Source organism: Coloeus monedula (assembly GCF_965178545.1).
Source record: "Coloeus monedula genome assembly, contig: HAP1_SCAFFOLD_67, whole genome shotgun sequence".
Classification (NCBI taxonomy): Eukaryota; Metazoa; Chordata; class Aves; order Passeriformes; family Corvidae; genus Coloeus; species Coloeus monedula.
Genome location: NW_028120824.1, coordinates 882,333 through 1,025,409, shown reverse-complemented (window position 1 = coordinate 1,025,409; position 143,077 = coordinate 882,333). Strand labels below are relative to the sequence as shown.

General features: G+C 51.4%; 1 pseudogene across 1 annotated transcript; it reads left to right on the top strand.

Moving 5' to 3' along the window:
* The first annotated feature begins 44,922 nt into the window (after positions 1-44,922).
* On the top strand, positions 44,923-128,236 carry LOC309585543 (epidermal growth factor receptor kinase substrate 8-like protein 2; annotated as a pseudogene). The gene is made up of 11 exons: positions 44,923-44,931; positions 103,792-103,866; positions 104,528-104,676; positions 104,821-104,947; positions 105,302-105,417; positions 124,033-124,144; positions 124,911-125,030; positions 125,881-126,028; positions 127,116-127,299; positions 127,706-127,838; positions 128,165-128,236. The product of its transcript is annotated as an epidermal growth factor receptor kinase substrate 8-like protein 2 (transcript).
* Positions 128,237-143,077: the final 14,841 nt, after the last annotated feature.

The window sequence follows — 143,077 nt, the reverse complement described above, 5'->3', positions numbered from 1 at the left end:
ATTTGTTCATTTCCAAATATTATCTCTTCCCAACGAAGCACTGGGCATCCAAGGAATACAGAAAGTGATGGGCTGACCACTGCTTACTCCTCTGGAATGTCAGAGCTTGGAAAAAAAGGGCACTTGAGGCTTCTCCTGGTGCTGCCCGTGAGGTGTATTTTACTTGAGAGCCCCTTCCCGTGTCTTTCCCTGTATCCACCAAAAAATCCACCCCTTCATTCCCCAGCTGCTTGCTTCCTCCCTCTTTTCCTGTATCCAACAGAATTTTAACAGGTCAATAGTCCCCTCTGCAAGAGCACCTTTCATTCCAAACCTAAGAACAAACGAATCACTTCCCTTCCACCGTCCTTATTAGGATTCCACTGAGAGCAGTGGATGGAAAATGATCCTCTCCTGGTCCCTGCTGGATTCCCGGAGCAGGGATCCTTTCCCTCTTTCCCCCCACCACGGTGCCCTCCTCCCCCTCCCGCCCCACCCCACACCCTTTTCAGGCTTTGTTCCACAGCTTTTGCCTCCAGGCCTCAGATCCTTTCGTTCTCCACGAGCTCCCAGCAGCTCCACAGCCTTCCCGCTCCCATCCTGACCATTTCTCCGGGAATGGAGCTCCGCATTTCAATTGCCTTCTCTTTTCTCTGACAATTCCCACCAATCCAGAAGACCTAAAGCTGACACAAGGAACACTCGGTGCCCACAAATCCAAACCCAGACCCGGCCATCCCCAAACCAGCAACTCCCGGACAATTTGCGTTCATTCCAACCTAACACTGAGGACTCACCCAACCCTTCAAAATTCCCAAGAAATATCCTGTTGCCTTCACAGCTCCCAGGGGATTCTGCTTCATGCTCACACGAAGGATTTGGGACTTCCCTGAAAAAACCCGTGCAGGGCACGCTGGAATCCCCGATCCCGTGAATCCGGGGAGCGTTAAAAGCTCGGTCCAGCCTGGGCCCCCGGAAATTTTTGCCAAGTATCCCCCAAGTCCTCGGGATAACAGAACTCTCTGGTACTGCATTTTTGGCGTTGTAAAGCCTGGAATTCCTTTATTCCTAGTGCTGGGCTCTGCATATGGCCGAGAAAATCCCAGCCTCCACACAGACCCAGATTCCAAACTTTTGGATACATTTCAGCAAGCCGAGAAATTCACCTTCCCTACTTCTTCTTAAGGGCATCCTTCTCTTCCCTTACCCGGCGCGCTCTCTCCCACTGGGGGTGGGTTTTCCCCTTCCCATGCTAATTAGTCCCTACTTCTAGGAGGTTTAGGTACCTTTCTTCCCTGGGACGGATTTCTTAACACAGCTACCGAGGCTTTGGGAGTCTCCTTTATCTTCTACTTTCTGGATCCATAAATGCCACAATCCAGACGCCCAACTTCAACAAGACATCCTTTCTACCTAAAAACACACACTCTCAACTCTTAGATCTTTTAAAGTTTTACCCCCGCAAAATTCCCCTATTTTTCCACCACTGAATTCCTCAGTCCTGCTTCCAAGGATTTCTTGAATACCACGGGGCTTTTCTCAAGATTTACCCCCACGACCTTCCCTACGTGCCCACTGCTCATCACCTCATTTTTCCCTCAATGTGGTCGTTCTCCACCCCAGAGAGTTTGTCAAGTGTTGCCTCCAAAATGTTCCCCATCTCTCCACTACTCAGTTCCCCATTTTGCCTCCAAAATATTCAATCTGTCCCCTCCAGACTGCATCCACTTTTACCCCCAGCGTTTTACTTCCTCTACAATATTGATTCAACCTTTTCCACCCCAAAAATGTCCATTCTCTCCCTTAAACAGCACCTCAGCTTTTCCCTCAAAAATGCCCCAGAGGGAAACTCAGATTCAGCCCCCAAACTCCCATTTTCCTACACAAACAGTTCTTGTGGCCCCTCTCAATTCCCCCAGGCTTTCAGCTCAAGGAAGAACTGGAAGCCCATTCCCTCATCTCCACCCTTGTTTTGCTTTCCTGGAAAACCTTGCGATCCCACACTTTCTCCAAGAGATCTGCTGGGAGTACTGGAAGGTTTGCTCTCTCAGAGCGCCAGGGGGCTTTACAGCACTTGTTCCTCTGCATCTTTACCCTTTTATCAGCTTTCCCCTGGAACGGTGTTGTGGGAGAAGCTTGGAACTACCAGAAATGGATCGCGTTCACATTTTTTCCCCACCAGTTTTTATCTGGTTTCAGATTCCTGGAATTACCCTCAAATGTGCCCAGGAACACTGCTGTGAAAGGATCAATGAGAAGAACAGCCGGAAAGCAGAAAACCACCTCCAGCAGCAGCCACAATGATCCCATTTCTCTTCTTACCTGGTCCTGCCAGAGCTCCCAACAGCCATTCCCATTCCAAAACAAGAGCTATGGAAGACATTCCTGCTGTCCGTGAGGGTGAGGCGGCAGTTCTGGATGTTCTTCGCTGTGCAATCAGACAACAAACAGAGTGTAAATGATCCTGGTGGTCCCTTCCAAGCCAAACCAGCCCGTGATTCCATGCGTGGATCAGCACCTGTCCCAGCTCCATTCCAGAAACCTCCTCCCACTAACCCAGAACTTTCCTTTTTCTGCTCAACATCAGGGCTTTGCTGCCGAGTGCCCCGGGCAGGGGACGCCTCAGCCTTCCCTGGGACCGCAGCATTCCCTGGGCTGCCTCAGCATCCCCTGCGCTGCTGTTCCACGCCCATCCCGTGGTCCAGCGCCTGCGCGGGCTGCAGTGCCGGGCTCTCCCCACGAGGCGGCAGCACCGGGAGCGAGCAGCCCCGGCCGGTCCCGCTGTCTCGGGGCAGCTGCGCCTTTAACCCGCCCTGAGCCGGCGGGGCCGTGAACACAGCGGGCACAAACGCCACCGCTCCCCTTTATTTCACCCTCAGAGGCACAGGATCGCAGCATTTCCTGGGCTGCAAGGGACCCACAGGGAGCATCGAGTCCAAATCCTGGCCCTGCACCCCAAGAATCCCACCCTGTGCCCGAGAGCCTTGTTCAGACCCAAACTCTTCCCCCAAGATCCTGAAAACACAGCGGGGCTGGGAGAAGGATGACCACGGAGGATTTTTTTATACAGATCTCCTTGCACGATCGTTAAATAATATTATTAGACAGTCCATGAACGCATCCCTGTGCCGGGACAGCCACCCCTGTGCCGGAACACTCATCCCTGTGCCGGAATACCGATCCCCCGCGGCCCCCACCGTCCGCTCGGGGCTGTCCCCGTTCCCCGCTCACCTCCGAGCCCGGAGCACCCGCCCCGGTGCCCCCGGCCCGGCAGCGCTGCTCCCCGGGCTCCCCGCCATCGCCGCTCCTGGCGAAGAAGGGCGGAAGTCACCGGTACCGCACCGATGTGGCTATTCGACCTTCTCAAGATGGCGGCCGGAAGGACCCCCCCCCCCCCCCCGCTCCGTCTATTCGACTGCCTGAATGCTCCCGCCTGCCCCAGGCGCCGCTGACCCCACAGTCGGTGTCCGCGTAGCGGGAAACGCCTCAGAAAATTGCGTGCAAGCGCTGGGCTGGCGTCGGCGTCGGCGTCGCGTTCAGGCAGCCGAATAGACGCAGCTTGGGGGGGGCCTTCCCTGCCGCCATATTGAGAATGTCAGAAAACAGTGCACACGACCGCCATCTTGAGTGTGGCAGTGACGACACTTCCGCCCTTCGCCGCCATCTTGGGTGCTGGCAGAAGCCACTTCCGGTCGAGCCGCCATCTTTAGTGTGGTACACTTAGGGCCCCCGCCGCCCCTCACAAGGGCTTCTGTCTAGTCGGCTGCCTGAATCCGGCCCCAACTCCGACGCCGGCCCCGCGCTTTCCGCGCGATTTTCCGCCGTGCTTCCCGGTGCGAGGACACGGCTGGCGGGGTCAGCCGCGCCGGAGGCGGGCGACGGCTCCGCGACCGGCGGCAGGCATCGGCAGGGACACCTCTCGCAGGGGGCCTACTGCGTCCGCCATCTTGAGTGTGGCGGAAGTGTAAACCACCCTCTGCAAGGTCCTGGCAGATAATAAAATAATAAAATAAAATAAAGACTGTCATATTCTAATAAAAACGTCACTTAACGCCGTCCCGAGAGCGCGGAACTGCGCCTTCCTTTCCGAGCCGCCTCCTTGAGAGCGACACGCGGGCGGCTCGATTCCGACCGTGCCCGCCCGGTGCCTCCCGCCCGGGTCGCGCTGCGACCGCGCCTCTGCTGCCCGGCAAGACCGGCCCCGCCGGGCCGCCCCCCGCGCTGTCATTCCCCGCGGTCGCCGCCCCGCACGGCGCCCGTTCCTTTCCATAGCTGTGGCCCCGCTCATGCACGGCCGTGTCCCTTGGCGCTGCGAACCGCCCTTCGCCCCTCCCCTCCGCTGACAGACCCGGCCCCGCTCGCTCCCGCTCCTTGCCACGCTCGGCAGCCACCGAGGCCGCCGCCCTCTCGGCTCAGCCGGCACCGGGCGGCAGCAGCGCCGGGGCGCCGTGTCGGGGGCGGCAGTGCCGCGCTCTCGCCACCAGGCGGCAGCAGCGCCGCCCAGCTCAGCCCGGGGGCAGGCACAGAGCACAGGGAAAAGCCGGCTCCGGGCGCTCTGCAGCTCCTGCAGCCCGAGCGTCTCGGCTCCTGCGGCCAGGCGCTTGCTGCTTTCCTTCCTACAGAAAAACGCCGGCTCCTTATTCTCAAAACCTGCGGATCTCTATTCCCAGCTTCTTATATTCCTGTATGCGACAGAGTAGAGAGAGAGGGCTGGCTCATTTCAAAATGAATTTACATCTAAATCAGTAGCATTTGCCTATAGACGTAAAAGTGAAGAACTTAACAGGTTTTAGTATTCTGCACACAGCCCTCGCTGGGAGGAATGGTAAAAAGTTAAAAACAAATGAAATTTTAAAAGTAGAAAGTTAGAAACAAAGTTACAACGGCAGAAATTTAGAAACAAACAAAGAGGTAAAATACAAGAAACAAACAAATTTCTAAAGGGAGAAAGTTGAAAACAAACAAAGTTAGAAACAAACAAACAAAAAAATTAGAAACAAACAAAATTAGAAAGGTAGAAATTTAGAAACAAAGTCAGAAAGGCAAGTGTTGAGCCTTTGACAGGGTACCCCTCCTTCACGGACCAGGGTGAAAGAGCAGAGGATGCTGCTGTTCTGCTAAGTTCTTTATTTCACGGTCTCACAGCTGTCTTGAAGGCAGAGTTCGAATGGGGTTACATGATAAAGCCAAGCAGCAGCAGCAGGCAAAAACAGCTTCTTCTATATGCTCCATACACTCTATTTTTTCTTACAGAAGTGTGGATTCCATTTGTTCATTGACCAGTAAGATTAACACACGATTCTAGTTTTCCTTAAACCCATCCTGGTCTAATTCTAACAGTCGTAAGCCTCACACAAGTGTCATCTGCCCTTGTTCCATAAGGAATCCCTCTACAGACAGGGAGTTGTCACCGGCCCCGTGCTCATGGGCTGCAGGGGACACCTGCACTGAGGAGGAAATGGAAATGGGAAAGAGGGAACTGCAACCTGATGGGACGCACCTCTGGCACCACATTTCCTCTTCTTCCTGCTGTCCCGGAAAACCCCAAGTAAATCCAGTCCCTCAGACCTTGCATCCCAGAACACCAGGAGAGCCGGTGTTTTACCCAGATCCCAGTGCCCTGCACGGCTGCGCTGACACGAGCACAGGCCGATCGCTCCGCCCAGCACCATCCCTCATTTTCTTCCCATTGCTCCCCAAGCGTCCCCAAAGCACCCCAGCGTGTCTGTGCCGGGGCCAGGGCCTGCCCCGAGCCCGACCAGAGGCTGTCACCCAGCCCTGCACCAGCTCCCACCCCCGGTGAGCTGGGAATGCACTGAGAGCTCGGCTCCCCGGGCTCCCCAGCACCCAAACCGGTCCTCAGACACACAGAAATGCCCAACCTGCCCCTCTGGGCACAGCCAAACACCACAATTCCATCATCCCCAAGCAACTCTGGCACTTGCCTCTTCACCTCTGCCCATTTCCAGTAGCCGGGGCTAGGACCGGGCTGTCAGAAATAGCATTCCCTAGGCAGTTCATCCCAGCACAGAGGAGAAGAGGAGCCTGTCCCTGACCCACACCATGGGCAGGACAAGGGGGGCCCTAGCTGGCTTTGCCTACTCCAGCACCAAAGCTCTTGGTCCCAAAGATGGGGCGAGTTCAGTGGTTTTTCCTGTCCTGAAAGAGAGCAGAAAAGGGAAGTTAATCCCACTGTGGAATCCAAGACTCCTGCATTTCCTATTTCTGCTCTGATTGCTCACCGTGGAGTTTTAGCCATGGAAAAAAAAGGAGAATGACACCATATCAAATAAAAAGTTGATTAATCCACGTAGGGGCTGTGGAGAGGATACAAAGGAGCTTTTCCATGATTTTGGGGCTTGAAGAGGGACTGAATTTCCCTCAAAGCTGGGAAGGGCCTGAGGATAATAAAGCAAAGGAGCAGCTTCATCTCTCCCTGGCAGAGAGCTCGGGGCTCCATTATGGATACAAATCAATCCCAGCAGGATTTCAAAGGGTTTCTTTAGGATGTCAGGTCCCTCTTTATCAGACCCCTGCTGGGATTCAGGGCCTGCCTGGTCACGGGGTGCTTTGATAAGGGCTGGATTTAAATCCCAGATCTGAGAACAGACATGAAAGGTCCCTGGGTTTCTAGGGGGTTGAAAAACTCAAGCTGGATTCGCTGCAGAGCTGAAAAATCAGGGTAAGAGAGAGCAAGGAGTGGCCAGCAGGCCCAGGCTCCTGATCACGCCCCTGGGATCCATGGGATCCATAGGATCCACGGCCTCTGGCACGCTGCTCCAGCACCCTGCAGGGTGACTGACAGCCGGGCAGGGGAAGGAGCCACCAGCAGCTCTGCCATGTGCACCATCATTCACCTTGCACGTGGCCTAAACAGCCACCAAGCACTGATGGACTGACTGAGCCGAAAATATCGGAGAGATCTCAGTTTGCACTCCAAATTCCCTGCAGCCTGTTCCCTTCCTGATCCATCCCTTCAAGCAGCAAGAGTGGAATTCCTTCCATCGTTGCTCTTTCCCTCCTGTTTTCCACTCAACAAGAAAAAGAGCAGCCACGTGAACAGGAGTAAAAGCCCCAAACCCACAAAAAAGCACATTCTCAGCATCACTAATCCCTGCCAAACTGCCAGGAACCTTCCAAAACTACATCCAAGCTTGGAAACAGGGATCCAGTTGTTTGTTTAAGCAGCTATTGATCCAGTCTCTTCCAGCTAATTAAACTATTCACTATTTAAACTCATTAAACTGCTCATCCTGCTCCTGGCAGCCAGAGGCAAAGAAGAAATCGTGTCTAGATTAAATGGTGTTGGTGAATGTGCCCATCCCAGTCCTTGGAGAGGTTGGAATTGCATCCCTGTTCCTCTGCTCTCTTTTCCTTCCTTTTTCCTGCAGTGATTCCCACCCGGATTCCTCAGCTCCAGCTCTCTGAGCAGCCTCAGGGGGAGCATTTCATCCCCTTAGAGCCAACTCCATTTGTTGCATCCTTCATGCCTCAACCACCCCTAAAAGCAGGCAAGTGCTGATGGGCAGTGCAGCTGCTTCCACTTGGGAATGTTTCCAGTGGAACAGGGAGGGAATTCTGAGAAGCTTCCACCCACTGCACGTTATTGCTGGATAAAAGGTGAGGCAGCAAAGGATCAACAAAGGGAGATTTCAGCAAGACAAAGTCCAGACAGAGAGGCTGCAAGTGTGGCTGGGGCTGCTAAACTGGGAAAACTGCAAGGTCAGGCTGTGGGAACATGGATTATACTGAGGTCTGGAACTGGTGTTGGGAAGAGAAGGAGAAGGAGAAGGAGAAGGAGAAGGAGAAGGAGAAGGAGAAGGAGAAGGAGAAGGAGAAGGAGAAGGAGAAGGAGAAGGAGAAGGAGAAGGAGAAGGAGGAGGAGGAGGAGAAGGAGAAGGAGAAGGAGAAGGAGAAGGAGAAGGAGAAGGAGAAGGAGAAGGAGGAGAAGGAGGAGAAGGAGGAGAAGGAGGAGAAGGAGAAGGGCCCGAAGTAACTGCACAGTGAATTTCCTTACCATGAGCCAGGCTCATTCCCTGAGCTGACCAATATCTCCGAGCTCCCCTTCATGGCACAGCCCTGCCAGTAAAGAACAGAAGTTCCTGCTGCTCCCACTGGAATTCTGTAGCGTGCCTGGCATTCCATACGTTCTGCTGCCTGAGAGTTCCTGCAGCCGTCCTTGGGAAGAGCAGTTCACTGCCACAGGAGGAACAAGAGGAAAGCAGCTGCCACTCTCGGGTTCTGTGCCCTGTAAAAAGTAAAAGCAGATAAAGATCAAAGCTCCATAAAGCTGGAACCATCTCCAACCTCGGGACAGCACTTCTGTGGGAAAAGCGTAGATGGGCCATTAGGAAGGAGATCATCATGCAAATGGGCAAGGGGGGGGAATTAAATTCTGCTGCTTTCTGATTGAGGCCTGCTTCAATTTGCAGCCTTTATAATATCAGTTTAATGGGACTTTTTGTGCTTTAAAGAGGTTTTTATTAGCTGGGGGTTGTCCCTGCCTGGACTGAGGCACAGCACAATGAGTCTCCTGCCTCCTGAAGCCGTGTCGTTATCCCAGCATCTGAAATTAAAAACCAGCACTCTGGGAAACCTCTCTACTCTGAGGAGAAGTGTGAGGAGCGTTTGGGTCTGTGGAAAGCCTGGAACAGCTCTGAGAGACACCAAACATCCTGTGGATCCCAATAAACAGCAAAACATTCCAGCAGCTCCTTCCAACACCGCCCTTGTAGGGAACTCTGTCACCCCAGTGGGTATTTGTGGGAGTAAGGAAGAAATCCCACTAATGACCTCAGTGTGATCACCTCTGGTTCGTCTGGGGATAAATCTCCTTTATCCTTCTGGGAGAATAAAGGAATCCAATGCTGCCTTAATCCCCAGCTCCTCAGAGTCTGCATTTCCAGAATCCATCTCCTGGCCCAGCATGGGAAGGGTTGTCCAGCACTGGAACAGCTGCCCAGGGCAGTGGTGGAGTCACCAACCCTGGAAGTGCTCATAAAATACATGGATATGGCACTTGAGTGTTCATAAAATACCTGGGTAAATACATGGGTAAATATAGGAATAAATACATGGGTAAATACATGGATAAACATATGGATAAATATAGGGATAAATATGTAGGGATAAATATGTAGGGATAAATACATGGCACTTGAGGTCATGGGTTGGTGTGACCATGGTGGTGGTTGATGTTTGGACTTGATGATGCTAAAGGCCTTTGCCAGCCTCAACAACCCCAGGATTCCATGATTTTCTGCCTTTTTCTCCTGCTCTGGGGCTGAGAAACTCCTTGAGCGGAGCAGCAGTGGGAGCAGGGAGCCACAGGCTGCACATCAGAGCTCTGCAGGCACTTTTAATCCACCTCTCTTCATGTTCATGGAAGATGGCACAGGAAATCTCTCAGCCCGAAAGCATCTCCCCAGCTTTGCACACCCGGGACAAAGCCGAGGTGAATGATCCCCTCCAAGCTCCTTCCAGAGCCATTCCAGCGGCAACCAGAGGCAGCAGTTCCTAGAGAAACGGCTCCTATCCAATTCAGGAGCCTTCCCTTGGGGAGGAGACATCCATTTCCCCTTCTACCTGTCATTCTTCTTCATTCATGGACTCGATAAGGCAGGAAATCTGGCAGGCTTGAAGTAAAAAACGAGCTGTTCACAGCAAAGAGAGCCTCAGCGGGTAAAAAAAAAACCAAACCCCAAACTGTTGGAATCAAGATGAAGTTAATAGGAGCAAAAATAAATAGAAACAGACCCTAAATGTAAATGAACATTACATCACCACTGGCATTTCAGCTCCTTTTCAAATACAGAAATAGCAGCAGATTTAACTTGCAGAAAGTTGCTGTGTTCACACAGCCAGAGCTGCTTCAGGGGCACAGCCCTGAACCTTCTGCTCCCCAAAACAACTCAAGACTCGAGAAAGGAGAAACAGGGATCAGGCAGAGGGGGAAAATCCCAACTTCCCGGTCAAAAGAGGTTAAGAGAAATACAATTCCATCCCTTAACCCTGTGGAGATGGGATCTGTTGGCGTTTGCCAGCTCCAGAGGAGTTCACTCCACCTCGGGCAGATCGGAGGTGAAAGCAAATAATGCAACTGCAGCCCCGGAGAAGGCTGGGCTCTTAATTGACAGAGATTCCAGAGAGAGGGAAATAACCTCCAGTACCATTTGGGCAGCAGGTTTCTCTCCCAGCTGCCACCTCAAATCCTCGAGATCCCCGTTGGCCACCCAAAATTCCAGGCACCATTTCCAGCCTGGAAACAAACTCAGAATGCTCTCAGAGTGAGACCTTAAAGCTGGAGCACCTCAGCCCCCACACCTGCTCAATCCCTGCTCTCCCAGGGGCTCAGCCTGGAGAAAAGGAGGCTCCAGAGAGACCTTTTCTCTCTCTGGAATTCCCTGACAGGAGGGGGCAGCTGGGGGGGGGGGGGGGGGGCGGGCTCTGCTCCCAGGGAACAGGGACAGAAGTTCTGAGTCATTTCAGGGAGTGAAGAGTTACAGGGCAGGAAACAAAGGCAGCTGAAGAAGATCTGAGACGATTTTCCCTTATTCTTACACACCTCAGACATTCAATTTTGTCCAAGTTTGTGTCTCGAATTTAAACCCAACTCCTTCCCTGTGGGAAGGAGGAGATGATCCCGGCCTGCCATGTGCCAGAGCGAGAGTGACAGAGGGAAGGATGTTACTTGGGGAAGGGTGGCACACTGACATTTCATCGTGGCTGATATGGCAGAGAGACTTCATTTTTTTTAACAGCAAAAGCTTCAATATTTCACAAAATCTGTGTTCCCTGTGATTATTTGTAAAGCATTGTGGATGGGCTTGGCACTTCCCTGACAGAAACACTGGCAGGGCTCTGCCTGGAGGGATCTATAATTGAAGATGGGAAGAGTGGATGGGAGGACAGGGATGCAGCAGAGGGAGATCAGAAAGAGAATTACGAATTCTTTCATTCTTTTCTGGATTTTTTGGGTTCTTTTAATGTGATCCATTTTAAATCCAGGCTTAAGATCTGATTCAACTTCAGATTTTTTTTGCTGCCCAAACTTTCTTCTGTCCCTGGCTGGAGCAGAAAACCAAAATTTCAAAATTCCTCATGAAATAAATAGGAGGGTGGTGTGGGAACAGCCTCACTTTCCCAGGTGGAAACACTTCCCTCCGGGTTTATCATTCTGGGAACAATTCTGGCCCAAAGAAGGGGAAGCACAGAGTGGCACTGCCAGGGTGTGACACGGCCAGGGCACAAGGAGGCCCTGGGTTCTCCTCCAGGTTTGTTTGTGGAAGGTTTGGGGTGGTTTGGGGTGGCTGAAGGGTTTCCGACAGCATTAATTGGGAGTCAATCCCCCTACGGATCCCCATTCCCAGTTCTCCCAGGAAGCTCCTGCAATGGTCTCTAAGGGGTTAATGGAATATCTGCTTTTCCCTGCACGGATGACGGGGCCCAAAGCACTTCCCTGGCCCTGCAGGAGCCCCAGCACTGAAAATCCCCGAGCAACACCTCGGAGCTGCCGCAGGCACCCAGACAGAAGGGGAAGGTGCCCATTCCCTCAGCTCCCGGCTGCCACATTGGGGAATATTTTGGGCTTTTGGGAAAAGCGTTGGGTTTCCACCTTTTCCCTGCGTGTGAGGAAGCGCCTGGCACCAGGGAATGCTCTGCTGAGCTGGGAGGCCCCGGCATTCCTGGAGAGAAATCTTTAGGATTAGGTGGGGGATTACACCACCTGCTCCCTTTCCCTGTGGCTGGGGGCACCAGGCTGAGGGCACAGCGGGCGGGATGTGCCGGAGACCCAAATCCCACTGGAACCACGGCGTTTTCCATCCCCTTGGGTCCAATTCCGGGCAGGAGCAGCACCTGGAGGACAAAGCTGCGCGGCAGCCGAATGCCGGGTGACAAAACCCCTGAAAAACAGGCTTGAGGAAGTGGCTGGGTGGAAGGGTGAGCTGAGGGAGGTGGTAATTAGAGCACTGGGGGAAGGTGGTAATTAGAGCACTGGGGGAAGGTGGTAATTAGCTCTGCTGCTCACCGTGGCTCAGCCTTCAGCTGTCACTCACCCACGCCTGGAGCCTGTGGAACACGTTTCTGTCCCATCTGCGAGGGAAACGCTTCCCCTTCCCTCTTCCTGCAAAAGCAGAGGAATCCTTGTCCCTGGATGACCAAGGCCGGGCCAGGGGTGGAGACGCCATCCCTGCAAGGCTTCAAAAACCGTGGATGTGGCGCTGGAGGACAGGGGTGGCTGGGGAGCGTGCTGGTGGGGCTGGGTTGAGGGTTGGACTTGGCGATCCCAAAGGTCTTTTCCAGATATTCTCCTGCAAATAGAATGTTTATATAATAAAGCACACAATTTGGAGCTCGTTAAACAGTTATATTTCAGTCAAAACTCTGCACATAATCTCTTCATGAGGGGTTTTGAATTCCACCTCCCCTCTGCAGCAGCGATCCCGTGATTCCAACACGGATCTCCAGTCCCCTTTGGCATTTTCTGATTTCCAGGCAACATCTCATGGCCTCAAAAGCCTTGGTAGACTTAATCAAAACTGGGCTGAGTCTAAAGTGGACTCGAGCACAACGTTCAGGTGCAATGGATGCTGCTGGAATGGGGGCTCTAATGCCAGGTGTCACATCCTCCCAAACTTCCAGCTCCCGGAACTAGAAAGGAGCTTTAATGGATGGAAAAGAAATCCCCAAACCACAACCCCGTGGGAATCAGGGATGCAGGACTCGGCTGTGCTGCCATCACTCCCTCAGGAATAGCCAGGTTTAGCTCATTCTGTCTGCCCAGAGAGGAGGATTTGCCCCTGGATGCCCTGGAATGTTCCAGGCCAGGCTGGACACTGGGGCTGGGAGCAGCCCGGGACAGTGGGAGGTGTCCCTGCCCGTGGCAGTGCTGGCACTGGATGAGCTTGAAGGTCCTTCCAAGCCCAAATGGTTCTGTGAGTCTTAGAGCCCTGAAATTCTCATGACAGAGGTGGAACTGCAAGAGCTTAAGGTCCCTTCCCAAAGAAACCCCATTGCAGGACTCTGCAGCTTCTGGAGCCCTGGGTCCATGGAAATGCAGTTTCAGAGGAGCTCCGAGGAAATGGGTGTTTTGGGGAGAGCAGAGTGGCTGGAACAGAGGAACAGGAACGGTCTCCTCGAGCAAGCCCTTGTGTCTCAGGGAGCGGGATCGGCTCGCTCCTAACGCACCTGGTGACTCCCAGAGCGGGGGATGGAAATGCAGCCCAGGTCCGAAAGAAACCTCTGCGCATCATGCGCGGGCGCGCTGCCCCACTGCGCGCGGCCCCCGCGCGGGCGCGGTTGCTACTGCGCATGCGCGGGCGCGGTTGCTACTGCGCATGCGCGGATGCGCGGGCTACTGCGCATGCGCGGGCGCGGTTGCTACTGCGCATGCGCGGGCGCGGTTGCTACTGCGCATGCGCGGGCGCGCGGGCTACTGCGCATGCGCGGGCGCGGTTGCTACTGCGCATGCGCGGGCGCGCGGGGTACTGCGCATGCGCGGGCGCGCGGGCTACTGCGCATGCGCGGGCGCGCTTGCTACTGCGCATGCGCGGGCGCGGTTGCTACTGCGCATGCGCGGGCGCGGTTGCTACTGCGCATGCGCGGGCGCGCTTGCTACTGCGCATGCGCGGGCGCGCGGGCTACTGCGCATGCGCGGGCGCGCGGGCTACTGCGCATGCGCGGGCGCGCTTGCTACTGCGCATGCGCGGTTGCTACTGCGCATGCGCGGGCGCGGTTGCTACTGCGCATGCGCGGGCGCGCGGGCTACTGCGCATGCGCGGGCGCGGTTGCTACTGCGCATGCGCGGGCGCGGTTGCTACTGCGCATGCGCGGGCGCGGTTGCTACTGCGCATGCGCGGGCGCGGTGGCTACTGCGCATGCGCGGGCGCGGTGGCTACTGCGCATGCGCGGGCGCGGTGGCTACCGCGCATGCGCGGGCGCGGTGGCTACCGCGCATGCGCGGGCGCGGTGGCTACCGCGCATGCGCGGGCGCGGTGGCTACCGCGCATGCGCGGGCGCGCGGGCTACCGCGCATGCGCGGGCGCGCGGGCTACCGCGCATGCGCGGGCGCGCGGGCTACCGCGCATGCGCGGGCGCGCGGGCTACCGCGCATGCGCGGGCGCGCGGGCTACCGCGCATGCGCGGGCGCGCGGGCTACCGCGCATGCGCGGGCGCGCTGCCCTTCTTATATTAAAACTAAAATTTTCACTCTGTCCCCTGTAGTTTTCCTCGTATGTACCTTCAAAACGTTCATTCTGTCCCTCACAGATTAGCTCAGGTCTTTTCCCTCAAATTGTCTCTGTCTGTCCCCTACCGAGAAGAACCTCAATTTTCATCCCAAAATGTCACCTACTAATTGCCCCGATTTTACCTCAAAACGTTCATTTTCTCCCATACAAATTAACTCACATTTTACCCCCAAAACGTTCGTTTTATCCCCTACAGAACGTGCCCACCATCCGAGCAACAGGACCGCGAATGCCTGGCGGCAGCAGCGCCACCGCTCCGCGATTTGCGCTCTGGCCACTGAAGCCCCACACGGCCGGGACAAGCATGAGGCGGCGGCACCCACGGAAATCGTGAGGTCGTGGCCTGCGGTACGGGATGTTACCCCCTGAGCGGCAGCACCGAGCGTAAAAAGCCGCCGCGCCCGCACGGCCTTCCCGCGGCGCTGCGCGTGGGTAGCTGCGGCCGCTCCCTGCACACGCGCAGCTTTCTTCAGCCGGCATCGTTGGGCCAATGCGCGCCTGCAGCTGCTCCCCGGGGTGGCTGCAGTGCCTCCTGTGCACCAGCAGGTGGAAGCAGCGAGCAGCACCGCGCAGCTCTCCCGCTTCCCTGCGCGCACGTCGCTTTCTGTCATTGCACCCGTGCGGTTTTCCGCGTTACTGCACGGGCACGGCTTCTCAATTTACTGCGCGTGTGCCGCTCTCCAAGTCGTTGCTCATTCCTTTGCTTTTTTGAGTTCTGCCGCTTATGTGCAGGTATTTTTGCTGGGGTTTTTTTAGGTTTGAGGAGTTTTATTACTGCTTTTTAACTGCACGTGCACGGCGCTGCTGAGTTCACATGCACGGGTGCGGTGTTCTTACTTGCGGTGTTAGCGAGAAGGAGAAGAGCCCAGCCCGTGCTTGGGTTCGGGAGGAGTGCAGCAACGCGCAAGACGAACGTTTGAAACAACGCAGGTCAGCGCGGTGCAAACGACCTGGCAGGTGAGGGTAGCGCACAGAGAAAGGCTACTACGCGCACAGTAGCAGAAGTCAGAATTGTGACACGGAAAAACATGCTTTCCTTCTCGCCCCCGATACAGGAGTCCAGGATGGACGCTTGGAGCACGTCCATCAGAGCACCAAGGACCTCTGCAGGAGCCACAGCCCTAAAGACTCACGATGGCACTGAACACCTCTGTGCTCTGTTAACCAAAGACTGGGGCAGATCATGCCTGAAGAAAGAGTGGTCTCTGTTTTTTTCCAAGCTGCTACAGAAACAAACAAAGGTAGAAAGGTAAAAATGAACAAAGGAGGGAAGGTGAGAAAGGTCGTTTGAAAGTCAAAGTCAGAGAGAGAGAGAGAAAGAAAGTCAAAGTCAGAGAGAGAAAGTCAAAGTCGGAGAGAGAAAGTCAGAGAAAAGAAAGAAAGTCAGAGAGAAAGAAAGTCAGAGTCACAAAGAAAGAGAAAGAAAAATAGAGAGAAAAAGGAATAGAGAAACAGAATAGGGTTTGAGAGAAAAAGAAATCGAGTTTAAAAGAGAATTAGTGTTGAAGAGAAAAAGAGAAACTGAGAAATAGAGTGACAGAGACATCCAGAAACAGTTAAACAGTGAGAAAAAGATAAAGAGTTAGAAAAAGTCAAGGGAGGAATAGACTGAAAAGTAAAGCAAAGCAGAGCAGCAAAGCAAGAAATACGGCGAAAAAATTACTAAACCACACCAAAGGAAGAGAGCAACCAAAAGGGGGGAGGGGGGGTATCTTTATTAGGGTTTATTCAACTTGATTGAACGAGGGTTTTTTATTTACACTTCAGCAAAGCAAGTGGAAATAACAACATACACAAGCACAAATACAATCCATATGCACACTGGTCAAAGTCCAATTGACATACAGAGCAATATGTGCAAGTGCAACAGCAAACACGAACACAGAGCAACACAAGCCAACCCCCTATCAGTACAATGTAACAATTGTTCTATTTCTGGAAAATTCATTACATTTTATTGTTTCAGGAAACCCAAAACAACAGCAGCACAGGGAGAAGAAAACACTCATCCACCACACACCTCCTTCAGCTGACACACAAACCCACCCTCGCTCTCGTCTCGAGAGCACCCCATGGGAACGCGGTTCCCGGGAGCCCCAAAATCATCCCGCCTGACAAATCCCCGGCACGGTCGGCACCCAAACCCTGGCGATGAACGGCACCTCACAGACCGGCCGGGTCCCAGATAAACAAACCCAGCCGGGAGGGAAAACATCCCCAGACAGCGCAGCTGGGTTGTTTTTACTCTGAGTTTAAAAAGCAGCTGAAAAGCCTGAAAGGCAAAACTCACACACACAAGGTTAGGACCATTCCACACCCGCACTCTTCTCGCAGGCAGACAGACACAGGCACACACACACACAGTCACACACCCTTCAGCTTACACCCTGACTGCAGCCCTTACTCCAAACATCCCAGCCATGGAGATGCTTCGACACAGCTTCTGGATGCCGCTCCTCGACGTCGAACGGCGCGCGCCGGGAAAATCGGCAGCGTCGGTGACCGCGGAGATCCGGAGCCGCCTCGGGGACCTGCGAGACAACGGGAGGCGGTCAACGAGACGCCGAGGGCTGGGAGTTATTCCCACACCGGGCCCATAAGTCTTCTGCCCAAAAACCCATGAAAAAGAGATGAACCACTAAGTTTGATAACTCTTCTACTTAACCGTGACCCTACGTGCCGGGGCAGGGCAGCTCAAACCCAGAAAGCACACAGGGAAGTGTTTTACCATGTACAGCCCCGTGAAACAGAGTGGGCCGAGAGGCAAGAACTAAAACGCAGGGGAAAGCAGGGATTAGATACAATAAAATGTCGGTAGGGCCTTTTTTAAGCTGAACCTAAGTCGATCACTACATCAGGTTGAACTCTATGTTCACTTCCAAAGACATATGTCTTTTCAAATCCAGACAGCTGGTTTAGAACTTCTGTGTTGCTGTTTAGACATCAAGCTTTGGGGCTGAGGTTTTTTTATTCCCAGGTGCTTGCTGGCAGTAAAAATACACTTCACATCTGCAGTGTGTGCACGTGGCTTGGGCTGTGGATTCTGGGGCAAAAAAAATTCAGGAATCAGGGAAAGAAAGAGACGGAAAAGAGAAAGAGAAAGGGAGTGTGAAGGGAAAGGGAAAGGGAAAGAAAGGTGGAAGAGAGAAAGGGAAAGGAAAGGGAAGGGAAGGGAAAAATTAGACATAAAAATAATATTAAACCCAAAAATAAAAATAAATATGATGCCGCTCCCCATCCCGTTCCCCAGTTCCCCATCCCATCCCCCGCTCTCCATCCCGTTCCCCCACTCCCCCATCCCGTTCCCCCGCTCCCCCATCCCGTTCCCCGTCCCGTTCCCCCCCGTTCCCCATCCCGTTCCCCGTCCCGTTCCCCATCCCGCTCTCCCGCTCCTCGCTCACCGCCCGGGCCCGTCCGTGCCCGCCCGCCCCAACCGCTCCCGCCGATTCCAACTGGCCACGCGCAGCCCCGAGCCGCCTCCCCATTGGCCAGCCCTCGGCCCGCCCCGCCTTCCCATTGGCCGCTGGGCCCGTCAATCACGCGGGAAACCCCGCCGCCCGCAGGCGCTGTCCCACGGCGGCCGCTGGAATGCGGCCTGGGCACATCCCCAAGGGAAAAGGAGGCACAAAATGAGGAATTGGGAAGTAAAAGGGGAAGGCTGCGCAGCGCCCGCGGCGCCCCGACAACGAGGAGCAGCCCCCACTCCTCTCCCCATCTTCGTTTTGCACCCCCGAGCCCTGCACGTTATCAGGGAGCAGCCCCAACCCTCTCCCATCATTAACTCGGAGATATTCCATGGTTTTTCCAAACTGCTGAATTTATTGTGCTGAAGAGCCGCTTCGTTCAGCACACACCGGTCCATAGAGCTGCATAGAAAAGTGCTGAGATACAATTCCAGGCTTCCCCAGCCCATCTCCAGGTGTCACCCCCAGCCCTCCCAGGGGCTCCCAGTTCCCAGGGCAGAGCAGAACCAGCACCCAGCCAGCAGCTCCTCGGTCCTGCGAGGTGTGTGGCACTTCCAGAAGTACACGATGCCTTGGAGCAAGGTGGCCAAACAATTCCACACCTAAACCCTTCAATCCCTGCACGTCAAGGCAGACTCACAAATGCCCAAGAATTCGCACCTGCCATGGAAAAGTTAAAAGATCAACGTCTGCCTGAACTGCATTTGCAGAGTCCAATTGCACCCATTTTGCTCTGCCTCACGCTCGCAAATTGCCCGGAACGTGCTGTGTACAACAGCCTGGAAACCATGAAAAACTCCTGACACTGGTATCCTGACGCCTCTTGCAGACACCCAGCTCAGGGAAAGCTTTGCAGCAAAGCACATCCCAAAGGAGCTGTTTTCCCCGAGGAAGCCCAGCAGCGGCAGCGCTGCCCCAGAGCACAAAGCAGCAGCTCTGCTGGGGAAGAGCATCCTTCAGTTCCTCTGCTGCTCACTTGACCAGAGAGCTGTTCCTAGGCCACATTCACTGCCCCACCCTGGATGAAATACCTGCACCCCCCCTTCCAAGTGCTCACTGCTCCCTGCTGTTCACGTGACCTTTTCTACATCAAACTACCAGGAACAGTACCCAGACAAATGGAGACCTTTCAAAAAAAAAAAAAAAAAAAAACCTGGGTTTGCATAAATAAGCACTGAACCTAAAAACTTTTATGTTTCCAGTATTCCAACCATGTCCAGATGGTGAGCAGGTGCTAAAAATAACAACAGAAAAGCACAAAAAGACACAAATCTTCCTTCTCGACCTTCAATATCCTCAATTCAGGAAAATCACCAAACTCAACAGCTCTATATAGAAGGGGAAAAAACCCCACGTGTACTTTGAGCTGGTGAGAAGAACAGGAACCTGCAGCAATTAAGGCTGCACAGTCCACAGCAGCGAGAGCTCAGCACACGTCCAGACAGGCAATTCCAGCACCTAAATTAAAAAAAGAAGAAAAAGTTGATTACTTTTTTTAAAAGTTACTCTAAGTTAGTAAAACCAAACCAGCCTTTGCTCTTGATTTTGGCTCACTGATGCACACACACACACACAAGAAGCCAATGGTCACACAGGGCCCCCTTGCAGAATTCCTGATCCAAACCCTCGCCTTTCCTGCCCAGCACTGAGGGAAATCTGACAGAGGATTCATAAAGAGCCCTCGCTGAGAGCAGTCATCGCCCCAGGCCTTCAGGCTTGGCAAGATCCTGAAGTGAACGGACCCAAATTCAATTCCTAAATCTGAATCTCTGACAAGTCCTGTTAGAAAAACAGCGGACAGTCCATCAGAACACAGAATTAAAAGGCTGCACAAGGAATAACAGAAGCTTTTCCAGGAATAGCACAAGTTCCTTCTCTCCCTCACCGGTCCGGGACCGTGAGACCGAACCTTGGGCCCCAGGAGACAGGAGAGCTGTTATCAACACCCGAACCTCCCAAGCGTTGTTATTGCTCAGAGAGCTGCGCCGGCACTGAGCTACTCCCATGCGCCTGCAGGGCTCTGGGGAGGGGCAAGACGACCTCCCACTCCTGCCTGGAGAAATTTCAACGCCCTAAAAAGTCATTTCCCTTCTCTCTCTCTGACCCACGGCCAAAGCAGCTGTGTAGAACAACCCGGGGGATTTATGGGAGGGCTGATTCTCTCAGGAAAGACCCCAGACCCTGAGGAAACAAAACCACCCCAAATTTCCAGCTGAAAACACGCTGCCTCCTGAACGGGAGCGCACAAAACTCTCTAGAGCCAGACAGGAGGTGACAGACCGGAAAAAGCCAAAAGATGTGCTCTGCTTGCATGCACTCTCTGACTGGTAATTCCACAGGAAATTCCCCACGGATCGTCAGCAGTCGCGTACAACTTGTCCTCTGCAATCATGACTGCCTTGGCTTTCTGTGGAAGCGTTTCAAACATCCAGGGAGGGTTCAGGGCCTCGGCTGGCTCGTTTATGGCTCTTCCTGACAGGCCCAGGCCAAACCCAAGCACCCCCCTCACTGCTCCAGCCCCAGGTTCAGGGAAATATTGATACGGCTTAGAAATACTCTCCTTCCCTGAAACTCAGTCCCTCCCTGCGCATCCCCGGAGAGGATTTACTCTGTCCTTTGTTCCCGACAGCACCTCTCCAGCACAAGTCCCACTTCACACAGACACTGACTAAGCAGACCTAAGGCAATGGTTCCAGCAGCAGCTGCAATCCCGAGCTCCCTGTCTCCTGCACAGCTCATCCAAGCACTCCCAGCAATCTCACCTCGGCCCAGACACCCTCTGTCCTCAGAGGGAAACACAACCCGATGGCACGCAGCTCTGGCACCACATTCCCTCTTCCCTTCTCCCTTTTTCCAGCACACCAGGCTGCTGGCAATGGCATTCCCATGGCAGTTCATCCCAGCACAGAGAAGAGGAGCCTGTGACTTACCCACACCATGGGCAGGACAAGGGGGGCCCTAGCTGACAGGGACGGGTTCTTCTAGCACAGAGGTTTCTGAGCCCAGAAAGGAGCCTTGCTTTGGCTTCCCTGACTTATTCAGCAGCCCTCTGGAAACACGTGGCAGGGAGGGAAGCTGCTTTTCCTGACACCATTCAGCTGCCAAAACCAGTAACCCCTCCACAGTGCTCCTGCAGCCTTGCCTGGCCCTGGGGCCATAGAGCAGGAGCCTTGTGGGCATGAACCTGCCCCTGATTCATCCCCTGAGCAAAACCCGCTAGTGAAAGGTGGTGAGAGCAACCAGGGCAGGGGTGGTAAGCAAATCTGGGACCCCTTAGGAGAGGCCTGTGCCACCAGAAATGTAGAATGGTGTCTTTCAGTTGAAGGGGACATACAGTGTTCATCTAACCCAGTTGCCTCACCAAACACGCTATCTGACATACAAAATAATAAGCAGAAACCTTATTTCTGATATTTCCTCACTTCTAAGTCTCAGAACTTGCAACTAAACCTACTCCATCTGAAAATCTGCGAATGCCATTTATTAGATTATTTGTAATCGTCCTCGCTGCTGAAGGGTTAACATGGTGTCCTTACATCCTGATGCTTATAAATAATTAAGGACACAGCAGAATTCTTCACTAAAATCTACTGTAGTCTTTTCCAGAACTGATTTCTAATCCTTTCCAAGACAGCTGCACAATTTATTATTAAAAAAAAAAGTGCTGAACCATATTTCACAACTTGCCAGCTGCCTGCCAGGGCAGAGGGGTGCATGGCTCTGGCAGGGAGGGCACAGCCTCAGCACCAGCCTGCCTGGAGAACCTAGCTCTGCTCAGTGCCTCAAGCAGCAGTGCCTCAGGAAGGACCCTTTCCCAGCCCATCCAAAAGGACATAGGCACTTACTGGTCTGGCCACAGGGAGGGGGTGAGTGCTGCAACGGGGAGGCTCCTGCACAAGTTTGGAGTGGGCAAAGAAGGCACAACTGAGAAGGAATGGCCACCTCAGCCCCTCTCCTTCATTACAGCTCTGCACCTTCCCCTACCTGTAGGTCATAGGGAGAGGTGACAATGGGCACTGAGAGAATTAGTTGGCTGAGCAAGCTGGTGGGCAGAAGGTCCAAGAAGCTGACTTGCAAAAAAACCCCAAAACCTAGAACAGTTCATCGTGATTAACCACATATCAGAAATGCCTTCCTCTCTAATGGTAAAGCCACTGACACACTTCTTCTTCTCTTGCTTTGTCATTTATCTCGTAAATCAACCCATCTGCTTTCAAACCAAACGTGCCAAGTAAATATGAAGATTATTAGGAAGCCTTTTTATTTCCCTAGAGCAAATTAAACAGCTGGAGGTTACATTTTTTTTAACATTGCCAAGCTGTTACCAGGCGTAACAAAAGGCAGTTGGCTGCACACACAGCCCCGCAATGTTTCACTGGGCTGATGCAGCAAAATCAAGGAACTTGTGCCTTGCACCCAGCTGCAAATGCCGGAGACGCACCGCTGATTTTATGGCAACTGTCACACCAGGAGAGCTGATCCTCCCAGACAGTGGAAGTACACAATTAGGTCACATTAAACATCGAGAAAATGCCACAGCAGTTCCACATGCCCACTACAAGGGAGTGACACTGGAAAACAGTTCCTAGCTGGCAAGAGCCATCCCAGCATCAGTGCATAATAAACTGCTAAAAGTTTACAGATGAAGTCTGAGGGTGCAGAAGCGTGAGCAATCACCCAAACAGAGGGATTCGTAACATTTTCCCACAAGGCAGAGAAGTAAGACAGGCAAGCACCAAAGCCTGGTTTATTCCCCCTGGGAAGCCACCGCTACCTCCTGTTCACAGAAACAGAGGGGCTGGGTACAGCATTCCTTCAGGAGGGTTTCCTTTAGGGCCAGAATAACAAGATGAAGCAGTGGTGCTCACAGCAGAAGCTTCAGACTTGTGTAGGCTTTTTTTCCATGTACAACACCAAGCTCCTAGCCTTACCACAGGAGCAAAAGTGTTTGCAGTGTCCTGACCATTGCACCCACACACTACAGAGTACGTCCTTGGCCAGAGGTGGACTAGCGAGAAAAGCACAGCCCACTCTGCTTACAGAAAGCCTTTTGCATCCTGTCAGCACCACCTACGTTCAGCTTAGTCCAGTCTTGCACACCTGAAATCAAAGGTAGTTATGAAAGGCAGCTGTTGTCACAGATAACAGACATTCTGTTGCACAATTATTTGGTGCTCGCCACAAATTGCACCGAAACAACTTCTATGCCATTGCCACAACAGTGGTAATTCTTTAAAACATGAATAAAAGGGCTCTGTACAGGAGGGCAATGCTGCATGGGGAGAGAACACACCACACCATGTAAACTTCAACACTGTGAGAAGTGTCAGTCTATGTCTTTTTACTCCCATATACTCCCATGTATCTTGAAACTACTTGTGGAGTCTACTGATTACAAAAGCATGCTTAATTTTGCCTGTGATCAAAGACACAGCCATGATGCAGCAGCAAGCAGTGCACCTCAGGGAAACGTCACACAGTTTTTGGGATGGTAAGTGGGCAGCACAGCTTTCTCAGCACATGAATTAACACCTCAATTCTTTAAAAGTTTCCATTTTACCAGTTTCTTCACCAGCACTAGTTGTCGTGATCAGCAGTCCTGTTGCAATATCTCCTCTGCATGCATCCTCACAGAGCATCCCCATGGTTCGCTCCCCAACACAAGAGCAAGGCTATTCTTTACACTTTTAGGTCAGCCCTTTAGCACAGGCCAAGAGCAGCAGCTCATCCCAAAAGCAGCTGTCAGAAAGGCACAGGCAGATACGCATGCAGGAAGTAACCTCCTGAGGTACTGCTGCTGCACTGCCCGTGACCAGGTCTGAGAGCAAAGCCACGCACCAGCACATGCTAAGAACCAAGCTGAGGGCTTAGAGGAAACAACCAACCTCCAGGATATTTTGAATTGTGAAACTTAATTTAAGCTACAGCCCAGAACAAAGAAGTTATGACACCCTCATAAACCAGATTTAGTCTGCTCTGTCATGGCACAAGATTACAATGTCACACTTTCACAGAATGGTTAAAGATTGGAAAGGGACCACTGGAGGTCACCTAGTTCCCAGACATGCAAGGGTCCCCCAAAGCAGCTTATTGAGGATTGTGTCCAGATACCTTCTGAATACCTCCAAAGAGGGAGACTCCACAACTTCTCTAGGCAATCTGTTCCAGTGCTTGGGCATCCACACAGTGAAGCTCTTGCTCATGTACATCAGTTTCTGCCCGCTGCCTTTTGTACTATCGTTGGGCAAAACCCAACCAGAGCCTGGCTCCATCCTCTTGGCACTCTCCCTTCAGATACTGATAGACTTTGATGAGGTTCCCTCTCTGTCGTCTCTTCTCGAGGCTGACCAGGGCCAGCACCCTCTGCCTTTCCTCACACATGAGATTCTCCTTAATCATCTTTGTCACTCTAAGCCGGACCCTCTCCAGAGGCTCCATGTCTCTCCTGTCCTGAGGAGCCCAGAACTGCACACAGCACTCCAGATGCGGCCTCAGCAGGGCCGAGCGAAGGCGCGGGGTCCGTCCCTCCCGGGGAGGCTCCGGCGGCCTGTGTGAGGGCCGGGCAGGAGCGGGGCGCGCTGGCCGCTCCCTCTCGCGGCCGCGGGGCCGCGCTGGGCTCGCAGCGCTGCGGCTGCCGGGCCCTCGCTCCCGGCAGGGCCCGGCCTGGGCCCCACCGCCCGTGCGGGAGCACCGGCCGCCGGACCCGCCTCCCGGGACACAGCCCCGCTCCCGCCCGACCCCGGCCCCGCTTACAGCACCTCGAGCCCTAAGTGACAGCTGGGCTTCGCAGGACCGAGCGCCATGGAAAAAGGGAATCCAGCCGAAATACGCACGCCTCACACTCCCAAGCTGTAGGGTGGGCTCTGATGAGAGCAAGAGCTCATCAAGACAGGCCCAGCCTAACCTGGGGGAGACCTGCGACAGAGGAGCTTGAATGTCCCATACCTGGGAAAGCAACAAAAAGCCTTAACCCAAAATTATTTAAGTAGTTCATATTCAGCATAAGTTTTCCTCCCTAATTCCCCATGCCCTCCCCACGACCCCAGCCAGCCTGGGTTTTGTAGAGTAATTTTAGGGCTCCGTGTTTCTGACCAGATCTCATCTACCGTGACATGTGACAGAGCCCAGTGAGTGGAAGGCTCCAGCCCACAGATCCCCAAGAAAATCTAAGATTTCCTTGCTGCTCATGCAGTTTTCTCAGACTCTTTGTCAAAAGTTATTGGTGGCTATTTTTTAAATGAAAGGAGTAGAGAGAAAATAGCTTTGAGGCATATTGGGCTAGCATATTGTTCAGACTCTGTACAGGAACAATAAAGCTTTTAGGATCCTTTGATTGACATATATAATGAAGGTAGCTGTCAAACCTTTGTGCAGCAATTTTATTTTGTATTGACAAGCTATTTCACTGGCCAGGGTTTTGCATAAAAGGAATAATTCACATTGTTGTGGTGCTGCTATTTACAGAGCCTAGAGGACAGTGGCATCACTACAATATAAAGATTAATATTCAAATTTCTTTTGAAATACATAACTCTGTATGCAACCTATCCTACGTGCGCATCTTCATACAGGGAGAAAGGCATTGTTCTGCAGAGAGAAGGGGGCCTGGAGCTGCTGGGGGTTGTTGTTCATTCACTGATTCATCATGTAGCTTTTGAAAAGCCACTTAGTCACTCTGCAGTTGAATGTTTCTCTCTGGAGAGCAGAGAACAAAGCCTCAACACAAACTGCCATCACTGTTACCAGTCAGTGGCAGAGCTCACAGAGCCAGCATGGGGTCAAGGGGCTGCTCTGAGCAGCCCTTGTGTGCACAAAGCCCAGGACAGCTGTGCTCCTCCCAAAGAAGCTTCTTTCTCCTGCCAAAGCAGTGGCAGGGTCAGCTTGGGCTACCTGAGACAGCAGTTGCTGCTTGCCCACTACCTTTCTTTGATTATGAACAATAACTTGCCAAGAAATCACTAGCCTCAGAGAAAACAGGCAGAAAGCAAACGAGAGGGCAAAGCAAAACATAAAGGAGAGGGGGGGAAAAAAAAATACACATAAGCAAGGATGACTCTCACACTGTATTTGCTATGCAGTCAAGCCCACAAGTGGGTTGTGTATCTGAAGGTGGAAATACAAAGACGTGTCCTGTTCCCTGGGGAAAGGTAAGCAACTTCTCAAATGATCTTTAGAGGCTATTATCAGTCTCGCACTAGCACTGACATACCCTGTGCCCAAAGCCACAGCATGCACACACTGTATCCATAAAAAGAGATATTCATAGCTCTGCAGCTCATAGAAGTGCTGTGCCCGTGCTCTGGTACCAGTATCATTTAAAACAAAACAAAACAAAAAAAAGTTTGAGTTGCAAGTGAGGGCATGGAAGAACTTGCACGGCAAGAATTTGGAAAGAGCATGGTAATCCAGCTTGGTCAATGGGCACACAATTTTTTAAGAGTGTACCACGTTTGTTTGTTCAGTCATTCCTATATTCATTTTCAAGTCCAGAGACAGCAGCTTCATGTCTAGCCCCAAAATAACAGCACTGTCTGAGACAAAACCAGCTTGGTCAGGGGTACCAGAGCTTTTCCCAGCCCGTTTATGTAATAAAGCATTATATACAACTGTTGGAAAACATACCAGTTTAAAAATCTTTTATCTATGACTTTAGCCAGGTTTGCTCATCTTTGCCCCAGGGGAAGGGAACTGAAGCTTCTTTCCAGGGCATTGTTTCTCTAGGTGAGGCCTGATGGGCTTAGCATTTCAACAGACTGGGAGTAGCCCCAACAAGATAAAGCCATCGATGGAACATCAACAGAACCAACAGAACGTCAGTGGCCATCTAGGAACATCTACCCCAGACTCTGCCTCCGGCAAAGACTGATAAGAAATTCAAGCAATGAAGATCTAATTAACATCAGAAGCGAAGAAATCCGGATCTAATAGGAGAGCAGATACTAGGAACTACACAACTTGAGACCAATGAACACTGACCCAATTCGTTTCTGTGAGTTTTGACTGCAAAAAAGATCTGAAAATTCTAGTAAAGATCATGTGTCATGGAATGATTCTCCGCACACCCGGGCTATGTGCGGATGAGATGATTTCTGTGGTACATCCTGGCCAGAGAAGAAAGTAGTGCCTTGACTCTCTAACATTAAAAATGTTGTTGGAGGGCTTTTTGTTTTTCCTGCAGTTTCAGTGACACAACCAGGAAGCAGAACAGGAGCTATATGTCCCTGTTACTTGGGTCCTAAAATACAGAGAAAGAAGACAGGGCAGAAAGCAAAGAAGAAAAACAGCTTTGTCCTCATTCACATGATAGCCCTGTAAGGCTTTAACCCAAAAGATGTAACTGTATAGTGAAACATCTATGGGGGACTCTCTTGCCTGGCACAGAGGGGTTCTGCAGATAGACTTCCAGGGTGGGGAAAGAGTACCAAGTCGGCAACACAAATTACTTCAGGCCAAACTCCAATACATAACTAGAGATTCCATAGATACATCCAGCCTTAAGCCCAGGAGCAATACAGGTGGAGAGAACGGAGCCTGGGTGATTAAAACTACCTATTTAAGCAGTTCAAGGTAGCTGGAAGCAGCACTGGTGCCTCTGGGTTTCTCTGTTCATTATTTAAGGTGAACATAAAAACACAGAGTGCAGGAGCCCAAGGATGTTCCTCACTGGCTTCAAGCTGGCAGTTTGCTAAAAGCAGCGCTCCTTGGTTTCCTTGGTTTGCCGACCAGCAGTGCCACCTCCCCTCCCTGCTGCCACGGTGCTCAGCCTTCCCCAGGGTTAACAAAAGGGCACGTTACTCTGCTTCGCCAGATTTCAGCTCTGAGAATTTCATTCTGAACAGTTCAGCATCTGCTTTAGCCAAAACAGTTCCGCTATTTCCAGGAATATTATTAAAGGAAAAATATACTGCTTGGCACACGCTACCTAAATTCAGGCAACCTTTTATATGAGGATCTCTAGCTTCGGAAGGGAAATTTTGAAATCTGGCAGAGAGGTGACCTTTGTGGTAGAAATGTGTCTATCCCTATCAAAACCTACCTACCTTTGGCCAGATTACAGAGCAGGGAAATACTGCAGTTAAGGGCACGGTAACGAGTTCTGAGAACTGCAGTTACTTGCTGTTTCTGCTGTGGGCAAGAGGTCCCTGATCTCCTGCAGAGCTGCAGCTTGTGCTCACCCACTGCCTTGGCCAGTTACGGCTGCACAGGTCCTCCATGGCTGGATGACGAAATTACAGAGCCAAGGGTGAGCGGAGAGACCAGCATTCCATCTGACGCCTACATACATTCCCGTAACTTTCGGATACGGGACAGCCCCATCTGCCACACAGCCCAGGGTCAACGTCAGCATCACGAGTGCTGCGCAGGCACGAGGGCACTGCAGGAAACAAACTGCGACCAAAAAACCCAGGGCCATTACAATACATCGATGCACAGCTGGAAGAATTAATGTCAAGCAGACAACGGCATTGCAGACGTCCCCTAATAACGAAGGCTTGAATCTGCTGTCTCAGTAAAACTCTCTAAACGAGGTTTGTGTGCAGCTTATGGGGAGTTTATGAAAGAAATATAAATATAGGCCATCATTCTGCAAAGCTTCACAAACCCAAACCCTTGCATTCAGGTGCCATCTCTCGGACTTTGCTGCAAAATCAAGGCCATTCACGTTAAAAGCACAGACAAGAACATCTGCTCAAACTGATGTGTTTTAACTGTATTAGTTAATTATCCAGACAACTCTTCTTATGTCATGGAAATGCAGTTTGAACACTGGCAGATAAATGCTCTTGCATTAAAAAGGGAGAAATCAGTATTTGCTGTTGGATGTAAGCAGCCATTAGAAGAAACAGTCCCACCTTTCACCCAAGCATACCTTCTCCCCATCTTCAGCACATTATGCAGTCCTTCTGTGTATCCGTGTGTGGGATCTCAGGACTCATATCCATATACCGAGAACTGGCATGTCATCATCATCCTGGAGAATGATTTCAGTTCATTAAGTGCTGCTAGGAAAAAGATATAATTCCTCTCACCAAAAGCCTCAACAGGCTACAAAGGAAGAGTACAAGGAAAAGTTAACTTCTTTCTTCATTATATGTATGCCCTTTCCTCATGCATAAAGCAGGAGCAACACAGAACTTCTATACATATAAAGAAGTTCTATAGATAGATAGATTATATACTTCAGTACATATATGTACGTAGATAGATATAGATCTATGTATTATTATGTACATACTTCAGGTCTGGTTAAAGCACAGCGGCGAGCAGAGGGGGTCTGTGGCGCTTTCATTCCGTGAGAGAAGAAAACCGTACCTCCTGCAGAAGGCAAACTGTCCGTGCAGACTGCAGAAGGCACTCAACAAACAGTTTTGGTTTGTCACTCAAGTGCTTGGTTAATGATTCACCCTGAACAACCAGGCAAGGAAGAAGCGAGCTTGTCCTCCTTCAGTGCACTGGCTGCATTAAGAAGAAGGAGCTCAATGTGGAGCCAGTGCAAGAGAGAAACTTCCCACCTGCACTGCTGCAGGAAACTCTTCCCAGGAGTATGAACTGGGATTATGTATCACAACAGCAGGTATGGCTGGAACTATGGAACCAACCCAGCCACACACGGACCTTGTCATATATTTTTCATTAGCAGAACCCAGATCCTTTACGCAGTAGTTGCCTCCCAAATGTGGAAACTGCAAGATAAAAAGCACATTTGGGTGACTTCTTGATGGGTGACTGCAGAGCCACAGGCTCATCTCAGATCTCCCACAGACCCAGCCTTGGAGTGCCTGCAAATTCCTTTTTTCCTCTTATGCTTCTGAATGGTTAAAGGCAGCGTGGCGAGCCATTTTACAGGGGATTTCAAGAAAATGACACGCTTGATGTTTACATGTTTTTGCCCATGAGACAACTTTGATATGCCTTGTGAAACACATGCTTTCACAGAAATCTGAGGAGGAAAACGACATCACCAAGAACAGTAAAATCTTGTTCTGTTTGGAACAGACAATTTTAACAAGACTGTTTTAACGGGAATAGCATTTGGTAGATATTTTTAAATGTTGGCAGCAGGTTTTGCTAGACAAAATTTTATGATATCATTCCTTGGATAGATTGCTAATCTGCAAAAACCCATCATTTGAGACCCATTCTAACATTACAGAAGTCCCTTGATTTCCATGTACACAAGGTCAGGCCATTTATGAGTGTAAAGTGTCCCCAGTACTTAATTTTTCCAGGTGACACCCGGTGCCACTTGGCTGTTTGAAAGACAATTTGAGTCAGTACACTTCCACAAAGGACTGCACAGAATGGCCATGTTCTTCTTCCCTTCTAAGAGTTGCATAAGCAGATATAAATGTTTCTGTGTTCAATAACTAAAATTAAGATTCCCTTTGCTTGTAGCCTCCTTCGAGAATGTCACTATTCTGTTTGAGAAACCACATCCTGCTCTGCATCCTATGTGGATTCATTCTGTCAATCCAGGGAGATCAAGTTCAGCAGCCTCCCAGGACTGCTGATAATCTCCTGAAAGTCCACAGTAAACATTTCTTTACACACTGGATCAGATCTGATGAACTATACAACTTCACACCAGCCAGGAAAGTGTGTGGGACTGACTTTTTAACCAATGCAGATGTGGGGGTACACTTACAGGCCAACTATAATTTTCCCTAGAGAATGCTGAGCATATATTTTTTCCACTCAGAGCTATTGTTCCATGTTTTCCCAGGACTTCAGAGTGTGTCCAGCAGTGACTGGAACCCCCATGCAGTAAACCCACTCAGGCTTACCAGGAAGCTTCTGTGGGAGCCTCAATTTTTGGTGCAGCTCAGAAGCTGCACGTGCCCAAAGCATCCCGACGGGAACACGAAGCTTCCCTCGTGCATTTCATTTCTTTATCCGAAATATTCTTCCCACTCAGCCACAACCTAGAAAGGAAAAAAAAGGAAAAGAAGGAAGATAATTAATTTTGACATAAGGAGTCTTGACTATCGCGACACACTGCCAGGTGAAAAAACATCCCTGCCCCTCTAACAAATCCCCCTGATACTGTCTCCATCAAGTATCAATTATTTAAACGCTGTATTAAGGAGAGTAAAGACACAATGTTTGGAATTCTCAACAACGGCTCAGCTTGGCTACTCCAAGCACTTTCCCACCCGGGGAGCTGAGCAGTCCCAGATTTAAACACCACATTTAATACAAATCTGACAGCAATTTGATTTGATTTGGCTGCCAGCATCGGAGCTGCTTCCACACAGACACACGAGGCTGCTCCGAGCTGCCATTTCATCGGCGCCTGGGGACAGGAACAGCACCCGCACCGGCCACCTGGCTCAGCCCGGGCTCCATCCAGCACCCACCGAGAGCCGCTGCGAGCTGAAATCCTCCCGGCCCCTCCTGCCGGGGAAAGCCTGCCTCCGGCTCCGGCTGCCCCCAGCTCCCACCTCCCGGGGAAAGCCTGCCTCCGGCTCCGGCTGCCCCCAGCTCCCACCTCCCGGGGAAAGCCTGCCTCCGGTTCCGGCTGCCCCCAGCTCCCACCTCCCGGGGAAAGCCTGCCTCCGGCTCCGGCTGCCCCCAGCTCCCACCTCCCGGGGAAAGCCTGCCTCCGGCTCCGGCTGCCCCCAGCTCCCACCTCCCGGCAAACAGCAGCTCCATCCTTGGTGGCTGCTCCCGGCTGCGGGCAGCCGCCGCCCTTCGGGCAAGCCGATGGCTCGGGCAGCTCCGGTGCCCGCTCTTCCTCGATGCTTTTGCGTTTTCCTGCAGCTCCCCGGGCCGGAGGGAGCGGGGGGCGGCGGCGGCGCGGGGGGGGGAACGAGAGCCCGGCACGGCACCGCGGGGCGCGGGGACCTCTCGTGGGAGAGGCGCGGCGCGCGCGGCACGGAGGTGTCCCCGCCGATGCCTGCTGGCCGGCGCCCACGCGCCTCCCGCCCGCCCCCGACGCCGCTGACCCCACAGCCCGCAGCAGCCCCAGGGGTGAGCGGCCAGGATGAGGAGGGGGCGGCTCCTGCCAGAGGCCGCTCTCCGAGGGTTCCCCGGGCACAGCTGTGCAGGGAGCTGCTGGTCCAGAGGGGCAATGGGGGCATCCCGAGTGTCCCTCCAGGGACAATGGTCGGAGCATCCGGCAGGAGCTGGGGAGCAGCCGGAGGCACCTGGGCACAGAGCACTGCTCCCAGAAAATGCCCAGGGAAAACCCCTCGTGCCAAGGGGCAGCACCTGAGCAGGCAGGGCAGCATGTGGGGTCCCAGGGAAACATTCCACTTTCCCCTTTCATCTTGGCAGCCCTTCCCCAGTGCCCCCCCCCCCCCCCAAAAAAGGGGGGTTATGAGGAGAAAAGGGATTTAAACGGAGGGAAAAAAACTTCCTTTTCCATAATTGTCTGTGTTTAAATTGAGGGGGAATCCCCTTCCTCTGCAATTTTAAGGGCATCAGTTGGAGAAAACCCTGCCTTTTCCATGCTCTTAGGGGTATCACTTGACAGGGAATCCCCATTTTCCATTATTCTCCAGTTTAAATAGAAGGGGAAAACCTTGACAATGCTATTTTATTGATTGGAATTGAGCATAACTCCCCCATTTTCATCATCCCAAGGTTTAAATTGAGGGGAAAGCCCGGTTGTCCCTCCTTTATAAGGGTGTGAATTGAGGGAGAAATCCCCCTTTTTCCATCACTGGAGAGACCTGAAGTAAGGAAAACCCCTCTTTTTCCAGTATTTTAGGGGATTCAGAGGAGAGAACCCATTTATTGCTATGGCATCTATTTAAGTAGAGACAAACACTCCCTAGTCTCTCATTTTAAGGGGTTCAATTGAAGGAAGCTCCCCCTTTTTCAGCATTTTAAGAATTTAAATCTGTACTTCAGGGCACTTCTAGCTGGGTACTGGCACCTAATCTCTCACAAGGGAGCGAGCCCAGCACTCACAAAACCTTCCTGCTGCCAGAGAGCCCATTATTTTTTCAGTTTTATTTAAAATGAATACATCCCTAATTAGAGACCCCAACAGGAGTTACACCATGTATATTATTACTATTCTTCTCCACCCTCCATAGTCCTGTGACTCAACAGCCACAAATGAACAATTACAGAACTTAACAAGGAATCATGCAACTCATGTGTCTACGCTGCCAAAACAAGAAGCTTTTTTACCCTTTCAGTGGATGCAGCTGTAGTAAAACAGAAGGCATCTACAGAGCCCTTTAGTCACCTGGAATTTAAGGCAGAGCAGCCAAACAGCTGCAGCTCCTCCCAGTGCTTTTATCCCTTCTGGTAAAATTGCCTCCTCCCTTTTCCCGGGCATTGTGGGAACGAGAGGCGGGCCCGGCCAGGGATATATTAACCCCAGCCCTGGGTAAAAAGAGGCTCATTCTTTCTGTGGGGTTAGTTGGGTGAGGGTGTCTTTTTATTTTCATGAAGGGGGGGGGGGTCATTCAGGTTTTTTCAGCTTTCTTTCAGCAGGTGCTTTTGGCATCTAAAGCAATAGAGGCTTTGAAGACACTGTGAAGAAGATAGTATTGAGTGCATAGTTCATGATTTTTGGATCGAGTGTTCAAGGTTGTTAAGGTGCTTGGTGCTTTTTGTATTTTTTTCTTTCCTTTGCCTTGTTTTTCTTAGAAGCACTGCAATTTCCTGAAATTCCAGATTGTGTCAGTATTACACTCCAAATTTTTCAGCAGGTTCATTGTGCTGCAAGAGGGAGCTACCCTGGGTCAGAGATGACATCGGAGATGGAGGCTTCTGATAGGTAAGTTAAGGACTGTAAGTATGAGTGGGAGTGGGAGCAGGGTCCCAGTTAGTGGCTGACTTGTTGGGATTTGGCTTGTATGCCCCTACACTGGTGCATTGATTTTGGTTTTCTTTGTCATAGCTGACTAAGAGGCCAACCTGGTGATCCCAGTGCCTTTGGAGATGGCTGAGGTGGACTCCTTTGCATCCAGTGTGGATTCACATCACCGGTCATCTGAAAGCTAAGTTGGCCAGGGCCCGGAGATGGGATGATAGCAGGATAGTGGGTTGGAAATTCCTGGGAGAGATTTAAAAAGTAGTGTAGGGGAAAGGGATGCTCTCCAAGGGCCTTCTTAGGTAAGCTAAAGGGAGTAGCCCTACTTTTGACTGCAACTGGAGGGTGTGCAGCGCAGAGCAGTTCCAGTGTGTGTTGTCTTGTCCGGTGTGTGTTCTGTGTCTTTGGCTTCCCTTGGATCAGATCTCTCTGCCTTTTACCCTTAAGGGGCTCATCATAAGCATTGGCCATCATCTCTAGCTTCTTGATCTTTCGTACTTCTCGGTAGGATGCCAATATCACTTGTTCTTTTACCAGTGGGCTTGGCCACATCTTGGAATCACATCTTGAAAGCATTGAGTCGCATCTCTTTGGAGGCCTTGTTCCTGGCTGTACTGCCATCCATCCTTTCCAGCCTTGAGCTGTAATGTCCTGGAGCTTGTAAGATTGTCAGGATATGGGAGCATTCTAAATGTGGCCTTGTCTCTCACAGCCATCTTGATCATTGTGACTGACAGTTCTTAGAACAGGTCACTGTTCCAGTCTTTTCTTCTGCTCCTTAGAGCCTCTTTCATCCACCATTGCCATACCATCAGTTGTCTCTTTTGGCGTCGTCCCTGTCCTTGCCATTGTTCTTCTTGCTGAGAGCTTTTTTTATCATCCTCATGTCACACTGCTTGTAGTATAATGTGTTGTTTGAGTTTGTGTCTAGCCTGGAATTGCTCTGCTCTGTAGAGTAGTCTTGGGGGGGGGTTAGGTGGAGAAGAAAGGAGACTTTACAGGGAGCCTTTTGCTTTGCTCAGCCACCTGAGCCACGCCTCGGATGGAGTGACTGTGGCCAGTCTGTGTGGTGTTCAGTGGAGATGTGGGAGTGGTGCAGTGGTGTCTTGCAGTTTCATAGTAGTTTGTCCTAAGGCCGACTACTGTGGGGATCCTAGGCAGTTTGCTTTGAGGAATGAGAACTTGGGAAAGGCTAAGCTTTCCCTGTCTGTCTGGGTAACTTTGACAAATAATTCTTTTGCAGAGGGAGAGCATGTAAACCTGATATGAATGGAGGAGACCAGAGGAGCACAGCAGCGAGGTGGGTCAGTGCCTGAAGTCCAAGCTACGGCCTGACTTTGGGCTCTATGTTTACCTCACTGTTGGGATTTTCATTTTGAAGATGCAAAGCACTTGGCACAGCAGGTTATTGGCACCGGGGGGACCATGAGCTGGATGAGTATTGATTCCAGCACAGAACTGGATGCTACTGGAGTTGTTGTATTAGTGATGAAACTATAAGTAGCCTTTGATTTTTTTTTTTGTGTTTTACAGGTGGTCTGCAGCATTCAAATTGCTACTCCAACATGACAGACACCCTTGCAGAAAGAGGTCACAGTCAAGCACTTTCAGGTGGAACCTATCTCGGCAATGCAACCCTTTTGGACACTACATGGGCATGTGCCTTTCCATTTTGTTTTGCCCCTTCTCCCCTGGGAAGGTTGGTCATCATTCAGCTTTTCAGGGGTGGTGTTTCATTTTGGTTATGTTGCAGGGCTGTTCTTTGTCTTTATTTTTAGGAAGTAAACCTGGATATCAGCAGTCAAGGTTAAGTGAGTGAGGTAAGCAGTGACCAGTGGACGCAACCAGTTATTGCTCGGGTGCCAAATTCTGGGGCAGCTCAAAGCATGCGTTGTCTGAGCATCCATTTGTGTGTTTTAGGTGGCCCACTTGTATTATGCCTACAGGGGCTGAACCCCCTCATGGACCAGCTGATGGAGCCAGTTTATCACCCTTGAGCTGCCTGTCCCTGTGAGCCTTCCAGAAGTATTACAGGGCTCTGCGATGAAGCCTGTACCTTTTCTGTTTGAAGGTGCCATCTGGGCAGCCTTTGGCAATGGCTGAGGAGTTGTGGAGAGTCGGGGAGGGAGGGAGGAGCAAGGGTCCCCTCAAGTTTCAGCAATGCCACATCACCTTGTCTCCCCTTAACCCAGGGATACCCTGCGATGTCGGCCTCGGAGTGCGGCCCCAGCGTGTGAGCCAAGGACCGGGGCGTTCTCAGGAGCCGGTGAGTAGTGGAATTGTTGGGTTTTGGCTGATGTGCTGCTGAGTTCAGGCACTGATGTTTGGTTTTCTTTATTGTAGTAGACTGATAGAGAACAGCCCTCTGAGGGCAGGAACTTCCCAGATGATGAGGTGGCCTTGTTTTGCACCTGATGAGGATTTGCATCCCTGGATATCTGAGAGCTAAGTCGAGGGCTACACCTCAGGGAGGGGGATGAGAGTGGGGTGCTGGGTCAGGACTTGGTGGGAGGGATCTTTGAATTAGCTTTGGAGATGGGGATGTCCACAAGAGGGCCCCTTAGGCCACGTAAAGGCAAAGTCTTGCTGTTGGTCACAATGCTGAGGTGTGCAGGGCAGAGCAGTCCCGGTGCGTGTTGTGTCACTTGTCTATTGTGTGTTCTATGTCTCTATTGTGGGCATCTTGTGTCACATGTCTTTTGCCTTACCCCTTTGAGGGGCTTATCAGAAATGCTGGGCATCATCCTCAGCAGCTCCTTTGCGTTCCTTGGCCCGACGCTGGTACCCTTGAACCTTTGACTTGCAAGCTCGGACATGCATCGGAATCGCATCTCTCTTTAGCACTATTGAGTCAGACACCTTTTACAGTCTTGTTCTGAGCTGTATTGACAGCTGTGCACGGCAACGATCCCTTATAACAGATTAGGACTTGGGAGAATGTGAGGATAGGTAGAGGATTCCAACCGTACGATTCTCGGGCGTCCATCTTTGCGGTTCTTGGCGTAAGTCCTTCTGTTAAGGTCTTTTCCTGCCAGAGTTCTTTGAGCCTCATCTAGGTCATGTCATTGGTAATTCTTCTTGCTGAGACTTTCCTCTCCTTGTTGCATCCCCTTGTTTGTCATCTCCTGTGTCACAGGTGTCTGTGTGTTTGGCCTGGGGCTGCTTTGCCCTGCTACATAGTCTGGGTGTAGGTGTAATAGGATAAGTCCTAGGGACTTGACATTTGTAATGTAGGGATTAGTTGGACTCAAGATGTTATTTCTAGATTAACACAAGATGTCTGGAGCTGCTAAGTTATGATGCAGTACTTTGACTTTTGTCATCACTTTCTTTCAGATGCAGATGGATTGAATCTGTGGCAGAGTGCCCCATACCAGGTGAGGTGGTTCCCACAGGAAGGTCAGTCACTGTTTGTCTTTGCAGGGCAAGTGTAAATGGTGACTGTGTTACAGCTTTGTTCTTCATCTTTATTTGTAGGAAGTAATGCTGAAGATCAGTGGTCGAGGTTGATGGAGCGAGGTGAGCGGTGACTGGTGGCCAGAATGAGTTGTTACTGCTTGGGTATCAGTTTCTGGTGCAGCTCTAAGCATCCGTTTTTGTTTGTGCGTTTTAGGTGGTCCACTGGGAAGGTGTCCCGGCCCTGGGATGCTGGAGGCCAGGTGGGTGCAAGCTTAAGCTATAGGTGTGGTGTACTTGAGTTGGAGCGGGGAGGCTGTGGTTTCAGTCTCTCAGCATGTTTTTTTGCTTTGCTTCTCTGCAGGTGCTGCTGCTGCCCTGGGCATGCCAAGGGACAGAGGCGAGCAGGTGAGTTGGCATTTAGGTGGGGCGACTGATAGGTGAGAGGTACGTGGCAGCATGCGAAGCGTGTCCCTTTTTGCTTTGCAGGTATCGTCCGGGCCACCTCCGGAGTCAGATGGAGATTTGAGGTGAGCCTGGGCCAGTGGTGCAGAGGGAGCCCAGCCCGTGCATTTATTCTTCTGGAGGGCAATAGTCACAGTTTCTGTTTTGTTGTCTTAGGTACTACAAGTAGGTGCAGAGCCTGAGTTTGGAAACGGCCGGTGAGCGATGAGCCTCAGCAGTTATGAGGGAGAGAGGCATTGTGCAAGGGGTCACTTCTGGGACGTGTCATCACAGTCTGAATTTTGTCATTATTCTCCATCTTTTGCAGCCGCCCAAGTGGGCTGTGGGCCATGTATTGACATCGACGGTGCTGAAGCGTTCTTTTCTGTCGAGGATGGATTTTGTCTGCTGGTCTTCAGAGAGCTAAGTGTGGGGACTGTTGGTTGGGAAAAGGCAAAAAACCTTTGGAATCACAGGAGGCAATTTGAAGTTAGCTGAGAGGAGAGGGCTGTAGTGGGCCAGGCCCTTTGGAGGTTAAGGGAGAAAGGGTTTCTCTTCAGCATCACTCGAGCCTTTGCTGGGCCGGGCAGTTCCAACCCATCTCCATGTTCTCGTGAGCTTTGCATCATTGGATTTTGAGTCTCGATGTCATTGTCCATCTTTTCACCCGAGGAGCCTGCCTTCGGGTCTGGCACGATTGCCACGGTCTAAAGTTTGCCTACTCTTCAGTGTAGCCACGCTTTTGAGCACTTCTGAGCATAGCAAGCACGTGGACATCTTGCATCTTGGCCATTTGTGGGTCGGTCATGTTTTGTGATGTCACTTCAGCCTTTGGCAGCAGAATCCTTCTCTAGGGATCCCTTTGTATCAGCTGGCAGTCGTTGCCTCCTTCTCTAGGCCTACTGCGCTTCTTGAGCATCCTCTTACCAGCTTTGGCACTAACTTCTCATAAGGAGTTTACCTTTCACTGTCACGTACTACTGCCGTAGAGCCTTCTTTCCTTCGGCGTCATCAGCCTCTGGCTCATCTTGCACTAGCAATCTTGGGTCCATCAGGTAAAACTGCTGGGCAGTTTCAGTTTGTGTCTATGTTATGTGGTCTGTGTCCGTTGTCTTCAGTGTCATAGGGCTTTGTGATGTCTCAGTGCTTTACAGGCATCGTTATGGGCCATATTGGCAGCAGGAGCACTTGCATACTTTCCTGGATCGGGCCTATTCTGGCGTCTTTATGGTTTTGCTTTTTGAGACCAGAAGAAGTACACAAGGTGTTCCTATCCATCTTCCTTCTCAGTTTTGGTAGTATCTTTTTTTCCATGTGCCATTCCCTTGGACTTCTGTATGAAGTATACTAGACCCTCCTCACTGCAGTAGTTTTGTAGCTTCCGTTGCCTCAAAGCATCCTGGTCTCAAGAATTTATCTTCTGAAGCGTTATCTCAAGTCTTCGTGTCATCTCTGCTTATATTTGATGCACTGTGTGTCCATGTGCCACTTATGCTTGGAGCTGCCCTGCCCTGGCACATTCAGTCCTGGCTAGTTTGAACAGTTTTAAAACTCTCCTCTCTTGTCTATGGGCTTTTGGGTAGAAAGTTTATGGGGCTGGTGTGGGGATAACTCCTAGCTGTCAGCTACTTGCAGACTGCCTCATGCTGTCTTGCAGGTCCCCGAGGCAGATTTTGATCCCTATGGTCACTGATGCTACCAATTTTCCCAGGATCCACTGTTCCACATCAAGGAGCAGCAGATGGAAGAAGATGTTAAAGCATCTTCTTTAGGGGGGAGTGTTTCTAGTAAGGGCTGCAGTCAGCGTGTAAGCTGAAGAAGGGGTGTCTGAGAGTGTGTCTGTCTGTGTGTGTTGACTGGCTCTAACCTTATATGTGTGTTGTTTTTTGCCTTTCAGGTTCTTCAGTTCATTTTAAAATTTAGAATACGAAGAACCCAGCTGGTCCTGCCCATGCTGTGGGGTCAGTCAGAGGGACACAGGGTTCCTTTTCTCCTCTCTGCTGGGATGAACTGCCTAGGGAATACCATTTCTGACAGCCCAGTCCTACCTGTGTCCTTTGGACAAGGGCAGAGGTGAAGAGGCGACTGCCAGAGTTCCTTGGGGATGATGGAGTTGTGGTGTTTGGCTGTGCCCAGAGGGGCAGGTTGGGCATTATTTGTGTGTCTGAGGACTGGGGAGCCGAGCTCTCAGTGCATTCCCAGCTCTCCCAGGGGTGGGAGCAGGTGCAGGGCTGGGTGACAGCCTCTGGTTGGCCTTGGGGCGGGCCCTGGCCCCGGCACAGACACGCTGGGGTGGTTTGGGGACGCTTGGGGAGCAATGGGAGGAGAATGAGGGATGGTGCTGGGCAGAGCGATCGGCCTGCGCTCGTGTCAGCGCAGCTGTGCAGGGCACTGGGATCTGGGTAAAACTCCAGCTCTCCTGGTGTTCAGGGATGCAAGGTCTGAGGGACTGGATTTACCTAGGGCTTTCCAGGAACAAGGGGAAATGTGGTGCCAGAGCTGTGCCCTATCAGGTTGTGTTTCCCTTTGGGGACAGGGAGTCTCTGGGCTGAGGTGAGATTGCTGTGTGAGTGGCAGGGAACAGGGAGCTCAGAATTGCAGGCACTAATGGAATAATTGTCTTAGGTCTGTTTGTTTTGTGTTTGTGAAAACTGGATTTGGGCTGGAGAGGTGCTCTTGGGAACAATGGATAGAGTACATTTGCTCCATAGATGTGTAAGGAAGGACAGGGAAGGGGAGTATTTATAAACTGTTCTCAGTATTTCATGCAACTTTGGGGTGGAGCAGCGATGCAGGTGGGTGGGCCTGTCAGGACTAACCACAAAGAATCCAGCAAAGCCCCTGACCCCTCAAGGCATCTGTGAAACACTTCCACAGCAACCCAAGTCAGAAATCCAGTGATTAGGGAGGTAAAATTATAGGTAATTGCCTATGATCTGTGGGGAATTTCCTTTGGAATTATCAATCAAAGCAGAGCATATCTTCCAGCTCTTTTCCTGGTGTGCAGTTTCCTCTCTGGTTTCAAGGAGTTTGTGTGCTCCTGTTAACAAGCAGTGTGTTTTCACCCTGAAATTTGGGGTGATAGTCTTTCTTTAGCGTTTTTCCCACAACTGAATCATCCCTTCCATGAGTAGTCCATGTTGTTCTACACAGCTGCTTTGGCCGTGGGTCAGAGAGAGAGAAGGGAAATGACTTTTTAGGGCATTGAAATTTCTCCAGGCAGGAGTGGGAGGTCGTCTTCCCCCTCCCCAGAGCCCTGCAGGCGCATGGGAGTAGCTCAGTGCCAGCGCAGCTCTCTGAGCAATAACAACGCTTGGGAGGTTTGAGTGTTGATAACAGCTCTCCTGTCTCCTGGTAGCAGTCCTAGGCGGAGGAGGGGAAAAAAGGAACTTGTGTTATTCATGGAAAACTTTCTGCTGTTTCTTGTGCAGTGTTTTAGATCTTTGTATGATTTACTATCCAGTGTCTGTAGGTAGAGAATGACTTATTGGAGGTAAAAATTGAGATAATCACTAATGGAAATGGTAGGGAAAACTTTTGAAGTGAACTTGAGGTGACCTGTAATGGAGAGCATGAAGATTTTGAAGTAAACTATAGCAATCAGTTGTGCACAGGTAGGGAAACCTTTGGGGGTAAAATACAAGGTCACCTCTAGGTGAGGGAATGAACACTTGTTGAGGTAAACTGAGTGAATCAGTTGTGGAAGTATTAGTAAATTCTGGGGGTGAAACTTGATGTAACCTCCATGGTAGAAAATAAATCAATCTTTTGAGGTAAAAAGGAAGTAATCAGTGTGGGAGAGGCAGGGAGATTTTGAGAGTAAACTTGTGCGGGAGCTTGGGTGGGTCGGACGGTCGGGACGGACGGAGACTGATGGTGATGGGAGACGCGCGGTGACGAGAGATCTCTGAAGTCAGATCTTGGAACATGCGGTTTATTGCAAAGGGCGTGGGTACAGGGGCACTGCTTAGAGCTGCAGCTGGCAGCTCTGAGCAGGCCCAAGACAGCAAGGGAAACAATGCTAGAAGAGAAATGAGCATTCTTTTAATGCCTGGAATAAAAATGCTGGAAAAGGGCACTTTTTATTTGATATGGTGTCATTCTCCTTTTTTTTTCCATGGATAAAACTCCACAGTGAGCAATCAGAGCAGAAATAGGAAATGCAGGAGTCTTGGATTCCACAGTGGGATTAACTTCCCTTTTCTGCTCTCTTTCAGGACAGGAAAAACCACTGAACTCGCCCCATCTTTGGGACCAAGAGCTTTGGTGCTGGAGTAGGCAAAGCCAGCTAGGGCCCCCCTTGTCCTGCCCATGGTGTGGGTCAGGGACAGGCTCCTCTTCTCCTCTGTGCTGGGATGAACTGCCTAGGGAATGCTATTTCTGACAGCCCGGTCCTAGCCCTGGCTACTGGAAATGGGCAGAGGTGAAGAGGCAAGTGCCAGAGTTGCTTGGGGATGATGGAATTGTGGTGTTTGGCTGTGCCCAGAGGGGCAGGTTGGGCATTTCTGTGTGTCTGAGGACCGGTTTGGGTGCTGGGGAGCCCGGGGAGCCGAGCTCTCAGTGCATTCCCAGCTCACCCAGGGGTGGGAGCTGGTGCAGGGCTGGGTGACAGCCTCTGGTCGGGCTCGGGGCAGGCCCTGGCCCCGGCACAGACACGCTGGGGTGCTTTGGGGACGCTTGGGGAGCCGTGGGAGGAGAATGAGGGATGGTGCTGGGCGGAGCAATCGGCCTGTGCTCGTGTCAGCGCAGCCGTGCAGGGCACTGGGATCTGGGTAAAACTCCAGCTCTCCTGGTGTTCAGGGATGCAAGGTCTGAGGGACTGGATTTACTTGGGCCTTTCCAGGACAGCAGGAAGAAGAGGAAATGTGGTGCCAGAGGTGCATCCCATCAGGTTGCAGTTCCCTCTTTCCCATTTCCATTTCCTCCTCAGTGCAGGTGTCCCCTGCAGCCCATGAGCACGGGGCTGGTGACAACTCCCTGTCTGTAGAGGGATTCCTTATGGAACAAGGGCATATGATACCCCTGGAAAGATTGGACAATGCAGGGTTGCTGAGGGAAAGCCCCTGAACAGGCCCCTGACTGCAGGCAGCCCTGAGAGTCCTTGGCAAGGTATACAGCTGCCCCCCCCCTCTGATTAGAGGCCAGCTAGAGGGACTGGGCATGAATCTTTGCAAAAGTAGATATAAGTTGGCATAGTTGAACAATAAAGAGAGAAGGATGCTTAATCATATTGGTGTACGTGTCGTTTATGCGGCCAGCTCTCCAGACTCGGTCCCTAACACCTGTCCTCCTCCTGTGCCCCTTTTGTTGGACAAGTCTCAAATGGCAACACATGTTCCCAAAGCCTGTCTGCTTCCTTAAATCCATGGACCAGCTAGTGCTGTCACTGAACAGCTGAAATGAGCTTTCAGAGCCTATAAACTAGCAGGAGTGACAAAGGGATTTGAATCTGGAACTAGGTGAGGTCCACCCACCCACTGCTGCTGCTGCAGAGACTGGGGCTCAGGGCATCTGTGCAGCCCTTCCCTTTGGCACTGATCCTGCACTGGAATGTTGTGTTGCTGCCAAACTGGGCCTCAAAGCAGGAGAAGGTAAGCCCTGACCATTTGCCTCTGACCTTGGCACACCCACAGTGTGTTATCTGGAGTGTGTGCCTCAGCTGGTGTCACTTGAATTTCACCAGAGTTGCAAGTTGGCTCCTGCTCTGGGCGATTCTGAGTGACCATCGCATCAGTTCTGCACTAAACACCGTTTAGCCAGACCCAGAGATTTGGCCACATAGTGACTTCTGAACAGAAAATCAGAATGCAGGAAAAGTGCCAGGACCACGGCCGGGCCCGGGTACAGCACGGTCTTTGTGGGTCACTGTCACTCCACTCTTACAGTCTCTCCTCATCTTCCTTGTAGGCTCTTGTAGCCATTGCTCACTGCTGGTTTTGACTATTCTCTGTCAAGGAAATGAGTTGAATTTCCTTGTCAAATCTAATATATCCCATCTAGAGCATTAATTGAATTAGATAATTGGATAATTAGTCAATTAGCCAATTTTTCAGTGCACACACACACCACCCACACCTTTCACTCATTCTAAGCTCTACCCCCGATTCATCACAGGCTCCCACCCCACACACAGGCGTCACGCCCCCCCGGCCCATGTCACGCCCCCCCGCACCCGCTCGCCGCCCCCCTGGCTTGCGTCACGCCGCTCCGGCCCCGCCCCCGCCGCGCGCGTCACGACGCTCCGCCCCGCCCCTCTCCCCTCACGGTGCATCCTGCCCCTGGCACCAGTCCCGCGCCGCTCCTGCACCTGCCGCCACCCGGAGCCCACCGGTCCGGCACCCGCCGCCGCCTGCAGCCACCCGCCAGCCCCCCGTGAGCCGCCGCCGTCCCCCCGCCGGTCCCGCACCGCTCCGCCGCCTCACACCGCCCCACCGCACCTCCCCGCCGCCCGCCGCTCCCCCCTCCCGCCATTGTGGGTCCCCTCAAGGTATCCCCCGCCCCGTGCCGCCCGCGGGTCCCCTCAGGGCAGCCCCCGCCGCCTCACGGCACCCCTTCCCGCCATTGCGGCTCCCCTCAGGGCGCCCCCCCCGCAAGCCCCCCCCTTCCCGCCATTTATGCACCACCCCACAGCACCCCTCAGGCCACCATTTTAGCCCACCCAGCCGCAGCAGGCAGACCCCCCAGCACCAGGAGAACACCGCAGCCCCCATGGAAGGACAACACCCACACAAAAAAGGTTAGAAAAACACACAGAGGGTGGCAGCCAAGGAGGGACACTGCAGGGGGACACAGTTAAGGCCGAGAGCCCAGGGGGACATTTCAGGGGGACATAATAAAGGCCAAGAGCCCAAGGAGGAGGCAGCAGGAGAACATAATAAAGGCCAAGAGCCCGGGGGGAGTCCAGGGAATAAAGAGAAAGGGCTCAAAAATCAGACACTACACAACAAACACAAGGGGTATGAGACACAAGCCCTGTTCCCTAAACCTAACTTAATCAGGACCCCAAACAACAGCCCTTTCTCCCCAGAAGCAGCCACAGGCACCAGCTCTCCCCACAGCCAGAGGCAATCACCCTGAATGCTGAGCCCATGCCAGCACCCTCCCCACAGCTGGAGGAAATAATCCCAAATGCTGAGCCCATGCCAGCAGCCTCCCCACAGTTGGAGGCAATAATCCCAAATGCTGAGCCCATGCCTGCACCCTCCCCAGAGTTGGAGGCAATAATCCCAAATGCCGAGCCCATGCCTGCACCCTCCCCACCTAACCCTAAGCCCAAACCCTAAACCCTAGCCCTAGCCCTGACCCTGACCATGACCCCTAACCCCCAACCCTAACCCAACCCCCTAACCCTAACCCTAGCCCTAGCCCTGACCCTAACCCTATAGCCCCAATACCAATACAATGCCAGGACCACGCCAGGAGCCTGCCACACAAGGGACAACGCACGCAGGCCAGAGACCAGCAGGTAAAGTTCAGGGGCCAAGTGGGACAGTAGTACATAGGGTGGAGGGGGCAGAGGGACAGGGGCAGGGAGCACAGAGGCACAGGGCCAGGGGCCAGTGCCACGTTAGGTGCCACACACCACCATCAGGAGTAGAAGCCAGGTAGCAGGGGCCAGATGACCGCAGTAGGGGTCAGGGGTCAGCAGTAGGTGCCAGGTATCAGGGGCCAGGTGACACAGGTAGGGATCAGTGCTGGGCATCAGGTGACAGCACCAGGTGTCAGGTGTCAGGTCAGATGACAGTGCCAGGTGTCAGGTTACAGGTGTCAGGTGATAGTGCCAGGTGTCAGGTGTCAGGCCCCTCCCCTCATGCCACACCCCCACCCCTCCCATAACCCCACCCCCTACCTCTAGGAATCCGTATGCACCCGCCAGGTGAACATTTAGGGTTTTCCAAGTGGGTTTCCCTGAGGGTTTCTGAGGCATAGGGTCCAGGTCAGGACCCAGGCACCCAGTCAGGGTCCAGGCACAGGTCACGGCCCAGTATCCTGGTCAGGGTCAGGGTCAGGGTTGCAGGGCAGCAGCGCAGGTACGGGCCAGGGGCGCAGGTTTGGGGTGCAGGTGCATGCTAGGGTGCAGGCGCAGGTGAGGAGCACAGGTTAGGGGTGCAGGTGCAGGTGAGGGCCACAGGCTAGGGGGTGCAGGTGCACGGGAGGATCACAGGTTAGGGGCGCAGGCCAGGGGTGCAGGTGAGGAGCGCAGGCTAGGGTTAGGGGTGCAGGGTAGGAGGCAGGGATAGGGGTTACAGGTGAGGGTCACGGGTTTGGGTCACGGGTTAGGGTCAGAGGTTAGAGCTAGGATTAGGGTCAGGGGTTAGGGGTAAGTGTTAGGGTTCGGGATTAGGGTAGGGTTAAGTTTTGGGTTAGGGTACAGGTTAGTGTTGGGGTAGGGTTTGGGTTTGGGGTTAGGGGTTAGGGTTAGGGGGTAGGGTTAGGGTTAGGATTAGGGTTGGGGCTTAGGGTTACGGGTTAGGGTTAGGGTTAGGGGTTAGGGTAAGGGTTATGCCTAGGGTTAGGGTTGAGAAAACGACAAAGTCAGGAGTACCAGGGATACTTACCATTCGAAAGGCATGCCAGGTTGAGCGCAGAACAGATCAAGCCTTGCTCCCTCTTCTTCTTTCTCCTTGGGACTCGCCATAGCCCAATGCCCAATTTGTACCTCAAACTAGGGTTAGGGTTGGGGTTACGCCTAGGGTTAGGGTTCAGAAAACCACAAAGCCAGGAGCTCCAGGGATACTCACCATGCGAAAGGAAGTCCAAGTTAATCACGGCTGATCACAAACCTTCCTCCCTCTTCTTTCTGCTTGGAACTTGCCTAGGACCTCTGCCCGATTTCTGCCTCAATCTTGGCTTATGGTGCGGGGTTAGGGTTAGTGTTATGCCTAGGGTTTCGTTTCAGAAAACCACAAAGCCAGGAGCTCCAGGGATACTCACCATGCAAAAGGCAGGCCAAGTTGAGCCTAGCACATCCAAATCCTTGCTCCCTCTTTGTCTTTCTGCTCGGAACTCACCACAGCCCAATGCCCAATTTCTGCCTCAGTCGAGGGTTAGGGTTAGGGCTAGGGTTAGTGTTATGCCTAGGGTTAGGGTTCAGAAAACCACAAAGCCAGGAGCTCTAGGGATACTCACCATGCAAAAGGCAGGCCAAGTTGAGCGTAGCACATCCAAATCCTTGCTCCCTCTTCGTCATTCTGCTCGGAACTCACCACAGCCCAATTCCCGATTTCTGCCTCAGTCGAGGGTTAGGGTTAGGGCTAGGGTTAGGGTTATGCCTAGGGTTTGGGTTCAGAAAACCACAAAGCCAGGAGCTCCAGCGATTCTCACCATGCAAAAGGCAGGCCAAGTTGAGCGTAGCACATCCAAATCCTTGCTCCCTCTTCGTCATTCTGCTCGCAACTCACCACAGCCCAATGCCCGATTTATGCCTCAGTCTAGGGTTAGGGTTAGGTTTATGCCCAGGGTTAGGTTTCAGAAAACCACAAAGCCGGGATTTTCTCGACCATATGCAGAGCCCAGCACTAGGAATAAAGGAATTCCAGGCTTTACAACGCCAAAAATGCAGTACCAGAGAGTTCTGTTATCCCGAGGACTTGGGGGATATTTGGCAAAAATTTCCAGGGGCCCAGGCTGGACCGAGCTTTTAACGCTCCCCGGATCCACGGGATCGGGGATTCCAGCGTGCCCTGCACGGGTTTTTTCAGGGAAGTCCCAAATCCTTCGTGTGAGCATGAAGCAGAATCCCCTGGGAGCTGTGAAGGCAACAGGATATTTCTTGGGAATTTTGAAGGATTGGGTGAGTCCTCAGTGTTAGGTTGGAATGAACGCAAACTGTCCGGGAGTTGCTGGTTTGGGGATGGCCGGGTCTGGGTTTGGATTTGTGGGCACCGAGTGTTCCTTGTGTCAGCTTTAGGTCTTCTGGATTGGTGGGAATAGTCAGAGAAAAGAGAAGGCAATTGAAATGCGGAGCTCCATTCCCGGAGAAATGGTCAGGATGGGAGAGGAAAGGCTGTGGAGCTGCTGGGAGCTCCTGGAGAACGAAAGGATCTGAGGCCTGGAGGCAAAAGCTGTGGAACAAAGCCTGAAAAGGGTGTGGGGTGGGGCGGGAGGGGGAGGAGGGCACCGTGGTGGGGGGAAAGAGGGAAAGGATCCCTGCTCCGGGAATCCAGCAGGGACCAGGAGAGGATCATTTTCCATCCACTGCTCTCAGTGGAATCCTAATAAGGATGGTGGAAGGGAAGTGATTCGTTTGTTCTTAGGTTTGGAATGAAAGGTGCTCTTGCAGAGGGGACTATTGACCTGTTAAAATTCTGTTGGATACAGGAAAAGAGGGAGGAAGCAAGCAGCTGGGGAATGAAGGGGTGGATTTTTTGGTGGATACAGGGAAAGACATGGGAAGGGGCTCTCAAGTAAAATACACCTCACGGGCAGCACCAGGAGAAGCCTCAAGTGCCCTTTTTTTCCAAGCTCTGACATTCCAGAGGAGTAAGCAGTGGTCAGCCCATCACTTTCTGTATTCCTTGGATGCCCAGTGCTTTGTTGGGAAGAGATAATATTTGGAAATGAACAAATCCGGGGATGTAATTTCCTGATAGTAAAGCCCCAGAGAGCCTGGTTTTGATATCCTTCCAGCACCCAAACGCAGCAGAGGGAATCCTGGCGGAGCTGGAAAACGCTGTCGCTCCGTCGGTGGAATTCCTGGGAACTGGAAAGCAGCAGAAGCAGCAAGAACAGAGTTGGAAGCAGGCTCCAGCCGGGTAAGGCAAACACCAAATCCTTTGGAACTGGGCAGGGGTGGGAAGAATGAATTCTTACATTTGTAGCCCAGGGATTCCTGAGCAGGATCCCGGCAGGGAAGACTGCAGGGATCAGGCTGGGGCCTGATCGCAGCTGGGGGCAGCGAGCCTTGGAATTGGCTGAAGGGAAGAAAGAGGGATCCTTTGAGCACAAGGATCAGGTGTCAAATGTGGAGATGGCATCAGACAATTCCTCGGGAGGGTTTAGTTCCTGGGCCAAATCGATCTCCTGCCTTGTGAAGGAGCTCAGAGAGCTGGGAAGAGCCCAAGCAACGCAGGGAATGCACCGGCAGATAAAAGTGCCGGGGAACGGTGGGGAAAAGCATCCGAACAGGGGGCCTCGTTTTGTACAGGGACGGTGCAAAAAAATGTCCAAAAGAGCAGGAATGGAATGGGATTTCACGTATTCCTCGGAGGCCACAATCGAGTGGGAAGGCTGAGAGAAGGAAGCAAAGCCTAAAAAGGCAGATGAGCCAAATCTGCCCAAAGCCTCCAATGGCCACATTCCCTGGCATTGCTGAGGACTTCAGCCAAGCTCCAGGCAAAAGGTGAGCCCCTATGGAATCCTTTCTGGGAGACCATATCCAGCTGGGACCCTTCCTGGAGAAGGCCATGGGATATGGGTTATCCCAGGTCCAGAGAATATGTCATTTCCTCAGGAAAAACACTTGGATCACTGCATCACTTTCTTGTTTTAGGCTCACCAGTCACCCGGGCTATCCCAGCGGGGAGAGCGGAAGCACGTCCAGCCATGGAGAATTTCTGGGAGAGCCCTGGAGAAGAAAGAAGGCTCCAGCTTCACAGATCTGTGTCATAACCCATCCTGTCGGCCGCTCCTGTTTGATCCTGGTGCATTTGTCCTCTTGGATTCAACCTGAGCAGCGCTAATTGCTGGCAATGAAGCAGCCTTTGGTACTTCTTTTCCACAAAACCTCTCCATCCTGCCCTTCAATCCTGTTGCAAACACGGGAAAAACCCAAAATTCCGTTTTTCCCCCCCTCTCCCCTTCACTTTGCCTCCTCTTTTCTTGCAGGCTTTGGGCTATCCAGGCTTGCATGTGGATTAGGCAGAGCACCCCGGAAGCTCAGCTCCAGGTGGGATTGCAGCGGTGTTGGAAGCACCAGGGATTCTCCCAAGGTTTGGTGTGAGGAGCTGCATCTTGGGAGGGGCTGGGATTTTGTGCACTTCTGGGTTTTTTTTTTTTTCCTGTTTGCCTTTTGGGCCGCCTCAGAGAAAAAGCTGAAAACCGAAGAAGCTGAGGGGGGGTTCCCAAATTCCTTTCCAGCCCTTCCGAGGAGGCACAAAGCCACGTGGAGCTGAGGAAAGGGATGTGAGGAGAATGGCAATAATGGAGCCTTGGGACTCTGCACTTCATTCTTTTCACGTGTTTGGAGGTGCAGGAAATGCCAAACGCCACAGGAATTCTGTGTCTGTAACATCGGGTGCAACCTCTTGAAACCCAAGTGCTCAGAGTGGGGTTTTCCCAAGGGTAAATCCCAATGTGACATGGCAAAGCTTCAGCGAGGATTTCCAGGCTTGACTGCAGAGCTTTTGGGAAAGCTCAGTAGCCAAACAAGATCAGATTTCTGTCGGATTTGGATCAAACGTGGCGTTTAAATCTGGGACAGCTCAGCTCCCCGGGTGGGAAAGTGCTTGGAGCAGCCGAGAGCTGAGCTGTTTTTGAGAATTCCAAGCGTTGTGTTCTTACGCTCCTTAATACAACGTTTAAATAATTGATCCTGAATGGAGACAGTATCAGAGGGATTTGTTAGAGGGGCAGGGATGTTTTTTCACCTGGCAGTGTGTTGGGATAGTCAAGACTCCTTATGTCAGAATTAATTGGTCTTCCTTCTTTTCCCTTTTGTTCTTTCTAGGTTGTGGCTGAGTGGGGAGAATATTTGGGATAAAGAAACGAAATGCCCGAGGGAAGCTTCGCGTTCCCGTGGGGATGCTTTAGGCGCGTGCAGCTTCTGAACTGCACCGAAACTTGAGGCTCCCACAGAAGCCGTCCGAAGCTGGAAGGGCCGGGGAAGAGAATTCCAGGAGAGGTGTGGGAAGCGCTTTCTGCCAGGTCTGGACAGCACCGAGGTGGGAATGACTTCAAAGTGTTCCTTGTCCCTGTCCTGTTCCCAGCCCAGGACCAAGTTGGTGTTCCCTGAGCGGCTGCGGTTCCCTGGATGTGGCAGGAGGAGGTCTCTGCCGGGGAGTGGGAGAAATGTCCCTGCCCGGTGCCGTGTCCTTGGCGGGCAGAGAGCGCCGCTCGTGGCAAGGGGGGTTTGTGAGTATGGAATCAGCCCTAGCTCCTTTTTAAGGGGGTGTTTTAATGAGTCATCAGCAGGGACCACTTTTAGCCAGCTTTAGTTAAGTTCCTTTTGCACAGGTTTCATGTTGCTTTGATGGTGAAATCACCAAACCCTGAAGTTTGCCAAATTACCCCTGAAAAGCTTTAATGAACCAATCCTGATGGAACTGGGGATTGGATATCTGGGATCTTATGGCCCTTTGAGGCCATGTTGGGTTTACCCCCTGATTTTGGTGCCAAGGGAAACTCCAAGTTAAGAATGATCCAAATATGAAGCACTTCTCACAAAACTCAGCTTTGCAAACCTTTATTTGGGCTAAGAAAGAAAAGGTGGGAATGCCCTTGGCAGAAAAGCAGCTGTGAGGCACAGCAGGCTTCAAATGCCTGTCAGCAGGAGCTCCAGGAGAAACGGCTGCTGGCTCCAGGCATCCTGGGCTTTCCAGGCGGGTTTTGTACTGGATTGCAAGGCAGTTTTCCTGCCTCTGGGGGGTGGCACCTGCACCCGCTGGAAAGGGAAAATGTGGAGAGAGGGGCAAGCGGGAAGACGGTTGCTGATGTGTGTCCTTGGATTGCAGTTCCTCCCGGTGAGTCTGTGCTGCTGGAAGTTTGAAGGAGATCAGTCCTGGAGTACGTGTGGGTTCACCTGTGGGGTTTGGGAGCGACGCTGGCCATGAAATTCCAGGGATGTTCCCCCTTGCTGGAGTGAGAAGCAGTGGAAGCACTTTGCTGTCTGCTTCTTCATCGCCTTCGCCTCGGTCCCCTGGGGCTCCAGGTAATCCCCTCTCACCTTTGCTTTTCCAAGGGTCTCTAAATGAGGGCTTGAGCTTTGGTGCAGCTCCCTTTACAGGGAAGATCTGTTCCAGGAAAGGTCTCCTGGTCTGGCCCGATGGCGTTGCAGGAAGAGCAGGAAACCCCACAGCTCCTGTGGCTCCCTCATCTGATTTGCCTGCAGGCAGCCAGGATCATTCCCAAGTGTCATCCCCTGGCTCCGTGACTCGGTGAGGTTGTGTTCCGCCAAAGGCCAGGGGCCGCTTTGTTTTGCGGCTCACGAAAGTCCAGCTCGGTGGTGCTGGGTTTGGTTTTTGTGTGCAATGAAGGCACTAAAAAATTCCCCTCCTTCCCTGGCACAGCCCTGGAGTGGGAGCAGATTCCCCTTATCCCGGAGTTATCCCGCTCCTGCCGTGGATCCCTGCGGTGCCGTGGCAGGTGAGGAGACTGAAAGCTTTCATTAGGAATTGGGGATTATGAGCACTGACATTTACTGTGCTAGAAAGTCTTAAGGGACAAATTTGTGCCAATTAACGTCACGCCTTTAACTACGAGGATCAATTCGTGTTATGCTTGTACCAGAGTCTGGTGACAGAGGGGGTTTCCAAAGGAAGTCTTGGTCCATGGAGGCTTGTGCCCAAAGAAAATGCCAAGAGAACTGAGGTATGAAAAACAAAGGTCCTTTATTTATCTAAGAGCAGCAACAAAAACGAACTACAGAACATATTTACATTGTAAGAACCTTTGTAACAACGACGATCTATAGAACGTATTTACAAGAACATAGCTATCGATACTATATTAAACGTATTTACAGAAGACAATAAGAAACGCTAAAACGTATATACAGCAGGGTGCCGTCTCTGGCCTGGATCTCCATCAGTCCTGGAAGGAAAAGCAAGTGACAGAGTCATTGCAGTCAGGCACAGAGGGCTGTTCCATGTGCCCCCAGCCTGGGACACACTGGCAGAGCGGGACTCTGCTGCCAGCGCTGAGCCTGGCTGGGGCTGGGGGTCAGGCCCCAGGCACTGGCATGGGGCTTGTGTGAGCCAAAGCAAGGGCAGGACAGGCTGGGGATGCTGCTTGTGCTGCCAGAATCCAGCCCACGGGGCACCGTGTCCCTCAGCGGGGCACCCAGCCCAGCCCCAGCCTGGCAGCAGGGCACCCACTCTGCCTGTGGGGAGCACATACCTGTCCTACTGCTGGAGTCCGTCCTCATCCCAGGACCATGTCCTCCTCCTCGTCTTTTCCGTCCACATCCATGTCCTCACTGTATTCTTCCATTTCTACCTCCATCTCTTCCTCCATCTCTTCCTTCACGTCCACCTCCATCTCTTCCTCCATCTCCTCCTTCGCATCCACCTCCATCTCTTCCTCCGTCTCGTCCTTCACGTCCACCTCCATCTCTTCCTCTCCAGTCTCTCCTCCCTCCACTTCCATCTCCTCCTCTGTATCAATCTTTAGATCCACCTCCATCTCTTTCTCTTCGTCTCTGGAAACCTGCAGATGTAGCAAAACCTCGGAGTGGGATCCCTGTCCCACAGCATCCCCACAGAGGCACTTAGGTGGTGTCCATTTCCATGGAATGGCACCTTACCTTCCTCAGGACAAATGTGAGCATCTGGCAGGGATGAACGGCAAAATCCAGGCACAAGAGACCTTTGGGAACACTCGGGAGTATCGGAGCAGGGGCCAAGCAGGGTGACGGGTGTGTAGGCACAAGGGCGAATGGTTGTGTTGTCCTCTGTGCTGGATGCTGGGAGCTCCAGTGTGAATGCAGACCGTGACGTCACAACTCACAGGAGTCCAGGGTCACCGTGGAGTGGACAACGGGCATCACAGAATGATGGAATCCCTGTGTGGTCTGGCTTGGAAGGGACGCTAAAGATCATCTTGTTCCAACTTGAGCAATCTTCTACCAGAGCACGTTGCTCAGAGTCCTGTTCCCACCTGGCCTTGGGTGTTGGCAGGGATGGGGCATCCACATCCTCTGTGCACAGCCTGGGCCAGTGCCTCAGCACTCTCAGTGTGAAAAAGCAGCTTCCTTAGAGCCAACCTAAATCAACCTCCTGCACTTCAAAGCCATCCCCGCTTCTCCTCTTGCCACTGGCCCTATTGAACACTGTCCCCATCTTTCCTATGGGACCCTTCGAGTCCTGCATGGCCACAGCAAAGCCTCTCCAGGGCCTTCTGTTCTCCAGGCTGAACATTCTCAACCCCACATGGACAGCAGGGACTTAGATCAGCAGAAATCAAAGCTGCAAGGTAGCAAATAGCACCAGGAACTGAGAGAGGGAAGCTTTAGACTGTTGAGAGTCTTTCTGAAGAATGGCTAAAAAGCAAAGGTCATGATAACACAGGAGGCTTAGTAAAGATGCAGACACTGAGTCCTTGAGCAAGAAGTTGCATAGATAACAGAATGTGCATTCAGATAAGTAAGAAGACAGAAACCATATGGAAGAGAAAGATAAGACCACCGTGTTTGCAGATCCCACGGAATAGCTCCCACCAATGAGGAGCTCAACTTTTGCAATATGTATGAGCTAATTAAAGGTACTACAAGTAAGTGTAGTTTTGAAAAATAAATCGAGACTTGCTGAACATCATGCCTTGAGTGCTTGTCTCCCGCGACTCCACCCAACATCTGGCGCCCGAACAGGAGAAGTTGCCCTAGCCTTATGTGACGGGGGAGTTGCGTTGGGGTCGGGTCCCGCAGCTAGACGGACGGCGAAAGAGGTCTCGTATACTGCAGCGATTTCCTCCGCGCCCGAGCGACCGCACAGGCGGGCTCGCCGATACGTGCTGCCGAAGCCTGGAGGGGCTAGCAACGGTACCGACGTAAGTATGGAAAGGCAAGCAGCACAGGAACTTTTTAAGGCTTTTTTGCTTAAGCGTAATTTTAAAGGGATTGATCTTGATAAAGACCTCCCCGCTCTTTTAACGCATGCGCGCTCTTACGGTTTTTTCGCTGACCCCCACTCCATTCATGAATTAAGTCAGTGGCGGGCGTATAGTGACAAACTCTGGGATCTTGTCTTAGATGACGATAAGCCAGCTAAAAAGATGGCTAAACTATGGAGAGTTGTTTATAATGAACTTTTAATGGTACAGGCAGAAAAGAAAGCCGCAGAAAAGATTAAAGTTGCACAGGACCGTAATCGTCTTTACGGGGAACATGGTCCCTCTCCCTTCTCTGGTCCGCCTAATCCCCCCACCTTTGCTACGGTTCACGTACCCCCTGAGGCCCTTGCCTCTGAGTTGCCTTCCGCGCCTCCCCCCCCCCCACCTCCTGCTCCTCCCACGCCTTCCTTGCCGCAGCCTGCTCCTCCGCCCTTGCCTCACCCGTCTCCGCCGGACTGTTCTCGCTCGCGAAACCCCTTTGTTAGCCCTGAGCCTGTCCCTGGGGCAGAGTCTGACCTCGCGGAGGCCATGGCTAGGGGCCATCGAGAACTTTGGGCTGCGGTTGCTCGTGAGGGCTTACAAAAGGGTGATTCTGACATGCTGGCGGCTGCTCAGGACAGCATAGCGTTCCCTGTCTTATTTGTCCCTAATCCGCAAGGGGGCGGCAATATCGCGCAGGTGACTAATCTGGATTGGAAGCTGTTAGCTCAGCTGCGAGCAACGGTGGGGAATTACGGTGTCACCAGTGAACCAGTTAAACAGATGCTTGATTATATTTTTAACGCTTTTACCCTTCTTCCTGCTGACATTAAAGGCATTACTAAGCTCATGTATACCCCGCATCAGCGACTGCTTTTTGAGGCTCGCTGGAGGGAGGAGGCAGCTGTTAGTGCAGATCTCGCTAGACCCCAGGGAGATCCGTTAGCAGATATCACTGTAGATGAACTTCTAGGACAGGGTCAACATATGAGGGTTGAGGCTCAGGCTGCACTAAGCCCTGCTAAATTGCGGGAAGCTATGGCAGTTGCTAAGAAAGCTATGGATAAAGTCCGAGCCCCGGGTGGGATCCCTATGTATATGAACATTAAGCAAGGCAGAGAGGAATCTTTAGGCTCTTTTGTTGACAAAGTTATGGAAGCCATCTCAAAAGCTGGGGTTCAAGAGCATATGCATGACCCGTTACTTAAGCAATGCCTTTTACAAAATGGCAATCAAGCCACCCGTGCCCTTATTACCTCCACCCCAGGGGACTGGACTGTCCAGCAACTTTTAGAGAAAGCTGCGACCATGCCCACTGGCTCGCAACTATTCTTAGCACAAGCCTTAGCAAAATTAGGTGAAGGGCTTAAAGAACAGGCTATTAGCTCTCAAAATCAGGTTATGGCAGCCCTTGCTCCTCTCCAAGCGGCAGCAGCACGTCCCCGCCCAGCTCCAGGTGGCCGCATGAAGTGTTATCGCTGTGGGACACCCGGTCATATTCGTCGCGAATGTACAGCCGCAGGAATTTGGTGCAACAAGTGTCAATCCAATACGCACAACTCGAACGCATGCCGTAATAGCAACAAGAAACAGGGAAACCCCCGACCCAGCGCGAACAGCGGCCGCGCGACGACACAAGTAACCGCTCCAGCACCTCTACCTGTCCCCACCCAGCGACAAGCGGAAGTCTCGGCCTGGACCTGGCAGCCTCAGTAGATACTGAGTTGCTAACATCAGAAATCCATCGCATTCCCACTGGTGTCATCGGACCTGTGTACATTAATGGCCAAGCTATGGGAGGACTTATTGTAGGTCGTTCATCTGCAATTACAATGGGACTCCTAGTAGAGACTGGTTGATGCTGACTCCGCTGGAGAAATTTTTATTTTAGCACATACCGATTATCCTCCTGTTAAGATCCCAGCAGGACAAAAGTTAGCACAACTAGTACCATTACCACATCTAGCTTCAAGCATTCCGCCTGTTTGTGATGCACCTAGGTGTCAGCCAAGTCCTGGCTCTACTGGATCTCTGACCTTACTCACTATTGATCTCACCTCCCGCCCACGGAAGCGTTGTCTCCTGCTGTATCAGGCAGAGTCCATCACCTTGGAAGCCCTTCTTGACACAGGAGCTGACTCCAGTGTCATCGACCCTGGAAAATGGCCTTCCAATTGGCCCATTTTGCCCGCTACAACTACAGTCACAGGTATCGGAGGTATGAGACTTGCCCAAAAGTCTCCTTTGCTCCACATTGAAGTTGATGGCAAACAAGTGCCGGCTATAATTTCCATCATGCCCCTACCAACAACTGTGGACTGTTTGCTGGGCAGAGATGTTTTGGCTCAATTAGGCCTCGTGCTGACCAACGACCACCATTTACACTAGAGGCCATTGCTTGGACATTCCCGTTGCCGCTGACATGGACTACTAACGACCCTGTAGTGGTAAAGCAATGGCCTTTAAAACGGGAAAATTTAGAACAAGCCCATGCTTTGGTAACCGAACAACTACAACAGGGCCACCTAAAACCATCTGTCAGTCCTTGGAATACTCCTGTTTTTGTCATACGCAAGAAGTCTGGTGCGTTTCGCCTTTTACATGACCTCCGTGCAGTAAATCAACAGATGGAGTTTATGGGGGCACTACAACCTGGTCTCCCCAACCCAGCCATGTTGCCCCAAAACTGGCCTCTTTTAATTATAGATCTCAAGGACTGCTTTTTTACTATTCCATTGCATCCAGATGACACCAAGCGCTTCGCCTTTACCTTACCTGCCCTGAATAAAGGAGAACCAGCTAGACGATTTGAATGGACTGTATTGCCGCAAGGGATGAAAAACTCACCTACTTTGTGCCAACTGTATGTTGATGCTGCCTTACAACCCTTACGGAGACAGATGCCTGATGACATTATTTATCACTACATGGATGACATTCCCTTTGCTCAAAGGGATCCCTTCACCCCTGCCCAGATGCAAATTATTGTTGCCTCCTTGGCTGCCTGGTCCCTTGTTGTGGCACCCAACAAAATACAAGTTTCTGCTCCATGGAAATATCTAGGATGGACTATTACCGCTCAAAGAATAAAGCCTCAGAAGTTACATATTCAAGCATCTATTTCAAACCTAAATGAGGCCCAGAAACTTCTAGGAGACCTACAATGGCTTAAACCCATTACAGGAATTCCCAACATGCTATTGGAACAGCTACGTCCTTTGCTAAAGGGCACAGACCCATGTACTCCTGTGACGCTTACGCCGCAACAGTCTAAAGTCTTGCAGCAAATTACATCCTGTATCTCCAGAGGCTTTGTTGACCGTCTAGACCCCGACACCCCCTTATCCTTAACTGTCTGGAACAGCGGAGAACATCTCTTAGGAGCCATTACTCAGCAAAAGAAAACGGGGGACATCTCCGTTCTAGAATGGATTTCGCCCCCCTTGCAGCAAAGAAAAACAGTTACTCCAAAGATTGAAAATTTAGCAACTCTTTTAAAGAAAGGACATCTATGCACCTGGGAAATTAGTGGCCTTGAACCTGCAGTTATCTACCTCCCCATGGAAAAACCTACCTTAGATTGGTACCTACTCAACTCCTCGCAGCTCACTGAAGCATTGCTCTCTTCTGGAGCAGAAGTTCGCACCGGCCCATTAGCTCCAAAATTACTCAAGTGGTTGGGAAGCTGGACCTGGATATCCAAACCGTTGCAGCGCCGAGGGCCTATCCCTGATGCTCTAACAGTTTTTACTGATGCCGGACGCAGAACCAGGACAGCTGCCGTTGTTTGGCACTATAATCAACAATGGTGCCACCATAAGATCGCAGCTACCCCTACTGATACATTACAAACCTTAGAACTTGTAGCAGTACTGTGGGCCGCCCTTCATTTTTCGGAACCCCTCAATGTCATTTCAGACTCTCTTTATGTTGTAGGAATTGTTTCTAGGATCGAGGACACTGTCATCAAGGAAGTGAAAAACCAGCGACTTTTTGATCTGTTATTACAACTAAAACGTGTGTTGCGGAACAGATCCCACCCTTATGCAATTCTCCATATACGCAGCCATAAGTGGCAAGAAGGCTTAGGAGAGGGCAATGAGAGAGCAGATCAGATCGTGTCACTCAGTCAGAATGTTCCCAAAAATACTAGGGCTCGAGAAAGTCACAGTATGTTTCACCAAAATGCGAAAGGATTAGTAAGAGATTTCCATATCCCCCTACGTGACGCACGCGCCATAGTAAAAGCATGTCCGTTATGTAGCTTTCATAATGCTGGGGTCGGTTTAGATATAGGAGTCAATCCTCGGGGACTTAAAGCCAATGAAATATGGCAAATGGACGTCACACATGTCCCCAGTTTTGGGCGCTTGAAGTATGTTCATGTGTCAATTGACACATACAGTCATTTCATATGGGCTACGGCTCAGACAGGAGAACAAGCGAGACATGTTGAACGTCATTTGAATAGCTGCATAGCAGTTATGGGAGTTCCTTTAATAATCAAAACTGATAATGGCCCTGCTTATAGCAGCACCCGCTTTGACAGATATATGCAGAATTGGAGTATTACTCATAAAACAGGCATCCCCCACTCGCCCACAGGTCAGGCTATTGTAGAGAGGGCACATGGTACCCTCAAAACATACCTGCAGAAATATCCTGAATTGTCCAACCCACAAGATAAATTACTAAAATGCCTTTTTGTCCTAAATCACCTTTGTGTGTTCGGTGACAAAGAAGTGCCTCCTGCCATTGTTCATTTTACCTATCCTCAACCCCCGACGCCCATGCCTTGGGTGCGCTACAAAGACCCCAAGACGGGACTTTGGCAGGATCCTGTAAAAACCTTGTACTGGGGAAGAGGTTACTTATGTGTGTCCACTCTGACAGGTCCCCTATGGGTTCCGGCCAAATGGACTAAGCCTGTTGTCACTGATGAGCAACCCACAACAGAGGAAGAAAAGAAGGGTACAGAGGAAGATCTCACAGATCCTGCAGGAAGTTGAGCAGCGGTTTTGCATTACCTTCCTTGTGGACTCTGAACAGGAGATAGAGGGTTATCTCCTCCCACATTTGCAGAGACACTTTTTGCGCTTTTGCCAGTCTAGTTGCTTTGCATGTAATTGTAATAATCATAAGGCGTGGGTAAGATTGCTTTGCGGAGGCTGTAATTTACAGTGGTGGGTCCACCAGCAACATCTATCAGAAGGGTTTTGGTGTCAGTCTTGCAGTTTTCACTGGCACCGTGAGACGGCTCAAGGAGCATTAGTACAACTCACAGGCAAAAATATCATTGACAGTTTGCAATTAGTTGAAAATCTTGAAGATCTGCGGCTAAGAGAATTAGCGTGGTCAGTACAGCATTTAGCAAAAAAGATCTTAGCCGATAGCTACTCTGTAGTTTTGCAATCCTCATGCCAACCAAATATCGGGGTCCCCACTCAGTGGCAAGTTGACCCAAGAAAGTGGGATCATGTTTGCCGGCGGTTTAAGCATCGTGCTGCTAATCGCAGGCTCAGTAATGGGTCACCCCCTTTCCTACCCTCCTAAGGTGTTTGACCCTAGAGATAATATCTGGGTCTCCTTGGCACGTGAATTGAACACAACATTCTGTGCCTCCTTAGCCACACCCAGTACCCCATTTTTGACATGCTTAGTTGGAGTACCACTAACAGATAATACATGGCGTAACTTCGTAATCGAGACCCAGAACCAGTTCAAAATTATTAGACCATTAAAATCCACAATGAATATTACCACTGGCCTACAAGAGTATGATAGCTGGGATGATAAACTCCCGGTGGGCCCTGAGCCACAAGAGATAGAACTAGTTGATTCTCTTAACGCTACAGCCTGTATTTATATAAATAGTTCACGTAATTTATGCCAAGAGGGCAGCCTTAATGGCTGTCGACTGAATGAATCCAACCCCACCTTGATTTATCCTATTGGCAATGCTTCACAGTGGGATTTAGAATGGTGCAACGTTACCGTGAGAAATCGATCTCTTGCAGCCCCTGGAACGTTTTTCCCTCGAAAGTTACCCAGAGGGTTTTTCCTAATTTGTGGGAATCGTGCCTGGTCAGGTATTCCATCCAGGCCTGTAGGTGGGCCCTGTACCTTTGGCCAACTGAGTCTTGCACTTCCACAGCACCATCCTAATGCTACACACCGAACACGATGGCAGAGGTCTTTAACAGAAACTATAACACCTGAATGTCAGGATGACCTCACGCTATGGAGCAAATCAGAAGTGCTTTTTACCTCCCTTTTTGCTCCTGGTGCAGCTGCGGCACGAGCCCATCGTCACTTAGAAAAACTGGCATGTTGGGTAGTTAAACAGGCAAACGGTACCAGCCGAGTGTTGTCTGAACTTGCAGAAGATCTGAGTTCAGTCCAACACGCCCTGCTTCAGAATAGAGCAGCTATAGATTTTCTACTCTTAGCCCACGGCCATGGCTGTGAAGACTTTGAAGGAATGTGCTGTATGGATCTTGAGGATCATTCTAAGTCCATCCACGCCGAAATTAAGAATTTGATTGAACACTCCCAAAAAATAAAAAAAGACTCCGGATTTTTCAGATTAGAAGGACTTACAGAGTGGATGGGCTTAGAAGGATGGATGAAAAGTGTGATTAAATCTTTAATGCTGTTGCTAATAATTGTTTTGCTTGGTTTACTTATGCTTAGCTGTATAATGTCATGTGTAAAAAATTTAATTTCGAAGTCAGTCAATATGACTATGACATGCAAAAAGAAAGCAGGGGAAGTGTTGAGAGTCTTTCTGAAGAATGGCTAAAAAGCAAAGGTCATGATAACACAGGAGGCTTAGTAAAGATGCAGACACTGAGTCCTTGAGCAAGAAGTTGCATAGATAACAGAATGTGCATTCAGATAAGTAAGAAGACAGAAACCATATGGAAGAGAAAGATAAGACCACCGTGTTTGCAGATCCCACGGAATAGCTCCCACCAATGAGGAGCTCGACTTTTGCAATATGTATGAGCTAATTAAAGGTACTATAAGTAAGTGTAGTTTTGAAAAATAAATCGAGACTTGCTGAACATCATGCCTTGAGTGCTTGTCTCCCGCGACTCCACCCGACATTAGACCCAGGCTTGTCTCGAAATAGACAAAATTAGTAAGAGTGGAGGGGCAGATGGTGGGACACTGGCTCTGTTCTAACTGATGAATATTTTCTTTTTTTCTTCTTCTTTTCTCTCATGCTGACCCAGGTTTTGCTGTTTGAAAGGAAGCTTGGCACAGCATCCATTGTCTTCTCCATTGGTGAAACACCGAGCAGAATCTGAGCAGGCTGATGGCGCAGAGCAAAACCTGCAAATATCTTGATAATCCTGAGCCTGGGGGATGCAGCTAAACCCAATCCAAAGTAATTTCTGGAAAGTCGAACCCGGTTTACATTTTCTTGAGTTTGGCTGTGCCAGCTTCACCAGACATTTATAAAAAAGCAAACAAAAAACTCCAACCAAAAAAGACAAAAACCCAAACAAACAAACCCACGCAAACCAATCAAACAAACAGATAAAAAACCCCAAATAAAACCAAAAGGAATGAGGAGTTCGTCTTAGTTGTGAGGATATCACAGCAGGCGAATGGCTGCTTCCCACAGGATCACCATAAAAAGCCACATGGAACAGCTGCTCCAGAATATACACAACAGGGGCAATAGAAAAAGTGCTACATGGCGGCTTTGGGGGTAGCTCCACATGAAGGTGAAGGATGAGCACTCGGTGCTACAGATCCAGCATTCCCCACCCTCCAGGCCGCTCTTTGCTCCTGATGAAAGAGCCTTGCAGGACTGTGGCCCTTCTCAATGCAATGTCAATCATTGCCACAGCTCTCAGCTGAGCCACTGGCATTTCCAGAGCGAGATTCAGGCACAATCCTACTGCCTCGGAGCATCTGTGGAAGATCCTGAACTTCTTCACCCCCAGAAACACAAAGCAGCTCAGGCTTTCCCTGAATTGGGTCTTCAGAGGAGGTTTCCAGTATCTCTGAGATTTGTTCACCCCTCAGCACGTGTGACTTTATGTACAGTGATGCATTTGGGTTCCTTCCTCACCCCTGTGTGCCAGTGAGAAACCACCCACGTGGATGAAGGATAATGTGCACAGGAAAATTTATTCCTGGATTGTCATTTTGCTTCACTGTCACTTAGTTTAACATGGTCCTTCTCTAAGAAGGACTTAGAAGAAATGTGTAGGAATTTTGGCTCTGAAAGGAGCAGAAAGCACATTTTCTAAAGCAAATTCCCAGCTGATGCAGCTTCCCTGGCAAAAGAGTGATTCCCATTCATCTTCCTGGGAAGAATGTGAAGACCCATTCAGAGATCACAGGTTCAGCTGGCCTTTGGCTTTGTGTACCTCATTTCACATGTCCAGTTTCATTAAAAGAGGCTCAAGTTTGCCTTGCAACACGGAAGTGCTGTAGCTATTCCCAGGAGAAAACCAAGAAATGCCTGTCCCATGGTGTGGTCACCAGGTTGGTACCTGGGGTAGAAATCCCACCACAGTTGTGGCTCTGTGAGCAAAGAGAGCCAGTGCTTTTTGGGGCTGTAACAGCTGAGAGTGTGGCAGAGCAGTTTTTATATTCTTTTTAGAGTCCTGAAAACATTGTTCCCAAAACAATCTTTCTCTCCTGTCTTCTGTCATAAATTGTGGAACAGAGAAAACGGAAAGGAGCAGAGGGTTGTTTAAATTGGCTGTTTTGTTTTGTTTTGTTTTTTAGTCTTAAAATCGCATCAGCGTGATGCATGGTACTTTAGAAATTGGATTAGTGCCACCTATTTCGTCCCACCAGAGAGGTGGGATTTAAGACTTCCAACAATAGAAACACCAGATGTGCAAGAGCTCAGTTTTCCACCCCTCACACCCCGGTATCTTGCTGTGCTATTTTAAGCAGCCTCAGCCAGGTATATTAAAATACTGCTCCAAACAACAACAGAATGAAAATGTTCCACCAAATGGGGAAAAAGAAGAAAAGTGGGCAGCAGCTGATGTTCATTTTGCAAAGTCAGATGCAAACAATGTTTGCTGGATTCCTGTCCTAGAAAAATGTAGACATTTAATAGAAATCTACCTCTGAGGCTGGTAAGTTTGGTATGATTTTAGATCTGGGAGGAACAAAACAGGTTCTAGAGAAGCTGTGATTGTCGCCGCCTTGGAAGTGTTCAAGGCCAGCTTGGATGGGGCTTGGAGCAAAGTGGTCTAGTGGAATGTGTCCTGAGTGTGGTGAGAGTTGGAACAAGATGAGCTTTAAGGTCCCTTCCAACCCAACCCATCCTGTGAGTCCATGAAAAGAAACTTTTGGTTTTCCTGAGGTGTTGCCTTGGCAAGGGGAGGTCACAAATACCTCCGGTAGTTTGAAATGCCCTGAGCAGAGCCCAGCTGTGCTTTATCACAGGTGCTGAGGGATTTTCACTTGTATTTTATGGGGGGTTTTCACAGGGCAGTGCAAGAGCAGCTGAATGTGTTTGACAGGCAAAGAGGGCCAGTGTGGCAGCAGCTTCATTCAACAGAGCTTTTCCTTCTGTGATCCTGTATCACCCGAGGCACTCTGGGGCTCTTGAAGCCGGCAGCTGGGCAAGTTAATCATGATAAGAAGTGATAAATTAGCCTGCTCCACTCTCCTTAGCATGGGGGGTGATGAGCATTAGGTAGTTTGGGGAGCATTGCCAAGATGGGAGCTTGTTTTTTGCCAAGGAGAAGGGAGAAAATATTGCTTAGAGTAAATAAAGCAGCTCTGCTTCCCCAGCAAGAGGAAAAGAAGCGATTAAAGATGCGAGTGCTGCATGGAATCATTTGCATGAGGATATATCTTGTCTGCTGTGCAGGATAGTTCCCAATAAACCCTGCTTTGCCTGACCTTTATTTTTGGATTTGTACCGCATAGTACAAGAGACAAGATTAAAAATCCCAAAGTGCTTTGTGGGCAGGGAATGAAAAGTGGGGAGGCACTTTTTTGTTTTCTTCAGCCTGCCTCTTTCTTTTGTTCCCTTCAGAGATCTCACTTCATTTCTGCTGTTTTTTGGAGCACATGTGCTTAGCTCTTCCCAGATCCCCTGGCCTTGTTTTAGCTCTGGGTGTCATGGACACTCTAAATTGTGAGGTTTTTTCCCTCCATCTACCTCTGCTTCTTCAAGTGGTTTACCTTCCTTTACCTGTTGGAGTGATGGATTTTTCTCACCTTTTATTACTTAGTGCTTTTTCTGTATTTCCTTCATTCTCTGAAACCAAGTTTTCACTTGCCCTGTGGCTGCTAGATGCCAGATATGGGAGCATTAATTCTTTCTCTGCTGCTTGTCTGAGCTTTCACAAGGAGCCGAGAGCTCTCTGGGGTTCAACTTGACTCGCTTCATCACCTTCCTTGCTGCTGCCTATGTCCTTGGACACTTAAGGGAAATGCCTCATACTAATTTATGTCTAGATTAATTTTCGAATACAGCCTCTCTATCTACCCTAACATATACAGCAATATAAGAAGCTGGGAATAGGGATCAGCAGGTTTTGAGAATAAGGAGCCGGCGTTTTTCTGTAGGAAGGAAAGCAGCAAGCGCCTGGCCGCAGGAGCCGAGACGCTCGGGCTGCAGGAGCTGCAGAGCGCCCGGAGCCGGCTTTTCCCTGTGCTCTGTGCCTGCCCCCGGGCTGAGCTGGGCGGCGCTGCTGCCGCCTGGTGGCGGCTGAGCCGAGAGGGCGGCGGCCTCGGTGGCTGCCGAGCGTGGCAAGGAGCGGGAGCGAGCGGGGCCGGGTCTGTCAGCGGAGGGGAGGGGCGAAGGGCGGTTCGCAGCGCCAAGGGACACGGCCGTGCATGAGCGGGGCCACAGCTATGGAAAGGAACGGGCGCCGTGCGGGGCGGTGACCGCGGGGAATGACAGCGCGGGGGGCGGCCCGGCGGGGCCGGTTTTGCCGGGCAGCAGAGGCGCGGTCGCAGCGCGACCCGGGCGGGAGGCACCGGGCGGGCACGGTCGGAATAGAGATGCCAATGTGCCGCTCTCAAGGGGGCGGCTCGGAAAGGAAGGCGCAGTTCCGCGCTCTCGGGACGCGTTAAGTGACGTTTTTATTAGAATATGACAGTATTTATTTTATTTTATTATTTTATTATCTGCCAGGACCTTGCAGAGGGTGGTTTACACTTCCGCCACACTCAAGATGGCGGACGCAGTAGGCCCCCTGCGAGAGGTGTCCCTGCCGATGCCTGCCGCCGGTCGCGGAGCCGTCGGCCGCCTCCGGCGCGGCTGACCCCGCCAGCCGTGTCCTCGCACCGGGAAGCACGGCGGAAAATCGCGCGGAAAGCGCGGGGCCGGCGTCGGAGTCCGGGCCGGATTCAGGCAGCCGACTAGACAGAAGCCCTTGTGAGGGGCGGCGGGGGCCCTAAGTGTACCACACTAAAGATGGCGGCTCGACCGGAAGTGGCTTCTGCCAGCACCCAAGATGGCGGCGAAGGGCGGAAGTGTCGTCACGGCCACACTAAAGATGGCGGTCGTGTGCACTGTTTTCTGACCTTCTCAATATGGCGGCAGGGAAGGCCCCCCCCCCCCCCCCCCCCCCCCAAGCTGCGTCTATTCGGCTGCCTGAACGCGACGCCGACGCCGACGCCAGCCCAGCGCTTGCGCGCAATTTTCTGAGGCGTTTCCCGCTACGCGGACACCGACTGTGGGGTCAGCGGCGCCTGGGGCAGGCGGGAGCATTCAGGCAGTCGAATAGACGGAGCGGGGGGGGGGGGGGGGGGGGGGGGGGTCCTTCCGGCCGCCATCTTGAGAAGGTCGAATAGCCACATCGGTGCGGTACCGGTGACTTCCGCCCTTCTTCGCCAGGAGCGGCGATGGCGGGGAGCCCGGGGAGCAGCGCTGCCGGGCCGGGGGCACCGGGGCGGGTGCTCCGGGCTCGGAGGTGAGCGGGGAACGGGGACAGCCCCGAGCGGACGGTGGGGGCCGCGGGGGATCGGTATTCCGGCCCAGGGATGAGTGTTCCGGCACACAGGGGTGGCTGTCCCGGCACAGGGATGCGTTCATGGACTGTCTAATAATATTATTTAACGATCGTGCAAGGAGATCTGTATAAAAAAATCCTCCGTGGTCATCCTTCTCCCAGCCCCGCTGTGTTTTCAGGGTGTTGGGGGCAGAGTTTGGGTCTGAACAAGGCTCTCGGGCACAGGGTGGGATTCTTGGGGTGCAGGGCCAGGATTTGGACTCGATGCTCCCTGTGGGTCCCTTGCAGCCCAGGAAATGCTGCGATCCTGTGCCTCTGAGGGTGAAATAAAGGGGAGCGGTGGGGTTTGTGCCCGCTGTGTTCACGGCCCCGCCGGCTCAGGGCGGGTTAAAGGCGCAGCTGCCCCGAGACAGCGGGACCGGCCGGGGCTGCTCGCTCCCGGTGCTGCCGCCTCGTGGGGAGAGCCCGGCACTGCAGCCCGCGCAGGCGCTGGACCACGGGATGGGCGTGGAACAGCAGCGCAGGGGATGCTGAGGCAGCGCAGGGAATGCTGCGGTCCCAGGGAAGGCTGAGGCGTCCCCTGCCCGGGGCACTCGGCAGCAAAGCCCTGATGTTGAGCAGAAAAAGGAAAGTTCTGGGTTAGTGGGAGGAGGTTTCTGGAATGGAGCTGGAACAGGTGCTGATCCACGCATGGAATCACGGGCTGGTTTGGCTTGGAAGGGACCACCAGGATCATTTACACTCTGTTTGTTGTCTGATTGCACAGCGAAGAACATCCAGAACTGCCGCCTCACCCTCACGGACAGCAGGAATGTCTTCCATAGCTCTTGTTTTGGAATGGGAATGGCTGTTGGGAGCTCTGGCAGGACCAGGTAAGAAGAGAAATGGGATCATTGTGGCTGCTGCTGGAGGTGGTTTTCTGCTTTCCGGCTGTTCTTCTCATTGATCCTTTCACAGCAGTGTTGTAGGGCACATTGGAGGGTAATTCCAGGAATCTGAAACCAGATAAAAACTGGTGGGGAAAAAATGTGAACGCGATCCATTTCTGGTAGTTCCAAGCTTCTCCCACAACACCGTTCCAGGGGAAAGCTGATAAAAGGGTAAAGATGCAGAGGAACAAGTGCTGTAAAGCCCCCTGGTGCTCTGAGAGAGCAAACCTTCCAGTACTCCCAGCAGATCTCTGGGAGAAAGTGTGGGATCACAAGGTTTTCCAGGAAAGCAAAACAAGGGTGGAGATGAGGGAATGGGCTTCCAGTTCTTCCTTGAGCTGAAAGCCTGGGGGAATTGAGAGGGGCCACAAGAACTGTTTGTGTAGGAAAATGGGAGTTTGGGGGCTGAATCTGAGTTTCCCTCTGGGGCATTTTTGAGGGAAAAGCTGAGGTGCTGTTTAAGGGAGAGAATGCACATTTTTGGGGTGGAAAAGGTTGAATCAATATTGTAGAGGAAGTAAAACGCTGGGGGTAAAAGTGGATGCAATGTGGAGGGGACAGATTGAATATTTTGGAGGCAAAATGGGGAACTGAGTAGTGGAGAGATGGGGAACATTTTGGAGGCAACACTTGACAAACTCTCTGGGGTGGAGAACGACCACATTGAGGGAAAAATGAGGTGATGAGCAGTGGGCACGTAGGGAAGGTCGTGGGGGTAAATCTTGAGAAAAGCCCCGTGGTATTCAAGAAATCCTTGGAAGCAGGACTGAGGAATTCAGTGGTGGAAAAATAGGGGAATTTTGCGGGGGTAAAACTTTAAAAGATCTAAGAGTTGAGAGTGTGTGTTTTTAGGTAGAAAGGATGTCTTGTTGAAGTTGGGCGTCTGGATTGTGGCATTTCTGGATCCAGAAAGTAGAAGATAAAGGAGACTCCCAAAGCCTCGGTAGCTGTGTTAAGAAATCCGTCCCAGGGAAGAAAGGTACCTAAACCTCCTAGAAGTAGGGACTAATTAGCATGGGAAGGGGAAAACCCACCCCCAGTGGGAGAGAGCGCGCCGGGTAAGGGAAGAGAAGGATGCCCTTAAGAAGAAGCAGGGAAGGTGAATTTCTCGGCTTGCTGAAATGTATCCAAAAGTTTGGAATCTGGGTCTGTGTGGAGGCCGGGATTTTCTCGGCCATATGCAGAGCCCAGCACTAGGAATAGAGTAATTCCAGGCTTTACAACGCCAAAAATGCAGTACCAGAGAGTTCTGTTATCCCGAGGACTTGGGGGATACTTGGCAAAAATTTCCGGGGGCCCAGGCTGGACCGAGCTTTTAACGCTCCCCGGATTCACGGGATCGGGGATTCCAGCGTGCCCTGCACGGGTTTTTTCAGGGAAGTCCCAAATCCTTCGTGTGAGCACGAAGCAGAATCCCCTGGGAGCTGTGAAGGCAACAGGATATTTCTTGGGAATTTTGAAGGGTTGGGTGAGTCCTCAGTGTTAGGTTGGAATGAACGCAAATTGTCCGGGAGTTGCTGGTTTGGGGATGGCCGGGTCTGGGTTTGGATTTGTGGGCACCGAGTGTTCCTTGTGTCAGCTTTAGGTCTTCTGGATTGGTGGGAGTAGTCAGAGAAAAGAGAAGGCAATTGAAATGCGGAGCTCCATTCCCGGAGAAATGGTCGGGATGGGAGAGGAAAGGCTGTGGAGCTGCTGGGAGCTCGTGGAGAACGAAAGGATCTGAGGCCTGGAGGCAAAAGCTGTGGAACAAAGCCTGAAAAGGGTGTGGGGTGGGGCGGGAGGGGGAGGAGGGCACCGTGGTGGGGGGAAAGAGGGAAAGGATCCCTGCTCCGGGAATCCAGCAGGGACCAGGAGAGGATCATTTTCCATCCACTGCTCTCAGTGGAATCCTAATAAGGACGGTGGAAGGGAAGTGATTCGTTTGTTCTTAGGTTTGGAATGAAAGGTGCTCTTGCAGAGGGGACTATTGACCTGTTAAAATTCCGTTGGATACAGGAAAAGAGGGAGGAAGCAAGCAGCTGGGGAATGAACGGGTGGATTTTTTGGTGGATACAGGGAAAGACACGGGAAGGGGCTCTCAAGTAAAATACACCTCACGGGCAGCACCAGGAGAAGCCTCAAGTGCCCTTTTTTTCCAAGCTCTGACATTCCAGAGGAGTAAGCAGTGGTCAGCCCATCACTTTCTGTATTCCTTGGATGCCCAGTGCTTTGTTGGGAAGAGATAATATTTGGAAATGAACAAATCCGGGGATGTAATTTCCTGATAGTAAAGCCCCAGAGAGCCTGGTTTTGATATCCTTCCAGCACCCAAACGCAGCAGAGGGAATCCTGGCGGAGCTGGAAAACGCTGTCGCTCCGTCGGTGGAATTCCTGGGAACTGGAAAGCAGCAGAAGCAGCAAGAACAGAGTTGGAAGCAGGCTCCAGCCGGGTAAGGCAGACACCAAATCCTTTGGAACTGGGCAGGGGTGGGAAGAATGAATTCTTACATTTGTAGCCCAGGGATTCCTGAGCAGGATCCCGGCAGGGAAGACTGCAGGGATCAGGCTGGGGCCTGATCGCAGCTGGGGGCAGCGAGCCTTGGAATTGGCTGAAGGGAAGAAAGAGGGATCCTTTGAGCACAAGGATCAGGTGTCAAATGCGGAGATGGCATCAGACAATTCCTCGGGAGGGTTTAGTTCCTGGGCCAAATCGATCTGCTGCCTTGTGAAGGAGCTCAGAGAGCTGGGAAGAGCCCAAGCAACGCAGGGAATGCACCGGCAGATAAAAGTGCCGGGGAACGGTGGGGAAAAGCATCCGAACAGGGGGCCTCGTTTTGTACAGGGACGGTGCAAAAAATTGTCCGAAAGAATAGGAATGGAATGGGATTTTACGTATTCCTCGGAGGCCACAATCCAGTGGGAAGGCTGAGAGAAAGAAACAAGGCCTAAAAAGGCAGATGAGCCAAATCTGCCCAAAGCCTCCAATGGCCACATTCCCTGGCATTGCTGAGGACTTCAGCCAAGCTCCAAGCAAAAGGTGAGCCCCTGATTTTGGTGCCAAGGGAAACTCCAAGTTAAGAATAATCCAAATATGAAGCGCTTCTCACAAAACTCAGCTTTGCAAACCTTTCTTTGGGCTAAAAAAGAAAAGATGGGAATGCCCTTGGCAGAAAAGCAGCTGTGAGGCACAGCAGGCTTCAAATGCCTGTCAGCAGGAGCTCCAGGAGAAACGGCTGCTGGCTCCGGGCATCCTGGGCTTTCCAGGCAGGTTTTGTAGCGGATTGCAAGGCAGTTTTCCTGCCTCTGGGGGGTGGCACCTGCATCCCGCTGGAAAGGGAAAATGTGGAGAGAGGGGCAAGCGGGAAGACGGTTGCTGCTGTGTGTCCTTGGATCGCAGTTCCTCCCGGTGAGTCTGTGCTGCTGGAAGTTTGAAGGAGATCAGTCCTGGAGTACGTGTGGGTTCACCTGTGGGGTTTGGGAGCGATGCCGGACATGAAATTCCAGGGATGTTCCCTTTGCTGGAGTGAGAAGCAGTGGAAGCACTTTGCTGTCTGCTTCTTCATCGCCTTCGCCTCGGTCCCCTGGGGCTCCAGGTAATCCCCTCTCACCTTTGCTTTTCCAAGGGTCTCTAAATGAGGGCTTGAGCTTTGGTGTAGCTCCCTTTACAGGGAAGATCTGTTCCAGGAAAGGTCTCCTGGTCTGGCCCGATGGCGTTGCAGGAAGAGCAGGAAACCCCGCAGCTCCTGTGGCTCCCTCATCCGATTTGCCTGCAGGCAGCAGCAAGGATCATTCCCAAGTGTCATCCCCTGGCTCCGTGACTCGGTGAGGTTGTGTTCCCCCAAAGGCCAGGGGCCGCTTTGTTTTGCAGCTCACGAAAGTCCAGCTCGGTGGTGCTGGGTTTGGTTTTTGTGTGTAATGAAGGCACTAAAAAATTCCCCTCCTTCACTGGCACAGCCCTGGAGTGGGAGCAGATTCCCCTTATCCCGCAGTTATCCCGCTCCTGCCCTGGATCCCTGCGGTGCCGTGTGTTCTCCAAGCTCACAGCACTGCTGGCTCTAAACAAGAAAAACAATCCCTGTTCCTTCTCTTCTCCGTCCTTGATGTTCCCAGGCCCTGCATCTCCCTGGCTATTCCCTGTGGGAGTCTTCATCTCCATCCCACCTTATCCCGATCAGGTAAGGGTCTGAGACGTGTTTAGCAGCAAATGCATTCCTGTGAAGAAAGCCAAGAGCAAAGAGCATCCAGATGCAGAGAAGTCTTTAGAAAAGCGTTCCAGACGTGCAAATGAGGGATGTGTCTTCCTGCATCTCCTGTTGTTTTTCTCTGTCACGTTTTGGAAGGGTTTCTCTCAGTGATTTCCTGCAGTCCAGGTGCGTCCCTTCTTTTGTCCAAATCCAGTGCCAGAGGATCGAACAACTGACGAGTGGGGCCTGGGATGAAAACGGTTCTCCTAAAATGAGGGAAACAATGCTGGAAGAGAAATGAGCATCCTTTTAATGCCTGGAATAAAAATGCTGGAAAAGGGCACTTTTTATTTGATATGGTGTCATTCTCCTTTTTTTTTCCATAGCTAAAACTCCACGGTGAGCAATCAGAGCAGAAATAGGAAATGCAGGAGTCTTGGATTCCACAGTGGGATTAACTTCCCTTTTCTGCTCTCTTTCAGGACAGGAAAAACCACTGAACTCGCCCCATCTTTGGGACCAAGAGCTGTGGTGTTGGAGTAGGCAAAGCCAGCTAGGGCCCCCCTTGTCCTGCCCATGGTGTGGGTCAGGGACAGGCTCCTCTTCTCCTCTGCGCTGGGATGAACTGCCTAGGGAATGCTATTTCTGACAGCCCGGTCCTAGCCCCGGCTACTGGAAATGGGCGGAGGTGAAGAGGCAAGTGCCAGAGTTGCTTGGGGATGATGGAATTGTGGTGTTTGGCTGTGCCCAGAGGGGCAGGTTGGGCATTTCTGTGTGTCTGAGGACCGGTTTGGGTGCTGGGGAGCCCGGGGAGCCGAGCTCTCAGTGCATTCCCAGCTCTCCCGGGGGTGGGAGCTGGTGCAGGGCTCTGGTCGGGCTCGGGGCAGGCCCTGGCCCCGGCACAGACACGCTGGGGTGGTTTGGGGACGCTTGGGGAGCCGTGGGAGGAGAATGAGGGATGGTGCTGGGCGGAGCGATCGGCCTGCGCTTGTGTCAGCGCAGCCGTGCAGGGCACTGGGATCTGGGTAAAACACCGGCTCTCCTGGTGTTCAGGGAAGCAAGGTCTGTATTTATCCATACATATTTATCCCTACATATTTATCCCTATATTTATCCATGGATTATCCATATATGTTTATCCATATACATTTATCCATATTTTTATCCACGTATTTACCCATGAATTTATTCCTATATTTACCCATGTATTTACCCAGGTATTTTATGAACACTCAAGTGCCATATCCATGTATTTTATGAGCACTTCCAGGGTTGGTGACTCCACCACTGCCCTGGGCAGCTGTTCCAGCGCTGGACAACCCTTCCCATGCTGGGCCAGGAGATGGATTCTGGAAATGCAGACTCTGAGGAGCTGGGGATTAAGGCAGCATTGGATTCCTTTATTCTCCCAGAAGGATAAAGGAGATTTATCCCCAGACGAACCAGAGGTGATCACACTGAGGTCATTAGTGGGATTTCTTCCTTACTCCCACAAATACCCACTGGGGTGACAGAGTTCCCTACAAGGGCGGTGTTGGAAGGAGCTGCTGGAATGTTTTGCTGTTTATTGGGATCCACAGGATGTTTGGTGTCTCTCAGAGCTGTTCCAGGCTTTCCACAGACCCAAACGCTCCTCACACTTCTCCTCAGAGTAGAGAGGTTTCCCAGAGTGCTGGTTTTTAATTTCAGATGCTGGGATAACGACACGGCTTCAGGAGGCAGGAGACTCATTGTGCTGTGCCTCAGTCCAGGCAGGGACAACCCCCAGCTAATAAAAACCTCTTAAAAGCACAAAAAGTCCCATTAAACTGATATTATAAAGGCTGCAAATTGAAGCAGGCCTCAATCAGAAAGCAGCAGAATTTAATTCCCCCCCCTTGCCCATTTGCATGATGATCTCCTTCCTAATTGCCCATCTACGCTTTTCCCACAGAAGTGCTGTCCCGAGGTTGGAGATGGTTCCAGCTTTATGGAGCTTTGATCTTTATCTGCTTTTACTTTTTACAGGGCACAGAACCCGAGAGTGGCAGCTGCTTTCCTCTTGTTCCTCCTGTGGCAGTGAACTGCTCTTCCCGAGGACGGCTGCAGGAACTCTCAGGCAGCAGAACGTATGGAATGCCAGGCACGCTACAGAATTCCAGTGGGAGCAGCAGGAACTTCTGTTCTTTACTGGCAGGGCTGTGCCATGAAGGGGAGCTCGGAGATATTGGTCAGCTCAGGGAATGAGCCTGGCTCATGGTAAGGAAATTCCCTGTGCAGTTACTTCGGGCCCTTCTCCTTCTCCTCCTTCTCCTCCTTCTCCTCCTTCTCCTCCTTCTCCTCCTTCTCCTCCTTCTCCTCCTTCTCCTCCTTCTCCTCCTTCTCCTCCTTCTCCTCCTTCTCCTCCTTCTCCTCCTTCTCCTCCTTCTCCTTCTCCTCCTCCTTCTCCTCCTTCTCCTCCTTCTCCTCCTTCTCCTCCTTCTCCTCCTTCTCCTCCTTCTCCTCCTTCTCCTCCTTCTCCTCCTTCTCCTCCTTCTCCTCCTTCTCCTCCTTCTCCTCCTTCTCCTTCTCCCTCTCTTCCCAACACCAGTTCCAGACCTCAGTATAATCCATGTTCCCACAGCCTGACCTTGCAGTTTTCCCAGTTTAGCAGCCCCAGCCACACTTGCAGCCTCTCTGTCTGGACTTTGTCTTGCTGAAATCTCCCTTTGTTGATCCTTTGCTGCCTCACCTTTTATCCAGCAATAACGTGCAGTGGGTGGAAGCTTCTCAGAATTCCCTCCCTGTTCCACTGGAAACATTCCCAAGTGGAAGCAGCTGCACTGCCCATCAGCACTTGCCTGCTTTTAGGGGTGGTTGAGGCATGAAGGATGCAACAAATGGAGTTGGCTCCAAGGGGATGAAATGCTCCCCCTGAGGCTGCTCAGAGAGCTGGAGCTGAGGAATCCGGGTGGGAATCACTGCAGGAAAAAGGAAGGAAAAGAGAGCAGAGGAACAGGGATGCAATTCCAACCTCTCCAAGGACTGGGATGGGCACATTCACCAACACCATTTAATCTAGACACGATTTCTTCTTTGCCTCTGGCTGCCAGGAGCAGGATGAGCAGTTTAATGAGTTTAAATAGTGAATAGTTTAATTAGCTGGAAGAGACTGGATCAATAGCTGCTTAAACAAACAACTGGATCCCTGTTTCCAAGCTTGGATGTAGTTTTGGAAGGTTCCTGGCAGTTTGGCAGGGATTAGTGATGCTGAGAATGTGCTTTTTTGTGGGTTTGGGGCTTTTACTCCTGTTCACGTGGCTGCTCTTTTTCTTGTTGAGTGGAAAACAGGAGGGAAAGAGCAACGATGGAAGGAATTCCACTCTTGCTGCTTGAAGGGATGGATCAGGAAGGGAACAGGCTGCAGGGAATTTGGAGTGCAAACTGAGATCTCTCCGATATTTTCGGCTCAGTCAGTCCATCAGTGCTTGGTGGCTGTTTAGGCCACGTGCAAGGTGAATGATGGTGCACATGGCAGAGCTGCTGGTGGCTCCTTCCCCTGCCCGGCTGTCAGTCACCCTGCAGGGTGCTGGAGCAGCGTGCCAGAGGCCGTGGATCCTATGGATCCCGTGGATCCCAGGGGCGTGATCAGGAGCCTGGGCCTGCTGGCCACTCCTTGCTCTCTCTTACCCTGATTTTTCAGCTCTGCAGCGAATCCAGCTTGAGTTTTTCAACCCCCTAGAAAACCCAGGGACCTTTCATGTCTGTTCTCAGATCTGGGATTTAAATCCAGCCCTTATCAAAGCACCCCGTGACCAGGCAGGCCCTGAATCCCAGCAGGGATCTGATAAAGAGGGACCTGACATCCTAAAGAAACCCTTTGAAATCCTGCTGGGATTGATTTGTATCCATAATGGAGCCCCGAGCTCTCTGCCAGGGAGAGATGAAGCTGCTCCTTTGCTTTATTATCCTCAGGCCCTTCCCAGCTTTGAGGGAAATTCAGTCCCTCTTCAAGCCCCAAAATCATGGAAAAGCTCCTTTGTATCCTCTCCACAGCCCCTACGTGGATTAATCAACTTTTTATTTGATATGGTGTCATTCTCCTTTTTTTTCCATAGCTAAAACTCCACGGTGAGCAATCAGAGCAGAAATAGGAAATGCAGGAGTCTTGGATTCCACAGTGGGATTAACTTCCCTTTTCTGCTCTCTTTCAGGACAGGAAAAACCACTGAACTCGCCCCATCTTTGGGACCAAGAGCTGTGGTGTTGGAGTAGGCAAAGCCAGCTAGGGCCCCCCTTGTCCTGCCCATGGTGTGGGTCAGGGACAGGCTCCTCTTCTCCTCTGTGCTGGGATGAACTGCCTAGGGAATGCTATTACTGACAGCCCGGTCCTAGCCCCGGCTACTGGAAATGGGCAGAGGTGAAGAGGCAAGTGCCAGAGTTGCTTGGGGATGATGGAATTGTGGTGTTTGGCTGTGCCCAGAGGGGCAGGTTGGGCATTTCTGTGTGTCTGAGGACCGGTTTGGGTGCTGGGGAGCCCGGGGAGCCGAGCTCTCAGTGCATTCCCAGCTCACCGGGGGTGGGAGCTGGTGCAGGGCTCTGGTCGGGCTCGGGGCAGGCCCTGGCCCCGGCACAGACATGCTGGGGTGGTTTGGGGACGCTTGGGGAGCAATGGGAAGAAAATGAGGGATGGTGCTGGGCGGAGCAATCGGCCTGCGCTCGTGTCAGCGCAGCCGTGCAGGGCACTGGGATCTGGGTAAAGCACCGGCTCTCCTGGTGTTCAGGGATGCAAGGTCTGAGGGACCGGATTTACTTGGGGTTTTCCGAGACAGCAGGAAGAAGAGGAAATGTGGTGCCAGAGGTGCGTCCCATCAGGTTGCAGTTCCCTCTTTCCCATTTCCATTTCCTCCTCAGTGCAGGTGTCCCCTGCAGCCCATGAGCACGGGGCCGGTGACAACTCCCTGTCTGTAGAGGGATTCCTTATGGAACAAGGGCAGATGACACTTGTGTGAGGCTTACGACTGTTAGAATTAGACCGGGATGGGTTTAAGGAAAACTAGAATCGTGTGTTAATCTTACTGGTCAATGAACAAATAGAATCCACACTTCTATAAGAAAAAATAGAGTGTATGGAGCATATAGAAGAAGCTGTTTTTGCCTGCTGCTGCTGCTTGGCTGTATCATGTAACCCCATTCGAACTCTGCCTTCAAGACAGCTGTGAGACCGTGAAATAAAGAACTTAGCAGAACAGCAGCCTCCTCTGCTCTTTCACCCTGGTCCGAGAAGGAGGGGTACCCTGTCAAAGGCTCAACACTTGCCTTTCTGACTTTGTTTCTAAATTTCTACCTTTCTAATTTTGTTTGTTTCTAATTTTTTTGTTTGTTTGTTTCTAACTTTGTTTGTTTTCAACTTTCTCCCTTTAGAAATTTGTTTGTTTCTTGTATTTTACCTCTTTGTTTGTTTCTAAATTTCTGCCGTTGTAACTTTGTTTCTAACTTTCTACTTTTAAAGTTTCATTTGTTTTTAACTTTTTACCATTCCTCCCAGGGAGGGATGTGTGCAGAATACTAAAACGTGTTCAGTTCTTCATTTTTACATCTATAGGCAAATGCTACTGATGTAGATGTAAATTCATTTTGAAATGAGCCAGCCCTCTCTCTCTACTCTGTCGCATACAGGAATATAAGAAGCTGGGAATAGAGATCCGCAGGTTTTGAGAATAAGGAGCCGGCGTTTTTCTGTAGGAAGGAAAGCAGCAAGCGCCTGGCCGCAGGAGCCGAGACGCTCGGGCTGCAGGAGCTGCAGAGCGCCCGGAGCCGGCTTTTCCCTATGCTCTGTGCCTGCCCCCGGGCTGAGCTGGGCGGCGCTGCTGCCGCCCGGTGCCGGCTGAGCCGAGAGGGCGGCGGCCTCGGTGGCTGCCGAGCGTGGCAAGGAGCGGGAGCGAGCGGGGCCGGGTCTGTCAGCGGAGGGGAGGGTCCCGAGAGCGGCCCCGGTGCGGCCCCGGTGCGCGGGGCGGGCCCGGCCCGGGAGAGAGGGGCGGGGCCCCGAGCGATGGAGCCGCCCCCGTGCCGGGCAGGGCGGGCCCCGGGGCCGGGCGGGGCCGGGGCTCTGGGGCGGGGCCGAGCGGGGCCGGGGGCGGCTTCAGGGGCGGGGCCGGGCCCGGCTCAGGTGCGCGGGGCGGGGTCCGCACAGGTGCGCGGGGTCCCAGGGCGGCTGCGCAGGGCGGGGCCGAGGTGATTTAAGCCCCCGAAATCGCCCCTGCCGCCATTTGCTCCCTCAGAGCTCGGGGAGGCTGCGGCCGGGCCGGGCTCCCCCGGCGTGGCCCGGGAGAGGCCCCCGCTCCCCCTCTTTCTTCCCCCTCTTTCTTCCCCCTGTTTCTCCTGCCCTTATCCTCCTCCTTCTTCCCCCGCTTATCACCTCTTTCCTACCCCCCCCAGTTTCTTTCTCTCTCCCCCACACCCTCCCTGTCTCTCCCAGCCCCCTGCCTGCCCTCTCCCCAGCGCCCCCCCACCCTCTCTCCCTGCTCCCCTGTGCATCCCCGACCCCCCCCGCCTCCTTTCTCCCTCACCCCTCCTTTCTCCCCTCTCCGTACCCCGTTCCCCAACCCGACTCCCCTCTCTTCCTCCTCCTCTGACCATCATCCCTTCCCCTCACCCGACCTTTCCCTTCCCCCCTCGTTCTCCCCAACCCACCCCGACTCCTCTCCCTACCCCATCTCATCCCTCCCCGTTCCCTCTTTCCCCCGCAGCCGCGGGGCTCGGGGCGCCGGAGAATAAAGCCCAGAGGGCCGGAGCCCGGCGCCCCTGCCCTCGCTGGAGCCTCGCACGGGGGACCCGCTCGGCGGGTCCCCCGTGCAGTACAAAAACAGCGCCGGGGCTCCGGCTTTCCACACATCACACTGGGGATCCCCTCCTCAGGAGGGGTTCCCGGGGGGGGTGGTGGGTTTTGGGGAGGGGGGTGGGTTGGGGTTGGGGTGGGCCCCCTCCTTAGGAGGGGTTCCCGGGGGGGTGGTGGGTTTCGGGGAGGGGGGTGGGTTGGGGTTGGGGTGGGCCCCCTCCGGAGGAGGGGGTCCCGGGAGGGGGTCAGGGTGGGCCCCCTCCGGAGGAGGGGGTCCGGGGGAGGGGGGTGGGGCGGAGGGGGGACTTTCCCCCCCTCCAGTCCCCGCCCCCTCTCCCGGACCCCCTCCTCCGGACGGGGCTCACCCCGGCCCCCTCCCGGGACCCCCTCCTCCGGACCGGGGCCCCGGGGGGAGGGAGGGGGGGGGCGGGTGGGGTGGGGGGGTCCGGGCGGGAGGGGCTGTTGGTTTGGCCTGTGGTCTCTATGTCTGTTCATGCCACAGAGTGACGTGACCCCCCTCTGCTTCCCCCCCCGCCCCCCTCCCCGAGGCCCCGGTCCGGTGGAGGGGGTCCCGGGGAGGGGGCTGGGGTGAGGCCCGTCTGGAGGAGGGGGTCCGGGAGAGGGGGCGGGGACTGGAGGGGGGAAAGTCCCCCCTCCGCCCCACCCCCCTCCCCCGGACCCCCTCCTCCGGAGGGGGCCCACCCTAACCCCCTCCCGGGACCCCCTCCTCCGGAGGGGGCCCACCCCAACCCACCACCCTCCCTGAAACCCACCCACCCCCCCGGGACCCCCTCCTGAGGAGGGGGCCCACCCCAACCCACCACCCTCCCTGAAACCCACCACCCCCCCGGGAACCCCTCCTGAGGAGGGGATCCCCAGTGTGATGTGTGGAAAGCCGGAGCCCCGGCGCTGTTGTTGTACTGCACGGGGGACCCGCCGAGCGGGCCCGGCCCGTGTGGGGCTCCAGCGAGGGCAGGGGCGCCGGGCTCCGGCCCTCTGGGCTTTATTCTCCGGCGCCCCGTGCCCCGCGGCTGCGGGGGAATGACGGGACAGAGGATGGGAATAAGGGAGCAGAGGGGGTCAAAGAAGGAGCGCAGGTGGGGGGTTCGGGGTGTGCAGGGAGAGGTGGGATGGGGGGACAGGAAAGGAGGCGGGGGGAAGACGAGGACGGAGCACAAGTGGGGGGTCAAGGTGCAGAGGGGAAACGAGGGAAGAGGAACAGGGGGAGGTGGAGGGGGAAGGAAAGGTGGGAGACGGAGGGAGAGGATTGAGGGCAGGTGGGGGGAACTGGGAGGGGAAGGGGAGCAGGGTGAGGGGGCAGGGGGGACCCGGGATGGGGGCGAAGGAACGGTGGAGAAGGGGAGAGAGGGTGGAGGGGTAGGGCAGGGTTGGGGTGTGTAGGGGGACAGGGAGGGGGGATGGGGGGGACCGGGCCGGGGGGGGAGGGAGGGGAGGGCTAGGGGGGAGAGGGGGGGGGGTAGGGGGGGGGGTGTAGGGGGTGGGGGAGGGGAGGCAGAGGGGGGAGAACGGAGAAGGGTTAGAAGAAGACAAACTAACACAAATATAAAGGAAAAGAACTACAGAGACATAGAAATATGGAAATACAGAGATCTAGAGCCCGGTCCGGCCACAACCGTTCCCACCGAGCGCCGAGGGAGCAAATGGCGGCGCCTCCGATTCCCGAGGCTTAAATCCCCTCGGCCCCGCCCCGCGCAGCCGCTCTGGGGCCCCGCGCACCTGTGCGGACCCCGCCCTTCACACCTGTGCCGGGCCCGCCCCGCCCCGCCCGCGCCCGTAAATGCCGGCGGATCCGCGCCCGCTCCGCTTTGTGCGGTGGATGCTCATCCTGCTCCTCCCGGGCTGTGGCGGGACCGTCGTTCGGAGCGCTGTGCGGAGCCCGGCACCGGGGGCTGCTCCCGGCGCTGCGCCGAGCCCGAGGCGCTGAGGTGGGAACGGGACCCGGGCCCTGGGATTCGGGGCTGGGTCCTGTCGGTGTCTGCTGGGGGTCCCGGGCCGAGCCGCTTGTCTCTCGGCGGGCGGGGTGCGGCTGCCGGGCTCGGAGAACTGAGGTGGGATGGGGGATGGCATTAGGCATCGGGATCGCCGCGGCTGGCAAGTGCCGCTCCGGGATTGGCGCTGGCGCCGAGCCCGGCGCTGCCGCTCCGGCTGCGGCCAGCGCGAGGCTGGGCTCCCGCCGGAGCTCCGGCTACGCTCCCGCTGCGGCCGCGGGGAGCCGGGGCCGTGCCGGTGCCGGGCCCGCCGGGAGGGCGGCGCTTCCCCGCAGCAGGCGCTGGATCGCGCCTGGAAGCGGCCGGGCCGCGGGGACCGCCCGTGCCCGCCCCGGCACCCCCCGAGGCCGCCGCTCCCTCAGCGCCGCCCGCCCTGTGGGGCGCCCCCTGGCGCAACCGGAGCGCCGGCGCTCCCGGCCCGGCCCCGCCCGCAGCCCCCGCGGGGACGCGGAGCTCCCCCAGCCCCGGCACTGCCGAGGCCGCCGCTCCCCCTGCGCACGGCAGCGCCCGCCTCCCCCTGCCCCGGGCCGCTCCCCCGGGGGCCTCCCGCCCGCCGCGGCCCCGCCCAACCAGCGCGGCTGCAGCGGGACGAGCCGCTCCCCCGGCCCGGCCGCTGGCGCCGAGGCCGCTGCTGCCGCTCCTGCTCTGACTGCGCCCGCTGCGGGACCGGGGCCTCGCCGGGGCTCGCTGCTGCTTGAGCCGCTCATCCCACAACTGCCGCTTGAGACCTGATGCTCTCCTTCCTCCCCCCCCGCTTTCTCTGCGGCTTGCACGCTCCACTGCAAAAACCTCTGGCTTTAAAAGGCCAGGGAAAAATGTTTCTTCTTTATTTCCAGAGCACAGGAGATCCTGAGTGGCAATGGCTACACAAGGACCACCAAGTCGAACCCTTATGTGAATGCCTCCTCTGGCCACTGAACCCACACCTGGGCACTCTCAGCACCCTGCTCCAGCCAAGCCAATCTCAGCTCCTAGCAATGTCCTGCCTGGGATAGGAATGCCAAGTGCCAGCAAGATCATTCCTATGCAAATACAACTCCTTCTTTTATGCTAATGCTGCTTGCCACACCAGCCCCTGTAATTGCCATAGGGCAGAGCTCCATGGCCAGCACCTGATCATGCAACAACACAGGTGAGCAGTTGTGTGACAGCACTGAACTCTTCCCATAACCCTGATTTCCTGCCCTTTCCAGGATTTACCCAACAGCTGTAAAGGTGCTTGTTCCATGGCCCTTTCCAGGGAGAAATGAGCAAGGCAAGTCCTGAGGGTTCACTTGGTCCACAGCCAAAGCTCCTCTGGAGAGGGTCAGGGCTGCTCCTGCCTGCAGAGGGGCCTTTCCCACAGGTGAGTGTTCACAGCCCAAAATCCCAGGGGCTGCTGAGGCCGGGCCAGCTTTTGTGGCCCAGAGCTGCACAGAGCTCTCAGCAACTCCTGCTCACTGCCAGGAGTGTTCCTTGGTGCTCCTTCCGTGTGTCCCAGCTGGCAGGGAATGGGGGGAAGGAGAAGGCCAGGAGGCCCAGGAAGGGAAGCAGCAGCTCTTGTGCTTTGGATTTGCAGAGAGGAGCTGTGCCTGCAGTGTCCTGCCCGTGGCACGCAGTGTGCCAAACACACATCCCCGGAACGGGCACTGGGCTGCCCGGGCAGTGCTGGGATGGACATGGATAAAGGGCTGCCCGCGGCCCCTCGGCCAGGGGCTGCTCTGAACAGGCACCCAGAGATGCTTCAGTCCTGACAGACCCCACTGACACCCCAAAAATGCCCCAAGGAACAGCTGGCACTGGGCAATGTCAGAATGGGCTGTTTGCAGAGGGGCTCAGACAGCAATTCCCAGTGCTGACCTCCCACACACCTGCCAGCTATGTCCCAGCCACCCAAAATGCCTTCCCTTCCAGCCTGAGGCCATCATCCCTCAGCAGTGTTAAAGCCAAGGCAAGCTTCGCCCACAGCAATGAAATGCCAAGCAATGCCCTCAGAGATGCCTTCAAATGAAAGGTCAGAGTCAGAGAAATCTCTTTGGATTGAGTTGGGAGTTTTTGGGGAGCCAGCTGGAACTGCACAACTGATGGAAAGCTTTCCCAGGTGGCTCCCACTGCAGGTGCCCTGAAGGCAGGGATGTGCATCCCTTTCCTGAGGGAAAAGAACTTGCAGAGGCCACTCCTGAGGCTCTGGAATGAAATCAACTCCTGCAGGGAGAGAAGTCCTCCCGTGGGCACAGGGGCTGCCTCAGCACGGGCTGGGAGCGTGTCCAGCCAGCGCCTGTTCCTGCTTTCAAATATCACCTGGAGCCCCAGCTCGGGGGGTGCAGGCAGCTGAATTCCAGGGAACTCTGTCAGGTGCCCCCAGGGACATTGGGGGGGGGGGGCTGGGGGATGAGGGTTACAAACAGCAAATTCTATGGAACATGAAGCTGTCCTTGCCCTGACCCTGCTGAGCTTCCCTGGAAGCTCTGCTGGTTCCTGCCACAGCTGGTGTTAAATAGGCAGCTCTGCATGGGAATATCCATGCTCCAGGAGGCGCTGGGAGGCTATGCCAGTGGCAATTCAGCAGGGAATTCAGGGCTTTGGGTAGAATTCATCTGAACTAGCAAAGCCAACCCCCAAATCTGCGCACCACCCAGGGAACAATCTTTGTGCTGCCCTGGCAGCCAAAGCCCCTGGGCTGGGAAATGTCAGCAGGCAAATGGATGGAATGATCTAAATGCCAGCATCCCCCAAAGGGACAATGCCATCACCTCCCTTTGCTCCCAAAGTGTCCACTGTGTTCCCCACAGGTGCCCTGGGGATGCCAGGAAGGTGCCTTTGCCCACAGTGCCTTTCTCCTGCCCCTCTCCAGCCTGAGGCCTCTTCTCCCTTCCCTGCCAGCTGCTGCCAAGGAAGGAAGACACAGTGAGTGCTGAGTTGACCTCCAAATAGTCCTTCCCTCACCTTGAGATGACCTGAGATTTTACCCCCAAAATGTCCCCTTCTGCCTCCTTCTGAGTTCCTCATTTTTTACAAGGAAGCATTCTTTCTCTGCTCTGGAGATTACCACAAGATTTGCCCCCAAAACTTTCCCCACCTGTCCACTACCTCTTTCCTCATTCCCACCTCAATCTTTTCATTCTTTGCCCTACAGATGCTTTCAATTTTTACCCCTCTGAACTTCCCTACCTGTCCATAAGTGATTACCTCAGTTTACCCCATCAAGTGCATGCTCTCTGCTACAGATCACCTCAGATTTTACCTCCAACATTTTCTGTACATCTCCAGCACTGAGTACTTTATTTTTACCTCCAAATACTCATTTTCTACCATGGAGATTCCCTCAAGTTTTACCTGCCAGATTTACCCACCTGTCCACAGCAATTCCCTCAGTTTACCTCAGGATGCTCCTGCTCTCTCCTAGAGATGACCTCACATTTTACCCCCTCAGTTTTCCCTACCTGCCCAGTTCTGATCACCTCCTTTTTACCTCAAAACATGAGTTCTTTCTTCTACAGATGAACTCGGATTTTATCACCAAAATGTCTATTTTGTCCCCTGTACACTGACTAGATTTTAAAACCCAAACCACGCAGGTTATGTCTGTCTTACCCCCAAAATGTTCATTCTGTCCCCTACAAATTAGGTCAGATTTTTTCTCAAAACCACTTATGGTTCCTACATAATTACCTCAGGGTTTGCCCCCCACATTCTACCTCATCTTGACTACTGATCACCTCATTGCTTCCTCAATATGTTCATTCTTTGCCCTACAGATCTTCCTAAGTTTTACACCCCAAATTTCCTTGCCTAGCCCCAGTGATTGCCTCAGTTCATGTCAGTGGTCACACTCTCCCTAGAGATTACCTCAAGTTTAACCCCCAAAATTTTCCTTAACTGTCCACAACTTATTACCTCATTTTTACCAAAAAAGATTCATTCTCAACCTTTAGATCATTTCAAGTTTGACCCCCCAAAATTCCCCTACCTGTCCACTACTGATTCCCTCATTCTTCCTTCAATATTTATTTCCTTTCTACCATGTAGCTTCTATCAAGATTTACCCCCAAAGTTTTCCATCTGTCTACTACTGCTTACCTCATTTTTACCTCAAAATGTTCTTTCTACAGCTTATTTAATATTATTTTTACACAAGTTTCCCTATCTGCCCACAACTGATTCCCTCATGTTACCTCAGTGTGTTCATGCTCTCCCCTAGAGATTAGCTCAGATTTAGCCCCCAAATTTTCCCCACATGCTCAGTATTCATCACCTCCTTTTTCCCTCCAAGCGTTCATTCTCTGCTCTTGAGACTTTGTCAAGTTTGGCCTCCAAAATTTTCCTTCTTTGTCTACTACTGAGTACCTCATTTTTGCTCCAAAATATTCATTCTGTCCCCTACAGATTACATCAAGTTTTACCCCCCAGTTTTTCCTTCCTGTACAATATTAACTCTTTTCTGCCCCAAAAATGTGCATTCTTTCCCCTAAACATCACCTCAGCTTTTCCCTCAAAAATGCCACCTTGCTCTGCTTGACATCCCCTCCCATTTTCCTACACAAACAATTCTTGTGTCCCCTCTCAGTCACCCCAGGTTTTCAGCTGAAAATGTCTCCTCTGTCCCCTCAAAGTCATCCCAGGTTTTCCCAGTGAGGAGCTGCAAGGAATTCAGGCAGGGCCAATGACACCAGGGAACAGCTGTAAATTCAGAGGCAGAGAGAGAAGATCTACCAGGAAAGGGGAAAGGTTCAGAAAACATTTCTGCAATTAATTAATAATTATTTCCAGTTCCCCACTGAGAAGAACACAACCTCACAGCTGTTAAGGCCTGACAGTTCCCTGCAGGGAGAGCTCAGCCCATGTGCCCAGAGGCAATCCCAGCATCTGCAAGAAAGAAAGAAGCAGCAAAAGGTGATTGCTTCTCTTTCAAAGTTATTTCAAGTGCTCACCCCCAAACCCACCTTTGCTCTTGATTCTGGCCAGGTGCATGGTGAGCAGTGGGCACAGGTCATGTCATCCATGCTGGTGTGAGTGATGCTTTCTGGGGGAAAGCAGCTGATCTCCAAAGTTCCCTTCCTGCCCCATGCCTGATCTGCACAGGAGAAAACCTCTTCCAGGAAGGGATTGTGCTCCCTCTAATGCCATTTGCCCAGTCTGTTCCATGGGGATATTGCCAGCCTGGGGCAGCAGAGGCACACGCAGCTCTCAGCACTCCCTGCTCCAAGCACAGCTCTGGGCTCCTTTGCACACTGCCTCTGCCGTGGGGTTTTCTCCAGGAGAAGCCAAGGAATTGCTCCTGGAAGGGTGCAGATTAAGTTATCCCAAAGGGAAGCAAAGAGTAAGTACTCCAGGAAGAGCCCTTGGGATCTGCTGGGCTGAGGTGGGAAGGGGACATTCATTCCCTGCAGGGCCAATACACAACAACCTCCAAGCCAAAGCCCAGACTGGCAGGTGGGGTCTGACAGCAGCACTCTGACAAACCTCCTTGTCATTCTTCCCTGCAGTGACTTTTGCAAGCAAACTCTGAAGCTGACAAGCCCAGAAGCTCCATCCAGCCACTCTGGAAGGAAAGGATACTCCCAGGGATGAGGCACATTCCCAGCAAACTCTCCCAACACAGCCTGGAGGCAGCGCTGGAGCTCGGGTGTGGGGCTGGGAAGGGCTGCCAGGAGCACGCAGCCCCCAGGTGGGGTGGCAGCAGCAGCAGCAAATTCCCACAGGCTGATGGCACAGCAGAGAGACAAAGGCCAGCAGTGCCCATGGGAGGTGCAGGGTTAATTCTGCTCCCTGCCCTGCCCCATCCCTGCAGGAAATCTCCAAGGGGGAGAGAAACTCTCAGGGTGCCCAAAATGCAGCATCTGTCACCCTGATCCCACTTCAACTCAGCATGGGGGGCCAAACTCCCCCCACAGGTAAACACTGAGCTGAGCTGGTCAGTCTCAAACACAGCCCCAGTTCTCACCTCCAGCCTGCTCCTGGGGCTGCTGCCACATTCCTGACAAGGAGCCCCTTTGGACAGGGCTCTCTCTGTGTCTCAGGTGCTGGGCACTGCAGGGACCAGGGCAGCCCCCTCTGGGGACAATTGGGGATTCATCCCACACCATGGGCAGGACCAGGGGCCCTCCAGTACAGGCTGGTGGGGCCAGAGCCCATTGGGTTTGGCTGCTCAAACACCAAAGCTTTTGGCAAAGATGGGACAAGTTAAGTGGGTTTTCCTGTCCTGAGAGAGAGAAGAAATTGTTGAAATTAAGCATGGCAATTAAGTCCACTGTGGAAGTCAAAGGCTCCTGGCTTTCCCACTCCTGTTCTGATTGCTCACTAGAGGGTTTTATCCATAAAAAAATGAGAGGTGGCACCAAATAAAAGAGCTCTTTTTCAACATTTTTCCCCTACTTACTTTCATACATAAAAAGGATGTCCATTTTTTCTTAGTGCATTCTTTGCCTAATTTTAACAGAATCGTTTTCCTTCCAGGCCCCACTTGTGGGTTCTTCACTCCTTTGCCATTGGACTTTGGACAAAGGAAGAGAAGCATCTGCTCCAAACGGGTGTCATCCTATGGGGAACACCCCCTGTACCAGCCCCAGCCTGGGCCAAGCACGCTGCCTCACTCTCCCCATTCTGGATGCTGGCTCCAATCCAGTCTGAGTTTTCCCCTGTTTTCCATGTCTAAGGACAGGAACTTGTCCTGGTCAGGGTGTAAGGCCTTAAACTGCACCTTGATCTGGGGGGCTGGGACTGGGATTCCAGCAGGGAATTCATTGTTTTACAAATAAAAGTTATTCCAGGGAGCTGCTGCTTCACCACACAGTGTCAGCAAAAGAGAGAGAACACCAAAGGTGTATCCAAAAACAAGGATGGAATGATTCCTCCTGCTTTGAGTGGGATCAGGGCTTATGCTGCCCTGGAATGACAAAGAACTTCTCCCTCAGCCCCCTAGAGAGCCCTCAAAAAGCCAAAGTGCAGCAGGGAAGGAAGGAAAGGCACCTGCTGGGGACAGCACAGCTCCAGCTGCTCATGGGGACTGGGACTGAGTCTGGAGCCAAAAGCCCCTTCCCAGGCTGGAGGGGCTTGCCTAAAGCACCACCTCTGGGAAGCAAAGGGCTATGGAAGAAATGGAGTGGGAATTTACAATAATAATCATAATGGATCGGGAAAGAGCAACAACAGAAGCAACAATCATTCCAAGGGAGCAGGAGGGATGCTGAGCTTTAAACAAGGTTTGAGTGAGGCAGCAGCTCCTGGCAGTTCTAACCCACAGCTCCAGCTCTGCGATTCCAGGAGCACTGCAAGCTCCTCCTGCCCAGTCCCTGGCTTTGCCTCCTGCCAGTACTCGGCACCTCGGGCACGGGTGGCTGCGAGTGCTCCAGTGCTGCTGCCCCGAGGGAGCGGGAAAATGGCCACTAAACCCCTTCCCACTGGGCTGGCTCCGAGCTCTGGCTGGGGAAAACATTTGGCACCCCTGGCATTTCAGTGCAATCAGTTTCCATCACTTTGAAGATGCACTGAATAAACCCAGGGCACATAAGTAAACCTCTCCCCATAAGGAGAGCCCCAGGGAATACACAATTCTTCCTATGCCTGGCCAAAGAAACCAGGAGCCAGGTTTTGGGGAAGAGACTCCAGACTCTTATCTCCTTCCCTGGCTGTAAACCACTTGCAGAGGCTTTGGAGTTCATACAAGCTTGTCAGGATTTGGCTACTTCATTTAAATTCTATTCAGATACTGGAATGGAAGTGTCCTAAAGGCACCTCACTCAGACTTTAAGCCCTCTACCACCAAAGAATTTAGATGCTCTTTTCTTAGGAACACCCCACCTCTGCTTCTTTAGGTGTCTCCATGTGGGACATCAATTAAATGCGGACAAATTTTAGAATGCAGCTTCCAAGTCAAGTTACCTGCTAGGAAATTACTCCAGCTCTCTGGCACCTTGGGCTGTTTTAAACACAGCCTGGCCCTTCATGGCTGAGGCTCTGAGCTACACAACTTGTGAGCTGGCAAGTAACAGCAGCTGAGGTCTCATCCCAGCTGTACACAAAAACAGGGAGTGGGGGCTGCACTTGGATACATGCAGGCAGGGTTGGGCCCCTTCTGAAAGGTTCAATCCCTGTTTTTCAGAGACTCAATCAGGGATAATGACATTTTAGCAAAGCTCTCTTAAGGCACGTGAAAACCCGAGCAAGAAAATGGAATCAAAGCCTTTGTTCCACTGGCCTCACGCCCCAAATTCCAACGGGACAGACAAGTCCCTCTCCTCGCAAGGCAACGTCTCCTACCTGGATCTGTGCCTTCCCCAGCCTTTGGTGGCCGTTGTCTCCATCCTCCCACACCTCCTCATCTTCCTCCTCAGCAGGCCTGGCTTCCTCATCCTGCAGAGCAAGCACAGGGACACTCACCAGCCTGCTCATCCCAAACCTGGGCAGCAGGGATGGACTGCTGGGACCCCCTGGACACTCACCCCTCTGCTGGGCACCATCCCTGCTCTGCAGTCCATTCCCGTTCCTGGCCTGGCATCTCCTTTGAACGGGATGTTAAACCACAACCACTTGCTCTGCTGGGTTTTGGGACATCAGAGACTCCCCCAAGGCAATGGACAAAGCTCCTGTCCCCACAGCCTCTGCCTCCCAAAGCCCTGCTAGGGCCAGGCAGAGCAAGGGAAACCCCTCAGTTCCTGCTGGAAATTTCCTCTTGTGCCCGTAAACCCAGGGAAATCGTGGCTGCCCCATCCCTGGAAGTGTTCAAGGCCAGGCTGGCCGCAGCTTGGAGCACCCTGGGGATGGAATGAGGTGATCCTTAAGGTCCCTTCCCACCCAAATTATTCCGCCATTCCAGGATGATTCTGTGATCTCTCCCTGCATTTATTTTGCATCGTTTCCTCTCTAATCTGAATTCCCAAATCGAAATGATTTTTTAAAGAAATCATTTAAAATTATCCCAGGAATAAAAAGGGGTGCATCAAACATACAAGAATCATTCCTACCTCCATCAAATCATTGTTAATTGGAAGCCTATTTCCTCATCTCTGTCCTTAGTTTTCCTTTCCTAGGAAACCTTATGATCCCACAGTTTCTCCAAGAGATTTACTGGGATTGCAGAAAGGTTTGCTTTGTCAGGGAGGCAAGGGGGTTTACAACACTTGTTCCTCTGCATCTTTATCCTTTCACCAGCTTTCCCCTGGAACGGTGCTGCAAGAGAAGTTCAGAATTACTAGAAATGGATCAGGTTCACCTTTTTTCCTCATTCTTTTCCAACGACTTCCAAATTCTTGGAATTATCCTCAAATGAGGCCTAGCAAGCTACTGTGAAAACATCAATCAGAGGAACATCTTGACAAGAGAAAACCACATCCAGCAGCAGCCAAAACAATGCCACTGCTATTCTTACCTGGTCTCCAGGTGCTCCAGCCAGAGCTCCCAACACCCACTGCCATTCCATGAGGGTGAGGAGGCAGTTTTGGACGTGTTCTTTGCCACGGGATGGGATAACAGAGCCCAGAGGGTCTTTGTGTCCCTTCCAAGCCACCCCATGATTCCATGATACCATCAGCACCTATACCAATTCCATTCTGGAAAGCCCAATTCCATTCCTCCCATCAACTCAGAATTTCTCCCTTCCTCTCTCTGCTCCACATCAGGCATGTGTTGCCACAGGCATGGGATGCCTCAGCATTGCCTGGGAATGCCACTCAAGGCTGCCCTGGTGGCCTCAGTGCTCCAAAATGCCCAGCTGGCTCCCGTTCCAGTCAGGAATGTCCCAAACAGCAGCGTGGGGTGTGCCCTCTGCCATCCCACCATTGGGGCAGCTCCCATAGAATGTGACCGACTTACTGGGTTTGGAATTCCTGGCTTAAAAGTCAGGTGGTGGAATATCCTCTCCTGGGAATATCCGGAAGACCAGAAGGCTCCCTGGAAGCCACAGGTCAGGGACAGAGTCAGATGAACGATCCTGAACTGGTTTTCAGGGGATGCATCCCCAGCCTGTGGCTGCAAAAACTCCAGAGCTGTTCCTTCCCCTTGGGACAGCCAGGGAAAACATCCCCAGCATGGATTTCTGACAGGAAAAACCTCACTGCTCCAGGCTACTTGGCTCCTCCCAAATCCAGGCCAGCACTCCAACAGGCTCTAAGGACAAAACAACAGCAAAGACCATCTCAGGGCACACGCCATGAGCTGGGCGTCACATTCCTCACTGGAACTGGGCTGTTCCCACATCCCTGGGACAGTCGGGAGCATCCCCCGTTCCTCACTCTTCCATTCAGGACAAAGAGACAACAGAGCTGTCAAACAGCCAGTGTCTTACCCCAACAATCCAGGGAAAACCACCTTGCTCTGGGGAGAAACATCATGCCCAGTTATGGAAAAAGCCAAAGAACAGTACTGGAAACACTCCCGGGCATGGAGGCTCCCAGCTCCGGAAATGCAGCTCACAGGCTTCTTCCCATGGGAACCCCAATCTTGCCCGGGACTGGGCTCAGGGAGAAAGTCCTGCCCATTCCACCACTCTGGCACAGACACCCCAGGAAGGTGTTCCTGACCATGGCAAGGGGCTGAACAGGATGGTCTGTAAGGTTCTTGCCAGCACAGACCATTCCAGGAGTTTAAGGTGGATTTGAGCAGCTCCTGGGGACATGAACACCACCCACACCTCCCACCTGGCTCAGCCCAGAGTCCATCCAGCACTCACAGAGAGCTGCTGGGAGCTGAAATTCTCCCTGCTCCCCCTGCCTGGGAAACCCTGCCTCCAGCTCCTGGGAAAGAGGAGCTGCATCCTGCTGGGTGCCCCTGGCTCTGGGCAGCTGCCGCCTTCAGGCGGGGGGATGGCTCGGGCAGCTCCGGTGACTGTTCCACCTCGATGATTTTGTGTTTTCCTGCATTTCCCTGGGCTGGAGGGGAGCAGGGGGTGCGGTGGGAGTGCAGGAAGGCAGCGGCGGGGAGGGCAAGGAGTGGGGCCGGGCACCGCACGGCGCAGGGGGGCTTCTGCTGGCACTGGAGGGGCGCGACCGTACGGAGGCGTCCCCGCCGCTGCCGGCCACTGCCCACGGGGCTCCTGCCCGCCCCCGGCGCCACTGACCCCACACCCCGTGTCCCCACACTGGGAACCACCACGGAAAATCATGCTGGAACCTCTAATCCTGAGCCCGAGCCTTGACCTTTTATCCCCTGACCTTTGACCCCTTGACCCATTCCTTGACAACCCGACCTTTGATCCCTTACCTTTGACCATCCAGCAAGTGGCCAAGATGCCCGCGGGCGGCTACGCCAGCGAGTAGGTGAAATGGAGACCGTGGCGATCGTGCCAGACCCGAAGGCGAGCTCCTCGGGCAAAAAGATCCACGATGACGGCGAGACTCAAAGGCCGATGACAGAGATGGGTGGGAACTGCCCTGCCCAGCAAAGGCTCGGGTGATGCTGAGGAGAAACCCTCTCCCTTTACTTCCAAGGGGCCCTCCCACAACAGCCCTCTCCTCTAAGCTAACTTCCAATTGCCTCCTGGAACTCCAAAGGCCTTTCCCTTCTCCCAACCACCGCTCCCAACACTTAGCTTTCTGAAGACAAACGGACAAAATCCATCCTTGACAGAAAAAATGCATCAGCACCTCGGATGTCAACACGTTCCCCACGGTCCGCTTTGGCAGCTGCGAAAGATGGAGAACAAGGAGAAAATTCAGCCTCTGACAACACACGCCAAAAGAGACCCCTTCCGCAAGGCCCCCTCCCTCGAAACTGCCGAGGCTCAGCGCTTACCTGCTCTCTCCAAACTTCAGCTCCACACCTGCTCACGGTACCTAAGACAACAAAACAGAAAACGTCACTGTTGCCCTCCAGAAGAGCATCCCCGGGCTACTCCACACCACTGCCCCGGCTCACCTCAAATCCTGATCTGACTCTGGAGGTGGCCAGGACAAACCTGCACAATGAAAAGGGACACGCTCAGCACGCTGCCATAGACCGCTGGCCTATCAGCCACCCCACCTAAATGCCAACTCATCTGCTCGCCTCTGGCCCTTGGCACGCCCAGGGCGGCAGCAGCACCTGCAGAGAAGCAAAGCAAAAACACACAAAACATGCTGAGAGACTGTGAAACCACAGCCTCCCTGCTCCGACTGAAGTACACCACACCTATACCTTAGGCTTGCACGCTCCAGCATCCAGGGCCAGGACATCCTGCAAGTGGACCACCTAAAACACACAAACAACAACGGATGCTTAGAGCTGCTCCAAACATTGAGACCGAGGCCGTAACAACTCATTCTGTCCACCGGTCACTGCTCACCTCGCTCCATCGCCCCTGACTGCCAATATCCGGCATTACTTCCAAAAAAAAAAAAAAGACACGGAACAATGCTGTAACATAGTAGCATGACATAGCCCAGCAGGACTGCAGAGAGGGGCAGAGAGGGAAAGCCGGCCAGGATCTCGTTCCCAGCCCTGAGCAGGGGCTTTACTGGCCTGACTGTCCTGTACTACCCGAGCTCTGGGGACAATGAACCAGGCTCAGTCCCTGCCTCACCACTGGCACCCTGAAATTCTGGCACTGCAAGAGTCAGGGGAGGTTTCAGCAGTGATTTCAGCAAGGTCAGAGCTGCTCCCAGCAAAAGCTGTTCTTAGACTACTCCTGGCAGAAGAACCCAGAGTACCTGCCACTGCAGGATGCTTGTGACTTCCAGGTGGAGGAGAAGGGTGGAAACAATCCAAGATGAAGACAGAATGATGAACACAGCAAAGAGGATTTCTGTATGCTCTGCACTGTTTTGTCACGTTCAGCCCTTCCTGGGCTGTTCTCTGCTTGTTGTTCTCAAGATCAACATCTCCGACTAAGGGCGGGTGATGTGAATTCCAAGGAAGTACAATTCAATTCTCCCCTAGATCTTTCCCTAAAGTACAAGATACTGATTCACCTCCCTTCCCACCAGAGTCAATCAAAGACTATCCAAAAACGTAAACTATGATAATGCGGAATCTGGTCTCCATTAGAAAAATTAATGTAGTATTTTTTATCAGAGCTTTGGTTAAATGTAACAACGCAGGAAGTGCCTGTGCTCAGGTTATTGGAGAGTGCGAGGTTTTCTCATCGCATCAGCCCTGTCAGCTGACAAATGTGGCTGTGCACTAAGGCACAAAGCACCGACGTTTGCACACTACAGCTGGAATCTGCTATCTCTGTGTGCAGACACAACCACTGCTCATCACAGATAAACCCACAAGGGCTGCTCCAGCACTGACTTACCTGGGGAAAAACCAGCACTAAGAGGAGCAAAATAAAAAGCATGGGAGTAGTAGTTTCACCCTGAGCAGCTCCGTGAGATGGGCAGGAATCAGAGAATCCCCTGAGTAACTCTGAACTTGCTTTTCCTGATCACCTTTCACAGAATCCATAGCAGCAACCCATGGACATCCCGTGTGTAGGTTTATTCCAAAACCCACTTGCAGAAACATCAGGATATTGCACCTAAAGCTGCCTCTGCCAGAGGGAAGCAAGAGCTGGGGCTGGGAGAGGAAACAGGCAGGAACTTGCTCTCAGGAGAGGCAGCACGTGGGCTGCTGGCACTGCCAGCAGGAGGACGCAGGTGGGAGCAGGTAAAATTCCAATACAAAATGCAACTGGGGAATGTGACGGTGCAGAGGCTGTAGGTTGGCAGTCTAAGACTTTGGGGTTTATCACAGCTCCATGAAAGCACCGAATTTCGCCAGCAGGTACCACTCATCCTCCTCAGGACAAGCTTCCAAGAGTTCATCTCTCAATTTGTGCCCCAGTGTGGGCCAAGTGCTGGTGGAGCCTGGGCTGGCACCCCGAGCTCTCACCCCAGCTGGCACCCCCAGGCCTTTCCAATGTGCCACTGCCACCCAAGCCACAATGGTGGGGCCTGAGGAAAGGAAGGAATGAGGAGGGACTTAGGACACAATCCTGCCCTTCAGACAGGCAGATTTACCTGTGCTCCAGTCTCAAGGGGGCTCTCAGTGGATAACTCAAGCATCCCACGTGGGACACTGGGGCCAAGGAGCAGCTGGAGGCAGCTCTGTCACCTGGGCTACCTGTGTGTAGCCATATTTAGCAATAACTGAATTGATTGAAATAAAGGGTAAAAGCTTGACTCAGCCTGTAACTTTCACCTTTCTTTCAAGTGCAAAAAGAAGCAGAAAAATCCATTCATATTGATGCTTTCCAGCTATGTCTCTTTCAGATTCCCAGGTATTCATCCCCTCACAGAGTTTTAGAGGTGACACAGAAGAAAGTTCTTTGCGTGCTGCCAGAAAAACGAGATTTCTCCCATTTTTTATTTTCACACCTAAAGTATGAAAACATTATCATCACACAGAATAGTTCTGCACACTCTCCTCTGGGCAAGGGGAAGATTCCCTGATAGGCAGATTCCAACCCCTCCTGTCCATATTTACATCCCTAAGGCCTCAGACCCTCTGTAGGTAACCACGGGGTTCCCAGGTGAGAGGAGTCACTGTGAGAACAGAATTAAACCCCAAAGCACCTCTGAGGAGACAGCGCCTGACTCTGGGAGTGCCTCCCTCTCACGTGGAAGGTGTGGCTTACTCAGGAGTTACTCCAGGAGTTCCTACTCTGCCCAGGCCAGGCCTGATCCAGACACTCCCCGTGCCCTCAGAGCCACAAACCCAGCTCAGGGCTGGGCTCAGAGCTCCAACACCACCAGGAATGAGCACTCCCTGAGCCCCCTGTCCTCCCAGCCCTGCTCTAGGCTGGGCAGGCACTGAGGGGCTCACTGACACCTCCAGGGTGGCTCTTTAAAGGTGGTGGCACAGGTGCTCCACAGCAGACCTGTGCCAGACCCAACTTCTCCACGGGCAAGGAAGAACCTCCCAAAGCAGGTGACACAAAAAGCTCTGGTGTGGCCCAGGGACTGCTCAAGGTCACAACCAAAATTAGTTCTGAGCTCAGGGTGGTGTCACTTCAGTTCCCTGCCACTGCTGCCACTTCCTGCCACCTTCAGCTTTTGCTCCAGGCACCAAAATATGATTTTTTCAAGGCCAGCCCATCTAAACTATCTGAAATTGCAGCCTGGCCAATCTCGGGAGCTCCCAGACTCACTCATGAGGATGAAGTGACAGACCAGCAGTGAGCACTTCTCCCTCTTCCAGCCAAGCTGTGAATTGCTCCTCCCTCAGCTTCAGCAACCACTTTTCGTGCCAGTTCCTGAAGAGAATCTTGTGCTGAACATCCATCACTTTTTCAGTGCAGAGCATTTGGCTTCATCCTCAAGCCCTAGAAACACTCAGCTAAACCAGCACTAAAACCTGATTAAACTTGCATCCTGCACAGCACAATGAACTTGGACTTGGGCAGGAATCAGAATATCTGGGAATGAAGAGAACCCAAGAGCTCGGAGAGGTTTGCTTTGCCCTTGTCCTGCCTTGGGCTCCTGGCTCTGCCACAGCAGTTACAAGAAGCAGAGCAGCGACCTCCCCTCCCCTCCTCATCAACACAAACCCCCAAAAGCAGAGTTTGTCTCTCTCAGACCCACCTTGAGCTGTGTCCGCAGCAACAACGAGGCTGTTGAAAGCAGCAACCCCACAGCTCGGCGTCTGCAGGGCTGCACCCTCTCCATCCTACAGCCTCTCCATCTCCCCACAGCTTGGAGTGATCTGTTCTCCCAGTTTAGAGAAGGTGACACCAACCTCACTTTGGTTTGGGTACAAACTCTGAGGCAGACACTGAAGGCAAAGGAAGACGAGGCCTTGGTGGGAAGGGACCTTAAAGCCCATCCAGTGCCACCCCTGCCAAGGGCAGGGACACCTTCCACTGTCCCAGGCTGCTCCAAGCCCCAGTGTCCAGCCTGGCCTTGGACACTGCCAGGGATCCAGGGGCAGCCACAGCTGCTCTGGGCACCCTGTGCCAGGGCCTGCCCACCCTCACAGGGAAGGATTTCTTCTGCATATCTACTCTGAACTGAAGTTTAAGTATCTAAGCTCAAGTTTAGTTATTGCTGAGCCTCTGCTGAAGATAACTGAGACACCATAGTAGGAGAGAAAGGAAACAGGCCTGTAGAACAAACCACAGGCGAGTAACAAACCAAAATGATGTGGCCAAGAACAATTATTGCCACAGAAAAGAAACCTCAGTCACCAAAAACTCCAGTCTATTCCTACATCCTCACCCAGGGGGACTCCAAACACGACACTGCAACTCATGCTCCTCCCAGCTCCACACACACATTGCTGGGACCTCTTGCAAGCTGCTCGAGCTCTCTCCACGTGCCAAATCTGCCCATGGCAGAGGTGCTGCTTTCCTGGCTCAGCTCCCAAGACTCAACTCTCAGTATTTCCGCCCTCAATACTGTAAATTTCTGGTGATCTGGAGCAAAGATTTCTGGCTTGCTGTGTGGCTTCTCACACAGAACCTGACCCCAGGGGCTCAGTCTCACTCTCTCCGTGTTTGACACAAGTCATAAAGCAAGAACTGCAAAGACATTTCGAGGCAGTATCAGGGGCCTGAGACAGCTTTTGAGATCAAAGTTGAAATCTACTGTTTTCTTTCCTTGCTGTTAAACTGTACTGGAGTCCTGGGGGCACTTTTGGGCGCCACAGTATACAAAAGATACAAAGCTGACAGCATCCAAAGAAGGGACATGGGGATGGGGAAGGGTGTGGAAGGACCATGAAAGAGCTGCTGAGGGCACTGGGTTTGTTCTGGTAGAGAAGTGTGAGGTCAGAACACATCGGGGGCTACAGCTCTGATCTCCGCTCCCTGGGACACAGACAGGACCCAGGGAGCAGCTGGAGCTGGGCCAGGGCAGGCTCACGCTGAGATCAGGGAAAGGCTCTTCCCCCAGAGGCTGCTGGGCACTGCCCAGGCTCCCCAGGGAATGGGCACGGCCCCGAGGCTGCCAGAGCTCCAGGAGCGTTTGGACAGCGCTGCCAGGGATGCCCAGGCTGGGGCTGTTGGGGGGTCTGGGCAGGGACGGGGGTGGGACTGGGTGATCCCTGTGGGCCCCTTCCAGCTCAGGATATTCCAGGATTGTCTCACTCCCCAACAGGGGAGAGTCTGCTCTCACACAGAGCTGCACACACACTGTGCAGGAGGCAGCAAATGACAACAATTGACATTGATACATTAATAAAGCCAAGATATTAAGCAAGCCAAAAGATAAATTTTCCCTTTTGTTCTTGACCAACAAGACCTGTCCCAGTCCCAGTCCAGCCACTAAGCAACTCCAGTGTGACACAGGGACTGTCTCACACCTCGAGGCCGACACACAACAGCAGCACAGCACCGGGAGTTTAATCACGTTTCCCTCATTAGAGGAGACAATTAATGACCGCTCAGGTGCACAACCACTCCTGCAGAGCGCTTCACTAGACCCCGTTTTGCAAGAACTCCCCCAGGCTGCAAAGCCCCATTTGCCAGGGACCTGAGAGAAGAATTCGGTAGTTTTAAAGGAATGTCAGGAACTAGGAATACACCTGAGTGTAGGAACCGAGAGTGCCGAGAATATTTCTCGGTTTCCATCTCGCCCGATCCATCTGTTACGGCGCAAGGCAGAGGCAGGTCCCTACCTCCCGAGCCTGGGGTCCTCCCATCAGATGAGCCATGCGCGCGGCCAGGGGCGGTCCCGGAGCTTCCATCGGGCCCTCCCGCTATCCCCACGCGGCCCGGGTTCGCGGCCGCTTCCGCGTTTGAACGGCGGCGCCTGCTGCTGACGTCATCACTCCCGCCGCTTCCATCCCGGCCTTACTTCCGCCTTCGGGAGCCCTCGCTTCCACGCCTGCGCGGCGCGGCATCGGCCGCCCCTCCTCAGTGCCGGTTACCCCGGCAACGCCGCTCGCGGCTCGAGCCGCTCCTGGCCCGGCCCCGGCCCTGCCCGGGACGTCAGCCCCGGCCCCGCTGCCAGCCCAGCCCCGGCCCCGCTGCCAGCCCCGCCCCGGCCCCGCTGCCAGCCCCGCCCCGGCCCCGCTGCCAGCCCCGGCCCCGCTTCCAGCCCAGCCCCGGCCCCGCTGCCAGCCCAGCCCCGGCCCCGCTGCCAGCCCAGCCCCGGCCCCGCTGCCAGCCCCGGCCCCGCTTCCAGCCCAGCCCCGGCCCCGCTGCCAGCCCAGCCCCGGCCCCGCTTCCAGCCCAGCCCCGGCCCCGCTGCCAGCCCAGCCCCGGCCCCGCTTCCAGCCCAGCCCCGGCCCCGCCCCCGCTTCCAGCCCAGCCCCGGCCCCGCTTCCAGCCCCGCCCCGGCCCCGCTTCCAGCCCAGCCCCGGCCCCGCTGCCAGCCCAGCCCCGGCCCCGCTGCCAGCCCAGCCCCGGCCCCGCTTCCAGCCCCGGCCCCGCTGCCAGCCCAGCCCCGGCCCCGCTGCCAGCCCAGCCCCGCCCCCGCTTCCAGCCCAGCCCCGGCCCCGCTGCCAGCCCAGCCCCGGCCCCGCTTCCATCCCAGCCCCGGCCCCGCTTCCAGCCCCGCCCCGGCCCCGCTGCCAGCCCAGCCACGGCCCCGCTTCCAGCCCAGCCCCGGCCCCGCTTCCAGCCCCGGCCCCGCTTCCAGCCCAGCCCCGGCCCCGCTTCCAGCCCAGCCCCGGCCCCGCTTCCAGCCCAGCCCCGGCCCCGCTGCCAGCCCCGCCCCGGCCCCGCTTCCAGCCCAGCCCCGGCCCCGCTGCCAGCCCAGCCCCGGCCCCGCTTCCAGCCCCGCCCCGCTCCCGCTTCCAGCCCCGGCCCCGCTGCCAGCCCAGCCCCGGCCCCGCTTCCAGCCCCGCCCCCGCTGCCAGCCCAGCCCCGGCCCCGCTTCCAGCCCAGCCCCGGCCCCGCTTCCAGCCCCGCCCCGGCCCCGCTTCCAGCCCAGCCCCGGCCCCGCTGCCCGGCACCAGCGCTTCCCAGGCCAGCCCGGTCCCGCCCACGGTCCCGGCCGCCCGCCCGGCACCTCCAGCCACACACGGACGCTTCAGCTGCCACGCCGATACGACCGATAAGCACAGCACCTCCAGCCAGCAGTGCAATTCGTTCGGCTACTGCAGTTCCATCCTAGGAGCTTTCGGCAGCTACACCTCCTACCAGCTCTGTGTCCACACAGCCCCCGTCTGCACCGCAGCCACAGCCGTGGACACACAGCAGAGACATTTCAACAGCTGCCGTGTCACCACGGCATGTACCCCCTATCATCACTCTGATAACACCACTCAGAGGATTATCACAACAATCACACGATGCTGAACCATGTTTCCCGTGCCATTTCAGCGAAACAAATACGATTTTATCTCCAGAACAGAAAGAGGACTTTCTCAACTATACGTGGACACCTCTTCCATCACAACAGGACCAAGCACGTGTTATTAATAGTGACGTCTCGCATCGAGACATTCCATTTCATGCACATTCTTCTCGAACTTCTCAGGGACATTCAGCTGATTTTATGGGACTTTTTCATCCTCAAATGCCTGCTCAACACTTCAGTGAGAAGGATATAGTGACCAGCACAGCTTCAGAAAGCATTCCTCTATCTTCCCAAGCTTCATCTCCTTTTTTTACAACAACCAATACAACTCCAACTTCTCATATGCCTTCTTCACAGCTTCGAAATCCACAACAGGCATCTGATCCCTCATTTTTCCACCGTCGCTTTCAGCTTTCGGATGACTTTGTTCGTCACCTTTATTTCCGACTCAGAGAACGTGCAGATTATCTGCCTCCAGAGGTTGCAGCACTGGGTCCCCACCCCTCACCCATCCCGCATGCTGGCAGTACCCTACCCAGATCCACTGCACCCTCTCCTCCAGTGGCCAGATCACAGCCACCTGCGATGGCAGGTTCAGCCACTCCTCGTTTATTTCCTTACAGTGCACAGCCGCAAATACCGACCCCTATTCCTCATCCAGGAGGGGGAGAAGAACATGGAATAATAATAAAATAAAAATTTAAAGTTGTTTATTTTATATTAATTTTTTTTAATTTCATAAGAGAACTACATACCCCATGACATTTGAGTTTCAATTATTAATTCAGTTAAGGTTCTCTTTAAAGTTTGTTTCATCCTCTCTACCCGTCCTGAACTCTGTGGGTGCCATGGGATATGTAGTTCTCTCATAAAATAAAAAAAAAAAAAATAAATAAAATCAACAACTTTAAAATTCTTATCCCTTAGACCCTATGTTTCCCACCCAGCATGAAGCATACTTGCTTTCTTCTGTGTTAATGAGTTCTTTTGAATTTATAAATACTTGTATTAGCGGTGATGGCGCCCGCCCGCGGAGTGATCCGCCGGAGGGACTATTTGTGATGCGCTCCTGCCCGCGGAGGGATCAGCGCTGATGCCGCCCCGCCCGCCCAGCTGCTCTCGCTGCCTTTTCCCGCTCTCCCCTCTGCTCCCAGCGCTTCTCCTGCAAAGGGCGCGGCTTTTCCTGGGCTCTTTTCCTGCCGGGCTGCAGCGAGCGCTCCCCTCAAGGAGCAGAGGCAGCTTTGCTCGCGGCGGCAGCGATTCAACAGAGCAGGCCCGGAACAATTCCTGCTTAGCCGGGCTTTGAGCACATTCCTGAGCCAGCACCAGCAGCAGCGAGTGAGGCAGCGGCACATGAAGGAGGCTGCGGCTCTGGCCAGGCTGGGGAGGGGTTCCTCTGTAAAAGAAGAACAGGGAGAGACAAACCAGAAAGGGCAGGAAAAAAAGAAAAAGCCAAGACAAACTAAACTTTTTTTTAAAAATAATCCGGATCCAGAGGGACTTCTGGCTGGAGAACTTCCTGGGGAGCAATCCTGCCCCTCTGGGAGGCAATGCCAGGGCAACTCCAGCTGAAACCTGCACACAAACACCACAAAGATTTCAGATATTTGCAGGAAGCATCCACTTAGCAACTGCTGCTTAATAATTTATTCCCTTTCCCATTAAATGGTACATTCAGTCCACAAGACTTCAACACCTTTCTGGTAGTTTTATTTACAGTCTGCAGCGTGTTCTGTAAAACACAGGAGTGCACACAGACACACACGCACAAACATTTAAAGAAGTACAGTTTATTCCAAAGGAAGTCTACGCACTACTTTTTCCATAAAAATTATTAAAAATACTTTAGTTACTGTATTCTACCTAAACCAAGATACTTGAGAATTCTTCCACAAGTGATGCCCCCTCCCCACAAAGGGCACTCCAACAAGAAGAAATTCAGGAGACTGCATCACCAAATAAAATCCTAATGGCAACTGCTTCAATGCACCAGAAGAACAACGAATTCCCACTCTGCATCCAGCAATCCCTGCTCTGCAGCCTGTCTGCATCTGCTTTTGTAGGGCTTGTGGGGCTTTTGCATTCACTTCCTTCTCCAGGGCAGTTCCCACAAACAAAGAATGACTGAATTTCTGCAGACTGTCACTCGGCAATCCTGCATTTCACACATGCAAAGGGAAACACTTTCCTTTGAGCCCTTTATTTCAAGGAGTCTCTTTTTTACTGAGCATCCAGTGAGAACAGTGCCCAGTTGTGGCTGTTATTATTTCTCTGCTTTTGCTGCGTGGCAATATTGAGCTGGAGCTCTGCAGAACACCCACTGCAGCCCTTGTCTCACTGGGGCACACCGAATTGACAAAAAAAAGGCACAAAGATGAAACTCCTAAAGCAGCAGCAGCCCCAAGTCACTGAGCTGCTGCTTCCCACCACCAACACTCTGTGTCTCAGCAAACACTTCCAACGCACGAGCCAAGGCCACAGGGGAGTGAAAAGCCCAGAGCCTGCGGGCAGGACAAGCACTCCATTGATCAGTAACAAACCAACACAGCTCAGCTGGATGGTGCACTTAAGACTGGACCTGGAAGCATCAGGAAAAGCCATTGGAACACAAGCTCAGCAGCACAGAATCCATTTGGCACCAGCTGATGAGATGGGAGGCTCTGTGTGGGACACGTTGTGCATTCAGCTTCAACAATGCCACAGCTCCACAGCAGCGCTGAAAAACTTCTGCTTTTAACAGCTGGAGAGGATTTTCTCAATGGAAGTGAAGCTGTCATTAACAGAGGCACAGCACACGATGCACAACATAACCTGCAATAAAAAGCTTTTGCTTTCCAGCATGTAAGCATCCAGGTTACTGGACTTCAGCTCATGGAAATGAATCTGATGATAGATTTTTTTTTAATTTTTCTTGGAACTAAAAAAGTAAAATCTTCCATAAAAGGATAAAGCACAAAAATACTCTCTCAGTACGTCTCAGGAAGCCATTTAATACCTTCCATGTCCTAGGAACAACTAGGCAAAACACTTGGAAAGTGTGAGCAGTAGAAATGTTGACCATTGAATGTTTGGCAGCCGTGTGCTCCAGCCCCTGGGAGGGGCTTGTCCCCCACTCCACACCAGTCCTGCAGCTCCCCAGCTATTTCTTCTTCTTCTTCTTCGGGGGCTCATCCTCAGAGCTGCTGCTGCTGCTGGAGGAGCTCGGATCCGAGTCGAAGTTGGAGGAGGAGGAAGAGCTGCTGGAGGAGGGGGAGGAGGAGGAGGAGGAGGAGGAGGAGCTGTCCTCACTGTCACTGTCCTCGGAGGAGGTAGAGGAGTCCTGGCTGTCAGAGGAGTCGCTGGCTGAGCTGTCACTGCTGCTGCTGCTGCTGGAACTGGTCACACTTTTGGACCTGGGAGAGAACAAAGAGCTGAGCACAGCCCTGCCAGAGCCCATGGCACCGTGTTCTCTGCTCTGCTGTAATTATCCAAAGATCAATTTGTTGCCTTGAAAATTTCCAGGCCTCACCACCTAAGATGAATTCCTGTGCCCTCCCTCCCTTTCCCACTCCTGGATAAGTGGATTTTGGCCATTTGAGCAACGGCAGAGTGGCCCCAGGGCATGACATAGGCCAGCAGGACTGCAGAGAGGGGCAGAGAGGGAAAGCTGGCCAGGATCTCGTTCCCAGCCCTGAGCAGGGGCTTTACTGGCCTGACTGTCCTGTACTACCTGAGCTCTGGGGACAGTGAACCAGGCTCAGTCCCTGCCTCACCACTGCAGCAGGAATTCTGTCAGTTGTGACCAAACTTGTCCAGCGAACACATCCTACAAGCTCCTTCCTGGGCAGTTATTAATAAGGAAAACCAAGAGACTGTAAACAACCTTAAAGCAGGATACCAAGCTCCAGCCTTTTCTTTGAGAAGCAAATATGGCTAATTTGTGCCTGCTCAGAATCAGAAGGAGCAGCTGATCTCCTGGCAAGAGCCCAGGGTGGAGCACGCAGCAGAGCTGGGACACTGTGGTGGGGTCCTGCCACGTTCCTCACCATGGGGCTGCCGAGTCCCTGGGAAGTGCCCGTTCATTGGGTCACCCTGCTGCCAGCAGTTGTTTCCCACTCCACATTAATGTTTCATCTCCGGCATTTCAAATGCTTTGCATTTCGGTAGGAGCGGGGAGCCTGTCTCCCATGGCAACAGTGCCAGGAGTCCAGGACAGGAGAAGGAGCTGAATGGGAGCACAAACTGGAGAGGTTTCTCACCACAGCTCAGCTGATTGCTGTTACTGAAACCCAGTTCTTGCAGTAAATCAATCCCAAGTGTTTGCTCCTCCATTCTGCCACAGCTCACCTCAAATACCACTGGATTTGGAGCCTTTCAGTGGCCAGGGCAGCTCCGGGTGCCCCAGGCAAGACCTTGGTGGAGACTTTCCCTTGTCAGCAGTTTGCCAGGGGACCCTCAGAACACCTATCCTGTTGTTTTCATCCATGGAACTAGTGGGATTCTCAACCCTGCAAGAGGCAGAAGCACCAGCAATCCTGGCCCTTCCTCACTAGGACTTTCAAAATAAGCCAAGGTCTTCTGTGTCTGTTCAAATTAGCTTTAAAGGCACTGATTTAACAGAGAGGGTATTCCCCCCCTCCTGAAATTCATTGGGAATTAGAAATGGACACAAAATAAAAATGAATGATTCCTACTCCTCCATCCCTTACTCTTCTCATCAGTCCACAACACTCGCCCCATGTGACAGAAAAGAGAAGGCACACTCAGGTTAGGGTTAAACTGTGTTTACGTTCTCTTTTCAGGCCAAACTAAGGAAGCACATCCAAAACCCCCGTGCTTCAGAGTTGGTGCATTTCCTCTTCGGGCCGCTGGAACTGGTAAATCTTATTCCCAGGTCTCACTGGGAACTCCTTTTATTTCTAGTTCACACTTACAAGTAGATAGATTGTGCAACAGGGTTGGAAAACTGCTCACACCTGGCCACAGCTTTCTCAGGAACTTCCAGAAGCGATGCCGGTTGTTCCTGGCCTCTGATCCAGTTTGAAGCTTGAAGTAAATACAGGAACCCCAGCAAATATGAATCCTTCCACCGGGTCAATAAGGCATTACTGTGAACAAAAGGGGCAGCCAGCTGGAGTCCCCACTGGGAATCTGTCTGGTCTCACCTTCAGGCAAATACGGCTCAGTATTTGCACTGAAAATGCTTGGAAGCAGAAATCCCAACTTGGAAAAGGAGCCACAAAGGAATAGCAAGATACTTTCCATTTTATGAAGTGTCAGCTTCTGACACTTCACTCGTCTGTAACAACAGCTCATTTGTAGATCAGCTCTTCCTTTGACTCCAATCCAAAAAAATCTCATGTTCCCTTGAACTGTCCAGTCTCCTTCAAAGACTTAGGTTGATGTTTCTTGCAGTGACTGTGCTGATCCAAGGATCAGCTTTGTCTTCGCTTCCTGCTCATCTGTGTGTCCCTGGTTTGACATTTTGACCGTTTCCTGCAAGTTCTCTCCTCTTTGTGTGGTTTGTGTGTGACCCAGATCATCAACAGCTGCGGTGGCCCCGAGCTGGCCCCGTCTGTCCTCAGCCCACTGCTTTCTAAAGACACCACCCATTTCCTGAGAGGACACCTGACACCCAAAGAGATAAACCTCTGGGATTCCCTGGGGGAGACATGGACCAGATCCAGGTAAGGACAGAGCTGCCATCTCCCCAGGCTCCCCACGCAGACGGGAGCTTGGATTCCCTGATGCTCCTGCTTCTTCTTTCAGGGGATGCCCTGAAAGACACATTCTTCGTGGATGTCACCTCATATTCCCACTTTCTGTCCTAGAGCCGAGTGGCCCTGAGACACGAATGTCCCCACCTACATCCCCAAATTCCGCAACGGCTGGGAACCACCCACAGAAATCTTCCGTGGAGCTCCCTGGGAAATAGACATTGGACACTTGCAAGAGGAAGGTTAGTCCTGTGTCCCTGTCTCTTCACTCTCCCTCCCCCTTTTCTGGAGAAATGGAGCTGCAGGGGTAGTGGTGGCATGCAACAAGTAGTTGGCTCAAAACTCAGTTGGATCTGGTTGCCCCAGTTAAATACAGAAAGCAAATGAGGCTGGAAAAGGGCAGCAATAATGAGCCTCTCCCAATCCAAGGCAACAGCACCCTACAGCGTAACTGAGCTCCAGGGACACAGGCTTCCCTGGAGAACACCTTGACCAAAATCTGCCAGACCATGACTCATCTACCACTATCCCTCTCCTTTTCTCCGATCAGCTTTCCCCTTTCCTGGTAACACTGACTCCATGTCTGCCTTTCCAGCTCTCCTCAGCCAATGGATATCCTTACTGGAACTCCTCACTCAAGTGTGGCCAGACAGCTGAGCAGACACAGGTCGGGGATGCCTTCAAACAGAACATCACTCCACATGGAAATAGGTGATGGATCCGCACGCCCGGAGCTTTGGCTCCCACCTCGGAACCTCATGAACGCACACGGACACGTACAGTGACACTGGGACGTTTGGGCATCCTGGAGACAACTCCCTGCCACTGTTAATAACCACCAAGGGAAGACAAAGATCAGCTGAGGGCTTATTCCCATAAGCACTGTCTGCTGTTTAACCCCCAGCAGCTCTGCAAGGAAAGGAATCGCAGGTGTTTTCCACTGCAGGAGGCAAAAATATTGACTGACTTCATCAGTCCATCCATAGGTCTTGTTTCCCAACATCAGCCCAGCAAAGTGACCTTAAGGATCAGGTGCCAAAGATGCTGCACTGCGCTTTGGCTCTCCATGTGTGTAGAGACGCTGGAATCATGGAATCACAGAAGGGATTGGGTGGGAAGGGACCTTAAAGATTATCCCGTTCCAACCCCCTGCCATGGCCAGAGACACCTTTCACTATCCCAGGTTGCTTCAAGCTCTGTCCAGCCTGGCCTTGGATACTGCCAGGGATCCAGGGGCAGCCACAGCTTCTCTGGGCAACCTGTGCCAGGGCCTCAGCACCTTCACAGGGAAGGATTTCTTCCCAATATCCCATCTAAACCCACCCTCTGGCAGCGGGAAGCCATTCCTCCTTGTCCTTTCACGCCAGGCTCTTCAAGTCCCTCTCCAGCTCTCTTGGGGCACCTTTAGGCACTGGAAAGGGCTCTAAGGGCTCTCCAGAGCCTTCTCTTCTCCAGGCTGAACATTCCCAGCCCTCCCAGCCCGTCTGTGTAATGCTCTAGCTCTTGGAGCACTTCCTGGCCCTTCCTGGCCTCCTCTGGACTCCCTTGAGGATCTCTCCATCCATCCCAAAGTCACCCCAGCTTGCACAGACAGAAGCTGCCTACAGGAGGAATCTGCCTACAGGAGGAATCTGCCCTAAGGGAAGGGCACACACAAACCTCACCCTGTTGGAAACACAGGGCCGGGGAAGAGCAGCCCGACCTCCCAGCGCTGCTGGAAAACATTTTAGCTGAGGAAGGAGCTTTGTTTCACTGGAGACAGCAGCTCCCCCTTGGCTTTAGACAAAACCAAAGGCAAACCCACTGTTTAGGGGCTGAATAGAACAGTGTATTTCAGTCCTGCCCACCTCTCCCCCAGGGAACCGACAGGGCGCTGGGTTCAGACAACTCTTCTTAATGAGACAGAATTCTAGAAAATGGGGGAAAACCCGTCCCCTTTCTTCAGAAGTCTTGGGAAGGTCACTTCCAAAGCCAGAACAAACAAGGCCACCCTTTTGCCTTTGGTTTTTCCCCAAGGGAAAGATGGCTCTTCCACCTTCTAACAGCCCTGACACTCATTTCCCATCACCGGTTACTCCGTGGTACAAAACCTTCATCAAAGTACTTTTAGTTCAGAGTTTAGAAGCCCCATCTGCTTCCTTGTTTACATGAGCTCACACCTTGGAAACTGTCACACCTCGGAGCGCAACCAAACTCTTCCCAAACTCCACGCGAATCCTCTGCCGTGATTTGACACATCACTTTACAGGGATTTGACTCAAAGTTTTCAGCTGACCATCCACTTTGCTGATGCCAGTTCGAGTCTGGGAAAAAACCCTCAAGCCAGACTGTTTTTCCATGCTTTTCTGTTCTAATCTAAAGGATTTATAAGCTTTACTACAAGAGTTCAAATCCACAGGCAAGTACCTTAAATCAAATTATATCAGCAAAATAACTCTTCTTCTCATTCACCCCATCACTGATTCTGGTAGGAACATCAGGTGGTAGAGATGCAGTGTGGAGCAGGGAAAGAATTAGGAGCACTTTCAAAGATCTGTCTATTGACTGACAAAAGATCACACATAACCAACTTATGCTTTGCAAAGCAGGATAAAAATACTCAGGCCCATCCAAACTACTTCTTACGCTAGATGTGGCTGATCAATAGCCCGGCTGAAAAATGGACAAGCCACTGTAACAAGAAATACAAGTTTGGAAAAGGAAAAAGAAAAGTCCTGAAACCACAGAACTCCTGAAGCTTGGCTCGCTCCACTCTAATGTGCTCCTCCTGACACTTGCAGCAACTGGCTTCTCTCTTGCCGTTCCAAGAGGAACTCTATTTTGTATAGGGATGTAGACGTGTCTGCATTTAGACACCATCCTCAATACAAACCTCCTCCATTGCTTTTTTCTGACTGGAGATCCTTGCTACTGGATACGATGGTGCTGTTTATTGGGAAGGGTTGCTCTGATGCCGATCACAGCACAGCACAGCAGGAGCTCCCTTTTTGCTCCCTTGGGCTACTCCAATTCCTCTTGGGTGATCTCTGAAATACTCTTTATCAGCTGAGGGCTGACAAAACACACAATGTCTGATTAATCACCCTTCTCTTCTCCAGCCATGACACAAGAGCTGGGTGCACTCAGAAAACAGTTTTCTGAACCATCCTATATAATAACAATCAATGCCTTATAATTTCTGCCATCTAGATGAGGTCGCCATTGAACAGCTCCGTGTCCCAAGTGCTACCCAGCAGGGAGGGAAGAAGAGGAAGACAGGATCACAGCAGCCACTGATCAGTCATTCACAGGCATCATCACAAAGAAAGAGGAGAGAGTCAGGAATTTCACAGGCTACTCTGTTTCAGCAGCGCATCTCATCCTCCTCTTTTTAGATCTCTACTGATCACTACCTTCCAGTCCCTTCACAGTGCTCTCCTAATCCACATGAGTAACTAAGATGCAGAATAAGAGGGAAAATTTCTTCTGACCTCCAGTCACCTGAGAATCAAGCAGATAAGAGAAAACCTCCGCCCTACTCTAAGGAAGGTGTTTCATAAACTCACCTGTAGCTAAAGCTATTCAGAAAGCCCACACTACCAGATGCAGAGTAGTAAAGAGCCTCTTAATTTGCTGACCCTGGAGAAAAGGCAGCTTTAAACAAACTCTGCTACTCCCACTCTCTCTCCTTAGAACTTCAGGTTGAGATGCCTAGGACCAACTAAAGAAAAAAGTCATTTCATTCATGCCCTGGTCAAGCATTTCACACCCCCTTGTCCCTCCCAATCTACCAGCCAGTCAAACACAGAAAAAGCAAGAGACCCGTGGTAGGCTTCCAGTGGAAATACTGGCAAAATCTTCTTGGACTGCATTATTTGAAGGACCTGAGGTCAACTCACTGACTGGGAAAGACTTTTACTGCTCCACTTAGCCTACCAGCTCAGCTCAGCTCAGCAGCCTCCCAGCTACCTTTAGCTGCATAAGCACATGACCTGCAACCAGAAAGGCGTGAATCTTCCTTAGGAAGGAAACAGACACGGGGAATGAAGAGTGGAGATTAGTCCACACTCTTAGGAACAGGCAACACCAACCAAACACTCTGTGGCAATAGCTTGTGTCTAGAAGCTCTCTACCTTCCAGTCCACCTCAAGGCTTTGGGACTTGTGCTGACTTGCACAAAGGAACCCACTCCACCCTGCAGCAGTGGGCTCCTTCTTTCCAGCCTGGATGGAGACATGTCCTGTATTTTGCAAGCATGTCCAGGTGTTCAGAATGGAACATGCTGATCATGATTAGCACCTTAAGGCACACAGCTCTTCCTTTCTCAAAGTATGCTTTGTGAAATTATAGGCAGTGCTATCCCCACCTTTCCAAACAAATTACCCTCCTTCTAATTGCACTTGCCTTCAAAATACTGCCACTTCTTCATTTCAGACTATGCTTCCCTCAGAAGGATGCACAAAAGGTTAGAGTAGCTGCAAGCACCTGCACCTGCAATTTTCAAGTAACTGCGTCTTCAGAAAGGCTTCTGACAACAGGCCATTCTCTGGACATGAACACGGCAACGCTGAGGCAAGATAAATGACTTCGCTACATCTTACAGCCCAGATGTTTAAGGCCAGAGAAGACACCACCAGGTTGTCCTGATACTTCTGCTCATCCTCTCTGGTAGGGGCTGTACAGAGAAGAACACAGTTTTAAATTCTAACTCAGTTTGTGCTTCACTGATGAAGGAAGCAGGAAGAAAGGGAAAGGGACTTCGCTTTGGAGCAAATGGGAATTTTCTTGTGGATTTCAGTGTCCAGGATTTAAACCAGTAAGGGATTTTCTTCAGTAAATCCAAAGGACAATTGGCTACAGAAACTCGTATCTTGACACTATTGATAAGCGCTGACAGTTCTCTGGCTGTGACTTATTTTATTCAAACCTGCTTTCTCCGAATGAACATCTGACAGCAGGACTTGCTCCGTTCAGCCTGCAGCAGTTCCACAGGAAAGATGTTGTGAAATTGGCCACACATCTTCGCAACGCTTCCACTTCAACATTTTTCCCACTATGTTCAAATGTATTTGTCAGCTTCCTAAGGAGTGCAGTGTCCATAACATAGGAGACGAGACTTTCATGCAAAAATTGAAAGACCTTGAACTGCAGTGGCAGGAGGAACTCTGGTGTAATACCAGTGCCAGATGGCATGGGTGTGAAAAGCACATTCACATCGATACTGACAGGCTTAGGAGAGACACAGAGCAGGGTGAGCTATTCCCAAAGAAGGTGAATTGACAGTGCAAAGGAGAGTTAATACCAACCAGCTGCTCAGTTACTTTATCAGAGCTGCCCCTGTTTTCAAGGCCTGAAAGAACAGCTCAGTGCCAGAAAGACATCCAGATCATTTGGCTATGCTTGCTCTTATGGAGCACTGTTTTCAATTTCCATCCTAGTGGGGTTGCATACTACTGACCAGTTAAAACCAGCACCTGAGCTGCACAGCAGTATTTCAGTGGCAACACTGGACAGCTGTAGGTTCTGCCCTTCCCCTCTCCCAGCATGCTCCTCAGACACACAGCACACTTGCACCAAAACTCACAGCCACACCCACAGTTTAACCACCTGCAATAGTTTTGGCCCTGGCCAATCTAGCCCTGGGTGCATTGTGCAGCAAGAAGCCATGGGGGCCGTGCTTCTCCCTGACTCCAAGCATCGCTCCAGAGGCCACACAAGCTGTGCGGTCAGGCCGTAAGGCTCAATGGCACACAGAGATCAAGTCCTACCCACTGAGAGCACATGTCCTTGTGGAAGGGGCTGATGAGCGCTGGAGCAAGGGAAAGGGCAGGTCTCTGCAGCTGGGGGCAGAGGAGAGGGGAACAAAGTGGGTGTGTGTGTTTGGGGAGAAGGGAGCAGGGAGGGTGTTCTCCTCCTTCCACAAGCTGGGCCAAAGGGGCTGTGGTGGGAGCAGTGCCTGCCCAGCAGAGGAAGCAAAAGGCAGGGACCCCAGCGAGCACAGTTCCCTCTCAGTGGAACAGCGAGTTCTGCTGTTGGCAGCGATCCTCCTCTGGGAGGTTCCTGCCTGCTCTCCTCACATGGAGCTGCTTGTTCCTGTCCCTTCAGAGGCCTTCCCTCTCTGATGTGGGCCACAGCAGCTTTCTTTCCCATGCTCTGAATGAGGAGGGGCAGGTTTGAAGCAGCACTGGGAGGATTAATTAATATTTTAGCTGTTTCAACCATCATGACTTCTGGTTGCATTCATGAGACAAAATTAATCCCCTGCTCTAGTGAGTTGCAGAAGTGCAATACCGAGATGTGACTGCTGGACACAATCACCGCTTGAGTCACTCTGTCATTTTTTCAGGTAGCTGCAATGGATGGACGTTCTCTAAGAACCATTGGATTAAATATAAAGAAGGACACTTTTCAGGCAATTTGAGAAACTTCTCTCCTTTTATTGTTTTTCCTAACATAGATATCTGGATATTACTGAAAAGCAGCCAAGCAACTACAGCAGTGTAGTTTAATTGCCTAAACTAAGGGTAAGTTTACAAAATAGTTTACCCACTGACAATACTAAAGGGCCTCTTGAAGCATGGATAATATATCCAGTTCCCATTATGAAAACTTGGACTACCTATTCTTCCATGGTAGAGTGAATTAAAACTACCTGTTGTACTTTCATATACTAAGAAAAACTACATCCTTAAAAAACTACAATAAGTACAGCTTACTGAAGAATTACATTAAGTCCCTAACAGGCTCGTTTTTTGGACTTGGAGGTATGCCAAGCAACCTCTGTCAGTTCATAGTCTTCTGTAAGGATGTGCAGGTGGAGCCAGTTTCTGCCTCGTAGACGCAGGAACATTGCAACAGCACCGTGGTAAACTGAAAGGTGAAGGGCAAGGCCACGCAGAGATGTGTGTCTGCACAATGAATTAATGTGCCGCAGCATCTTCCTTCCGCAGGAACAGGAAAGCAGCTTCAGGATTGCCAGTGAAAAAAGCAAGAATTATGCAGTGCTCACGTGGCTGCCATCGGGTGGGAGCCCCCCCAGCACAGCTCTGTGCAGGGAATTCCTCTCAGTGGTTGGAGAGCAGCATCCAGAGGCGGAATCGCAGCTGACCGTAAGCTCACATCGCCTCTGCATGGGCGGCCGGATCTCGGGCCAGGTGCTCAAAGAGGTTGAGCGGCTCGACCGTTCGCATTGCCGGCGGCAAGCTGATCTCCTCAGGAAGCCTCTGGTTGCCCAGGACAAAGTGCTCCAGGCGTTTCAACTGCAGGCAGCGGCGCAGGTATGCCATGATGTCCCACAGCCGCCGCGCAAATTCCCTCCTGCGCCACTGGGACAGCGGTACGGTGGTCAGCACGTGCATGACCACAGTCTTCCAGGTCGAGCTGGAAAAACCTGTGCCCCTCAGGATGCAGGTGAAGAGCTGCAGGCATTTCAGGTGCAAGCTCTCACACGGCACCTGCCTGGCGACGTGCTGGAAGAATTTTGCCTCTGCCACAGCGTACGTCTCAGGCCACGCTGTGCTTGCGATGGAGTCGGCCTCGGCGGGCTGGCTGCTCACAAAGATGCTGGAGCCGCCTTTCTGGGCCTCTGTGGGCTGGCTGACCACAAAGATGTCGGAGTCCCCGTGGCGCACCCCAAACAGCATCTCCACCATCAGGCTCTTCTTGCCTTTGCTCAGCCGGAATTGGCAGGACCGGCTGCAGGGCTGAAACACCAAGTGCCATGAGTACGACTGAGGCAAATGCAGCCACGAGCATCTCACCAGCTGGTAGAACCAGTGGGAGGTTTTCTCCACGTCCAGGTAGGAGCCGGTGCAGAGTGTCTCTAGGAGGCTGGGCTTCTGCTTCCGCCGCAGCTCCTCCTGCGAGTGGTGCAGGAAGCACAACAGCTTCTCGCCCAGCTGCTCCCTCTCGCACGTGCACACCAGCTCCACACGGACACAGAAGGTCCTTGCTGCCATCTGCCCTGCACTGTTCAGCTCCAGGTGGAAGGCGTGTCCCGGTGGGGGATTCAGTGGGACCAGCACGCGGTACACCACATCCTGCTCACGGGGACTCCAACCCTCAAAGGCACTGCCCACCCCGATGGCTTCTTGAGGCAGCGGGTAGAAACTATCGCTCACACTGTCAATAAAGACACGCGTGAAGCTCTCCATCAGCTCAGCTGCCACTGAGCGACCTCTCTCCACGTCCTCGACAGGACACTGTATGCGATCCACTAAAAGGATCCCTCGCTTATTCCCAACGTCACAGGCGTCTTCTTCCTCTTCAATTCCACCACTGCTGCCTTTGTCCTTGCCAGCACCACTGCCTTCTTTTTCACTGGCAGCCACATTTCCACCTTCTTCTTCTTTTCCATCTTCATTCTTCTCGCCTTTCACATTCGCATCCCTGTTTTCCTGATCCTTCCCATTCCAATCAGTGGCTCTGTGTTCACTGGAATGACTGTCTTCCTTCAGCTTCATATTGCTGCTTTCTCCTTCATTTATCTTATCAACACCTTCTTCAGTTGAAGCAGCATTGCCATGTTCCTCTCCATTTCCATTTTCATTCTTTTCTCCCTTCCTATCGGCAGCACTGGCTTTCTCATCTTTGTCTCCAAGATTGCTTTCTTCATTTCCAATGTCCTTCTTTTCTTCCTCAGTTGCAGCAAAACCACAATGGTCTACTGCATTCTCACCATCACGGCTGTCTTCTTGTCCTGTCCAATCACTGCTTCTTTGTTCACTGGCATCACTGCTTTCCTGCACTTTCACATCCGCTTTTTCTTCCTTTCCATCTTCACCTTCACGTACGTCATCGTTGCCTGCTTTCATATACGCATCATCGGTTTTTTCTTCATTTCCATCTCCTTCTTCTTCCTTTCCAGCATCCTTGTCTGGCTCCACCTTCACATCCTTGTTTTCTCCTTCATTTGCTTCATCTAGGTCTTCCACACCTCCAGTAACATTGCCAGGTTCTTCTTCATTTCCTTCAGCAGTATTGTCTCCTGGCATATTCCCATCACTCCAGCCTTCATCTTTCCTTGCATCATGGCCATCATCACTTTTAACATCACTGTCTTTCTTCAACTTCACATCTTCATCTCGTTCATTGGCATCATTGTCGTCTCCTTCATTTGCAGCCACAGGACTGCCTTCTCCTTCATTTCCGCTGCCACTGTCATCTGCCTCCACAGTCACATCAATGTTTTCTCCATCTCTCTCGGAATCCAAATTGTCTTCTTCCTTTTCTTTTTCCTTCTCCTCTCCCAAGGTCTTGCAGGAGGTCTGGTCCTTGCCGCTGCTGTTGGTTTTGCTGGCTTCAGGACTCCTCCTGCAGCTAAACCACAGGCCCAAGAGGAGCAGGAGTCCAGCAAGAGCCCAGAATGGCCACTGCTGCAGGGCACCAAAGAGCAGGGCTCCCCAGCCCTCGTCCTGCTGCTCTGGGGGCCCTTGCTCCAGCTCCTGCAGCAGCTGAGCCATCTCGCGGTCGAGCAGCTCCTCACGCTCCTGCATTCGCCGGTGCGTGGCCTCATCCAGCCCATCCCCAGCTGGCTGGGGGTACTGGATCAGGCTTTGCATGAGCACGAAGAGCAATGACAATAAAGCCATGGTCTGCAAGAGGACACACAGAAGGGGTTCAGTAGGGCCGGAATGGAGGCAGCCAGTGCAGGGCAGGAGCCACGGGGATGTGGCAGCAGGAAGGAGAGGGCCCCCAGCAGCTGGCAGGAGGCAAGGCCTGCACCGCTGCCCCAGCAAGCACCGAGCCTGAGCAAGGCGCTCCCGCCAGGGGCTGGGCCCTGGACGCAGGGACAGAACACACGCCCCGGGTGCCAGCGCTTCTGCCCCAGCCCTCCCCCAGCCCTGCCTCCCCACCGCCTGTGGGCACTCACCGCTTGCCCAGGCTCTACTGGGGGCAGCGTCAACCAATGGGGCCTTTTATAGCTGCCCCCATTGTGACACGGCCCCTGTGCTGTCACAGGCCCCAGAGCGCATCACAGGCCAGCCCCACCCGCCATCCCCAGCCCGGGAACTGCTCATGGCCCTGGGCACCCAGAGCCTCAACAGACACAAAGTGCAGACCCATCAGTCGTGAACCTGGGAACCCCAGAGCTTCCCTGTACAAAGCAGGCACAAGTGCCCTCCCACACAAACCCTTGTCAAATATAAATTTGTGTGACATGATCCGTGGATGCTCTTGGTATATAGGTGTAAGCTTTTATTTAATCTTGGAGGGGGACATTTTTTATTAATAATATTTATATTTATTACTTTTGGGGCAGGATGTCATATAGGCTAATGTTTTGTTACAGATTTAGTGAGAAATCTTTCTGAAAGAAATCCAGGCTGCTTGAATGATGCACAGGAAGACGTAACACCCTCCTTAAAGAGGCCCAGTAAGTTAATTACAAAATTTTGGTGTCTTCAACAACCTCTCAGCTCTTAAAACTCTATGGTTCAACACAGTGCAAAATTCTGGGATAGCCAGGATTTTGTTCAGAAAGTAGAATGTCTCATTTTTCAAATTTGTAGCAAAGATGTACATCTGTCACTCCCACCATCTTCAAAATTGTCTGCCTTAAACAGAGTTAACCAATCTCTCTGACTTGTCTGATACTGCACTGGTTTATTAAAGGAAATTCTGACTCTTTCTGCTATCTCTGTGTATTTATCTCCAAAGGACTGTGAGTACGGAAGAGTCATCCCTTATGTTCCTCAGCTCTTCTTTGGGGAACTCACCTACAAATGGAACTGCAGAAATGGGGAGGGAGGAAAAGGAAACAGGATGTGAATCGAGCACCTGCATAGTGACCACAGATGTCCACTGCTAGACAGACACTGATGTCAGGCAGATCATGCCCTCCAAATAGTGCTCAGAAAGAGAACAAGTTTGGGATTCCTGAAACTGCTCTGAATTGGATTTGCTTAAACAGATGTCATTAGTAAAAGCAATCAAAGAAAGAGTTTTGATCCCTCTTCCAAGCTGATGCCACTTATCATGTATCTTCCCTGCATTCTTCTAGGGAAGCTGTTTTTGATGTTGTCCTGTCCTTCTTTTTATAAGGGAGCAAAAATACTTTGTTAAGTATTACTCTTTCAGTTTTGTTTCCTCTCCTCTTCTGAGATACAGTAAAGTGAACATTCAGCAGAATAGTTTTGTATTTTTTGAACACAATTCTTCTTTTATCCAACTGAGGCCCTTCTGTGATCATGAAAAAACAGAAACTGTTGTGAACTAGAGTTTACACTCATAAGAGGTTGACATGGGTCAGTTCTCCAAGGTTATTCTTAGTTCAACTGCTGTGTAAACTGTTGATGTCACTGACTGGAGGCTGCTCTTCAGGACATTATAGATATGATAATTATATGACAGAAAATGCAACATATAGTTGAATCTGACCTTCAAGTTCACTAGCTTAAAAAAGGAAAAAAATGTCTGTAAGAAATTTGCTGCTTTTCCCATTACTAAGATGTAATAGATGCCTTCAAGTTTATACTCAGTCGACAGCATATACACATGGACAGCAGTGCCCATCCATCTTCAAGCTAGGGTACATTTTAAGTGTCAATGATCACTGCCTCCAGAAAGCATTTTTGAGACAAAACAGGCAAAGTCTTTTGCATATCTAGACAATCATCCAATACTAGGATCTTCACTCTCACATAAACACTTCATGTTTTTCCACAGAGGAATCTGAGATAGATTTTTCTGAGAAATAACAAACCACCAAAAATTAATTAAATGACAAACAAGGGAAAAGCACCACTTCCTCACTCAGCACATTTTCCTTGATTTTCATTAAGCATTCAGATTTACAGATGCTGATATTGCCACAAGAGCAGTTTTTTTCTGGTTTAACTTCCTCTTCCAGTAGAGCAAGCACAGCTGCAAAATGCAAGCTCACTTCTAGGCTCTCTTACACATCACCAGTTTACCACATTCCAACCAGTCACAGCTGTGCAACACCCCGTCAGGGTACTGGGATTACTGCAGTGCCACAGACAGTTTAAGTGAGGCTCATGGAGCTGTACAATTTTAACTATGTTTTATATGTATAATTAAATGATGCATGACATGGAAATAAGCCAGCTGTACTGAAACTGAACAAACTAACTGCTCTGATGCAACAGTTAAGCATCTCATCAGTTCTAAAATGAAACAGGTTTAAAGCAAAAACAATATAGAGAACAGAATGCTTGACACTGTTAAATAGCATGGTCAAAGGATAATTTTTGAACATTAAGGAAATGCACTCACCCAGTCAAATTTTCAAAAGAATTCCTGGCACCAAAATGTTCTCTGTTTGCTTTTTCACCATGTTTTAAGAATAGATCACTCTGGGGGAAGAAAATCCTGTGTGCAAAACACTGCGTGAAACTAAACAATCCTTAAACATGGCTAATTTCCATGTGGAGCTGATGATTTAGCACTGTCATCCTTCAGCAGAGGAGAAAGAACTACCTGTCTTTAGTTTATTTAGGTAAGATGAAAAAAGTGAGGAGCGTGAATTTGATCTTGCTTCAATTTACTTCAGTGGAAAAACTCTTGCCATGACTTCAGTGAGAATGAGACTGCATCTTAATTCATTCTATATGGAGAAAAACAAATCAGCTGAGAATAATGCTTTTGTTTATTAGATGTAAATTACTACCATAGTCGTTTTTAACAGTGCTAAGTAAATCCTGCTTTAAAAGCCAAACGTTGCCTTCAGTCCTGCTTATTCCTCTGTACTGTGTCACAATGCAGGATTCCTGGTCCTCTGACCAAGTCACCGCTGTCACAGTAAGCATGGCTTGCTCTGGGGAATGGCCACATTCCCACACGGGAATGATAGATGTTTGTGGATGTCACTGGTGACAATGTCCAAATCTGGGCTAGGGCATGCCCCCCAGCCAAGAAACTAGGGTGCACACTTTTGTAATATAAATGCATTCACTGAGAACACAGACTACACTTACTAAACTGTCCATGAAAAGCAGCCAAGTAAATCAAATCAATAGGGTTAAATTTGCAATTAGGATTCTCTCTTTCGGCAGGAAAATTTTAGGATAGCCACAAATTGAGAAAAATTTGCTTTTTTTTCTTCTTTTTCTCAGAAGGCAATCAACCTTCTGGTCTGGCTATTCTTTACTTCTCCCTATGAAGTAAAATCTAAAAAGACACACACACGATATTTATGGAAGGACCTCCCAATGAATTAGGAAAAATTATTACTCAGAAGATCAAACAGAAACAAGACTGTCTACACTGTATGAATTAAACATACATGAATTAGGACACTGAGCCTTCCATTCTTTAGTAACAGAACTGATGCTGTCCTGAAAATGACATTAATGAATTAGACTGGTATATGAAAACCTTCTGCATCTGCTCTAGAGGTTGGAATGAGGATGTTAAATGAGGCAGCAGACAACAAGGACGTGCTGCTTAGGGAAGCTGAATATCACTTCTGTGCTTGTGGAGTTCTGCAGTTTGGATGAAGGTCACAGGTTATCTCCAGCTACATGAAAATGAGTGATAAATACACACTGTTGGTCTTAGACTGAAAGCAGTACTAGGCAAAGAGAGTCAAAATATGGAATATTACTCAAAATCATCCCCTGGTTTTCTAAAGATCATAATCTTCTATTAGAAGACAGTTTGTTACCTTCTCCTAATAGTAAAGCTGTAATAGTAAAAGCACCTCAATCTTGTAGAAGTATCTAAGATACACAGAATAAGTAAGGTATATGCAGTGAGAGCACCCTAAAAACATCACAAGAGGAGTGACAATTTCTGGGATAGTAATGACATGAACGAGTATCTAAACGTTAAGTCTGAGTGAATAAGAGAATTTTTCAACTAATGGATCAGGGAAAATGTGAAAGGATGAGATATGTGATTAAAGATCATAGTGTATTCGGTTAACACAGGTGGAAAATATATGACTTTGATTCTGTACTACAACATATTTTAATTGATTTGTGTGTAGTTTTAGTTTTATACATGCACAATTTTTTAGAACACATCTTTAGACTGGGACAAACAATAAAGGAAATCCATTGTATGACTTTACATTGATCCCAACATCACTCACTGGAATATCTTAACATTTCCTGCACAGATTCCCATTCGTTAAGATGACAACCTTGAGAAGAAGGAAACCTATAACTGCCATTCAGAGAAGGTCTAAAATTTCAATTGCTGTTTGAACACAAAGGAGCTTTGACATGCTGTGGTTTATTGAAGCACTCCTGCAGTTATAGACACATCTTTAACCACCCTACCCTCTCCCTCTTCCTCCATCCACCACTGATTGATGCAACTGGAAGATTCAGTAACTGCAGAGCAAAGTCCCGCTTACTTCCAGCTCTCCTGCCCCAGCAAATGCTCAGCTCTTCTGGGAAGATGGAGCTATGCCATAAGCACATTGCACCTGAAAGGAGATGAAACCTTCCCTTCAAAGACACATGTGACCAGGTTTTTGGAACTGCCTGATGTGGCCAGTTCTCATCTGTTTTCCATAAAGAAGGAAAAGAGCCCTGTATTCTCCTCTTCATGAGAGTTCAAGTATGAATTCCAAAGAACAGAGATGCCAGGACTTGTCAGTGACATGACTAACAATTTTATGAGAACTGGCAAAAAACCAGTTCATTTCTCCTACATCTTATTCTCAGAAACCTTGGAATTGTTTTGTTTGAAAGATTTGGGGGGAGGAAGGTAGACTTAATTCTCACAACTATATTAAATATTCAGTACATCTGATATTCTGTTGTCAACACGCAAAATATAGTTTAATTATGATAAGCCATACTGGAATCATTTACAATACATAAATGTGAAAAAACAGCATTAAATTATTTCTTCTTCCATGTGGAAAAATATACACCTTCCAACCCCCCAAGAAAGTAAGACAAGGCACAATAAATTCTGGTAATTCTCTTTCTTCTGACTTTTCAGTTCCATCACAGCTCTCAAAACTAAGATTTATGTGCTGTTTTGCATCTGTATCTGTTGCTGATTTTCCCCCCCTACAGGGATATAGGTGAATAAGTTTGGACAGGAAACGGTATCCCTCAAGCCAAACTGAAAGGTTTATAAAGTTGCTAAGAAAAGTTTGGGTCAGGGCCTAAATATCAATCATCTGCTCACTGTCTTTTTAAACAAGCTCAGGCATTTTCCCAACTGTTCCCAGCAGGTCTCTGCCACTATTTTAAACTAAGATTTCAGCCATTTTTTTTCCCCTGTGTTGACCTCACTAATTTTTCTTTCTCCCCCTCTTTACCTGCCAAAGGCATCCATCAGGATTTTGCCAAAGGCTATCTGCTTTTGAAGTTGAGAGGAATTCACTAATCGTGAGCGTCAAATCCACAGTAAATGCCATGGCCATATGGTATATGCTGCTTTTGGGAATTAGCTCAAAAGGCCTAGCTGTGAGAAGGCTGGCTGTATGTCAGGAGGGTTTTACTGCTAACTTTCATAACTCATGTCAGCTCTTTCAGTTTCTGTATGCATTGGCTTCAGGGAGTGCAACTGTTCCCTGAATTTATAAAAATGTTGTCAAGATCCCTTGATCTTGCTTCCTCTGTCTCTCTCGCACAAACACATCCAAACACATTTATATACACAGTGGAATAGCATGCACAGTGGCATGCAAATCTAGCAAAAGAGAAGCTTGTAAATAAATAGCATGTCATTCTGCTTACTCAATACATTTCTCTGGGTGTTAAACTCATGATAAACATATCATAAGCCCCGATGAAGGCTCTACAGCCTGTCCCATCACACCATCCTGAGTGTAACTCTGCAATGCATAGGAAGACATAAGTTTGAAAAACAGAGCAGAAATAGCTCCCCTAAGGGCAAGGTGCTGACATAGCTGAAACATAACTAACTGGAGAGCATTTGTTTTCACTAAAGAAGGAAGTGTCAGTGACACATCTCTGTGCCTGTGGAGGTGTACTGTACATGCAAAGCAAAAAGAAATCCACCTTCTTTAAAAAATTGGCCATTAATACATAAATATGTCTGTGTTGAAATCCCTCAGACGGTACCATTCTTAACAAGAACTACACACAAGACTAAGAAATTCTGCAGAGAAACACGCTTTTGTGATCCAAAGAGGCAAGGAGAAAGAAAACCACATATGAAGAGTTTAACATATCCACTTAGTGATAGAAAAAGAATTATTACAAAAATAAATGTCAGTCCCCTTGAAACACTTGAGTCAGCGCCCTCAACTTTCTCTGATGCTGTAGGAAGGTGTGAATGTCCTCCATGTGTCACATCATCCGCACCAGCCACACAGGAATGTCTCCAATGCACCTCAGAGCCTTTCAAGGACCACTCCCCTCTAATTTATGTATAGTCTGTTAACATCCTCTTGGAGCAAACAGAAATAATACTTTTAAAAGACATTTATACTTCAGAAACATGTGCCCCGACACAACAAAAAACCCAGATTTTAATACTGCCCCGAGGCAGAATTCATCCATCTTTAAGGCTTCTATTATGTATTTCCTGGTTAGTAATACAAAAAGAACTGCTGGCAGTATCACATCGAAACCAAAGTGCCAGAATCAGAAAAACTACTGAAAAGTTTACCTTTATAGGAAAGCTTCAGTCTTGGGATATTTTGTTTTGACGTTCAGTGACTGGAAGGAACAGCATCGCTAAAGACAGCAGGCTGCAGGCATGTGGCACTTGCAAAGCTCTCATTCTGCTCTCCTCTTCTGTATCTTCTTTTGTACTATGGTGAAATATCTCCCCACTTTTCAAACAATCCAAGTTTTATCTGGAAGAAAAAAAGAAAACATCTGTAGATCTGCTTTACTGCATAAGCAACAATTCTGTAAGCAAGCCAGACCTATTTCTAAAGAGCACCTCAGTTAATTTCTTTGCTACGAAAGTATTTTTCCTCTAGTACAAGTAAATAGTTTTGTTTCTTTAATACTAAATTTACACATTTTGACATTGGAAAAATATGTAAACTTTTCAGACACCAATGTCTAGCCTAGCTAACGTTTAAGCACAAATTAAATTAATGCAGTATCCATAAAAAGAACATTTGACATTCAAAAGTGACCATGCAACTTGATAGTTAATACCAGTCCATTGGATATCTTACATGTTTTATAACTCTTTTTGTCTCAGTACAACAGCTATTGTGTGTTTATGCTATGACTAGAATGAACTGTAATGTCTCAGATGCCATGGGGGTACAAGCTGAGTTAACAGTGAGTACTTACCCATCAAAAACTAAACTAAGAAAACTGGAAAGAGCAAGCAGTTGTGTTTAGTTTTAATAGAGAAAAAAGTCAAAGCGGATGATGGATTTAAAAGTGCTTTCAGTATGATATTTCCAGCAGAACAACTGCCTCAACTCATCCACCAAAATGTCCTATAAACTTTAATGAGTGTTTCAGGCTGGGGTCAATAGGCTGATAGGGGATTTTGTTAGCACAGTGTGCAACTAAGCCAGCTTTGCAACACTTTTCACTTAGTAAGAATCATTCATATTCCATAAATCTTGAAGTGTTTTACAACTGAAAGCAATTATCACTGCCCTTATTTTCCCTATGCAAAAACGGAACCATAAAGCTGCAGTGAACCTATTTCCTCAAGGTCACACAGCAAGCACAGTAGTTGAAAAGAAAACAGCAACAGCAGTCCTGCTGTCCTTTGTACCCAGCTATCAAGGATCCCTTTTGCCCAATAACTCGACTTTTGCACATGAAATTATTTGAAATGGCATCTTGAGTTCTGAAGGCAAAACTTCATGGTTAATAAATCACAGAGATCAGAGTATGAAAATATTTGTGAGACCAGATCCTTCCCCCTGCAAGTGCCTGATGCTAGAGGTCAAGGGAGATGGCTGGTGAAATGACAAATGTCAGTGTTTGAGTAATGCTGTAAAACCAAGGAGTAAGGAAATGTTATGGTTAGTCAAGAGATTAATGGCTCATGATGTGCCATGAAAATTCTTTTCTGAAAGGTACTGGAGCTGCCTGATTAAAAGAGCAATCCTAGTGCCCACATCAGCCAGCACTTGCACAGACACCAAAGGAGAGGTTCCTTGCAAGTCCATGAGAGATGCAGCACAGCTTGTGGCCCCTGAGCCTTTCCACCGGTCTGTTATTTGAACTCCTGCAGCACTGGGTCTTGCAATTCTGTGAGCTACAGCAGCACCCAGAACCAATTCGGCACCTCCTGATACAGGCAGTTCATCCTTCCTGGCATGAAAGGATGGAAACAGAATCCCTTCCGTTCTCTCTGACACAGGAAATCTTTCTCAGATGAAACTTGGGCTTTCTGAGCCTCCAGACTTTCGCTCAATAGCAAAAGACAAGGAAGTGTGCAAGAAGAGCATGATGGTGAAAAAGAGGGAAACAATTCGTAAAATCCCCAAAGCATAATTCCTATTGCAGAACACTAAGCTTCTTCCTTCTCAGTCCCCTCTTCAACACTCATATTCAGTGTCTGAATGCACTACTCTTGGCCAAGTGTGAGTACATGTTCACGAAATGACATGGAGAGAAAACAGACAAACATGAAATGCCTGTTTCATCTTTCTCTTCCCTTTATTACAGTATCAGATCCTAAAGGAACACCCTTACTTCTTCTGTGCCAACACATCTATCTGAGGGTGGACCACGAAGGACTAAAGTGGATTAGACTATCCCAGGGTTAAATCGCCTTGAAGAAATTTATTTAGAGGTGAAAAAGGGGAAAAGAAGGAGAGGGGACGAGGGGGAAGAATATATGAAGATGAGACACCAGCCCTGTTCATCTTCAGCAGGATGATAGTGACAAACCATACTTCAAAAAGAAGCAATTAAGAGGGAGCCAGTCTCACTGCAAGTATGTTGAGAAGTCACGGCCTGAAGGTCTGGGCCTCAGCCAACAGGGAACTCACCAAAGGATATGGGGCTCATTTTCTTGAGGCAAATTACTGTGAAGAATCAGGACTAAATTTGACTAAAAAACCAGTTGCATCAATGCACTGTCATTTGCTGAATTGATTGAGAATCAGCACCAAACTCGGCCCTTCGGCCATAGCTCACAACCTCACTTTTTCATGTAGGCTTTTTTTGCTAATGGGAACCTTCCTTTTTTCTTGGTTGGGTTTTTTTTCCCCTTTCCCCTTTTATTTGAATAATGTCTGTGAAAAACCATTTGCTTTCACGAGGCGGTTAGTTTACACTGGAGGCAGCAGCTCTGTGAGCTCGAGCCAACCCTGTCCTGTCTTTAGATTCATTGCAATCTGGCCACATTGTCACATATATTTTTAGTTTATGATGATCCTCTAATACAATTCCAGCTTCCACACAGAGTCCTTCCAACAGTCTAGCTCAGGTTAATGAACTTCAGGACACTTCTCTTCTGCAGGAATTTCGAGGCCCAGGGGGTGGCTGTGCCCAAGAGATTTGCCAAAATCCGCTACGATTTCACCGCGCGAAACGCCAGTGAGCTCTCGGTGCTGAAGGATGAAATCCTGGAGGTACGTGACCGCTCCTGGAAAAGGTGTGTCCCCCAGGGGCAGGAGAGAGCTCGGGATAGCAACAAGCACCAACTCCATTTTCCCTGGTGGTATCTCAGCAGTGACACAAAGCTTTGCTCAAACCCAAAGCTGGAGCAGGCTGCCTGTGCTGTGTTGTGTCATTTCCTCAGCTCAAAGACATCGGTCCCATTTTAACCACAGTGAGGAGGGAGGACAACAACTCGCTCTAGAGCCCTGCTCATCCCCCGCTGGGTCGGTTCCTTATCACCACTTCCTCCTCCACGAGGATTTGTTTTCTCTGAAAAGCACCTTTCTCATAACCTTTCTCTTACTGCAGCACTGTTGGCAGCTGGACAAGGTGGGACGTGACTTGGGCTGACACTGATCTGTGACCTGAGGAAAAGGTTTCTCTGCAAAATGTGGCTTTTTATTTATTTAATTATTTATTTTAATGCAAAAAGACATCAGAAACTCAGTCATTAGGAAAAAAAGGTCTGGAGAAACAGGGACATTATGTAGGAACTATGAGTTCTTCAGCACGCAGAGGTGCTCTCCTGTTCATCCTTACGATACATTCTGATGCTTTCCAGGAAAAGTTTCAGTCCTGGATTGCATCTGAGAGCAACAGATCTGATTAGAGCTCCTGGCCTCAGTGATGTCCTTCTGGCAACTTCACCTTTTGGATGGTTCGGCCCCGCTATATCCTGGTTGTTTATGCCTGAAATCCCATTTTCCCACAGCAGATTTATTTTTGTCCCTCTCTCAGGTGTTGGAAGATAATAAGCAGTGGTGGAAGTTGCTCAACCGGAGTGGGCAGGCCGGTTATGTTCCGTACAATATCCTGGATGTGGTGAAACTGGAAGAGCTCAAACAGGTCTGTAGTCAGGTAATACCTGACTGGTATCAGCTGCAGGGCACAATCTGCCTCTGGGAATAATGTTGGCATTAGACCTCCCTGATTTCTTAGGATACTATGCACCAATCAGGACAGACCTTCAGAAGTAGACAAAGCCAGGAGATTCCTGAGTCTCCTATGATAAAATTCACATTTTGCTACGATCGTCTTCCCAAATAAGGCCTATCCTTCCTATTTGTGCACCAGCCTCCTGCTTTCCATATTTTTCCACATCAAGATTTTTCTTGGGGGTTAAATTAAAGATGGACACTTCCCTCAGCCAGTTCAGTTCAGCACCAGGAACACGTTACTGGAGTGGAGGCAGATGGAAACACCATCTAAGTGAGAATTAACTGAATACTGCAACTTGCACTGCAGAAATGTGGAGCTGGAGTGTTCTAAACACCCTAGGGAAGCATGGAATTGCTTCCCCATTTTGGTATTGCAGCGTTTGGGCAAAGCCTAAGGCGGCCCAGCAGGCTTCTGGATAAATCCCTGCTAGTTTAATCAAAACGTCAAAAAACTTTCCAGTCCGCTCCAGGCCCTTGGCAGTGGTCCCGCTTCACATCCCAGCTACGGAGCAGTGAGGCTCTGCCTTCCAATGAGATCGAACACGTTTGGCACAACTAGGAATTCCCTTGCGCAAACTTCAGACTTTGCTTTGGGTTCTTCATTCCCAGAAATTAACTTCTTCCATGCAGCTCCACCTGAGGTCTCCCCAGCCCCACATCAGCACAAGGAGAACACGGCAGTTTGTCCCTCCGTGGGTGTGAGGCAGAAAGCTTAAGAAAATTAAAAACGACCAAAAAAAATTCTTACTTTTCTTTCCCTTTCTAACCAGTCTAACCAGAGGTACAAAGGAGACCTGAGCCCCAGGGGCCATGGCCCATCCAGCCCAACCCACAAGCTGCCTGCCAGCTACGCCGGGGATAAGTGGGGCACTGAGATGTTGTCGCGCCACTCTGCACAGGACGCCAAAGAACGCACGTGTGTGTCCCACTCTGGGCTCCCCTGGGTTTGGGCGCTCGGGGGACCAGACCTGCCCAAGGGGCTCCCCTGCACCTTTTACTGATCACAGCAATGCAGCAGCACTGTGTCTGGAGGCCATTCCAGGCAGGACAAGAGCCAAGAGAGCAGCCCTGGGGCTTGTGACACCGCCGGGGCTCTCGGGCGGCCCGGGCCGAGCAGGGCAATAAGTGATCACCCCATGCCTCCTTCCTCCAGTTCTAACTTCCTCCTCCTCCTCCCAAGGAGAGAGTTTCCTTTCTCTTCCAAAATGTTTAAGTGTGTCTAAGGAACAGCTCAGGTCAATCCCTTTCTCTCACTTCCTTTTGCTCATCTCCCGGCACACACACAGTGCCCGCCTGGCCGCTTCCTTCATGTGGTTCCACAGAATTCCCGGCCAAACAGGAGATCCGCATCACTCCCTCACCCTGCACGTGCTGTGGGGCTCACAGAGCAGGAGAGAGATCAGGGGCCCTGCTCACCTCACCCCTTATCCCACCCTGTCCACTCCTGGAAGCAGGAGCCCTTCTGGGACGACAGGAAGCCCCACAATACAAGGACACAAATCTGTTCGTATCACTGAGTTATTCTCCACAGTCTTCAGGAGTTTCATGGGGAAAGCGATACTGGATGAAGAGTCACTGGAGTTTTCACAGAAGCACAGGATGCCCTGGGCTGGAAGGGACCTTCAAGCTCATCCCATCATGAGTGTGTTGCTCATTCCCAGTTTGTGCTTCCTGCCGCTTCTGTTCTGTTGCGGAGCAAAACCTGGAGCTCTGCGATCAGCAAATTAGTGACTAGAAGCAGCAGAGAGGACTGAAAAGGTCTCAATTGCAAACCTCCAATTGTAGATTCTCACAGAACTGTGCTTCCACATCAGGCAACAGCCAAGGGGTGATGGGAGCAAAATAAATGGCAACACAGGGGCACAGGAAAATGGGAATCACTTTTCTGGGCTGAATTTAAATAAGAATGTTGAGCCACATCCCCATTTGCCTTACAGTTTCCCCACAAACATTTAATGGCATTTTTGACTGAAGACTTGCTTTCATTCCCTACTTGTTTCTACAGAACTTATTCACCAAACGGATGAGCTGAACGACGAGCTGCTAAAGAAGATCACAAACAATAAAATTCAGCCTCCCCACAGGAATTTCAAAGTGGAAAAGCCTCAGCAAGTTTTCGTGCCCCTCACCTTTGAATCCAGCACTGAAGAAGTCAAAGCCTGGCTGGAGGCCAAGTCATTCAGCAAAGAGTAAGATTTGCCCTATTGCCACGTGCAATGCTCGTCCTTCCCTGGAGAAGGAGCGGGGGAGGCCACCGGCACCATCTCACCTGGGACAAGCCACTTGGATTTACTTACAGAGCCTGTGTTGCAAATTAGATTTCAACCCTGTTCAATCCAGGCTCTATAACCAGAATGTTCAGAGCCCAAAGTCACTCCCTTTCTCTGGTATAAATATTTTCTTGGAGATAAACAGTTAACTAACTAAATCCAAGGCCTGAAATGCTACTGGAATTGCAGCTGCCACCTTGGAACAGCCCCAGGGCCCCGTGATATGGTCCCACTGCAGCTCCTGGCCTCCCATCTCCAACTCCTCACCTCTGGCACAAGGCCATGTGCAGCACAATCGTCACCTCCCTACTTTGTGTCTCCCCAGGACCGTGGAACACCTGGGCATCCTCACCGGAGCTCAGCTCTTCTCCCTCAACAGAGAGGAGCTGAAGAAGGTGTGCGGTGATGAGGGAAACAGAGTCTACAGCAAGATCACAGTGGAGAAAAACCAGCTGGAGGTAAGCATTTTTCTGGATAATTCCTGCTGGAATGGGGGCTGTACCAGCAGCGTCAGATAGCTCATTAAACAGGCATTTTAAAAAATACAATTGTGGGGAAAAAAAATGCAACCAAACCTACACCAGCAATAAAACACACGTAAAAATTCCGAAGTGTCTTTTGAGCAAATCTGTAAGATCCCCCTGTTTCCACTAATTAATCTGCTTTTTACTGATATCACTTATCTCTTTGAAACTAGCTCTACTTTTACAGCATTAATTAAATACTGTCACTTAACTGCAGCTTGAAGTTCAAATCCAAACTGCCTGTTTTGTTTCCATTCCAGAAAAGCAGAGGGGAGTCGGAGCTCCAAGAAATCACGAAGCGCCGCCAGGAAAGGATTGATTCTGCAAATTAAAGTCTCTCTGCTTTATTTCAGCTCTTAGCCCTAAGTAGTGCAGAAAAAAAGGGAATGAAAGCAATGATTCCTGGCCCAGGCCAGATGCAGCAGAGCTCCCCTTGGGGTCCAGCTGCCATCAGAGTGACAATTCCTTGAACACTGTTGGGAAGGGTTGACAATAAGACCATGTCCCACTGGGAAAGGTGTTTTAATTTTGCATGAAGTATTTTTTTTATAACTATATATTTTATACTGAAATTTTCCATGCATGCGATCAGAGCAGGATTCACACGGGGCTGGATGTACAAGGGCTGGCTTCAAGCAAAAAAAGACCCCCAAAGCTTTTCTCCGAGGGCTGTCCCCTGCTCCCCACTCTCCCCTGGCAGAGCAGGCGTGGCACACAGCACAAGAGAGGCCAGCCTCAAGGCTTGGAGCCTGGACCAGAGGAATAAGGCTTTAGAACCCTGCAATGGTTTGGGTTTAAGGAAAGGACATTAAAGCTCATCCCACTCCACCCCCCTGCCATGGGCAGGAATGCCTGTCACAAGCCCAAGTTGTTCCAAATCTTGTCCAACCTGGCCTCGGACACTTCCAGGAATGGTGAGTCATGACCTCTCTGGGCAACCTAACCCTTTCTATTTCCATTTCCATTTCCTCCTCAGTGCAGGTGTCCCCTGCAGCCCACGAGCACAGGGCCGGTGACAACTGCCTGTCCTTGTCCTGTCCCCCTGTGCCCCCTCGTTGGACAAGGCTAGAATGGCAACACACATTCCCGAAGTCTGGCTGCTTCCTTAAATCCATGGACCAGCTAGTGCTATCTCTGAACAGCTGAAATGAGCTTTCAGTGCCTAGAAATGAGCAGGAGTGACAAACAAAGGGATTTGAATCTGGAAATAGGTGAGTTCCACCCGCCCACCGCTGCTGATGCAGAGGCTGGGGCTCGGGGCAGCTGTGCAGCCCTTCCCTGGGGCACGGATCCTGCACTGGAATGTTGCGGTGGTGTTGCCAAACCGGGCCTCAAACCAGGAGAAGATAAGCCCTGACCGTTTGCTCCCGACCCAGGCACACCCACAGCCCTTCCCAGGGTGTTGGTCACTTGTCCCCATCTTCACATTTTCACTGCAAAAAGTCAGCTGAAATGATTCCCAAAGAGCTGAAACCCCAAAGCACACTGGGAAAGGCAGGTTTAACACAAATTAAATGGCCACAAGAAAAAAACCCCTCTAATTTAGCACAGGGTGTTGCTCTTTACTTCCCGTTTTCCTTCATAAAGTTATGTGCATTTGTATATAGCAATCTGTAAATAGGGGTGAGGAAAATCCCTCTCCCTAGAAGCAGAATTAAGTGATTATGCTTCCAAAATTTACTCACCATTTCAAAACTCAAGCAAGCAGCGTAGTTCCTGTCCACAGCAAGTTTGGCACATTGCATTTCTAGCTCTGTTTGACTGACAGACCAATCTGATTGCAAAGCAGTGAAGCACACAGAGCTCCAGAGCTGCCCACAGCCCAGGGACAGCTGGGTTTTCTCTCTCAGCACATGCTGAGTCTTTGTCCAAATTTGTGCCTGTCATTGCACATTTAATGGAAAAAGCTTTAAAACAGCATCTGGGGAGCTCATGTCTAAAACTGAGAACACCAGTGCACCTTAGTTTTGGCTTCATTCTTAAGCGTCTCCAATGGATAATCTGTTTTCTTCATTTGAAACAGGACACTGCTCTCACCAGCAGAATTAGGGTGCAGGCAGGGGAGGATCCTGGGTTTAGTCACAGCCCTGCTAGGATCTGAGAAGGGCACTCACCTTGTCAGGGAGGGATGAAGAGGACAATCCTCCTGAGAAGCCCTGGCTCCGGATTAGGGTGGAGATGGGAGGCAGGATGGCAAGCACGGGAGGCGAAAAAGTTTCTAAAATGAAAATAAAAACGAATGTTGAGCTAGGAAACACACCATCTTCTAGTCCTGGGGTGTAGAGGAAAGCAAATCACAGGGAATTACGGTTATCTGGGATTTTAACAGGAGTGTACATGACAGCTCTGTAAAGCCGGGAGCCACAGGAGCACTTCCTAAAACAAATAGCTCAGTAGACCTTATTGCAGAGGCCACTTTTACAAATTTCCACGCGACTGAGCTGTGCATCTGTTCTGTTTGTACTGCCTGCAGACACTGCTATAAACTACTGTACATTGATGTAACTGAGCGAAGGAGACAATGATATAACCATGCACTGTACAAGATTTATTAAAATAGTTAAGTTATAACTCCATCTCCGTCTCTTTCACTGGGTTTTCATAATGCTTTGTCACTGAGAGTCTCAGAAACTCAGCAGAATGTCTGAAACCACACATTTCCTTTTGGGTTTGGGGACTGACATTCAACAGGAAGGATGTTACGGCCTGGATAGCTGTGTCTTAAGAATAGGGGCAAAGCATGAGAAGGCTGCACAAAAGCACATTCTTGCCTCTCTGGAAGGGGAACGACTGTGGCAGCTGTCCCAAGTGGAACCATACAGAAAGAGGGAACAGCATAACCCCATGACTAGGAGCCTGTTACACGGATTCTCCAACATTTCCAGCCAAGAGCCATCCTGTTTCCAGAAGCAAAAGTTTGTCTTCTCTTTTCCTTAACAATTAAATTACCCAGCTGAAATAACTGGTAATTCCTTCTGTAGATGTTTTGGAGAGTACAATTTCCAAGTGGGCCCACACTAACAAGATCACCTCTTTTACAGCCTAAATAAAGTTCAGGCGAACCACGAGCCCAAAACACCTGCCTTACTGGGCCGAGGGCTCTCTCAGCGCCTGGAGCTGCACTCGATAAGCCATTTCGAACCTTGCCACAACGGCGGGGAAGGGAGCCCAGAGCGCTCAGCTCCTGCAGCGGGGCACCACCGACGCGGCCCCGAGCCTTCCCTCACGGCCGCCTCCCTCAGGGGCTGCCCGCCGCCACCTTGCGGCACCGGCCGCGCCCGGGCCCCGCGCGGCCACGAGGGACGGGTGGCTCAGGGGCGGGTCGGGCGCCGTACCGGCCGCGGGGAAGACTGCCGGGGGTTCTGGCGACACGGAGACTCCGGGGACAGGAGGTTCCGGGCCCGAGAGATCTCGGGGCCAGGAGACTCCCCCGATACGCTCCGTCGGGGACGATGGCGGCGTCACGGTCGCCAAGGCGAACCCCCGCCCGGCCCTCACGAACCAGCCAATCAGAATCGCTCTCCCTCCCGCGGCCTCGTCCGTCTCCTGTCCGCGCTCCTGATTGGCCGCTGCCGCCCAGCCAGGCTGGGATTGGCGGCGGGCGGCGGGAGCGCGCGGGCCGGTGCCCTTCGGGCACGTACCGTCCCTCCTGGGCGCGCGAGTCCCCCGGAGCCGCGGACGTGTCGGTGTCCCCCGTGAAGCGGCAGAAGGTGGAGTCGGCGCTGGACCAGCTCAAGCACCACACCACGGTGGTGGCCGACACCGGGGACTTCAACGGTGAGAAGCGGCATGAGGGGATCCTGTCTCCGCAGCTTCTGCTTAGCCCCCTCTCCCGCCCCTCTTCACGGAGAGTGGGCGAGCCCGGCCGAAGGGGCGCGCGCTGCGGGGACCGACCCACCCTGGGGCCGGAGGGGGGGCGAGCGGGACGGCGCTGGGTCTCCATCCCAGGGCAGATCCCGCCCAGCCAGGACATTGTCCAGAGCCCGCCGTGATTTCTCCCAGTTTGCCCTCGAGTGTGCCCTGACCACTCCGTTCAGCTCTGTGTGCTGTCAAGGAGAAGTGCCAGACTGAAGCCAGGCTCTGCTGCTCTAATTAATTTTGGGTTTTCTTCCAGTGGGCTGTCTAGATCTGGGACTTGTTTGGGGTTTTTCAGACTCACGCTTGGACGGGGCTTGGAGCAGCCTGGCCCAGTGGAAGCGAGTGGAACTGGATGAGCTTCAAGACTCCTTCCAACCCAAACCATTCCAGGATTCCATGATATGCTTAAAAACTGATTTGGGGTTGGAGAGAAAGAAGGGAAATGATGCTTTTTATTTGTTTTACTTGAGCTGTACATTGATCTTCTCCCTTTTTGCATTTCCAGGATGCAGAAAGTGAGAAGGAACTTGAGGAGATGTGCTCGGTCCAAGAGAAATAATTTTGAAAAAACTCATCTCACTGGATACTGCAGCAACAGTAAAATCCCAAATGGATTTCATGATCCTGACAATTCTGAGTGCACTTCAGGGATAAGGCACAAGATCTTACAGAAAAACAGATGCAGCAGCACACATCCAGGAAAACATCTTGGAATTAATGGCATAAAATCGTGGTTTATTTTCCTGCATCTGTTTGATTTTAGGATCCCTAAAAATGTTACATTCCTAGCATCAGGGGTCAGGGGGTAATTTAGAGGTAGTTGGTGAAAAATATTTTTGGTTATATGTAGGGCAGATATTTATGCCTTACATAACTCTAATATAAATATGTATTATATATTAGGGCATATAGCTATCTATTTATATATAACCTATTTTTTATGTGTGCCCAGATATAGTTTATATCAGACACTGTGCCTGTCTGAAGGCCTTGCTACTGCGCTCCTAACTCATTCCTGAGGAAAACATCAGGCAAAAGCTGTTAGGTTTAACTGGTTCCTCTTTTCCTTAATAATTATTTTACTCAGTTGGAATAACTGAGAACAGCTGTTAGAGATGTGCAGTTGCCAGTGGGACCAAGGCACTTTTTTGCACAACGCAGAGTGGCGTTTAAGGTATTCAGTAGTCAGAGAAGTGAGGATTAGGATTTTGAATGCTCTTGGGCAACAAGGCTGGCCAGAGATCCCTCCTAACTCACTGTGGGACAGCAAAAACCCCACAGCCAAGGGGAACCAGGGATTGTGGGGATGGAGAATTTAATGGCATCAGGTGGCAGCAGTGCCAGTTCAACTGATAAAAAAGTAAATCCACGCCTGCTCTAGAGGAGTATTGTTCCTGGACGTGTGTAAATACAGGGACACCTCTTTACTCTCAACTGAGGGAGGTTTGTGGTTGTGGTGCCAGTTCACCCTTGAGAGTTCCAGGCTTTATTTCAGCTCCCCTGGCCGGGCCTGATGTGCAGCAGTGGTGCGAGGGCCGGAGCCGTTCGCTGGCTCTGGGAATGCAGATGCCATCATGGCCCAGTGGGGGGGGGGGGGGAAGCTTAGGCTGTGGTGGCAACCTCAGAAAGGGATCAGATGGCTCCTGGAACTGCCCAGAGTGCAGGAAGGGAGGGGGAAGTGAACTGGTCCCACAGACCCCTGCTGGGCTATGGTTCTGGGCCAGGCCCATCAGAAAAGTGGCAGCATCAGTGGCACCTCAGTTGTTACTGTCCTTGGAGCTCTCAGGATCAGGATGAAATCATGTTCATGCACTACTGGGAAAGCAGGGAGCAGGATCAGTGCTCTAACTCTCTACACTCTCTCTCCAGGAGTGCCTTGGGTCACGGCAATTTAATGTGTGGAATAGTTTCCTGTGCCTGCCTGGGCAGCTGCAGTTATTGCACAGGCATTCAGGGCTGACAGTTCCCTGCAGGGAGAGCTCAGCACATGTGCCCAGAGGCAATCCCAGCATCTGCAAGAAAGAAAGAAGCAGCAAAAGGTGATTGCTTCTCTTTCAAAGTTATTTCAAGTGCTCACACCCAAACCAACCTTTGCTCTTGATTCTGGCCAGGTGCATGGTGAGCAGTGGGCACAGGTCATGTCATCCATGCTGGTGTGAGTGATGCTTTCTGGGGGAAAGCAGCTGATCTCCAAAGTTCCCTTCTGGCCCTGTGCCTGACCTGCACAGGAGAAAACCTCTTCCAGGAAGGGATTGTGCTCCCTCTAATCCCATTTGCCCAGTCTGTTCCATGGGGATATTGCCAGCCTGGGGCAGCAGAGGCACACGCAGCTCTCAGCACTCCCTGCTCCAAGCACAGCTCTGGGCTCCTTTGCACACTGCCTCTGCCATGGGGGTTTTCTCCAGGAGAAGCCAAGGAATTGCTCATGGAAGGGTGCAGATTAAGTTATCCCAAAGGGAAGCAAAGAATAAATATCTCATTTTTCCATCAAAATGCTCATGCTCTTTCCTACAGATTATTTCAAGTTTTTCCCACAAGCTTTGCACTACCCATCATCCCATTTTTACCCCCAAAAGTAATTTTCTCTGTCCTCCAGAATGTCTCAGTGTCTATCCCCAAAATTTTCACTGTGTCTCTGCAAGTGACTACCTCAGTTTACCTCATGCTGTTCATTCTCTTCCCTGGGGATTGCTTCAGATTTTCCCTCCAAGCTGTCCCTGTCTGTGCACTTCTGATTTCTTCTTTTTTACAAGAAAGTATTCATTCACTACTCTGGAGATTAGCTCCAGTTTTACCCCCCCAAAATTGCCCTAACATTCACTAGTCATTGCCTGATTTTTACCTCACTATGTTCATTCTCTCCCCCTAGAGATAACCTCAGGTTTTACCCCCAGTATTTTCCCTACCTGCCCACTAACTATTTACTCTTTTTGACCTATAAATATTCTCTTTCTATCCTGGAGATTTCATCAAGTTTTACCCTGAAATATTTCACTATCTTTCCAGTACTGTCTCACTTTACCTCAGGATGTATGCTCTCCCTGCCACACATCACCCCAGCTTTCACCTCCAAAATTATTGCTACTTGTCCACTACTTATTACCTGATATTCACCTCAGTATGTCCATTCTCTGCCCAACAGGTCATTTTAATTTCTACCCCCCAAAACTTTGCCAACCTGTCACCTAGTGACTGCCTCAGTTTACCTCAAAAATGTTGTCTCCCCTAGAGATTACCTCAGACTTGACCCCCACATTTTTTCCCTGTCTGCAAGTTACTACCTCCATTTAACTTCAGTATGTTCATTCTCTGGACTACAGACTCAAGTTTACTCTCAATCTCCCTGCCTCTCCAACACTGATTACTTCCTTTTTACCTCAAAAGATTGATTTATTTTCTACCATGGAGGTTACATCAAGTTTCACCCCCAGAATTTACTAATACTTCCACAACTGATTCACTCAGTTTACCTCAACAAGTGTTCATTCCCTCACCTAGAGGTGACCTTGTATTTTACCCCCAAAGGTTTCCCTACCTGTGCACAACTGATTGCTATAGTTTACTTCAAAATCTTCATGCTCTCCATTACAGGTCACCTCAAGTTCACTTCAAAAGTTTTCCCTACCATTTCCATTAGTGATTATCTCAATTTTTACCTCCAATAAGTCATTCTCTACCTACAGACACTGGATAGTAAATCATACAAAGATCTAAAACACTGCACAAGAAACAGCAGAAAGTTTTCCATGAATAACACAAGTTCCTTTTTTCCCCTCCTCCGCCTAGGACTGCTACCAGGAGACAGGAGAGCTGTTATCAACACTCAAACCTCCCAAGCGTTGTTATTGCTCAGAGAGCTGCGCCGGCACTGAGCTACTCCCATGCGCCTGCAGGGCTCTGGGGAGGGGCAAGACGACCTCCCACTCCTGCCTGGAGAAATTTCAATGCCCTAAAAAGTCATTTCCCTTCTCTCTCTCTGACCCACGGCCAAAGCAGCTGTGTAGAACAACATGGACTACTCATGGAAGGGATGATTCAGTTGTGGGAAAAACGCTAAAGAAGGCCTATCACCCCAAATTTCAGGGTGAAAACACACTGCTTGTTAACAGGAGCACACAAACTCATTTAAACCAGAGAGCAAACTGCACACCAGGAAAAGAGCTGAAAGATAGGCCCTGCCTTGATTGATAATTCCAAAGGAAATTCCCCACAGATCATAGGCAATTACCTATAATTTTACCTCCCTAATCACTGGATTTCTGACTTGGGTTGCTGTGGAAGTGTTTCACAGATGCCTTGAGGGGTCAGGGGCTTGGCTGGATTCTTTGTGGTTAGTCCTGACAGGCCCAGGCCAAACCCACCCACCTGCATTGCTGCTCCACCCCAAATTTGCATGAAATACTGAGAACAGGTTATAAATACTCCCCTTCCCTGTCCTTCCTGACACATCCATGGAGCAAATGTACTCTATCCATTGTTCCCAAGAGCACCTCTCCAGCCCAAATCCCAGTTTTCACCAACACAAAACAAACAGACCTAAGACAATTATTCCATCAGTGCCTGCAATTCTCAGCTCCCTGTTCCCTGCCACTCACACAGCAATCTCACCTCAGCCCAGAGACTCCCTGTCCCCAAAGGGAAACACAACCTGATAGGGCACAGCTCTGGCACCACATTTCCCCTTGTTCCTGAAAAGCCCTAGGTAAATCCAGTCCCTCAGACCTTGCATCCCTGAACACCAGGAGAGCTGGAGTTTTACCCAGATCCCAGTGCCCTGCACGGCTGCGCTGACACGAGCACAGGCCGATCGCTCCGCCCAGCACCATCCCTCATTCTCCTCCCCCGGCTCCCCAAGTGTCCCCAAACCACCCCGTGTCCGTGCCGGGGCCAGGGCCTGCCCCGACCAGAGGCTGTCACCCAGCCTTGCACCTGCTCCCACCCCTGGGAGAGCTGGGAATGCACTGAGAGCTCGGCTCCCCAGTCCTCAGACACACAAATAATGCCCAACCTGCCCCTCTGGGCACAGCCAAACACCACAACTCCATCATCCCCAAGGAACTCTGGCAGTCGCCTCTTCACCTCTGCCCTTTTCCAAAGGACACAGGTAGGACTGGGCTGTCAGAAATGGTATTCCCTAGGCAGTTCATCCCAGCAGAAAGGAGAAGAGGAACCCTGTGTCCCTCTGACTGACCCCACAGCATGGGCAGGACCAGCTGGGTTCTTCGTATTCTAAATTTTAAAATGAACTGAAGAACCTGAAAGGCAAAAAACAACACACATATAAGGTTAGAGCCAGTCAACACACACAGACAGACTCAGACACCCCTTCTTCAGCTTACACGCTGACTGCAGCCCTTACTAGAAACACTCCCCCCTAAAGAAGATGCTTTAACATCTTCTTCCATCTGCTGCTCCTTGATGTGGAACAGTAGATCCTGGGAAAATTGGTAGCATCAGTGACCATAGGGATCAAAATTTGCCTCAGGGACCTGCAAGACAGCATGAGGCAGTCTGCAAGTAGCTGACAGCTAGGAGTTATCCCCACACCAGCCCCATAAACTTTCTACCCAAAAGCCCATAGACAGGAGAGGAGGGTTCTAAAACTGTTCAAACTAGCCAGGACTGAATGTGCCAGGGCAGGGCAGCTCCAAGCATAAGTGGCACATGGACACAGTGCATCAAATATAAGCAAAGATGACATGAAGACTTGAGATAACGCTTCAGAAGATAAATTTTTGAGACCAGGATGCTTTGAGGCGACAGAAGCTACAAAACTACTGCAGTGAGGAGGGTCTAGTATACTTCATACAGAAGTCCAAGAGAAAGGCACATGAAAAAAAAGATACTACCAAAACTGAGAAGGAAGATGGATAGGAACACCTTGTGTACTTCTTCTGGTCTCAAAAAGCAAAACCATAAAGATGCCAGAATAAGCCCGATCCAGGAAAGTATGCAAGTGCTCCTGCTGCCAATATGGCCCATAACGATGCCTGTAAAGCACTGAGACATCACAAAGCCCTATGACACTGAAGACAACGGACACAGACCACATCACATAGACACAAACTGAAACTGCCCAGCAGTTTTACCTGATGGACCCAAGATTGCTAGTGCAAGATGAGCCAGAGGCTGATGACGCCGAAGGAAAGAAGGCTCTACGGCAGTAGTACGTGACAGTGAAAGGTAAACTCCTTATGAGAAGTTAGTGCCAAAGCTGGTAAGAGGATGCTCAAGAAGTGCAGTAGGCCTAGAGAAGGAGGCAACGACTGCCAGCTGATACAAAGGGATCCCTAGAGAAGGATTCTGCTGCCAAAGGCTGAAGTGACATCACAAAACATGACCGACCCACAAATGGCCAAGATGCAAGATGTCCACGTGCTTGCTATGCTCAAAAGTGCTCAAAAGCGTGGCTACACTGAAGAGTAGGCAAACTTTAGACCGTGGCAATCGTGCCAGACCCGAAGGCAGGCTCCTCGGGTGAAAAGATGGACAATGACATCGAGACTCAAAATCCAATGATGCAAAGCTCACGAGAACATGGAGATGGGTTGGAACTGCCCAGCCCAGCAAAGGCTCGAGTGATGCTGAAGAGAAACCCTTTCTCCCTTAACCTCCAAGGGGCCTGGCCCACTACAGCCCTCTCCTCTCAGCTAACTTCAAATTGCCTCCTGTGATTCCAAAGGTTTTTGCCTTCTCCCAACCAACAGTCCCCACACTTAGCTCTCTGAAGACCAGCAGACGAAATCCATCCTCAACAGAAAAGAACGCTTCAGCACCGTGGATGTCAATACATGGCCCACAGCCCACTTGGGCGGCTGCAAAAGATGGAGAATAATGACAAAATTCAGACTGTGATGACACGTCCCAGAAGTGACCCCTTGCACAATGCCTCTCTCCCTCATAACTGCTGAGGCTCATCGCTCACCGGCCGTTTCCAAACTCAGGCTCTGCACCTACTTGTGGTACCTAAGACAACAAAACAGAAACTGCGACTATTGCCCTCCAGAAGAATAAATGCACGGGCTGGGCTCCCTCTGCACCACTGGCCCAGGCTCACCTCAAATCTCCATCCGACTCCGGAGGTGGCCCGGACGATACCCGCAAAGCGAAAAGGGACACGCTTCGCATGCTGCCACGTACCTCTCACCTATCAGTCGCCCCACCTAAATGCCGACTCACCTGCTCGCCTCTGTCCCTTGGCATGCCCAGGGCAGCAGCAGCACCTGCAGAGAAGCAAAGCAATAAAACATGCTGAGAGACTGAAACCACAGCCTCCCCGCTCCAACTCAAGTACACCACACCTATAGCTTAAGCTTGCGCCCACCTGGCCTCCAGCATCCCAGGGCCGGGACACCTTCCCAGTGGACCACCTAAAATGCACAAACAAAAACGGATGCTTAGAGCTGCACCAGAAACTGATACCCAAGCAGTAACAACTCATTCTGGCCACCAGTCACCGCTCACCTCGCTCCATCGACCTTGACCACTGATCTTCAGCATTACTTCCTACAAATAAAGATGAAGAACAAAGCTGTAACACAGTCACCATTTACACTTGCCCTGCAAAGACAAACGGTGACTGACCTTCCTGTGGGAACCACCTCACCTGGTATGGGGCACTCTGCCACAGATTCAATCCATCTGCATCTGAAAGAAAGTGATGACAAAAGTCAAAGTACTGCATCATAACTTAGCAGCTCCAGACACTTTGTGTTAATCTAGAAATACCATCTTGAGTCCAACTAATCCCTACATTACAAATGTCAAGTCCCTAGGACTTATCCTATTACACCTACACCCAGACTATGTAGCAGGGCAAAGCAGCCCCAGGCCAAACACACAGACACCTGTGACACAGGAGATGACAAACAAGGGGATGCAACAAGGAGAGGAAAGTCTCAGCAAGAAGAATTACCAATGACATGACCTAGATGAGGCTCAAAGAACTCTGGCAGGAAAAGACCTTAACAGAAGGACTTATGCCAAGAACCGCAAAGATGGATGCCCGAGAATCGTATGGTTGGAATCCTCTACCTATCCTCGCATTCTCCCAAGTCCTAATCTGTTATAAGGGACCGTTGCAGTGCACAGCTGTCAATACAGCTCAGAACAAGACTGTAAAAGGTGTCTGACTCAATAGTGCTAAAGAGAGATGCGATTCCGATGCATGTCCGAGCCTGCAAGTCAAAGGTTCAAGGGTACCAGCGTCGGGCCAAGCAACACAAAGGAGCTGCTGAGGATGATGCCCAGCATTTCTGATAAGCCCCTCAAAGGGGTAAGGCAAAAGACATGTGACACAAGATGCCCACAATAGAGACACAGAACACACAATAGACAAGTGACACAACACGCACCGGGACTGCTCTGCCCTGCACACCTCAGCATTGTGATCAACAGCGAGACTTTGCCTTTACGTGGCCTAAGGGGCCCTCTCGTGGACATCCCCATCTCCAAAGCTAATTCAAAGATCCCTCCCACCAAGTCCTGACCCAGCACCCCACTCTCATCCCCCTCCCTGAGGTGTAGCCCTCGACTTAGCTCTCAGATATCCAGGGATGCAAATCCTCATCAGGTGCAAAACAAGGCCACCTCATCATCTGGGAAGTTCCTGCCCTCAGAGGGCTGTTCTCTCTCAGTCTACTACAATAAAGAAAACCAAACATCAGTGCCTGAACTCAGCAGCACATCAGCCAAAACCCAACAATTCCACTACTCACCGGCTCCTGAGAACGCCCCAGTCCTTGGCTCATACTCTGTGGCCACACTCCGAGGCCGACGTCGCAGGGTATCCCTGGGTTAAGGGGAGACAAGGTGATGTGGCATTACTGAAACTTGAGGGGACCCTTGCTCCTCCCTCCCTCCCCGACTCTCCACAACTCCTCAGCCATTGCCAAAGGCTGCCCAGATGGCACCTTCAAACAGAAAAGGTACAGGCTTCATCGCAGAGCCCTGTAATACTTCTGGAAGGCTCACAGGGACAGGCAGCTCAAGGGTGATAAACTGGCTCCATCAGCTGGTCCATGAGGGGGTTCAGCCCCTGTAGGCATAATACAAGTGGGCCACCTAAAACACACAAATGGATGCTCAGACAATGCATGCTTTGAGCTGCCCCAGAATTTGGCACCCAAGCAATAACTGGTTGCGTCCACTGGTCACTGCTTACCTCACTCACTTGACCTTGACTGCTGATATCCAGGTTTACTTCCTAAAAATAAAGACAAAGAACAGCCCTGCAACATAACCAAAATGAAACACCACCCCTGAAAAGCTGAATGATGACCAACCTTCCCAGGGGAGAAGGGGCAAAACAAAATGGAAAGGCACATGCCCATGTAGTGTCCAAAAGGGTTGCATTGCCGAGATAGGTTCCACCTGAAAGTGCTCAACTGTGACCTCTTTCTGCAAGGGTGTCTGTCATGTTGGAGTAGCAATTTGAATGCTGCAGACCACCTGTAAAACAAAAAAAAAAAAAAATCAAAGGCTACTTATAGTTTCATCACTAATACAACAACTCCAGTAGCATCCAGTTCTGTGCTGGAATCAATACTCATCCAGCTCATGGTCCCCCCAGTGCCAATAACCTGCTGTGCCAAGTGCTTCGCATCTTCAAAATGAAAATCCCAACAGTGAGGTAAACATAGAGCCCAAAGTCAGGCCGTAGCTTGGACTTCAGGCACTGACCCACCTCGCTGCTGTGCTCCTCTGGTCTCCTCCATTCATATCAGGTTTACATGCTCTCCCTCTGCAAAAGAATTATTTGTCAAAGTTACCCAGACAGACAGGGAAAGCTTAGCCTTTCCCAAGTTCTCATTCCTCAAAGCAAACTGCCTAGGATCCCACAAGAGTGGGCCTTAGGACAAACTACTATGAAACTGCAAGACACCACTGCACCACTCCCACATCTCCACTGAACACCACACAGACTGGCCACAGTCACTCCATCCGAGGCGTGGCTCAGGTGGCTGAGCAAAGCAAAAGGCTCCCTGTAAAGTCTCCTTTCTTCTCCACCTAACCCCCCCCCCCCAGGACTACTCTACAGAGCAGAGCAATTCCAGGCTAGACACAAACTCAAACAACACATTATACTACAAGCAGTGTGACATGAGGATGATAAAAAAAGCTCTCGGCAAGAAGAACAATGGCAAGGACAGGGACGACGCCAAAAGAGACAACTGATGGTATGGCAATGGTGGATGAAAGAGGCTCTAAGGAGCAGAAGAAAAGACTGGAACAGTGACCTGTTCTAAGAACTGTCAGTCACAATGATCAAGATGGCTGTGAGAGACAAGGCCACATTTAGAATGCTCCCATATCCTGACAATCTTACAAGCTCCAGGACATTACAGCTCACGGCTGGAAAGGATGGATGGCAGTACAGCCGGGAACAAGGCCTCAGAAGAGATCTGACTCAATGCTTTCAAGATGTGATTCCAAGATGTGGCCAAGCCCACTGGTAAAAGAACAAGTTATATTGGCATCCTACCGAGAAGTACGAAAGATCAAGAACCTAGAGATGATGGCCAATGCTTATGATGAGCCCCTTAAGGGTAAAAGGCAGAGAGATCTGATCCAAGGGAAGCCAAAGACACAGAACACACACCGGACAAGACAACACACACTGGAACTGCTCTGCGCTGCACACCCTACAGTTGCAGTCAAAAGTAGGGCTACTCCCTTTAGCTTACCTAAGAAGGCCCTTGGAGAGCATCCCTTTCCCCTACACTACTTTTTAAATCTCTCCCAGCAATTTCCAACCCACTATCCTGCTATCATCCCTTCTCCGGGCCCCGGCCCCCAACTTAGCTTTCAGATGACCGGTGATGTGAATCCACACTGGATGCAAAGGAGTCCACCTCAGCCATCTCCAAAGGCACTGGGATCACCAGGTTGGCCTCTTAGTCAGCTATGACAAAGAAAACCAAAATCAATGCACCAGTGTAGTGGCATACAAGCCAAATCCCAACAAGTCAGCTACTAACTGGGACCCTGCTCCCGCTCCCACTCATACTTGCAGTCTTTAGCTTACCTATCAGAAGCCTCCATCTCCAATGTCATCTCTGACCCAGGGTAGCTCCCTCTTGCAGCACAATGAACCTGCTGAAAAATTTGGAGTGTAATACTGACACAATCTGGAATTTCAGGAAATTGCAGTGCTTCTAAGAAAAACAAGGCAAAGGAAAAAAAAAAAAATACAAAAAGCACCAAGCACCTTAACAACCTTGAACACTCGATCCAAAAATCATGAACTATGCACTCAATGCTATCTTCTTCACAGTGTCTTTAAAGCCTCTATTGCTTTAGATGCCAAAAGCACC